Source organism: Hyla sarda, unplaced genomic scaffold (genome assembly GCF_029499605.1).
Source record: "Hyla sarda isolate aHylSar1 unplaced genomic scaffold, aHylSar1.hap1 scaffold_146, whole genome shotgun sequence".
In the NCBI taxonomy this organism is placed as follows: domain Eukaryota; kingdom Metazoa; phylum Chordata; class Amphibia; order Anura; family Hylidae; genus Hyla; species Hyla sarda.
The window spans coordinates 257253-401431 of record NW_026608090.1 but is presented as its reverse complement, the minus strand read 5'-3'; the positions used below and the strand labels follow the sequence as shown (position 1 = coordinate 401431).

Here is a 144179-nt window from a genome sequence, read left to right as displayed (position 1 = left end):
ATGGGGTAACAATAAATTTAAAGAATTGGTGAATTGTGAGTCAACTTTTTGGGATAGTAAGGGTATAAAACCACTGGAACAATTATTTGATAAAGGACAACTCTTTTCATTTGAGCACATAAAAAGGGGGTATGATATTAGTGATAACGATTGGCTGTACTATTGGCAAGTTAGTCATGCAGTCCATAACACGATAGATAAGGAGATATATGTAGCACAGAAACACAATTTCATAGAAGCTCAAATAGAGCACTTTAAAAAAAAAGGAATATCAATTTTGTATAAGAAATTAAATAAGATTATTGGACTAAGGGGGATCAATAGAATTAAAGAAAAATGGTCCGGAATGGTGGGTACTGTGTCTGAGGAAGATTGGGACATTATGGCCCAAAATATAAGCAAGGTTTCTCGTAATATGGAACATAAAATTACACAATTTAAGATATTACACAGGACCCACTATTCCGCGCTTCATTTACATAGGATAGAGGTGAGAACCACTTCACAGTGTGTTAAATGCGGTTTGGAAGAGGCGGACTATTTACATAGTTTTTGGTCGTGTGAGAAGATATCTGTTTTCTGGGAATCTGTAATAAAAGAGGTAGAAAGTAAAAAGGGATGGGGGGGGATGTTGATTAGACATACTCTTGGATGTAAACAAGTATGGATTTGGCTTCTATGGCTTTTGCTTTTCTTCCGATTTGTGATGTTGTTTTATCGGATTTGTACAATGTATTTTTGTAATTGTTTAATATTAAAATAAAAATAAAAAAATAAAAAAAATTCATATTCCAAACTACCCTAGCAATACGTACATCTGGAAATGTAATGATTTTGTGTTGGGCAACCCACAAACTGTAAAGCTCATAAAGGAAACATTTACAGAATTTATAGCCATAAATTCTCCTTCAACTGATGATCAATTCCTCTTGTGGAACTCAAGTAAGGCGTATATCAGGGGACTCATCATTCAGGCCACCTCAAAACAAAAAAGACTACATGAGGCTGAAATAAACCAAACTCTAACCAAATTATCCCAAATAGAAGCATCTCATAAACAGAACCCCTCCCAACAAGTAGAGACTGAACTTAGATAGATTAAACTACATCTAAGCCAATTATTAGTTTCAAGATTCGATAAACAAACAAGGAGACTTAAAATACTCTATTATAATGATTTCAATAAATCATCAAAATTAATGGCAAACAGAATAAATAAAATGCGAATTAAAACTAAAGTCACCTAGAAAATCCCTCCACAAAAAACTAAATTTATCACCCCCAAGAAGTTGCAGATGAGTTCAGTAAATATTATTATGACTTATATAATTTGAATAAAGACCCCAATACTCATCAGCCAGACCTTGAAGAAATTAACAGCTTCCTAGACCGATGTGATCTCCCTCAAATTCCTGACAAATTCCATAGCTTCTTATCACGGCCGTTCTCATCAGAAGAAATTCATAGAGGAATCGGACAAGCCAAACTCCATAAATCCCCTGGCCCGGACGGTTATTCTGCTTTCTATTATAAAACCTTTGCAGATACCCTGGTGCCTCTATTGGAAAAGGTTTTTAATGAGGCTATGAGGTCCGGTAAGTTTCCGAATGAGATGCTGTCAGCGCATGTTGTCACATTACCCAAACCTGGTAAAAGCCCCACCTGGCCCTCTGCCCTACGACCAATATCATTATTAAATGAAGATATCAAACTGTATGCGAGGCTTATAGCCAACCGGTTACATGGAATAATGCCCCTCATCATTGGTGAGGACCAGGTTGGGTTTACTAAAGGCCGTCAAACCTATGATGGCACCAGACGAGTAATAGACCTAGTGGCTCTAGCAGATCATAAACGGACGCCTTCTCTGCTCTTGTCACTAGATGTAGAGAAGGCGTTTGATAGAGTGATAGAGGAGGTTTTCAAAAGATTTCATAGCCCTTGTTCTCTGCGATCAGCGATAATGGCGCTCTACTCATCCCCCTCAGCTTCAGTATTTGTAAATGGCCTCCTCTCTAAACCTTTCCCAATATCAAACGGCACAAGCCAGGGATGCCCCCTCTCCCCTATAGTTTTCTCTTTAGTGATGGAGCCCCTCGCCTCTCTAATTCGCAAATCCCCCAGCAATAAAGGAATTGATCATTCAATCAGTGAAAATAAAATCAGCCTCTATGCTGATGATGTCATTCTACTTCTATCAGACCCACTCTCCTCACTCCTGACAACTCAAAAACTTCTGGATGACTTCGGTAAAGTCTCCTATTATAAATTAAATGAGAATAAATGTTATTTATTGAGTATACATATGTCAAGGGAGGAGAGGGACATCATCAGTCAAAAATGTCCTTACAAATGGGAAGAAGAATCATTAACCCCTTCATGACCCAGCCCATTTTCACCTTCATGACCTGGGCATTTTTTGAAAATCTGACCACTGTCACTTTAAACATTAATAACTTTGGAATGCTTTTACTTATCATTCTGGTTCCGAGATTGTTTTTTCGTGACATATTCTACTTTATTTTATCGGTAAAATTTCACTGATATTTGTATCCTTTCTTGGTAAAAAATCTAAAAATTTCATGAAAATTTTGAAAATTTAGCATTTTTCTAACTTTGAAAGTCTCTGCTTGAAAGGAAAATGGATATTCCAAATAAATTACATATTGATTCACATATACAATATGTCTACTTTGTGTTTGCATTAAAAAATTGACAAGTTTTTACTTTTGGAAGACATCAGAGGGCTTCAAAGTTCCGCAGCAATTTTCCAATTTTTCTCAAGATTTTCAAAATCGTAATTTTTCAGGGCCCAGTTCAGGTTGGAAGTGGATTTTAAGGATCTTCATATTAGAAATACCCCATAAATGACCCCATTATAAAAACTGCACCCCGAAAGTATTCAAAATGACATTCAGTAAGTGTTTTAACCCTTTAGGTGTTTCACAGGAATAGCAGCAAAGTGAAGGAGAAAATTCTAAATCTTCATTTTTTACACTCGCATTTTCTTGTAGATCCAATTTTTTAATTTTTACAAGAGGTAAAAGGAGAGAAATCACCCTAAAATTTGTAACCCAATTTCTCTCGAGTAAGGAAATACCTCATATGCGTATGTAAAATGTTCGGTGGGCGCAGTAGAGGGCTCAGAAGGGAAGGAGCGACAATGGGATTTTGGAGAGTGAGTTTTTCTGAAAGGGTTTTTGGGGGGCATGTCCCATTTAGGAAGCCCCTATGGTGCCAGAACAGTGGACCCCCCCACATGTGACCCCATTTTGGAAACTATACCCCTCATGGAATGTAATAAGGGGTGCAGTGAGCATTTACACCCCACTGGCGTTTGACAGATATTTGAAACAGTGGACTGTGCAAATCAAAAATTTTATTTTTCATTTTCACAGACCACTGTTCCAAAAATCTGTCATACACCAGTGGGGTGTAAATGCTCACTGCACCCCTTATTACATTCCGTGAGGGGTGTAGTTTCCAAAATGGGGTCACATATGGATATTTATTGTTTTGCGTTTGTCAGAACTGCTGTAACAATCAGCCACCCCTGTGCCAATCGCCTCAAATGTACATGGTGCACTCTCCCTTCTGGGCCTTGTTGTGCGCCCCCAGAGCACTTTGCGCCCACATATGGGGTATCTCCGTACTCAGGAGAAATTGCGTTACAAATTTAGAGGGTCTTTTTTCCCTTTTACCTCTTGTGAAAATGAAAAGTATAGGGCAACACCAGCATGTCAGTGTAAAAAAATTATTTTTTTACACTAACATGCTGGTGTAGACCCCAACTTCACCTTTTCATAAGGGGTTAAAGAAGAAAAAGCCCCCCAAAATGTGTAAGGCAATTTCTCCCGAGTACGGCGATACCCCATATGTGTCCCAAAACTGTTGCCCTGAAATACGACAGGGCTCCAAAGTGAGAGAGCGCCATGTGCATTTGAGGCCTGAATTAGGGATTTGCATAGGGGTGGACATAGGGGTATTCTACGCCAGTGATTCCCAAACAGGGTGCCTCCAGCTGTTGCAAAACTCCCAGCATGCCTGGACAGTCAATGGCTGTCCGGCAATACTGGGAGTTATTATTTTGCAACAGCTGGAGGCTCCGTTTTGGAAACAGTAGCGTACCAGACGTTTTTCATTTTTTGGGGGGAGGGGGGCTGTGTAGGGGTATGTGTATATGTAGTGTTTTTTACTTTTTATTTTAGGTTAGTGTTAGTGTAGTGTTTTTAGGGTACAGTCACATGGGCAGAGGTTCACAGCCAGTTTGCCGCTGGAAATTTGAGCTGCAGCGCAAAATTTGCGCCATCTCAAACTTGCAGCACTCACTGTAAACCTCCGCCGATGTGAGTGCACCCTGTACATTCACATTGGGGGGAGGGGGCAAACATCCAGCTGTTGCAAACTCCGAGCATGCCCTTTGGCTGTCCGTGCATGCTGGGAGTTGTAGTTTTGCAACAGCTGGAGGAACACTGGTTTGGAAACACTAAGTTAAGTAATAAACTTTCAAGTGTTTTGCAACCAAACTTAGTGTTTCCAAACCAGTGTGCCTCCAGCTGTTGCAAAACTACAACTCCCAGCATGCATGGTCTGTCAGTGCATGCTGGGAGTTATAGTTTTGCAACAATTGCAACAGCTGGAGGCACTGAGGTAGGAAACGGACAATGTTTCCCAACTAGTGTGCCTCCAAATGTTGCAAAACTACAACTCCCAGCATGCCCAGACTGCCAAGGCATGCTGGAAGTTGTAGTTCGGCAATATCTGAAGGATCAGATGTTGCCGAACTACAACTTCCAGCATGCCTGGGCAGTCTGGGCATGCTGGGAGTTGTAGTTTTGCAACATCTGGAGGTCCACAGTTTGGAGACCACTGTATAATGGTCTCCAATCTGTGCTCTTCAAGATGTTAGAGAACTACAACTCCCAGCATGCCTGGACAGACTGAGCATGCTGAGATTTGTAGTTTTGCAACATCTGGAAGAGCACAGATTGGAGACCATTACACAGTGGTCTCCAAACTGTGGACCTCCAGATGTTGCAAAACTACAACTCCCAGCATGCCCAGAAAGCCAAAGGCTGTCTGGGCATGCTGGGAGTTGCAGTTTTGAAACTCTCAGAGGCAGCAGTGAGATCGCTTTACGGCGATCTCACTGCTGCCAATGAAGATGCTGCACTGCTGCCGGAAACTCACCTCCGGGACGCAGCGCAGCCGGGACCGCATGGAGGACGTCGGGACCGCACGGAGGACGCCGGGATCGCTCGGGACACCGCTCCGACGGGTAAGTGACGCCGGGGGACGGGTCAGGGACACTTAGCAGAGCGGTGTGTGTCCCGATCCCCGTGATCGGGACTCACACACCGCGCTGCTAAGTATTTTCATAGCGAAACGCTGCTATCAGCTAGTCAGATTTGACCAGCTGATAGCAGCGATCGCTGGGGGGGGGTGGGGGACGAAACCCCCCGTGGTCGCACGGTAAGATGGCTGGCTATCAGTGATAGCCACCATCTTTCCGGGCGCTGCGGGATGCCGCGAGTAGCGGCAGTAATGTCCATGACGTACCTGTATGTCATGGGTCGGGAACACCTTGCCACCCATGACGTACAGGTATGTCATAGGTCGGGAAGGGGTTAACCTACTTAGGTATCCAAATCACTAACAATCCAAGAAATCTTATTAAAAGTAATTACCCCAACTTAATAACATCCCTGGGTAAAGAATTAGATGATATAAGTAAGAATGAGACAGGCTGGCTGAGTAAGTTGACTTTATATAAGATGTTTATCTTACCAAAAATCTTATTTAGGTTCAGAGCCCTACCTATCCCAACTCCCAAATATATTTTCAATGCTCTGCAGAAACAACTCCGGAAATTTATATGGGGGGGTTCCCCTCCGAGAGTCGCACAAAAGATTTTACTAGGCCCAATTAAAGATGGAGGATTTGGTTTGCCAAATATAGAGGCTTACTGGAAATCCACCATATTATCCCAAACCAAAGCCTGGTTAATACCAGGACGTGGCAACATTGGTTGGCCGAGTAGAGAAAGAGACGCTAAATGTGGACAATTGGTCAAATGTATTACTAGTCGCAGGAAAACTGCTTCCTATTAAAAGATTTACTGTTCTACCACCAGTCAAAGCAACGATAAAACTGTGGGCAGATTACAGCAAGTCAGAGAGAAATCCCCATTCTGGTTCCCAATGTAATATTCCCCTCTCCTCCCTCGTCCTATACACCTCCCTGCAGGACGTCTCCACCTGGTTAGATAAGCAAATAAAATTTGTCTCAGATCTTTTTGAAGGGGACCGTCTTCTTTCCTTCCATGAATTACAGCTCCGCTATGGCCTCCCAGATAAAGAGGAAGCTACATTCCAAATAATACAGAAATCCATTAAAAACTTATCCCATAAAGATGTCAACCTCCCCCAATTCCTAGCAGATACCCTACACAATCCGCAATCATACCTAGAGAAAGGTTTAGCGTGGTCCTATAAATTCTTTAATGAAAATGGATGTAATGAGGCGAAACTCTCCCATCTGGGAAAGTGGGAGAACGATCTCAAATTAACGTTCAATTCCATGAGATGGGAGAAAGCGTTCTTCTGGGCTAAGTAGTCAATCAGAAAGAATTTTCTCCCTCTAACCACTTTGGATGCCAAAATCTCCTTGACGGAGAACGCATCTGAAGTTCCAGACACGGGAGTGAGAGAAATGTCCTTGGGGGGAAAACAGTTGAAGATTGCTGGTTTCAGAAGGGAGACATGAAAAGAATTAGGTATTCTGAGGGAGGAAGGGAGACGGAGCTGATAGACCACGGGATAAATTTTCTTCTTGATTCTGTAGGGGCCCAAGTAACGGGGACCTAATTTGTAACTTGGGACCCTAAATCGGATGTACTTGGAAGACAGCCACACTTTGTTCCCTGGGGCAAAAACCGGAGGAACCCGACGTTTCTCATCGGCCTGTGTCTTCATGCGAGAGGTGGCTGCAAGAAAGGATTGGCGCGTCTCGCGCCAGATGTATACAAAATCCCGGACAAGATTATCGACAGCGGGTTTTCGCACTCTGGCCTCGGAACTGTCCTGGAATAATCAAGCGCTCTGTGCCACTTTCAAGAAAGGTCTGTCCAGTGACATAAAAGATTTTCTTGCCGCACGGGAAATGCTTTCTACCCTTAGTGACCTCATCCACTTGGCCACCAGGATTGATATGCGTTTCGCCGAGAGACGAGAGGAACTTCATCAGGAGAAAGGAAATGTTTGTATGAGACGCTATCCTCGTTCGGCTCCTGTCTTCCTGCGTCCACTGCAACCCTCTACTGGGCCTCCTGCCAAGGAAGCCATGCATGTGGATCGGTCACGCCTGACCCCTCAAGAAAGGAACCGCCGCAGAGAGGAGAATCTGTGTCTGTACTGTGCCAGTACACAACATTTCTTAAAAGACTGTCCTCTCCATCTGGCTCTGCAGAAACTCCTCAAACGACCGTCTTATCTCCTTGACTTCCAGGAGAGACGAATTCAGCTTCCACAATCCCCTTCCCATCCTGGGGGTCTCTGAAACATTCAAAGAAAACATAATCAAACAGTGATCGGAGAACTCCACCTCAACAACCTGCAAATGTGAAGAGACAGAATCCTCCTTAAAAAAAAACCTATCTATCTTAGACCTGATCTCTCTACCTCTAAAGTAAGTGAACCCGCTGTGACCTGGGGTGTGCCGGATGTGGACATCCACCAGGCGAGACTCACTAGCTATTCTATTCAAGGCGATGCTATTGTAATCTAGCCGATCTCTGGCGCCTCCCCTATCACGAGACCTTGTGACAGTATTAAAGTCTCCTCCAAAGATGACCTACCGGCTAGTAAAAAGTAGGGGCTTAATCCTCATAAAGAGACTTTTCCGGCCCCACCTAGTCTGTGGACCGTAGATGTTTATAAGACGTAATTCTTGTCCCTTCATGAGGACGTCTAATACCAGACATCTCCCCATTTCTAGCACGATTACACGACTGCATTCTACCTGCGCGGTTTTAAAAAGAACCGCCACCCCGCTATACGGCTCGGCCACAAGAGACCAGTGAGAGGGCCCATGGCGCCACTCACGCTTCGCCTTATGGATAGCGGTTAGATCTGTTAACTTGGTCTCCTGCAAAAATAAAATGTCGGCCTCAATTCGGCCGAGAAAATCAAAGGCCGCAAATCTTGTTGCATCTGACTTTTTGCTGGCGACATTAATACTCGCCAGCGTCAACGGGGAGGGTGCCGCCATCATGTGTGGTCAAGCTAGACAGCCCTCTTCTTTACTCCCCCTCCCTTACCCTGCATTTTTACAGAGTTTCCCTCTTTTCCAGAGGTCACCTCCTGCACCTCACATGGTCCCGGGACAGGCCCCCCCCACCCCCCCCACCCCCCGGTTACCAGAGAAGAAGGCTTGGCGCTTCCTGAAGGCTTCACTCCGGACACCGGCACCTCATCCCCGGCCTCCTCATCTGAGGAGATGTCATCCCTGAGGACTTGGTACCGGTTAGGGCTATCTACCAAAAGGGAGCCGGTAGATCCTTCCGCTGGTACCTGGACAAGGGTGAGGGGGACTTAATGATCCCACTCCAAAAAAGGGAAAACTTTCTCCTTCCTCTACTTCCCCTTTTCTCCTCCTCCTCTCTATCCAGTCTCCTGGCCTCCTCCTCCAGCTCACCATCCCTCAGCTCCTCAGCAGAATCCACCATCTCAGGGTCAGGTAAAGCTACCTTAGCTGCCACCTGAGGAGCCCCCTCCCTTTCCCTTTGGTGTGCCTCCAAACGCCTCAGCCTAGAAGGTGTCATTCTTTTCTTCCTTGGACCAGTAGTCTCCCCGCCTCAGCCGGTACCCTCCCCAGTGGAGTCAGCATCTCGGCTAACCCCAGCTGGAGATTCGACTGCATTGCCAAAAAAGACTGGACAGCGGCTGAAGGGTAGATCAACAACACAAGGGGTGACAACGAATATCTCCAGAGGTTGCGGCTAGATGTCCTGTCCCTCCACACAACGCACACTTCTGGACCCTACATTGTGCACTGAAGTGTGTCGGGTCACCGCACCTATGGGAGACCTTCGACTGTCCCTGGTAGAAAACCAGGATCCTGTCCCTCCCCAGAAAAGTCGAGGAGGGAATGTGGGTGACAGAATTACCTGAAACCTTTAACTTGACCATGAAGGTCCAGGTCCCCAACCAGATACCGAATTCATCCCTGTTCTTCTGGGGAATGCTGACCACCTCTCCATAACGCCCAATCTAGGTCATGATGTCTTTGCAAGAAAGAGATTTGTTACACGTTAATACCGTCACTTTCTTGATGTTATTCTGGCGAGAAATTGCCTGGACAGCAAAATCTCGCCACTCAGGTTCGATCTTTGCCAGTTCGTACCGAGACCAAAAGAGCTTGAGCCCTTCATCGAAAAATGGGTTACCATAAGGATGTATCAGGGAAAAGATGTCACCTGCCCTGAAATCCATCTTGAGGAGGAGCTCTACCACCTTTGTCCTGTTTGGACAAGTATCATTGCCCCTCCACCTAAGACGGACCACATTCCTCCTGGTGACCCCATACCCAGCTGTGGAGAGTGACCATGACTCCTCTCCTCTCCTTTGCTCTCGGAAGGCCCCGAGGCCGTGCCTGTCTATCCAAAAGGACAGATCTACCTATCTACCCTCTACAGTGATAGATTTATCCCCCCTCGGCAAGGCCTCCAGAAAGCGTCTCTGAAGGTCACTATTCCCAGGACCAGAGGGTGCAGGACTCTCATGTGGCCTACGTAACCCGGCAGCAATGTTAGCATAACTCCAACTGGGCACCTTTCACTCCCCACAGAATCCATACCCTCCCCCCCTCTAACACTTACATCTCCTCCATCCATCCTCTCATCATCCTTCCCATCCTCCCTCACTCCCTCTCCCCCATTCACACGTCCATTCAGTCCTGGACCAGACCCCACAGACAGATCCCCTGTATGTACATGTGGTGTCCTGGTACCGCATCCTATACGGTACCTATGTGTCTGTTGGTCCCCATAGCTAGAGTCCCTAGGACGTAGGGGTCCACGTTATATAGTCGGCCCTTGTCACCTCTATTCCATATAGTAAAGCAGTAGTTTACTCAAGGTTTATGTTAATATAGTGATATACATGTAAATAAATGGTTAATTACCTGTGCGTAGCGTACCAGGACCTGCGGGTCACATGACTAGGTGAGCTCTGTGGTATTTCTGCTTTGGGACCTTTGGAGGCCCTTATGACGTATGAAATCCCATCATACTGTTTAACAATGAATGACAGGTATTCGGACCAATCAGATTAACCACGCCCCCTGTCCATATAAGGTAGTGGCGGCCATTGTTCTCTCTCTTGTTCCTGCGCAGCCAAGCAGTAAGGATCGCTCTTGTTCCTGGGCTGGCAAATGAGCAGGATCTGCGCAGCTGTCTATTGCAGTGAGTTAGGCCTGAGCCTTGCGGCAACGGCTGAATCTATTCAGAATCGTGAGTGTATCAATCCCAAGCACTCTGCAAGATCACCGGACCTTATCTGTCCCCTAAATCCGGACGGATCTGCAATAATTACCCTAAATTCAGAGACTTGTAATATTACTCAAGGTCCGCAACAACTGTCAGTCACTGAGCAATATAGAGACTGTTTATATAAGACTGTCACTGTGCATTGGATTTACCGCAAGCACTTAAGTAAAGTTATTCAAGTTCAACTTCCTTGTGGACCTTCAGTCATTTTATACACCTATCATTACTGGGAAGGGCAGCGATAGGCCGGAGAATTACCTCAGCATACCAGCCCTCAGCCTGGCATCATGAACTATCGGGTTAATATTAACCCCTCATATACCGAAACAACATCCCCACTACTATACACCCCCCAAGGGCTACCACAAAGCCTTTTTGGCATTGCACGAACAGGATACAGGTGTGTGCCTACTACAGTCGCCATTAGTGAAAGTGTACTCCCCCCCAGATAAAGAACTTTATTTATGTACTGTGACTTATACTCCGGAGTAAGGGGTTGCGCACACGGTGCTGTGTGGAGGAAGTGTGCATGTAAAGTAAGGGGGGTGGCGAACAGTACAGCGGAACTACAAGTTAGCGCGGGACATCCCGGCGCACGTGATCCAGAGACCCCGCCCACGGAAGCTCTCGGTGCCGCGGCAGCCATTTTGTTGGAGTCTAGTGCCAGAAACCAACAAAGAGAGACAGTTCAGCTCGGGAAAAGGCGCAGAGTGCGACAACGGGCTGGAAGCTGTGAGGAACCGGAACAGTACGGGACTCTGAGGCATCAGATTGCTGAATTGAAGTCCCGCATAGAGTCGCTTCAGCTGCCGATCAACGCATCCAAATTTCAATTAAAGGCTGTTGAGTTTCAGGTCACCGCTTTCAAATTTGAAATCTACGCTCTCAAGTTCCAGATTAGAGAACAATTGCGTATTTCTTTGGGACCTAGGAATTCAAGACATGTTTAAAGGGCCAGCATACCAAATACAGAGATGTCAGAACCTGCAGTCCCACAGTCCCACCTGAACAGCAAGGGGGCGATGCTCCAGTGGCCCCACCAATGGGGTCTCCACCCCAAGCCAGAAGAGTGTTGCCGCCTTCACCAATACTTTCGACCTCACAAGGACGTACTCTGCCTGTGATTCCAGCGAGACATCCAGCACAAGCGGAACAGGACCCAATAAGTCCACCTTCAGTCTCTCCATATGTGATGGGAGCCCCAGTTGCCGCACCTGTCTTCTTGGGGAACCCTGTGCTTCCCACCTACAATGGTGACCCTTTTACATTAAGAGACTTCAAAGAAAAATTCTACAGCCTCTTTGGATTTTATGCACTTCCCCCTCATCAACAGGTACAGCTGCTTCTGGGACAACTCCAGGGACCCGCCTTGGAAGAACTTCGCACCTGGCCAGCGGCTGATAAAGCCACAGTGGGACAGATTTTTGAAGGACTTTCTCAAGTGTTTGAATCTCATTCTCCCTCGGAGGTACGCCTCCGACACTATGAACGGCGCCAGAAGCCAGGTGAGACTCTCAGAGCATATGCAGTGGCTTTGCAGAGCGCATTAGAGGCGGTACAGAAGTTGGACGGCATCACGCCCGATCAGGGCAATCGAGTACTGCTGGACCATTTTATAGAAGGGACGCTAAACAAATGGGACAAGGCCCAACTTAGGATGCTGGCCGTGCAAAATTCCGACATGGCTTTCCCAGCTTTTAAGAGACTCGCGGTTAAAGTAATAGAGTCAGGACCTCAGACAGAAGAGATTAGTGTCCCCGCTACTGAATCTCTGGGGCCCGTGCCCCAGCCGCCTGTCACTTCTCAATCTGCCCCGCCAACACCTTCTTCTAGTCCTTGGACAGCTGACTTACAAGACATTAAACAGGACATTGAACAGTTAGCCAAGGCCTTTAAAGAAATTGCTGTACAGCCAAATCTTTCTAGATCTGAAACACCACCACCTAAGAAGGCTGACCCTCGCCCTGTTGCTCCATCTAGTATCCCTCCTGTGAGACCACCTGGAAGTCAGAGACCCGTCTTTAGCTATTGTAACAAGAATGGACACTGGAAAAGCCAATGCTGGGCTTTAAACGGGCATCCCCTGGGGTCGAGGACCGCACCACAGGAGTAGAGATTGAAGGTCCAGAATCAACCAGCGACAAGAAGGGACTGTCTATGTATGTAGCTTCTTGTCCTTATGTACTGGTGATGATTGAAGGTATACGGTTACAAGCTCTGATAGATACGGGGTCTCAGGTATCCACTATTCCACAGGGGGTTTTCTATAAGTACTGGGGCCCAGAAAGGTTGTGTGACCCTCAGGATGCGGAGTTCAGAGTAATTGCAGGGAACGGGAAACAAGTACCCAGGCATGGTTACTGCAAGCCCACGGTGCAGGTGGGAAAGCATGTGTTGGGAAGACAGGGTGTGATTGTCACCAATGTTAGGGATGAGGGGCCAGCTGATTTCATTTTAGGCATGAATATTATGAGGCACTGTTTTGATGATATTGTCTGTGCGCTGCATGCATCTCTCCCTCACCTGTCACCCCCAGGCCGGCGAGCTGGCCAATACCACATCAAAATCCTCCAAGCAGAACAGAAGTTTGTGAATCATCATGGAGAAATCTGTAGAGTAAGGATTCAAGATATCCGAGCCGTTAGTCTACAGCCACAGACGGAGACAGTTATTTGGTGCCGTGCCTGACCCGGGGTGAAAAATCAAGATTACCAAGAGCTCTTGGAACTCCTTCTACTGGAAGATTGTCCCTTGGTGCGAGCTGCTAGAAGCCTGGTAACCGTACAGCCCTTGCAGCTTGGAGATAAAGTGTGGCTCAGAAAATTTCCTAGAACCCATAAATTGGACTCCCTGTGGGAAACTGGGCCATACAACATTACTGCGGTTCCTTATCCTGAAACGGACGTGTACGAGATACAAAAAGACGGGTTCGAGCCACAGGTGGTTAACCGGAATAGGATAAAAGTGTTCCGGAAAGAAGATATGCTTGGCCCATCTTCTCCTACTCCTTCTGATCCTCCTGCTACTTCTACTCCACCACCACCAAGGCCAAGGATAGAATATGTGCCTGGAGAAGGAATTCATCCCACTATGGACGTTCCTTTGTTCCCATCTCAGCAGCCTACCATGTATTGGGGCATACCGTTCCCCGCTCCATCCAGCCAGCCGCCACTGGTTGCACCACTCAGTCAGTTGCCAGTAGCTGTTGCTCCCTGTCAACCACTATTGGTTGCTACACCGAACATCAGTCCTGCTCCAGTGACTGCTCCAGATTTTGATAACACTACTCCACCAGTCTTAAGAGAACCCCTCAGTACAACCGAAGATGTTGCTTCCGTTTCCAGCCCCCCAGCTGGTCCCTCAGGGACTGAAGTTCTTGAAGAATCCTCAAGTGAAGGAACTCCTGATGACTCGGAGGTGGTGTTGCGGCGGTCTCAAATGGCTACACAGGGCAAACTACCCATAAGGTACCAGGACTCACATTTAGTACCTGCACACATAGTACCTTTGATAACTCACTTCAATGCTCTGCCAATCACTTTTCAGTACCCTAGATTACTCACTTAAATGTACTACCTCAAGTTTCTCTAGTACATACATCAAAACAAATATCTCACTTAAGAAAACACTTAGGAATTGTAGCATATTGATACCCAATTCCTGCCACTGTTAGGTACACTTCTTCTCCTTCATTGCGTGTGTGAGATGCTCTGCCTGGCCAGTAGGTGCTCTTGTTAATATAGAATTAAACACGTAATTCTAAGAATAACCTGGTCAGGTTGTTTTTGAAAGTGCTCTAGGGATAAGTAGCGTGTAGCCGATAGACTGTAGCACCCACCCTTACTGTGACCTAGCTTCCGGCTAGCCAGTATAACCTTATGTGTACTTACAGGTAACTTATTGTTAGCAAAGAAATAAAATGTGTGAGATAATAATCAAATTGTCTAGTCAGCTTGACGCTTAAGGTATATAGAGCTGAACTAATGTATAGATAGTCTCATGTATAGAGAGTTATATCAATATTCAGTTTAGCCTCCAAGAATGTGTAGAGAGCTAATAAAAATGTCTTAGGAGCTAGAAACGATATGTCAGATGGCTACCTAATTGTCTAGTAAGCTTTAAAGTGTATAATAGGTTTAATAAAATGCCTTGGAAGCTAGAAACTAAAGGATAGATAGCTTTGTGAATGTCTAGATAGCATGTATGTCTAGATAGCACTAATGTCTAGATAGATTTTTATTGTCTAGTCCAGATACTAGCAAGAGTATCAGAGAATGTAAATGTGTTCAGTGTTTACTTAGGATGTACAGCAAATTTGTAGATCATCCTGTTCTATAGCATCCTGTTCTAGTCCTAGTCCCTCTGTCTTAGGGGACAGACGTCGAGGTCAACTTATCTTAAGTAAGGGGGTTTGTGGTGTCCCGGTACCGCATCCTATATGGTACCTAGGTGTCTGTGGGTCCCCATAGCCAGAGTCCCTAGGACGTAGGGGTCCACGTTATATATTGGCCCTTGTCACCTCTATTCCATATAGTAAATCAGTAGTTTACTCAAGGTTTATGTAAATATAATGATATACATGTAAATAAATGGTTAATTATCTGCGCGTAGCATACCAGGACCTGCGGGTCACGTGACTGGGTGAGCTCTGTAGTATTCCTGCTTTGGGACCTTTGGAGGCCCTTATGACGTATGCAATCCCATCATACTGTGTAACAGTGAATGACAGGTATTCAAACCAATCAGATTAACCCCGCCCCCTGCCCATATAAGGGAGCGGCGGCCATTGTTCTCTCTCTTGTTCCTGCGCAATCAAGCCAGAAGCATCTGCGCTGCTGAGATCAGTGAGTTAGGCCTGAGCCTTGCGGCAACGGCTGAATCTATTCAGAATCGTGAGTGTATCAATCCCAAGCACTCTGCAAGATCACCGGACCTTATCTGTCCCCTAAATCCGGACGGATCTGCAATAATTAACCTAAATTCAGAGACTTGTAATATTACTCAAGGTCAGCAACAACTGTCAGTCACTGAGCAATATAGAGACTGTTTATATAAGACTGTCACTGTGCATTGGATTTACCGCAAGCACTTAAGTAAAGTTATTCAAGTTCAACTTCCTTGTGGACCTTCAGTCATTTTATGCACCTATCGTTACTGGAAGGGCGGCGATAGGCCGGAGAATTACCTCAGCATACCAGCACTCAGCCTGGCGTCACGAACTATTGGGTTAATATTAACCCCTCATATACCGAAACAACATCCCCACTACTATACACCCCCCAAGGGCTACCACATACAGTATTTACAATATTTACAGATGTGACCTCAGCGTCCTCGGGGGATCCTGACCAGTCTTGCTCCGCCTCAATAACAGACTCTGACTGGTCAGGAACCCCCTCTGCTTCACCAGCCACAGGAAAGTCCTTTGGGGCCGGAAGCCGTCCAGAAACAGTTTTTGTAATATTGTTCATGGAACCTCCTGCCCCCATGGGTTTTAGGAAAGTCCCCTTCATGTTTTCAAACTCTTTAGCAGCCGCCATCGCCAGTACAGCCTTGGCCGGTTTTATTATCCCTGCCGAGGTGCCGCCTACCCCAACCACAGATGAGGTTCCCCCTCGAGAAGCCCCTGCAGGTGACACCCCGACAGCAGACAACATACCTTTTGCAGACCCCACCGCGGAGCCTGCTTTGCCACTAGGCGCCACTTATCTCCGCCCTCGCTCTCAATCTCCGGCACTAGGACTAAAGCTTTACCCCTGGCCGCCTTGCCCTGGCCTGGAGCCGAAGAAAAGCAGCCTCCCGCTGGGCTGCTGACCTCATCAAACATGTCCGGCTTCACAGCTGAAATCGCCCCGACACTCTTACCGCTACTACAAGCTGAAACAGTGTCACATGACTCTCCTGTAGGAACCTTCATACTCTGCCCACTACTCTTCCCCTGCACAGAACCCACCGCAGGGCCCTGGCTAGGTGGAGCTGGGGAAAGGGGGACATAAGAGAATGACACCGACTCACCCCTTTTCTTGTCACTTTTCCTCTTTCTCCTCCTCTCCTCCTCATCCGGTACAGGGTCTTCTCCGAATGTAAAACTCTCCAAATGAACCAGAGGCTCCATCTCCCTGATGACCGCCATGAGTCTCTCCCCGGGGTCACTGCTCTCCTCCTCCGAGCTCCTCCGGGATCCTGGCGCTGAGGCTGGAGGTGCTTGTCCGGGGCAGATCCCGCTCTGAGACCCCTGTGATGGATCCTGGGTCATTATGGGGTCACCATCCTCTTCAGCTCCAGCCATGGGGTCACTTAACCCCTTCATTTCCTCAAACCTCTCTTGGTTACTTAGCTTTTCATGGAAAGGACCGCTGTTGGTCTGGATGTCCATCCGTTTCTTTTCAATCATGTTAATTTCAGTTTTTATCTTTGTGATGTCCTTATTGGCCTCTGCGCACTTGCTCCCGGACATGGTGTTTGCCCGCACTCGAGCGCATTTCAGCTCTGCCCTCAATCTACTGAGCTCTTTGCCGTTGATTTTAAAGGCATGCAGAAAATAGGCAATTCTTGAGGAAAAGTCACTGACAGACTCCTGAGGCCTCCGCACACCCCAATCCTTCAAACTCTCGGCTATGGCTTGGATCCAGGGGGGGGGGGGCAGGAAAACCATTGCTGCCCCCACCAGGTCTCCTCACCCCCTCTGAACAGGCCAGTCGCTGTGCTCCCACCGTCCCCACCGGCCTACTCCGGGAACCAGAGGCCTGGGACTCACTCTCCTCCTGCATCCCAGAAACCTACTCCCCTCCAGGCAGAAGGGAGCAGGAACCAGGAGCCACACAGCCTCCCAGCAGCACAGGAACAAGAGAGCGAGAACATGGCCGCGGCTCCCTTATATGGGCAGGGGGCGGGGCTAATCTGATTGGTCCGAACATCTGTCATTCACTGTTACAATGAGTGATGGGATTAACTACGTCACAAGGACTTCCAAAGGTCCTCAAGTAGAAATACCATAGAGTTCACCTAACAACGTGACCCGCAGGTCCTGCTACGCTATGGGACAGCTAATTAACTATTTATAGAGATTTTAGATAATATTTACATGCTTCCTAAGTAAGCTATTGGAGCAATAACTACCTGGATGAGAGGTGACTAGGGGTGGATAGGACAATAGGAACCCCAACGTCCTAGGGACTCTGGCTATGGGGACCCACAATAAAAAGGTACCGGATAGGATACGGTACCGGGACACCACAAACCCCCTTACTTAAGATAAGTCGACCTCGAGGTCTGTCCCCTAAGACACAGGGACTAGGACTAGAACAGGATGATCTATAAACTCACTATACATCCTAAATAAACATTGAACACATTTACATTCTTTTGATGCTCTTACTAGTATCTGGACTAGACAATTAGAATTTATCTAGGCATTAGTGATATCTAGACAAGAATGCTATCTAGACATCTGAAGAAGCTATCTATCCTTTAGTTTCTAGCTTCCTAGACAACCTTATTAAACTTATTATACAGTTTAAAGCTTACTAGACAATAAGGCAGCTATCTGACATGTAGTTGCTAGCTCCTAAGACATCCTATTAATTCTCTACACATTCTATGAGGCTAAACTGAACATTAGTATAACTCTCTATACATGAGACTATCTAGACATTAGTACAGCTCTATTTACCTTTAGTTTCAAGCTGACTTAGACACTTTTATTATCTCACACATTTTATTTCTTTGCCAACAATAAGTTACCTGTTAGTACACAAAAGGTTATACTGGCTAGCCGGAAGCTAGGTCACAGTAAGGGTGGCTGCTAGGGTCTATCGGCTACATGCTACTTATCCCTAGAGCACTAGGTTATTCTTAGAATTACGTGTTTAATTCTATATTCGCAAGAGCACCTACTGGCCAGGCAGAGCATCTCACACACGCAATGAAGGAGAAGAAGTGTACCTAACAGTGGCAGGAATTGGGTATCAATATGCTACAATTCCTAAGTGTTTTCTTAAGTGAGATATTTATTTTGATGTATGTACTAAAGAAACTTGAGGTAGTACATTTAAGTTAGTAATCTAGGGTACTATGTGTGCAAGTACTATTTTAAGGGGAATCCTCCCTACTATTTTTGTTGAGACAGGTGCTAGCGATGGGCGACAGCAATAATACTACCCTCGGAGAAGCCGGGGTGTCACCTGTTGAGTTACCTACTAAACACCTTTAGCATTTTATACATTTGTGTTACGCCGAGCGCTCCGGGTCCCTGCTCCTCCCCGGAGCGCTCGCGGCGTTCTCCTCTCTGCAGCGCCCCTAGAACCGGTCCACTGACACGGTCCACGCCAATCCCTCGCTGACACAGAGGATCCACATCCAGCTAGCCGAATCCTAACAGTAGATCCGGCCATGGATCTCGCTGAGGTGCCGCTGCCAAGTCTCGCTGACCTATCCACGGTGGTCACTCAGCAATCGCAGCAAATTGCCCAACAAGGACAGCAGCTGTCGCAGTTGACCGCCACGTTACAGCAACTTCTGCCACTGCTACAGCAGCAACCATCTCCTCTGCCAGCTCCTGCACCTCCTCCGCAGCGAGTGGCCGCTCCTAGCCTCCGCTTGTCCCTGCTGGACAAATTTGATGGGGACTCTAGACTCTGCCGTGGCTTCCTGTCTCAATGTTCCCTACATATGGAGATGTTGTCGGACCAATTTCCTACAGAACGGTCTAAGGTGGCGTTCGTAGTGAGTCTTCTGTCTGCAAAGGCCTTGTCTTGGGCCACACCGCTCTGGGACCGCAATGATCCTGCCACAGCCACAGTCCAGTCCTTCTTCGCAGAAGTCCGTAGTGTCTTAGAGGAGCCAGCCCGAGCTTCTTCTGCCGAGACTGCCCTGCTGAACCTGGTCCAGGGTAATTCTTCAGTAGGCGAGTACGCCATCCAATTTCGTACTCTCGCCTCCGAATTACCTTGGAATAACGAGGCTCTCTGCGCGACCTTTAAAAAAGGCCTATCCAGTAACATCAAGGATGTGCTGGCCGCACGAGAGATTCCTGCCAACCTGCAAGAACTTATCCATTTGGCCACCCGCATTGACATGCGTTTTTCTGAAAGACACCAGAAGCTCCGCCAGGAAAAAGACCTTGATCTCTGGGCACCTCTCTCACAGTATCCTTTGCAATCTACCCCTGTGCCTCCCGCCGAGGAGGCTATGCAAGTGGATCGGTCTCGCCTGATCCATGAAGAGAGGACTCGCCGTAGGGATAAAAATTTGTGTCTGTACTGCGCTAGTACCAAACATTTCTTGGTGGATTGCCCTATTCGCCCTCCACGTCTGGGAAATGCACACACGCACCCAGCTCACGTGAGTGTGGCGTCTCTTGGTACGAAGTCTGCTTCTCCACGTCTCACTGTGCCCGTTCAGATTTCTCCTTCTGCCAACTCCTCCTTCTCAGCCGCGGCCTTCTTGGACTCTGGTTCTTCTGGAAATTTTATTCTGGCCTCTTTGGTGAATAAGTTCTGCATCCCGGTGACCCGTCTCGTCAAGCCGCTCTACATTTCTTCAATCAACGGAGTGAAGTTGGACTGCACTGTGCGTTACCGCACAGAGCCCTTGCCTATGAGCATTGGACTGCATCACGAGAAAATTAAATTTTTCATCCTGCCCAACTGCACCTCTGAAGTCCTCCTTGGTCTTCCATGGCTCCAGTATCATTCTCCCACCCTTGACTGGACCACCAGGGAGAACATGAATTGGGGTCCTGCTTGCCGCAAAAAATGCCTCACGTCTGCTCCCAGTCCCGTCTGTCGGGACCCAGTGTCTCCTCCTGTGCCTGGTCTCCTCAAGGCCTATCAGGACTGTGCCGTGCCTCCTCATAGCCCCTGTCCTGGTGACATGCTTCACCCTCTGCCCCCCCTCCCCATTTCCATTCCTTCTGAACTACCTGCCGCTGATGTAGCTACCCAGGACTTTTTGTTCCGGAAGGAAACTCAAGAGGCGCCCCCTAGGTTCTCCTTTCATTTGATGGGACAAGGAGACAAAAAGAGGGGGAGACCCAAGGGGGGGGTACTGTTACGCCGAGCGCTCCGGGTCCCTGCTCCTCCCCGGAGCGCTTGCGGCGTTCTCCTCTCTGCAGCGCCCCGGTCAGACCCACTGAGCGGGAGCGCTGCACTGACATTCGCGACGGGGATGCGATTCGCATAGCGGGACGCGCCCGCTCGCGAATCGCATCCCAAGCCACTTACCCGTCCCGGTCCCCGGCTGTCATGTTCTGGCGCGCGCGTCTCCGCTCTCTAGGGCGCGCGCGCGCCAGCTCTCTAAGATTTAAAGGGCCAGTGCACCAGTGATTGGTGCCTGGCCCAATCAGTCTAATTAGCTTCCACCTGCTCCCTGTGTATATTACCTCACTTCCCCTGCACTTCCTTGCCGGATCTTGTTGCCTTGTGCCAGAGAAAGCGTTTAGTGTTGTCCAAAGCCTGTGTTCCAGATCTCCTGCTATCCTCATTGACTACGAACCTTGCCGCCTGCCCCGACCTTCTGCTACGTCTGACCTTGCCTCTGCCTAGTCCTTCTGTCCCACGCCTTCTCAGCAGTCAGCGAGGTTGAGCCGTTACCGGTGGATACGACCTGGTTGCTACCGCCGCAGCAAGACCATCCCACTTTGCTGCGGGCTCGGGTGAAAACCAGTAGCAACCCAGAACCGGTCCACCGACACGGTCCACGCCAATCCCTCGCTGACACAGAGGATCCACATCCAGCTAGCCGAATCATAACAATTTGCATGTATAAGAATTATATATATATTTTTAGTGTTGAGTGTACACGTGCAGTACGTCGATATTTTATGTGTACAACTCTAACTTACTTTTTGTGTACATAGACATTAGACTATTTTCCTATGTACAACCTTTACTTACTACTTATGTACACAGACACGAGAATACCTTCCTGTGTACAGAATCATATACATATTTACTATACATTTATTAACACTCCAACATGTTTCAGGTGCATTCACCCGATAAGTGCAACATTTAGCATAAGAGTTCTTATGAAGCTGCTGGTATATACATAAAGCAGACAAGTAAGGATCAGCAGTCCACCTACACTAAGAGTCCAAGGCAAATATACAAATGGGCATGTAAGGATCAGCAGTCCACCTACACTAGGAGTTCATAGGAAGGGAAAGGTAAACACGGCCTTAACCACAACCTTGATGAATCTCCTACAGGCTAGGAGTCTCTTGACTTAATAGTTAGGCACAAGCTTAGTGGTTACATTGCTGAACTTTGAACTGGAACAACTTAGCACAGTCCTGCTAGGCACTATTCTTGAACATGGTTGCTGTAAAACAAAATGGTTAGACAGAAAAACAATAGGACATTACTTTAGAGTCTCTTTAGAAGATGTTCTTTACTCTTCTAGTGCCTCTCTTGGTTACCCTATATCTGCCAACATCAGGGGCAGGATTGGACTTAACATAGCTTTGCCACACCACATTGGTGAGGATGGAGTTGTGGAAAGCAGCTTGAGAAGGGGTTATAGGCTTACTAGTCGGGATCAAAGTGGGGCAATAGGGTTTGAGCACCATCTCCAAACTAGGATGGACCCACGACTCTTTCGTTGGTACCCTGGAAGCAGGCAAACTCTCCATGTCAGAAGAGGGCCCCGGCACACACGCTGGCACCCCAGGGTTAGACAAACTCTCATTGCTCCGAGAGGGTCCAGGTACTGACTTGGGTGGCCGCAACTTTGGCCCATTTTCTTCACCCTGTGCTGAACTTGACTCTCAACGGTATGAAGAAGATGAAGAACTTGACTCTTTGCTGTACATAGAAGATGATGAACTTGACTCTTTGCTGTACATAGAAGATGATGAACTTGACTCTTTAGGCTCCTCCTCCTTGGGTACGCTGGTGGAGGCTTTAGGAGCAGACCTTGTCAACCTCAAGTTGAAGGGATCGGACTCCCAATCCGTTGACGGGAAATATTTGAAAGGAAGCTGTGTTGGGGCTGTTGGTGACTGCTGCAGCCCATTCTCCACGAAGGCTCTGGACGGGGGTGTACTCCACAATTTCACCCACTTCCAAAGTGTAGAACTTCCTATGGAGATATGGCCTTTGCACTGCTCGCCGGTTTACGAGGATGGTCTGCCCAGTGTGGCAGTCAAGGAGTGTCCCATAACCTCAGACCTTGTCGAACTTGGCCACAGTTGCTCTTCTTCTCTCTAATGGCTCCTCCCCTTCTCTGGGGTGATCCCATTTACGGATGTACAATGCCTCCATTTCTTTGGTATTTTCTTGATACCGCACTCTTTCTTCATAAGGCAAATGCACGTGCTTGGGAGCATAGAGTTCTTTGTATCGGGCCTTTAGCTTTTCCATCAATTCGGCCAGCTCGGCTTCTTGATGGGCCCTTTCCCTTTCTGCAGTTGGGATTGGTGGGAGTGGCTTCCCAGGTAATGGTTGAAGTACTCTGTGCATGTACTCGATCAGCTCCGGCTCATCTCCAAACACCCATTGCGGTAATTTTGGTGAGCACGGTCGTGCACTTGGCAAGCTTGATCGAGGAATGACCTCAGGGCTGGAGGAGGAAGAATAGGCCGCCTCTGGCGGGGTACTCACAGCAGACTCCTCCGACGGGATCTCGGCCCACGAGCCCCAGATTTTGTGGTGAGGGGACAATCTCACCGGTGATGCACCTCCAGGTGTCCCAGTACTCTCCGCTGGAGGTGTTTCTGGCCAATCATCGTCATCATCAGGCAGTGGGGGAAGATTGAAGGGGGCCTCTTTGTCTAATGACAACCGCTGCAGACGGTCAGCAAGCTCTTGAAAAAGTTGGGCTGCGACTGCCCCAACTTTACGTGTTTCCGGCATCATTTTGCCAACTTCACCACGTGGAACGCTGCTCTCCGCCATGTCTGTACTCTCCGGCTCTCCATGCAGACTGAAGAGGTTGCTCTGTGTGGTGCCTTTTATAGTGGACTTCTTCAAAATGGTGCTGGGCAGGAAGGACACTGTCGGTGCAGCCCTGACTTTCGGTCCCTCCAGAAACGACTCCTGTATCTCTGAGTTCTCTTTCGGCTGCGACACAGCAACTTGGTGGCGGGGCGTGGCGCAGCGCAGGCTTTCTTCGCACGCTTTTCCAGCAGCAGTTCGGCTCCGCCTGTGCCGACCGGACCAGAGGATCGCAGCATGAACTCATTGCGCAGTTTACACATTTTAGTTGTAACAGAATTTTCGCCTCCCCCCTTATTTTTCTCTTGGCCCCCTTGTGTGGTGCACCACAAGCACCGTTCCTGTACACAGCAACACGGTTTACAGCACATGAATAAAGTTATTTTCTGGGGGGGAGTACACTTTCACTAATGGCGACTGTATTAGGCGCACACCCGTATCCTGTTCGTGCAACGCCAAAAAGGCTTTGTAGTAGCCTTGGGGGGTGTACGGTAGTTGGGATGTTGTAGTAGATAAGGGGTTAATGTTAACCCTATAGTTCGTGACGCCAGGCTGAGGGCTAGTATGCTGAGGTAATCCTCCGGCCTATCGCCGCCCTTCCCAGAAACGACAGGTGCATGTATAAAATGACTGAAGGTCCACAATGTACTTGCACTTGAACTTGGGTAACTTTACTTAAGTGCTTGCGGTACATCGAATGAACAATGACAGTCTCAGGGATACAGTCTCTATACAGCTCAATGACTGACAATTGTTGCGGACCTTGAAATAAATTAAAGTCTCTGAATTTAGGGTAATTATTGCAGATCCGTCCGGATTTAGGGGATAGATAAGGTCCGGTGATCTTGCAGAGTGCGTGGGGATTGATACACTCAGAATTTAGAAGTTATCGGCCGTTACCGCAAGGTTCAGGCCTAGACTCACAGATCTCAGCAGCGCAGATGCTTCTTGCTTGCTTGCACAGGAACAAGAGAGCGAGAACATGGCCGCGGCTCCCTTATATGGACAGGGGGCGGGGCTAATCTGATTGGTCCGGACATCTGTCATTCACTGTTACAATGAGTGATGGGATTAACTACGTCACAAGGACCTCCAAAGGTCCTCAAGCAGAAATACCATAGAGTTCACTTAACCAGGTGACCCGCAGGTCCTGCTACGCTATGGGACAGGTAATTAACTATTTATAGAGCTTTTAGATAATATTTACATGCTTCCTAAGTAAGCTATTGGGGCAATAACTACCTGGATGAGAGGTGACTAGGGGTGGATAGGACAATAGGAACACCGACGTCCTAGGGACTCTGCCTATGGGGACCCACAATAAAAAGGTACCAGATAGGATACGGTACCGGGACACCACATATGTATAAGAGCAGATACTTAAGAATACACCCAGTATACGGGACAGGAGAAGTGGTACTGTGCAGTGTATATATATATATTATATAGAATAAGAGCAGATACTGAAGATTACACCCGGTATACAGGACAGGAGAAGTGGTACTGTGCAGTGTATATATATATATATATATATATATATATATATATATATATTATATAGAATAAGAGCAGATACTGAAGATTACACCCGGTATACAGGACAGGAGAAGTGGTACTGTGCAGTGTATATATACAGAATAAGAACAGATACTGAAGATTACACCCGGTATACAGGACAGGAGAAGTGGTACTGTACAGTGTACATATATATATATATACACAGAATAAGAGCAGATACTGAAGATTACACCTGGTATACAGGACATGAGAAGTTGTACTGTGCAGTGTATATATACAGAATAAGAGCAGATTCTTGTTAGGTGAGGTTCTCTGGTTCAGGCCTTTGTAGGGCTAAAGTCTTGAGCAGGAAGTTGTACTGTGCGATGTTGTAATGACAGGAATGTCAGGGTGAGTCTCGAGTCTCTGAAGAACACTTTATTTAACTCCTTCTTCCTAGTGAGTGATTCTCATGTTTTATGTCCTCATCTCCTAATAGACATAACTCCTGTATTCTTTTCTCCATACAGACCCACAGCAGGTTCATTTTTTTGCGGGACAAATTGTACTTTGTAAGGACTTCCACCATTTTACCTTTCAATATGTTGTTAAATAGTAAGGCCTCCAGAAACATCACCAGAAAAACCATATAGTATGCATCCATGCATTGCACATCGGTGTATACTATACAGGAGCGGGGGCTCCCATCAGTATGCTGACGGGTTTCCCTGCTCCTAACTGGGCTGAGATGTGCGGTATAGCTCATGCATTATATATATATCCTATACCTCCTGCCCAGCTACTATACACATTAAAAGAAATGATCTGTAGATATAGCTGCTTTAACTTGCTGGGCTTGTCGTTTCCGATCCATCTATGCAATGGATTACGGACAATTTGTGGACTACGTCAGTGATCAGCATTTTCTTTTCTTAAAGGGGTACTCCAGCCCTGAGACATCTCATCCCCTATCCAAAGGATAGGGGATAAGATGTCCCACTGCGGGAATCCCGCTGCTGGGGACCCCAGCAATCTTGTATTCGCCACCCACCTGTATGAGCTGCATACCGCGGTGCCAGCTCACAAACAGCCGGGTGGCGACAACGGGGCCGGAGTATCGTGATGACTCATGGTGGTAGATATCAGCTGTACACAGGGTCTGTATACCATATAAGTGATTATATACAGGACCATATGGCAGTAGATATCAGCTGTACACAGGGTCTGTATAACATATAAGTGATTATATACAGGACCATATGGCGGTAGATATCAGCTGTACACAGGGTCTGTATAACAGATATGTGATTATATACAGGACCATATGGCGGTAGATAACAGCAGTACACAGGATCTGTATACCATACAAGTGATTACAGTAACATTTTGGGACTCACAATTATGTATTTTCTGATCAGCGGCATCCTCTTTCCTTTTCTTCTCCGTCTGGATCAGACCGCAATGTGGATCTCTTAACATTTGCAGGACAAACATGTCAGACTCTGCATTTTTCCAGTGCCCTCCCCTCCTCTACACAATCTTTCCATCTATAGGCCACTAACTGTAATTATGCCTGCCTTGGTGTCCTGCACAGTAAAAGGGCAGGTAGGTAGGTAGCCAGGTAAATAGGTAACTAGGTTGGTAGATCAGGAAGCCAGATATGTAGGTAGGTGACAAGCTAGGTAGAGGGCTAGCTAGGTAGTTAGGCAGCCATGTATGAAGGCCAGGTATGTACATAGTTAGGTAGCGTGGTATGTAGGTAAGTAGTTAGGCATCCAGGTATAAAGTTAGGCAGCACCCCACCCCATAGGTATAGGCAGAGTTACCCCTCTTCCCCATAGGTATAGGCAGAGTTACCCCCCCCCCTCTTTGCCATAGGTGTAGGCAGAGATAACTCTCCTTTCCCTATAGGCAGAGTTACCCCCCTTTCCTCCCATTTCCCTATAGGTATAGGCAGAGTTACCCCCCCCCCCACCTTTCTTCCCTTTAGGTTTAGGCAGAGTTACCCCCCCCCCCTTTCTTCAATATAGGTATAGGCAGAGTCCCCCCCCTTTCTTCCCTATAGGTATATGCAGAGTTGCCCCCTCCCCCCTTTCTTCCCTATAGGTATAGGCAGAGTTAAAAATAAAAAATAAATGATGCTCGCCTGATGTCCCACGCAGCGATCTCCTCAACAACAGGGGCCTGCGTCTTCTCCCCTTCACACTACAGTCGCTGATGAGTGACATCTTTGGCACCTGTACTGTGTGCTGCGCAGGGGCGGAGGTCATGACTCCTCTGTGTAAGCTGCAGATGCGGCGCCATCTTCTGTATTTGCCTGTATCACAAATATCGGAGAAGGCAGCGCTGTCTGCTGGGGATCTGGGATGAGTGTCCCAGATCCTCAGTAGTGGCGGCGGGCCCCTAACCCGGCCGGGCGGGGTCTACTTCCTGCAGGCAGTGAGCGGGGTCGGTCCTGGGGTACTGTCTGTACCCCCCTGATGGCGGCCCTGCTGAGGACAAGCAGGGCTGCTTATACTGAGGACAAGCAGGGCTCTGTAGACTGAGGACAAGCGGGGCTCTGTACACTGAGGACAAGCGGGGCTCTGTACACCGAGGACAAGCAGGGCTCTGTACACTAAGGACAAGCGTGGCTCTGTACACTGAGGACAAGCAGGGCTCTGTACACTGAGGACAAGCAGGGCTCTGTACACTAAGGACAAGCAGGGCTCTGTACACCGAGGACAAGCAGGGCTCTGAGGACAAGAAGGGCTCTGTACACTGAGGACAAGCGGGGCACTGAACACTGAGGACAAGCAGGGCTCTGTACACTGAGGACAAGCGGGGCTCTGAGGACAAGCAGGGCTCTGTACACTGAGGACAAGCAGGGCTCTGAGGACAAGCAGGGCTCTGTACACTAAGGACAAGCAGGGCTCTGAGGACAAGCAGGGCTCTGTACACCGAGGACAAGCAGGGCACTGTACACTAAGGACAAGCAGGGCTCTGTACACTGAGGACAAGCAGGGCTCTGTACACTGAGGACAAGCAGGGCTTTGTACACTAAGGACAAGCGGGGCTCTGTACACTGAGGACAATCAGGGCTCTGTACACTAAGGACAAGCAGGGCTCTGTACACTGAGGAAAAGCAGGGCTCTGTACACTGAGGACAAGCAGGGCTCTGTACACTAAGGACAAGCGGGGCTCTGTACACTGAGGACAAGCAGGGTTCTGTACACTGAGGACAAGCAGGGCTCTGAGGACAAGCAGGGCTCTGTACACTAAGGACAAGCAGGGCTCTGAGGACAAGCAGGGCTCTGTACACCGAGGAAAAGCCAGGTTCTGTACACTGAGGACAAGCAGGGCTCTGTACACTAAGGACAAGCGTGGCTCTGTACACTGAGGACAGGCAGGGCTCTGTACACTGAGGACAAGCAGGGCTCTGTACACTAAGGACAAGCAGGGCTCTGTACACCGAGGACAAGCAGGGCTCTGAGGACAAGAAGGGCTCTGTACACTGAGGACAAGCGGGGCACTGAACACTGAGGACAAGCAGGGCTCTGTACACTGAGGACAAGCGGGGCTCTGTACACTGAGGACAAGCAGGGCTCTGAGGACAAGCAGGGCTCTGTACACTAAGGACAAGCAGGGCTCTGAGGACAAGCAGGGCTCTGTACACCGAGGACAAGCAGGGCACTGTACACTAAGGACAAGCAGGGCTCTGTACACTGACGACAAGCAGGTCTCTGTACACTGAGGACAAGCAGGGCTTTGTACACTAAGGACAAGCGGGGCTCTGTACACTGAGGACAATCAGGGCTCTGTACACTAAGGACAAGCAGGGCTCTGTACACTGAGGACAAGCAGGGCTCTGTACACTGAGGACAAGCAGGGCTCTGTACACTAAGGACAAGCGGGGCTCTGTACACTGAGGACAAGCAGGGTTCTGTACACTGAGGACATGCAGGGCTCTGTACACTGAAGACAAGCAGGGCACTGTACACTGAAGACAAGCGGGGCTCTGTACACTGAGGACAAGCAGGGCTCTGTACACTGAGGACAAGCAGGGCTCTGTACACTGAAGACAACCAGGGCTCTGTACACTGAATACACGTAGGGCTGTTTATACTGAGGACAAGCAGGGCTCTGTACACTGAAGACAAGCGGGGCTCTGTACAATAAGGACAAGCAGGGCTCTGTACACTGAAGACAACCAGGGCTCTGTACACTGAATACACGTAGGGCTGTTTATACTGAGGACAAGCAGGGCTCTGTACACTGAAGACAACCAGGGCTCTGTACACTGAATACACGTAGGGCTGTTTATACTGAGGACAAGCAGGGCTCTGTACACTGAAGACAACCAGGGCTCTGTACACTGAGGACAAGCAGGGCTCTGTACACTAAGGACAAGCGGGGCTCTGTACACTGAGGACAAGCGGGGCTCTGTACACTGAGGACAAGAGGGGCTCTGTACACTGAGGACAAGCGGGGCTCTGTACACTGAGGACAAGCGGGGCTCTGTACACTGAGGACAAGCGGGGCTCTGTACACTGAGGACAAGCGGGGCTCTGTACCTGAGGACAAATTTTAGGAGGTTCGGCACCAATAACTCTCTGCTTCGATCACACGTTTACCCATGAATTGAATTTTATTAGATGAAAATATGAAACATTTCAAATTAAAAATTACACAAAATTGTATCAAGACGCCTGTGAGTATAAAGTGCAGCAGGGCATACTATCAATCAGATTTTGTAGAATATATAAGGGGGGGGGGTGTAATTTTGTAATTTAAGTTTTATTTGTTCATGTCAAAAGATTGAAAATTGTTCCGGATAATAGAAGTTCAAAATGTCCAAAAACCCTGTTAGTGAAAGGGTTAAAGAAGAAATGACCATATCACCAGAATACGTTACACATCACCAGATACATGTGGCGGTATACATGTGCGAGGTTAGCAGCAGGAATAGTCATGTGACATTTAGGAGTTGCTTCGAGTCCGTAGATTCCTCCTCGCCAACTTAATGAGATGACTCTGAGGAAAAACAACATAATATCGGATTATTATAAGATGGAACAAAGATGGAAGAAAGCGAGGAACAGGAAGAGCAATAAGAGGAAGAGGAGGAAGAAAAAGAAAATGAGGAACAAGAAAAGCAATAAGAAAAGGATTGAGAGAAGTACAAAAATATTCAGGAAGAGGAGAGGAAAGAGGAGGAGAAAAACATCAAGAAAGAGGAGGAGAAAGAGGAGAAAAATATCAAGAAAGAGGAGGAGCAAGAGGAGGAGAAAAAGATCAAGAAAGAGGAGGAGAAAAAGGAGGGGCATAAAAAAGAGGAGGAGAAAGAGGAGGAGAAAAACATCAAGAAAGAGGAATAGAAAGAGGAGAAAAAGATCAAGAATGAGGAGGAGAAAAAGATCAAGATAGAGGAGGAGAAAAAGATCAAAAAAGAGAAAGGGAAAGAGGAGGAGAAAAAGATCAAGAAAGAGGAGGAGAAAGAGAAGGAGAAAAAGATCAAGAAAGAGGAGGGACAGAAAAAAGAGGAGGAGAAAGAGGAAGAGAAAAAGATCAAGAAATAGGAGGGGAAAGACAAGGGGGATAAGGAAGAGGAGGAGAAAGAGGAGGGACATAAAAAAGAGGAGGTGAAAAATATCAAGATATAGGAGGAGGAGGAGTAAGATGAGGAAAAAGGAGAAGGAAAAAGAGGAAGAGAAGGAGGAAGAAGAGGGAATTGGGAAGAGAAGGAGAAAGAGGGAGAGAAAAGGATCGAGAAAGAGAAGAGAAAGAAAAGAAGGGGGTAAAAGAGGAGGAAGAGGAAGAAAGTGAGGAACAGGAAAAGTAAAATATGTAAGTGAAGGAGGAAGAAGAAAGAGGGGGAGAAAGGAACAGGAAGAGAAGGATAGAAAGGAGGAGAAAGAGGAGTAGAAATAGGAATAGAAAGAGGAGGAGAAATAGGAATAGAAAGAGGAGAAATAGGAATAGAAAGAGGAGGAGAAAATGGGGAAGGAAGAGAAGGAAAAGAGGATGGGAAAGAGGAGGAGAAAGGAAGAGGAGTGTAGAGAACAGGGGAAAGGGAGAGAATAAGGAGCAGGAGGAAGAGGAGGAGGAGGTACAGATCCACTATGAGAACACTCTCGTGGTTATAGACTACAGGGGGCGCAGAGGGCAGGAGTTGGGGTACGGCTCCACTATGAGAACACTCTCTTGGTTATAGACTACAGGGGGCGCAGTGGGCAGGAGTCGGGGTACGGATCCACTATGAGAACACTCTTGTGGTTACAGACTACAGGGGGCACAGTGGGCAGGAGTCGGGGTACGGCTCCACTATGAGAACACTCTCGTGGTTATAGACTACAGGGGGCACAGTGGGCAGGAGTCGGAGTACGGATCCACTATGAGAACACTCTCGTGGTTATAGACTACAGGGGGCGCAGTAGGCAGGAGTCGGGGTACGGCTCCACTATGAGAACACTCTCGTGGTTATAGACTACAGGGGGCGCAGAGGGCAGGAGTCGGGGGTAAGGAACCACTATGAGAACACTCTTGTGGTTATAGACTACAGAGGGCACAGTAGGCAGGAGTCGGGGTACGGCTCCACTATGAGAACACTCTCGTGGTTATAGACTACAGGGGGCGCAGAGGGCAGGAGTCGGGGGTAAGGAACCACTATGAGAACACTCTCGTGGTTATAGAGTATAGGGGGGGCAGTGGGCAGGATTTGGGGGTACGGATCCACTATGAGAACACTCTCGTTGTTATAGACTACAGGGGGCGCAGAGGGCAGGAGTCGGGGGTAAGGATCCACTATGAGAACACTCTCGTTGTTATAGACTACAGGGGGCGCAGAGGGCAGGAGTCGGGGGTAAGGATCCACTATGAGAACACTCTCGTGGTTATAGACTACAGGGGGCACAGAGGGCAGGAGTCGGGGGTACGGATCCACTATGAGAACACTCTCGTGGTTATAGACTATAGGGGGGCAGTGGGCAGGACTTGGGGGTACGGATCCACTATGAGAACACTCTCGTTGTTATAGACTACAGGGGGTCACAGAGATCTCATTGTGACAACCACAAGGACCATTCTTAGGATGAAGACACCAGACGTCCATCATGATCTTCTCCACGACACATCACTAATTCATCCACCGGAGATCATCCTCATCCATCATGGAGAATCTACTCACCAGAAAAAGGGAGGAGCCCAACAACAAGGCCTTCACCGCCACCTCCATGTCCAACGGGAAGGAAACCAGAACATGGTCGGTCTCCATCTTGATTATACCAACAACATGCTGCTCATCCCGAGACTTCACCTGAGAGAGGAGAGATGGGGCGTGTTACCAGAACCCTATCACCCTGCAGGGGGTGGGGCAGGCTCATAGCTCCTCCTCTCTGTATCACCCTGCAGGGGGAGGGGCAAGACAAAACATTATATAGTATATGATTTACCTCAAAGGTGCTGTTGCCAAAAATACTGTCCCTTAAGCTGGGTCCTAGGATGAGGAGGATGACTTTATTGGAGGAATCCATCACTGACAGGTGGGTGACCAGATGGTTCACATGCAACTTCACAAATCCAACCGGAGCCCCCGAAAGACAGGTCACCGATATCTGGAACGAGATGACCAACTGGATAAGGGTGACATGGACCTATCTCAGGAGATGACATATACAGTTGAACCCTCTGAGAATTGGTCGTACAGTATATGTTAAATATGGGGCATTTAAAAAACACAACATGGCAACTAATAAAAAAGTGCCCCCTGTTCAGACGTCTCCTCCCCTTATACTGCGTGTCGCCTCCTGTTCAGACGTCTCCTCCCCTTATACTGTGTGCCGCCCCCTGTTCAGACGTCTCCTCCCCTTATACTGTGTGTCGCCCCCTGTTACGTCTCCTCCCCTTATACTGTGTGTCGCCCCCTGTTAAGACGTCTCCTCCCCTTATACTGTGTGTCGCGCCCTGTTAAGACATCTCCTCCCCTTATACTGTGTGTCGCCCCCTGTTCAGACATCTCCTCCCCTTATACTGTGTGTCGCCCCCTGTTAAGACATCTCCTCCCCTTATACTGTGTGTCGCCCCCTGTTCAGACGTCTCCTCCCCTTTTACTGTGTGTCGCCCCCTGTTCAGACATCTCCTCCCCTTATACTGTGTGTCGCCCCCTGTTCAGACATCTCCTCCCCTTATACTGTGTGTCGCCCCCTGTTCAGACGTCTCCTCCCCTTATACTGTGTGTCGCCCCCTGTTAAGACATCTCCTCCCCTTATACTGTGTGTCGCCCCCTGTTCAAGCGTCTCCTCCTCTTATGCGGTGTGTCGCCCCCTGTTCAGACATCTCCTCCCCTTATACTGTGCGACGCCCCCTGTTCAGAAATCTCCTCCCCTTATACTGTGTGTCGCCCCCTGTTCAGACGTCTCCTCCTCTTATACTGTGTGTCGCCCCCCTGTTCATACGTCTCCTCCCCTTATTCAGACAGCTCCTCCCCTTATATTGTGTGTCGCCCCCTGTTCAGACGTCTCCTCCTCTTATACTGTGTGTTGCCCCCTGTTCAGACGTCTCCTCCCCTTATATTGTGTGTCGCCCCCTGTTCAGACATCTCCTCCTCTTATACTGTGTGTCGCCCCCTGTTCAGACATCTCCTCCTCTTATACTGTGTGTCGCCCCCTGTTCAGATGTCTCCTCCCCTTATACTGTGTGTCGCCTCCTGTTCAGACGTCTCCTCCTCTTATACTGTGTGTCGCCCCCTGTTCAGATGTCTCCTCCCCTTATACTGTGTGTCGCCCCCTGTTCAGACGTCTCCTTCCCTTATTCAGACAGCTCCTCCCCTTATATTGTGTGTCGCCCCCTGTTCAGACGTCTCCTCCTCTTATATTTTGTGTCGCCCCCTGTTCAGACGTCTCCTCCCCTTATACTGTGTGTCGCCCCCTGTTCAGACATCTCCTCCCCTTATACTGTGTGTCGCCCCCTGTTCAGACGTCTCCTCCTCTTATACTGTGTGTCGCCCCCTTTTCAGACGTCTCCTCCTCTTATACTGTGTGTCGCCCCCTGTTCAGACGTCTCCTCCCCTTATACTGTGTGTCGCCCCCTGTTCAGACATCTCCTCCTCTTATACTGTGTGTCGCCCCCTGTTCAGACATCTCCTCCCCTTATACTGTGTGTCGCCCCCTGTTCAGACGTCTCCTCCCCTTATAATGTGTGTCGCCCCCCTGTTCAGACGTCTACTCCCCTTATACTGTGTGTCGTCCCCTGTTCTGACGTCTCCTCCCCTTATACTGTGTGTCGCCCCCTGTTCAGACGTCTCCTCCACTTATACTGTGTGTCGCCCCCTGTTCATACATCTTCTCCCCTTATACTGTGTGTCGCCCCCTGTTCAGATGTCTCCTCCCCTTATACTGTGTGTCGCCCCCTGTTCAGACATCTCCTCCTCTTATACTTTGTGTCACCCCCTGTTCAGATGTCTCCTCCCCTTATACTGTGTGTCGCCCCCTGTTCAGACATCCCTCCCCTTATACTGTGTGTCGCCTCCTGTTCAGACGTCTCCTCCCCTTATACTGTGTGTCGCCCCCTGTTCAGACGTCTCCTCCACTTATACTGTGTGTGGCCCCCATTCAGACATCTCCTCCCCTTATATTGTATGTCGCCCCCTGTTCAGACGTCTCCTCCCCTTATACTGTGTGTCGCCCCCTGTTCAGACGTCTCCTCCTCTTATACTGTGTGTCGCCCCCTGTTCTGACATCTCCTCCCCTTATACTGTGTGTCACCCCCTGTTCAGATGTCTCCTCCCCTTATACTGTGTGTTGCCCCCTGTTCAGACACCCCTCCCCTTATACTGTGTGTCGCCTCCTGTTCAGACGTCTCCTCCCCTTATACTGTGTGTCGCCCCCTGTTCAGACGTCTTTTCCACTTATACTGTGTGTCGTCCCCTGTTCAGACGTCTCCTCCTCTTATACTGTGTGTCGCCCCCTGTTCAGACGTCTCCTCCTCTTATACTGTGTGTCGCCCCCCTGTTCAGATGTCTCCTCCTCTTATACTGTGTGTCGCCCCCTGTTCAGATGTCTCCTCCCCTTATACTGTGTGTCGCCCCCTGTTCAGACGTCTCCTCCCCTTATACTGTGTGTCGCCCCCTGTTCTGACGTCTCCTCCCCTTATACTGTGTGTCGCCCCCTGTTCATACGTCTCCTCCTCTTCTACTGTGTGTCGTCCCCTGTTCAGACCTCTCCTCCCCTTATACTGTGTGTCGCCCCCTGTTCAGACGTCTACTCCCCTTATACTGTGTGTCGCCCCCTGTTCAGACATCTCCTCCTCTTATACTGTGTGTCGCCCCCCTGTTCAGACGTCTCCTCCCCTTATACTGTGTGTTGCCCCCTGTTCAGATGTCTCCTCCCCTTATACTGTGTGTCGCCCCCTGTTCAGACGTCTCCTCCCCTTATACTGTGTATCGTCCCCTGTTCAGACGTCTCCTCCCCTTATACTGTGTGTCGCCCCCTGTTCAGACGTCTCCTCCCCTTATACTGTGTGTCGCCCCCTGTTCAGACATCTCCTCCCCTTATACTGTGTGTCGCCCCCTGTTCAGACGTCTACTCCCCTTATACTGTGTGTCGCCCCCTGTTCAGACGTCTTCTCCCCTTATACTGTGTGTCGCCCCTGTTCAAACGTCTCCTCCCCTTATACTGTGTGTCGCCCCCTGTTCAGACGTCTCCTCCCCTTATACTGTGTGTCGTCCCCTGTTCAGACGTCTCCTCCCCTTATACTGTGTGTCGCCCCCTGTTCAGACGTCTCCTCCCCTTATACTGTGTGTCGCCCCCTGTTCAGACATCTCCTCCCCTTATACTGTGTGTCGCCCCCTGTTCAGACGTCTACTCCCCTTATACTGTGTGTCGCCCCCTGTTCAGACGTCTTCTCCCCTTATACTGTGTGTCGCCCCTGTTCAAACGTCTCCTCCCCTTATACTGTGTGTCGCCCCCTGTTCATACGTCTCCTCCTCTTCTACTGTGTGTCGTCCCCTGTTCAGACGTCTCCTCCTCTTATACTGTGTGTCGCCCCCTGTTCAGACGTCTCCTCCCCTTATACTGTGTGTCGCCCCCCTGTTCAGACGTCTCCTCCCCTTATACTGTGTGTTGCCCCCTGTTCAGATGTCTCCTCCCCTTATACTGTGTGTCTCCCCCTGTTCAGACGTCTCCTCCCCTTATACTGTGTGTCGTCCCCTGTTCAGACGTCTCCTCCCCTTATACTGTGTGTCGCCCCCTGTTCAGACGTCTCCTCCCCTTATACTGTGTGTCGCCCCCTGTTCAGACATCTCCTCCCCTTATACTGTGTGTCGCCCCCTGTTCAGACGTCTCCTCCCCTTATACTGTGTGTCGCCCCCTGTTCAGACATCTCCTCCCCTTATACTGTGTGTCGCCCCTGTTCAAACGTCTCCTCCCCTTATACTGTGTGTCGACCCCTGTTCAGACGTCTACTCCCCTTATACTGTGTGTCGTCCCCTGTTCAGACGTCTCCTCCCCTTATACTGTGTGTCGCCCCCTGTTCAGACGTCTCCTCCTCTTATACTGTGTGTCGCCCCCTGTTCAGACGTCTCCTCCCCTTATACTGTGTGTCGCCCCCTGTTCAAACGTCTCCTCCCCTTATACTGTGTGTCGCCCCCAGTTCAGACGTCTCCTCCCCTTATACTGTGTGTCGCCCCCTGTTCAGACGTCTCCTCCCCTTATACTGTGTGTCGCCCCCTGTTCAGACGTCTCCTCCTCTTATACTGTGTGTCGCCCCCTGTTCAGACGTCTCCTCCCCTTATACTGTGTGTCGCCCCCTGTTCAGACGTCTCCTCCCCTTATACTGTGTGTCGCCCCCTGTTCTGACGTCTCCTCCCCTTATACTGTGTGTCGCCCCCTGTTCAGACGTCTCCTCCTCTTATACTGTGTGTCGCCCCCTGTTCAGACGTCTCCTCCCCTTATACTGTGTGTTGCCCCCTGTTCAGACATCTCCTCCCCTTATACTGTGTGTCGCCCCCCTGTTCAGACGTCTCCTCCTCTTATACTGTGTGTCGCCCCCTGTTCAGATTTCTCCTCCCCTTATACTGTGTGTCGCCCCCTGTTCAGACGTCTCCTCCCCTTATACTGTGTGTCGTCCCCTGTTCAGACGTCTCCTCCCCTTATACTGTGTGTCGCCCCCTGTTCAGACGTCTCCTCCCCTTATACTGTGTGTCGCCCCCTGTTCAGACGTCTCCTCCTCTTATACTGTGTGTCGCCCCCTGTTCAGACGTCTCCTCCCCTTATACTGTGTGTCGCCCCCTGTTCAGACGTCTCCTCCTCTTATACTGTGTGTCGCCCCCTGTTCAGATGTCTCCTCCCCTTATACTGTGTGTCGCCCCCCTGTTCAGACGTCTCCTCCTCTTATACTGTGTGTCGCCCCCTGTTCAGATTTCTCCTCCCCTTATACTGTGTGTCGCCCCCTGTTCAGACGTCTCCTCCCCTTATACTGTGTGTCGTCCCCTGTTCAGACGTCTCCTCCCCTTATACTGTGTGTCGCCCCCTGTTCAGACGTCTCCTCCCCTTATACTGTGTGTCGCCCCCTGTTCAGACGTCTCCTCCTCTTATACTGTGTGTCGCCCCCTGTTCAGACGTCTCCTCCCCTTATACTGTGTGTCGCCCCCTGTTCAGACGTCTCCTCCTCTTATACTGTGTGTCGCCCCCTGTTCAGATGTCTCTTCCCCTTATACTGTGTGTCGCCCCCTGTTCAGACGTCTCCTCCCCTTATACTGTGTGTCGCCCCCTGTTCAGACATCTCCTCCTCTTATACTGTGTGTCGCCCCCTGTTCAGACGTCTCCTCCTCTTATACTGTGTGTCGCCCCCTGTTCAGATGTCTCCTCCCCTTATACTGTGTGTCGCCCCCTGTTCAGACGTCTCCTCCCCTTATACTGTGTGTCGCCCCCTGTTCAGACATCTCCTCCCCTTATACTGTGTGTCGCCCCCTGTTCATACATCTCCTCCCCTTATACTGTGTGTCGCCCCCTGTTCTTACATCTCCTCCTCTTATACTGTGTGTCGTCCCCTGTTCAGACGTCTCTTCCCCTTATACTGTGTGTCGCCCCCTGTTCAGACGTCTCCTCCCCTTATACTGTGTGTCGCCCCCTGTTCAGAATCTCCTCCCCTTATACTGGGTGTCGCCCCCTGTTCAGACGTCTCCTCCTCTTATACTGTGTGTCGCCCCCTGTTCAGACATCTCCTCCCCTTATACTGGGTGTCGCCCCCTGTTCAGACGTCTCCTCCTCTTATACTGTGTGTCGCCCCCTGTTCAGACAGCTCCTCCCCTTATACTGTGTGTCGTCCCCTGTTCAGACGTCTCCTCCCCTTACACTGTGTGTCGTCCCCTGTTCAGACGTCTCCTCACTCTTATACTGTGTGTCGCCCCCTGTTCAGACGTCTGCTCCCCTTATACTGTGTGTCACCCCCTGTTCAGACATCTCCTCCTCTTATACTGTGTGTCGTCCCCCTGTTCAGACGTCTCCTGCCCTTATACTGTGTGTCGCCCCTTGTTCAGACGTCTCCTCCCCTTATACTGTGTGTCGCCACCTGTTCAGACGTCTCCTCCCCTTATACTGTGTGTCGCCCCTTGTTCTGACATCTCCTCCTCTTATACTGTGTGTCGCCCCCTGTTCAGACGTCTCCTCCCCTTATACTGTGTGTCGTCCCCTGTTCAGACGTCTCCTCACTCTTATACTGTGTGTCGTCCCCCTGTTCAGACGTCTCCTCCCCTTATACTGTGTGTCGCCCCCTGTTCAGACCTCTCCTCCCCTTATACTGTGTGTCGCCCCCTGTTCAGACGTCTCCTCCTATTATACTGTGTGTCGCCCCCTGTTCAGAGGTCTCCTCCTCTTATACTGTGTGTCGCCCCCTGTTCAGACATCTCCTCCCCTTATACTGTGTGTCACCCCCTTTTCAGACATCTCCTCCCCTTATACTGTGTGTCACCCCCTTTGTGACGTCTTCTCCCCTTATACTGGGCTGCTCTCGGCATGTGTAGGTGACATTGTCATTTACTGCACGTTTGTGTAGGGATTCAGGATTTCTAGCTTGCAAGTTCATAACTCCAAATTATTGCCTCTACTGGACGAGGATAGGGGTTGAATTGCTGTTATTTTTTTTTTGTAAGGCAGTGAATTCTGTCCAGACAGACAAAGAGTTAACCCTTGTTGTGGTGGCAATGTCCTGTGTTTTTCCTGAGGTTACAATGGTTGGGTCCCTGCAGTTTATAAGTGGCCTTGGCTCCGGCCTGTGGCCTGTGAAGATCGTCAAGGTCCTTGTGAGTGAGATGAACTTACTCTAAAGTGCCACATTGAAAGCCTCTTACTATCCAAGCAGCATCCGGCTCTGTACTGATGAGGGGCAGAAACTCCCATTACAGCCGTGTCCTCTCTTTCAGAGGAGTTCCTGACTTGGCATATAATCCCCAATCATGTTTTAAGGCTCTTTAAGGGTTGAAGGTTGATTGTAAGGGAAGCTGCCTCCAGTAGGTGGCACTGTAGATTAAGTTCTCTTTTTCTGGAAATGAGCAACGTTTCATGTTTATCGGTAAGAAGAGAGGGGAACAGGTGACTATAAGTGACTCCGAAAACAGCTCCACAATGGCCGCCCTGACACAACGGTCACAGTCCTGGCCTTAGCTGACCATATAATCCTTACCTGCGGAGTACAGGTGCAAGATCGGGCCTCCAGAAGCTTCAGGACGTCATTGCCGCTGTTGTCCCGAAAACTGACATCATAGACAGGGCAGCAGCACCCAATATTTTGGTCTGTCTGTAATAGTCGCTGACCAAGGTGATTCAACACATCATAGGAGGAACCCAAACCCTGAGACACCGAGACTGGTGGCGAGATATACAGGGTACAGACTATTAACATGACATGGAGGACTTAATTATTGAACAATGTAAACTGGGGCACTTAACCGCTATACAATGCAGAGTGGGGCACTCAACCACTGTACAATGGAGACAAAGGCACTTAACCACTGTACAATGCAGAGTGGGGCACTCAACCACTGTACAATGGAAACTGGGGTACTTAACAACTGTACAATGCAGAGGGGTGCACTCAACCACTGTACAATGGAGACAGGGGCACTTAACCACTAAACAATGCAGAGTGGGGCACTCAACCACTGTACAATGGAGACTGGGGCACTTAACCACTGTACAATGGAAACTGGGGTACTTAACATCTGTACAATGCAGAGGGGTGCACTCAACCACTGTACAATAGAGACTGGGGCACTTAACCACTGTACAATGCAGACTGGGGTACTTAACAACTGTACAATGCAGAGGGGTGCACTCAACCACTGTACAATGGAGACTGTGGCACTTAACCACTGTACAATGCAGACTGGGGTACTTAACAACTGTACAATGCAGAGTGGAGCACTCAACCACTGTACAATGGAGACAGGGGCACTTAACCACTAAACAATGCAGAGTGGAGCACTCAACCATTGTACAATGGAGGCTGGAATACTTAACAACTCTACAATGGAGACTAGGGTACTTAACAACTGTACAATGGAGACTGGAGCACTTACATTAACCACTGTACAATGGAGACTGGGGCACTTAACCACTGTACAATGGAGACTGGGGCACTTAACCACTGTACAATGCAGAGTGGAGCACTGAACCACTGTACAATGGAGACTGGGGTACTTAACGACTGTACAATGGAGACTGGGGTACTTAACGACTGTACAATGGAGACTGGAGCACTTACAGTAACCACTGTACAATGGAGACTGGGGCACTTACAGTTACCACTGTACAGTAGAGATTGGTGCACTCAACCACTGTACCATGGAGACTGGGGCACTTAACCACTGCACAATGGAGACTGGGGCACTTAACCACTGCACAATCAAGAGAAGGCGGAGCTACTGAATGGGTTCTTTAGTTCTGTATACACTATGGAAGAAGGAGCTGACATTGGCCAGGTCAGTGCTGGTAACACATCATGTACAGGTCAGTGCTGGTAACACATCATGTACAGGTCAGTGCTGGTAACACATCATGTAATGTACTGAACTGGCTTAATGTAGAGATGGTACAAGGTAAGTTAAGTGATATAAATGTAAGCAAATCCCCAGGACCGGATGGACTACACCCAAGAGTTCTTAGAGAGGTAAGTTCAGTAATATCTGTACCCCTGTTCATGATATTTAGAGATTCTCTGGTGTCTGGTATTGTGCCAAGGGACTGGCGCAAGGCGAATGTGGTGCCAATCTTCAAAAAGGGTTCTAGGTCTTCCCCAGGAAACTATAGACCAGTAAGTTTAACGTGCATTGTGGGTAAATTGTTTGAAGGACTTATAAGGGATTACATACAGGAATACATAGGGGATAATTGTATTATAAGTGATAGCCAGCATGGGTTTACTAAGGATAGAAGTTGTCAAACCAATCTAATCTGCTTTTATGAAGAGGTGAGTAGAAGCCTTGACAGAGGAATGGCTGTGTATATAGAGGGGGGCTGTGTATATAGAGGAGGGCTGTGTATATAGAGGGGGGCTGTGTATATAGAGGGGGGCTGTGTATATATAGGGGGGCTGTGTATATAGAGGGGGGGCTGTGTATATAGAGGGGGGCTGTGTATATAGAAGGGGGCTGTGTATATAGAGGGGGGCTGTGTATATAGAGGGGGGCTGTGTATATAGAGGGGGGGCTGTGTATATAGAGGGGGGCTGTGTATATAGAAGGGGGCTGTGTATATAGAGGGGGGCTGTGTATATAGAGGGGGGCTGTGTATATAGAGGGAGGGCTGTGTATATAGAGGGGGGCTGTGTATATAGAGGGGGGCTGTGTATATAGAGGGGGGCTGTGTATATAGAGGGGGGGCTGTGTATATAGAGGGGGGCTGTGTATATAGAGGGGGGGCTGTGTATATAGAGGGGGGCTGTGTATATAGAGGGGGGCTGTGTATATAGAGGGGGGCTGTGTATATAGAGGGGGGCTGTGTATATAGTGTTTCTGGATTTTGCTAAAGCATTTGATACTGTCCCTCATAGACGTCTGACAGGTAAGTTAAGGTCTTTGGGTTTGGAAATTTTAGTTTGTAACTGGATTGAACACTGGCTCATGGATCGTACCCAGAGAGTGGGGGTCAATGATTCGTACTCTGATTGGTCTCCGGTTATTAGTGGTGACCCCAAGGTTCTGTACTGGGACCACTGTTGTATAATTTATTTATCAATGATATAGAGGATGGTATTAACAGCTCTGTATATAGAGGGGGGGCTGTGTATATAGAGGGGGGGCTGTGTATATAGAGGGGGGCTGTGTATATAGAGGGGGGCTGTGTATATAGAGGGGGGCTGTGTATATAGAGGGGGGGCTGTGTATATAGAGGGGGGGCTGTGTATATAGAGGGGGGGCTGTGTATATAGAGGGGGGCTGTGTATATAGAGGGGGGCTGTGTATATAGAGGGGGGACTGTGTATATAGAGGGGGGCTGTGTATATAGAAGGGGGCTGTGTATATAGAGGGGGGGCTGTGTATATAGAGGGGGGCTGTGTATATATAGAGGGGGGCTGTGTATATAGAGGGGGGGCTGTGTATATAGAGGATGTGTATATAGAGGGGGGCTGTGTATATAGAGGATGTGTATATAGAGGGGGGCTGTGTATATAGAGGAGGTGTATAAGTTACAAGATGACTTGGATAGACTAAGTGTCTGGGCCTCCACTTGGCAAATGAGGTTCAATGTGGATAAATGTAAAGTTCTGCATCTGGGTACTAATAACCTGCATGCATCGTATGTCTTAGGGGGGCTGTGTATATAGAGGGGGGCTGTGTATATAGAGGGGGGCTGTGTATATAGAGGGGGGCTGTGTATATAGAGGGGGGGCTGTGTATATAGAGGGGGGGCTGTGTATATAGAGGGGGGGCTGTATATATAGAGGGGGCTGTGTATATAGAGGGGGGCTGTGTATATAGAGGGGGGCTGTGTATATAGAGGGGGGCTGTGTATATAGAGGGGGGCTGTGTATACTAATAACCTGCAGCGTCGTATGTCTTAGGGGGGATTAAACTGTCAGAGACACTGGTAGAGAAGGATCTGGGTGACTTGTAGATCACAGACTACAGAATAGCACAATGTCAGGCTGCTGCTTCCAAGGCCGGCAGGATATTGTCATGTATCAAAAGAGGCCTGGACTCGAGGGGCAGGGACATAATACTCCCCCTTTATAAAGCATTGGTACGACCTCACCTGGAATATGCTGTTCAGTTTTGGGCACCTGTCCATAAAAGGGACACTGCAGAGCTGTAAAGGGTGCAGAGACGCGCGACTAAACTAATATGGGGCCTGGAACATCTTAGCTATGAGGAGCGATTAAAGGAGTTACAATTGTTTAGTCTTGAGAAGAGACGTATAAGGGGGGATATGATAAACGTATATAAGTATATAAATGGCCCATACAAAAAATATGGAGAAAAACTGTTCCAGGTTAAACCCCCCCAAAGGACGAGGGGGCACTCCCTCCGTCTGGAGAAGAAAAAGTTTAGTCTCAAGGGGCGACACGCCTTCTTTACCGTGAGGACTGTGAATTTATGGAACGGTCTACCTCAGGAACTGGTCACAGCAGGAACAATTAACAGCTTTAAAACAGGATTAGATACATTCCTGGAACAAAATAACATTAATGCTTATGCAGAAATATAAAATCCCATCCCTTCCCCAATATCGCGCCACGCCCCTACCCCTTAATTCCCTGGTTGAACTTGATGGACATATGTCTTTTTTCGACCATACTAACTATGTAACTATGTAACAATTGGGGCTGGGGAACTTAATCACTGTACAATGGAGACTGGGGCACTCGACCACTGCACAATGGAGACGGGGGCACCTAACCATTGTAAAATGAAAACTGGGGCACTTAACCACTGAACAATGGAGACTAGGGCACTTAACCACTGTACAATGCAGACTGGGGCACTTACCCATTGGACACCAAGAACTAGAATACTGAACCATTACACGACAAACGTCAGGACTCTAAATCACTACACCGTGTGACTATATTGTCAAACATTTTACACAAAAAAAAATCTTATCCCAAATCTGCTTTGCCAATCAACTCACTCTCTGAGAGCAGCCCCGCCCTCCTGCTTTGTTAGAAGAGAGAGGTTCAGTGTCTGATTGGCTGAGGCTGCACACACACCTCCCACTTCTCAGCACTAAATAAAGCACTAGACACCAGGAACTAGAAAAATAAATCTCTAGATACCAGAGACTGGAACAATAAACCACTAGACACCAGGGGCTGGAAAAATAAACCACTAGACACCAGGCACTGGAGCATTAAACCACTAGACACCAGGGACTGGAGAAATAAACCACTAGACACCAGGGACTGGAGCAATAAACCACAAGACACCAGGGACTGGAGTAATAAACCACTAGACACCAGTGACTGGAGCATTAAACCACTAGACACCAGGGACTGGAGAAATAAAACACTGGACACCAGGGACTGGAGTAATAAGCCACAAGACACCAGGGACTGGAGTAAAAATAAACACTAGACACCAGGGACTGGAGAAATAAACCACTAGACACCAGGGACTGGAGTAATAAATTACTAGACACCAGGGACTGAAGAAAAAGGACGAATAACTATTGGTCACTCCAGCTAAACAAGGAACACACATGAATACAGAGAATATTTATTATTTATACATTTATGTTTCTTACATTTCTCCTTCACTATTAACTGGTTAACCTGAAACAGAAAACACAACATTAGTGATGACTCCATATAATAGTGGAAAGGTGGAGGGTGACATCACAACTAGAAGGACAGGAGGGAACCATAGAGATGACAGGTAGGGGAGACAGAGAGGACAGGCAGGAGCCATAGAGATGACAGGTAGGGGAGACAGAGAGGACAGGCAGGAGCCATGGAGATGACAGGTAGAGGAGACAGAGAGGACAGGCAGGAGCCATAGAGATGACAGGTAGAGGAGACAGAGAGGACAGGCAGGAGCCATAGAGATGACAGGTAGAGGAGACAGAGAGGACAGGCAGGAGCCATAGAGATGAAAGGTAGAGGAGACAGAGGACAGGCAGGATCCATAGAGATGACAGGTAGGGAAGACAGAGAGGACAGGCAGGAGCCATAGAGATGACAGGTAGGGGAGACAGAGAGGACAGGCAGGAGCCATGGAGATGACAGGTAGAGGAGACAGAGAGGACAGGCAGGAGCCATAGAGATGACAGGTAGAGGAGACAGAGAGGACAGGCAGGAGCCATAGAGATGAAAGGTAGAGGAGACAGAGGACAGGCAGGAGCCATAGAGATGACAGGTAGAGGAGACAGAGAGGACAGGCAGGCGTCATAGAGATGACAGGTAGAGGAGATAGAGAGGACAGGCAGGAGCCATAGAGATGACAGGTAAAGGAGGCAGAGAGGAGAGGCAGGAGCCATAGAGATGACAGGTAGGTGGACACAGAGAGGACAGGCAGGAGCCATAGAGATGACAGGTAGAGGAGACAGAGAGGACAGGCAGGAGCCATAGAGATGACAGGTAGAGGAGATAGAGAGGACAGGCAGGAGCCATAGAGATGACAGGTAGAGGAGACAGAGAGGACAGGCAGGCGTCATAGAGATGACAGGTAGAGGAGATAGAGAGGACAGGCAGGAGCCATAGAGATGACAGGTAGAGAAGACAGAGAGGACAGGCAGGAGCCATGGAGATGACAAGTAAAGGAGACAGAGAGAACAGGCAGGAGCCATAGAGATGACAGGTAGAGGAGACAGAGAGGAAAGGCAGGAGCCATATAGATGACAGGTAAAGGAGGCAGAGAGAACAGGCAGGAGCCATAGAGATGACAGGTAGGTGGACACAGAGAAGACAGGCAGGAGCCATAGAGATGACAGGTAGAGGAGACAGAGAGGACAGGCAGGAGCCATAGAGATGACAGGTAGAGGAGACAGAGAGGACAGGCAGGAGCCATAGAGATGACAGGTAGAGGAGACAGAGAGGACAGGCAGGAGCCATAGAGATGACAGGTAGAGGAGACAGAGAGGACAGGCAGGAGCCATAGAGATGACAGGTAGAGGAGACAGAGAGGACAGGCAGGAGCCATAGAGATGACAGGTAGAGGAGACAGAGAGGACAGGCAGGAGCCATAGAGATGACAGGTAGAGGAGACAGACAGGACAGGCAGGAGCCATAGAGATGACAGGTAGGTGGAGACAGAGAGTACAGGCAGGGGCCATAGAGATGACAGGTAGGGGAGACAGAGAGGACAGACAGGAGCCGTAGAGATGACAGGTAGGGGAGACAGAGAGGACAGACAGGGGCCGTAGAGATGACAGGTGGAGGAGGCCGAGAGGACAGGCAGGAGAAATAGAGATGACAGGTAGAGGAGACAGAGAGGACAGGCAGGAGAAATAGAGATGACAGGTAGGGGCGACAGAGAGGACAGGCAGGAGCCATAGAGATGACATTTAGCGGAGAAAGAGAGGACACGCCAGGAGCCATAGAGAGGACAGATAGAGGAGACAGAGAGGACCAGCAGGAGCCATAGAGATGACAGGTAGAGGAGACAGACAGGACAGGCAGGAGCCATAGAGATAAAAGGTAGAGGAGACAGAGAGGACAGGCAGGAGCCATAGAGATGACAGGTAGAGGAGACAGACAGGACAGGCAGGAGCCATAGAGATGAAAGGTAGAGGAGACAGAGAGGACAGGCAGGAGCCATATAGATGACAGGTAGAGGAGACAGAGAGGACAGGCAGGAGCCATAGAGATGACAGGTAGAGGAGACAGAGAGGACAGGCCGGAGCCATAGAGATAAAAGGTAGAGGAGACAGAGAGGACAGGCAGGAGCCATAGAGATGACAGGTAGAGGAGACAGACAGGACAGGCAGGAGCCATAGAGATGAAAGGTAGAGGAGACAGAGAGGACAGGCAGGAGCCATAGAGATGACAGGTAGAGGAGACAGAGAGGACAGGCAGGAGCCATAGAGATGACAGGTAGGGGAGACAGAGAGGACAGGCAGGAGCCATAGAGATGACAGGTAGAGGAGACAGACAGGACAGGCAGGAGCCATAGAGATGACAGGTAGGGGAGACAGAGAGAACAGGCAGGAGCCATAGAGATGACAGGTAGGGGAGACAGAGAGGACAGGCAGGAGCCATAGAGATGAAAGGTAGAGGAGACAGAGAGGACAGGCAGGAGCCATAGAGATGAAAGGTAGAGGAGACAGAGAGGACAGGCAGGAGCCATAGAGATGACAGGTAGAGGAGACAGAGAGGACAGGCAGGAGCCATAGAGATGACAGGTAGAGGAGACAGAAAGGACAGGCAGGAGCCATAGAGATGACAGGTAGAGGAGACAGAGAGCACATGCAGGAGCCATAGAGATGACAGGTAGGGGAGACAGAGAGGACAGGCAGGAGCCATAGAGATGACAGGTAGGGGAGACAGAGAGGACAGGCAGGAGCCATAGAGATGACAGGTAGAGGATACAGAGAGGACAGGCAGGAGCCATAGAGATGACAGGTAGGGGCGACAGACAGGACAGGCAGGAGCCATAGAGATGACAGGTAGAGGAGACAGAGAGGACAGGCAGGAGCCATAGAGATGACAGGTAGGGGAGACAGGCAGGAGCCATAGAGATGACAGGTAGGGGAGACAGAGAGGACAGTCAGGAGCCATAGAGATGACAGGTAGGGGAGACAGAGAGGACAGGCAAGAGCCATAGAAATGAAAGGTAGGGGAGACAGAGAGGACAGGCAGGAGCCATAGAGATGACAGGTATGGGCGACAGACAGGACAGGCAGGAGCCATAGAGATGAAAGGTAGAGGAGACAGAGAGGACAGGCAGGAGCCATAGAGATGACAGGTAGAGGCGACAGAGAGGACAGGCAGGAGCCATAGAGATGACAGGTAGGGGAGACAGAGAGAACAGGCAGGAGCCATAGAGATGAGAGGTAGAGGAGACAGAGAGGACAGGCCGGAGCCATAGAGATGACAGGTAAGGGAGACAGAGAGGACAGGCAGGAGCCATAGATATGACAGGTAGAGGAGACAGAGAGGACAGGCAGGAGCCATAGAGATGACATGTAGAGGAGACAGAGAGGACAGTCAGGAGCCATAGAGATGAGAGGTAGAGGAGACAGAGAGGACAGGCAGGAGCCATAGAGATGACAGGTAGGGGCGACAGACAGGACAGGCAGGAGCCATAGAGATGACAGGTAGAGGAGACAGAGAGGACAGGCAGGAGCCATAGAGATGACAGGTAGAGGAGACAGAGAGGACAGGCAGGAGCCATAGAGATGACAGGTAGAGGAGACAGACAGGACAGGCAGGAGCCATAGAGATGAAAGGTAGAGGAGACAGAGGGGACAGGCAGGAGCCATAGAGATGACAGGTAGAGGAGACAGAGAGGACAGGCAGGAGCCATAGAGATGACAGGTAGGGGAGACAGAGAGGACAGGCAGGAGCCATAGAGATGACAGGTAGAGGAGACACACAGGACAGGCAGGAGCCATAGAGATGACAGGTAGGGGAGACAGAGAGAACAGGCAGGAGCCATAGAGATGACAGGTAGGGGAGACAGAGAGGACAGGCAGGAGCCATAGAGATGAAAGGTAGAGGAGACAGAGAGGACAGGCAGGAGCCATAGAGATGAAAGTTAGAGGAGACAGAGAGGACAGGCAGGAGCCATAGAGATGACAGGTAGAGGAGACAGAGAGGACAGGCAGGAGCCATAGAGATGACAGGTAGAGGAGACAGAAAGGACAGGCAGGAGCCATAGAGATGACAGGTAGAGGAGACAGAGAGAACAGGCAGGAGCCATAGAGATGACAGGTAGGGGAGACAGAGAGGACAGGCAGGAGCCATAGAGATGACAGGTAGGGGAGACAGAGAGGACAGGCAGGAGCCATAGAGATGACAGGTAGAGGATACAGAGAGGACAGGCAGGAGCCATAGAGATGACAGGTAGGGGCGACAGACAGGACAGGCAGGAGCCATAGAGATGACAGGTAGAGGAGACAGAGAGGACAGGCAGGAGCCATAGAGATGACAGGTAGGGGAGACAGAGAGGACAGGCAAGAGCCATAGAAATGAAAGGTAGGGGAGACAGAGAGGACACGCAGGAGCCATAGAGATGACAGGTATGGGCGACAGACAGGACAGGCAGGAGCCATAGAGATGAAAGGTAGAGGAGACAGAGAGGACAGGCAGGAGCCATAGAGATGACAGGTAGAGGCGACAGAGAGGACAGGCAGGAGCCATAGAGATGACAGGTAGGGGAGACAGAGAGAACAGGCAGGAGCCATAGAGATGAGAGGTAGAGGAGACAGAGAGGACAGGCAGGAGCCATAGAGATGAGAGGTAGAGGAGACAGAGAGGACAGGCAGGAGCCATAGAGATGAGAGGTAGAGGAGACAGAGAGGACAGGCCGGAGCCATAGAGATGACAGGTAGGGGCGACAGAGAGGACAGGCAGGAGCCATAGATATGACAGGTAGAGGAGACAGAGAGGACAGGCAGGAGCCATAGAGATGACAGGTAGAGGAGACAGAGAGGACAGGCAGGAGCCATAGAGATGACAGGTAGAGGAGACAGAGAGGACAGGCAGGAGCCATAGAGATGACAGGTAGAGGAGACAGAGAGGACAGGCAGGAGCCATAGAGATGACAGGTAGGGGCGACAGACAGGACAGGCAGGAGCCATAGAGATGACAGGTAGGGGAGACAGAGAGGACAGGCAGGAGCCATAGAGATGACAGGTAGAGGAGACAGAGAGGACAGGCAGGAGCCATAGAGATGACAGGTAGAGGAGACAGAGAGGATGGGCTCTTACTATGGAGTATTCAAATAAATAAGCGTGTTGATCCCTGTCATGTGACTGCTCCTCTCCACCACACACCTTTCTACATGTTCTCACTGTTCCCAGTGGACTCCCAGGAAAAATCTGTCCTCACAATCTGATCTGAGCTGCAGTGCCCACAGTAGGTTGCGGGTCTTCTGGAAAAAGGGATCAGTACCAATGTCCTTGGCCAGGCCCAAAGCCCTGAGAGGTCCTAGGACAGCTATGGGGTCCTTATCCAACTTTTCCCCACACATTCTTTCTAACTTCACTTTCCTAGGATATTATTCTGACTCCCCCACCTGACGTAATCCATGGTGTTAGGTCGAACTCTAAAGGTCTATTCACACGTACAGTATTCTGCGCAGATTTGATGCGCAGTATTTCAAGTTGTTTTCAGTCATTCAGTTTACATTGAAATCTGCGCAGAATACTGTTCGTGTGAATAGACCATAAAGGTGGAGAAACTGCAAGATCCTCCGTCTCTAAGATAGACTCCTGTAGACTCAACTGGTTCCTTCTCTATGGAGAGAGGCTTGGGAAGAGGAGGTCCTCCCACCAACTGACAAGTCTACGATGTAAAATGTGAATTGTAAGGGCATCCAAGGTAGAACAATGTATAACAGTATAACATTGTGACATAATATCATAAATATATACATTAGTATACCGCACAAATATCTTTCAACCAACCACAGGCCCCAGAGGGCATGTAGGGGAACAATACAGAAACACCATAAGAAGGAAACACGAGACACAACCTGGGACATGTGATAGATGATGAACATTACTGAGAGGGTGATGATGAAGGATCAGTCGCTGAGAAACCCGCCTAGAACATACTATGTGACTTGATGTACACCCGGTAACATACCTGGAGGAGGAGCTCCATGCCAGGCGGAAGGCCTTTGACTATAGCGTGGTCTAGTGGAGCAGATGGTGGGCATGTAACCGGAGGTGCATATGGTGCAATAAGGTTGTAACTCGGGGGCTCATCCTGAGGAGCTATAGTCGGGGGAGCTGTATCTGCAGAGAGAGGAGACTAAATCATGATATAGAAGACATAGAGAGGAGACTAAATCATGATATAGAATACATATAGAGGAGACTAAATCATGATACAGAAGACATAGAGAGGAGACTAAATCATGATACAGAAGACATAGAGAGGAGACTAAATCATGATACAGAAGACATAGAGGGGACAGACTAAATCATGATACAGAAGACATAGAGGGGACAGACTAAAGCATGATACAGAAGACATAGAGAGGAGACTAAATCATGATACAGAAGACATAGAGAGGAGACTAAATCATGATACAGAAGACATAGAGAGGAGACTAAATCATGATACAGAAGACATAGAGAGGAGACTAAATCATGATACAGAAGACATAGAGGGGACAGACTAAATCATGATACAGAAGACATAGAGAGGAGACTAAATCATGATACAGAAGACAGAGAGAGCAGATTAAATCATTAAACAGAAGACATGGAGAGGAGACTAAATCATGATACAGAAGACATAGAGAGGAGACTAAATCATGATACAGAAGACATAGAGAGGAGACTAAATCATGATACAGAAGACATAGAGAGGAGACTAAATCATGATATGGAAGACATATAGAGGAGACTAAATCATGATACAGAAGACAGAGAGAGGACAGACTAAATCATGAAACAGAAGACATAGAGAGGAGACTAAATCATGATACAGAAGACATAGAGAGGAGACTAAATCATGATACAGAAGACATAGAGAGGAGACTAAACCATGATACAGAAGACAGAGAGAGGAGACTAAATCATGATACAGAAGACATAGAGAGGAGACTAAATCATGATACAGAAGACATAGAGAGGAGACTAAATCATGATACAGAAGATATAGAGAGGAGACTGAATCATTATACAGAAGATATAGAGAGGAGACTGAATCATGATACAGAAGACATAGAGAGGAGACTAAATCATGATACAGAAGACATAGAGAGGAGACTAAATCATGATACAGAAGACATAGAGAGGAGACTAAATCATGATACAGAAGACATAGAGAGGAGACTAAATCATGATACAGAAGACATAGAGGGGACAGACTAAATCATGATACAGAAGACATAGAGGGGACAGACTAAATCATGATACAGAAGATATAGAGAGGAGACTAAATCATGATACAGAAGACATAGAGAGGAGACTAAATCATGATACAGAAGACATAGAGAGGAGACTAAATCATGATACAGAAGACATAGAGAGGAGACTAAATCATGATACAGAAGACATAGAGAGGAGACTAAATCATCATACAGAAGACGGAGAGAGGAGACTAAATCATGATATAGAATACATATAGAGGAGACTAAATCATGATACAGAAGACATAGAGAGGAGACTAAATCATTATACAGAAGACATAGAGAGGAGACTAAATCATGATATAGAAGACATATAGAGGAGACTAAATCATGATACAGAAGACATAGAGAGGACAGACTAAATCATGATACAGAAGACATAGAGAGGAGACTAAATCATGATACAGAAAACATAGAGGGGACAGACTAAATCATGATACAGAAGACATAGAGGGGACAGACTAAATCATGATACAGAAGACATAGAGGGGACAGACTAAATCATGATACAGAAAACATAGAGAGGAGACTAAATCATGATACAGAAGACATAGAGGGGACAGACTAAATCATGATACAGAAGACATAGAGAGGAGACTAAATCATGATACAGAAGACATAGAGGGGAGACTAAATCATGATACAGAAGATATAGAGAGGAGACTAAATCATGATACAGAAGACATAGAGAGGAGACTAAATCATGATACAGAAGACATAGAGAGGAGACTAAATCATGATACAGAAAACATAGAGAGGAGACTAAATCATGATACAGAAGACATAGAGGGGACAGACTAAAGCATGATACAGAAGACATAGAGAGGAGACTAAATCATGATACAGAAGACATAGAGAGGAGACTAAATCATGATACAGAAGACATAGAGAGGAGACTAAATCATAATACAGAAGACATAGAGAGGAGACTAAATCATGATACAGAAGACATAGAGGGGACAGACTAAATCATGATACAGAAGACATAGAGAGGAGACTAAATCATGATACAGAAGACAGAGAGAGGAGACTAAATCATGATACAGAAGACATAGAGAGGAGACTAAATCATGATAAAGAAGACATAGCAACTAGACTAAATCATGATATGGAAGACATATAGAGGAGACTAAATCATGATACAGAAGACAGAGAGAGGACAGACTAAATCATGAAACAGAAGACAAAGAGATCACAGACTAAATCATGATACAGAAGACCTAGATAGGAGACTAAATCATGATACAGAAGACATAGAGAGGAGACTAAATCATGATACAGAAGACAGAGAGAGGAGACTAAATCATGATACAGAAGACATAGAGAGGAGACTAAATCATGATACAGAAGACAGAGAGAGGAGACTAAATCATGATACAGAAGATATAGAGAGGACAGACTAAATCATGATACAGAAGACATAGAGAGGACAGACTAAATCATGATACAGAAGACATAGAGATCACAGACTAAATCATGATACAGAAGACCTAGATAGGAGACTAAATCATGATACAGAAGACAGAGAGAGGAGACTAAATCATGATACAGAAGACATAGAGAGGAGACTAAATCATGATACAGAAGACATAGAGAGGAGACTAAATCATGATATAGAAGACATATAGAGGAGACTAAATCATGATACAGAAGACATAGCAACTAGACTAAATCATGATACATAAGACATATAGAGGACACTAAATCATTATACAGAAGACATAGAGAGGACAGACTAAATCATGATACAGAAGACAGAGAGGAGACAAAATCATGATACAGAAGACATAGAGAGGAGACTAAATCATGATACAGAAGACATAGAGAGGAGACTAAATCATGATACAGAAGATATAGAGAGGACACTAAATCATTATACAGAAGACATAGAGAGGAGACTAAATCATGATACAGAAGACATAGAGAGGAGACTAAATCATGATACAGAGGACATAGAGAGGAGACTGAATCATGATACAGAAGACAAAGAGAGGAGACTAAATCATGATAAAGAAGACATAGAGAGGAGACTAAATCATGATAAAGAAGACATAGAGAGGAGACTAAATCATGATATGGAAGACATATAGAGGAGACTAAATCATGATACAGAAGACATATAGAGGAGACTAAATCATGATACAGAAGACATAGAGAGGAGACTAAATCATGATACAGAAGACATAGAGAGGAGACTAAATCATGATACAGAAGATATAGAGAGGAGACTAAATCCTGATACAGAAGACATAGAGAGGAGACTAAATCATGATACAGAAGACATAGAGAGGACAGACTAAATCATGATACAGAAGACATACAGAGGAGACTAAATCATGATACAGAAGACTGAGAGAAAAGACTAAATCATGATACAGAAGTGTTATGATTCGGCAGGCTGGATGTGGATCCTCTGTGTCAGCGAGGGATTGGCGTGGACCGTGTCGGTGGACCGGTTCTAGGTCGCTACTAGTATTCACCAGAGCCCGCCGCAAAGCGGGATGGTCTTGCTGCGGTGGTAGCAACCAGGTCGTATCCACCTGCAACGGCTCAAGCTCGCTGACTGCTGAGAAGGCGTGGGACAGAAGGACTAGACAGAGGCGAGGTCAGACGTAGCAGAAGGTTGGGGCAGGCGGCAAGGTTCGTAGTCAATGGATATAGCAAGAGGTCAGGAACACAGTAATGGTACACACAGTAGAAGCTTTCTCAAGGCACAATGGCAACAAGATCCGGCCAGGAAGTGAAGGGGAAGAGAGGTTAAATAGACAGGGACTGATTGGGCCAGGCACCAATCATTGGTGCACTGGCCATTTAAATCTTAAAGAGCTGGCGCGCGCGCGCCCTAAGGAGCGTGACAGCTGGGGACGGGGACAGGTGAGTGACTTGGGATGTGATTCGCGAGCGGGCGCGTCCCGCTATGCGAATCGCATCCCCGCCGGCAGTGTCAGTGCAGCGCTCCCGGTCAGCGGGTCTGACCGGGGCGCTGCAGAGAGAGGAACGCTGCGAGCGCTCCGGGGAGGAGCAGGGACCCGGAGCGCTCGGCGTAACAGTACCCCCCCCCCCCTTAGGTCTCCCCCTCTTTTTGTTCGGATGTCTCTCTACATGGGACGAGGACATTGGGAGCGATTGTAGAGTCTCCTTCTGGAAGACAGTGAAGTCCTGGGTATGTTCATCAACGGGAGACAGTTCAGAAGGAATGGGAATGGGGAGGGGGGGCAGAGGGTGAAGCTTGGCACGGGGCAGAGTGTTACCAGGACGGAGGCTACGGGGAGGAACGGCATAGTCCTGATATGCCTTGGGGAGACCAGGTATAGGAGGAGACACTGAGGTTTGACAGACGGGACTGGGAGCAGATGTGAGGCATTTTTTGTGGCAAGAAGTACCCCAGCTCTTGATCTCCCCGGTGGTCCAGTCAAGGGTAGGAGAGTGGCGTTGGAGCCATGGCAGACCGAGGAGGACTTCAGAGGTGCAGTTGGGCAAAACAAAAAGTTCAATTTTTTCGTGATGCAGTCCAATGCTCATGAGCAGGGGTTCTGTGCGGTAACGCACAGTGCAGTCCAATTTCTCTCCGTTGACCAAGGAAATGTAGAGCGGCTTGGCGAGACGGGTAACAGGGATGTTGAACTTATTAACAAAAAAGGCCAAAATGAAATTTCCTGCAGATCCAGAATCCAAGAAGGCCATAGCTGAGAAGGAAGAGTTGGCAGAAGGAGAAATCCGCACGGGCACAGTGAGACGTGGAGAAGCAGACTTCACACCAAGAGACGCCACTCCCACGTGAGCTGGGTGCGTGCGTTTCCCAGACGTGGAGGACGAATAGGGCAATCCACCAAGAAATGTTCGGTACTAGCGCAGTACAGACATAAATGCTTATCTCTGCGGCGAGTCCTCTCTTCATGGGTCAGGCGAGACCGATCCACTTGCATAGCCTCCTTGGCGGGAGGCACAGGGGTAGATTGCAAAGAATACTGTGAGAGAGGTGCCCAGGGATGAAGGTCTTTTTCCTGGCGGAGTTCCTGGTGTCTTTCAGAAAAACGCATGTCAATGCGGGTGGCCAAATGGATAAGTTCTTGCAGGTTGGCAGGAATCTCTCGTGCGGCCAGCACATCCTTGATGTTACTGGATAGGCCTTTTCAAAATGTCGCGCAGAGGGCCTCGTTGTTCCAAGATAATTCAGAGGCGAGGGTACGAAATTGGATGGCGTACTCGCCTACTGAAGAATTACCCTGAACCAGGTTCAGCAGGGCAGTTTCAGCAGAAGAAGCTCGGGCTGGTTCCTGCGAACCTCAGCGAAGACACTGCGAACCTCAGCGAAGAAGGACTGTACAGTGGCGGTGACAGGATCATCGCGGTCCCAGAGCGGTGTGGCCCATGACAAGGCCTTCCCAGACAGGAGACTAACTACGAAAGCCACCTTCAACTGTTCTGTAGGAAATTGGTGAGATAACATCTCCAAATGTAGGGAACATTGTGACAGGAAACCACGGCAGAGTCTAGAGTCCCCATCAAATTTGTCCGGCAGGGACAAGCGGAGGTTAGGAGCGGCCGCTCGCTGCGGAGGAGGTGCAGGAGCCAGCGGAGGAGATGGTTGCTGCTGTAGCTGCTGCTGTAGCTGTGACTGAAGTTGCTGTAGCATGGTGGTCAAGTGCGACAGCTGGTGACCTTGTTGGGCGATCAGTCGGGATTGCTGGGCGACCACCGTTGATATGTCAGCGAGACTTGGCAGCGGCACCTCAGCGGGATCCATGGCCGGATCTACTGTTATGATTCGGCAGGCTGGATGTGGATCCTCTGTGTCAGCGAGGGATTGGCGTGGACCGTGTCGGTGGACCGGTTCTAGGTTGCTACTGGTCTTCACCAGAGCCCGCCGCAAAGCGGGATGGTCTTGCTGCGGGGGTAGCAACCAGGTCGTATCCACCGGTAACGGCTCAACCTCGCTGACTGCTGAGAAGGCGTGGGACAGGAGGACTAGACAGAGGCAAGGTCAGATGTAGCCAAGGTCGGGGCAGGCGGCAAGGTTCGTAGTCAATGGATATAGCAAGTGGTCAGGAACACAGTAATAGCTTTCTCAAGGCACAATGGCAACAAGATCCGGCCAGGAAGGGCAGGGGAAATGAGGTTAAATAGACAGGGAGCAGGTGGAGGCTAATTAGACTGATTGGGCCAGGCACCAATCATTGGTGCACTGGCCCTTAAAATCTTAAAGAGCTGGCGTGCGCGCGCCCTAAGGAGCGGAGCCGCGCGCGCCAGGACGTGACAGCTGGGGACCGGGACAGGTGAGTGACTTGGGATGCGATTCGCGAGCGGGCGCGTCCCGCTATGCGAATCGCATCCCCGCCGGCAGTGTCAGTGCAGCACTCCTGGTCAGCGGGTCTGACCGGGGCGCTGCAGAGAGAGGAATGCCGCGAGCGCTCCGGGGAGGAGCCGGGACCCGGAGTGCTCGGCGTAACAAGAAGACAGAGAGAGGACAGACTAAATCATGATACAGACGATAGAGAGGACAGACTAAATCATGATACAGAAGACATAGAGAGGAGACTAAATCATGATACAGAAGACATAGAGAGGACAGACTAAATCATGATACAGAAGACATAGAGAGGAGACTAAATCATGATACAGAAGACATAGAGAGGAGACTGAATCATGATACAGAAGACATAGAGAGGAGACTAAATCATGATACAGAAGACATAGAGAGGAGACTAAATCATGATATAGAAGACAGAGAGAGGACAGACTAAATCATGATAAAGAAGACATAGAGAGGAGACTAAATCATGATAAAGAAGACATAGAGAGGAGACTAAATCATGATACAGAAGATATAGAGAGGAGACTAAATCATGATACAGAAGACATAGAGAGAAGACTAAATCATGATAAAGAAGACATAGAGAGGAGACTAAATCATGATAAAGAAGACATAGAGAGGAGACTAAATCATGATACAGAAGACATAGAGAGGAGACTAAATCATGATACAGAAGACATAGAGAGGAGACTAAATCATGATAAAGAAGACATAGAGAGGAGACCAAATCATGATAAAGAAGACAGAGAGAGGACAGACTAAATCATGATACAGAAGACGGAGAGAGGACAGACTAAATCATGATATAGAATACAGAGAGAGGACAGACTAAATCATGATACAGAAGACATAGAGAGGAGACTAAATCATGATACAGAAGACGGAGACAGGACAGACTAAATCATGATAAAGAAGACATAGAGAGGAGACTAAATCATGATAAAGAAGACATAGAGAGGAGACTAAATCATGATACAGAAGACGGAGACAGGACAGACTAAATCATGATAAAGAAGACATAGAGAGGAGACTAAATCATGATAAAGAAGACATAGAGAGGAGACTAAATCATGATACAGAAGACGGAGAGAGGAGACTGAATCATGATACAGAAGACGGAGAGAGGAGACTAAATCATGATACAGAAGACGGAGAGAGGACAGACTAAATCATGATAAAGAAGACATAGAGAGGAGACTAAATCATGATACAGAAGACGGAGAGAGGAGACTAAATCATGATAAAGAAGACATAGAGAGGAGACTAAATCATGATACAGAAGATATAGAGAGGAGACTAAATCGTGATACAGAAGACGGAGAGAGGAGACTGAATCATGATACAGAAGACATAGAGAGGAGACTAAATCATGATACAGAAGATATAGAGAGGAGACTAAATCATGATACAGAAGACATAGAGAGGAGACTGAATCATGATACAGAAGACGGAGAGAGGAGACTAAATCATTATACAGAAGACATAGAGAGGACAGACTAAATCATGATATAGAAGACATAGAGAGGAGACTAAATCATGATATAGAAGACATAGAGAGGAGACTAAATCATGATACAGAAGACGGAGAGAGGAGACTAAATCATGATATAGAAGACATAGAGAGGAGACTGAATCATGATACAGAAGACATAGAGAGGAGACTAAATCATGATACAGAAGACATAGAGAGGAGACTAAATCATGATAAAGAAGACATAGAGAGGAGACTAAATCATGATACAGAAGATATAGAGAGGAGACTAAATCATGATACAGAAGACGGAGAGAGGAGACTGAATCATGATACAGAAGACATAGAGAGGAGACTAAATCATGATACAGAAGATATAGAGAGGAGACTAAATCATGATACAGAAGACATAGAGAGGAGACTGAATCATGATACAGAAGACGGAGAGAGGAGACTAAATCATTATACAGAAGACATAGAGAGGACAGACTAAATCATGATATAGAAGACATAGAGAGGAGACTAAATCATGATATAGAAGACATAGAGAGGAGACTGAATCATGATACAGAAGATATAGAGAGGAGACTAAATCATGATATAGAAGACATAGAGAGGAGACTGAATCATGATACAGAAGACGGAGAGAGGAGACTAAATCATGATATAGAAGACATATAGAGGAGACTGTATCATGATACAGAAGACATAGAGAGGAGACTAAATCATGATACAGAAGATATAGATAGGAGACTAAATCATGATACAGAAGACATAGAGAGGAGACTAAATCATGATACAGAAGACATAGAGAGGAGACTAAATCATGATACAGAAGACATAGAGAGGAGACTGAATCATTATACAGAAGATATAGAGAGGAGACTAAATCATGATACAGAAGACATAGAGAGGAGACTAAATCATGATACAGAAGACATAGAGAGGAGACTAAATCATGATACAGAAGATATAGAGAGGAGACTAAATCATGATACAGTAAATAGAGAAGACAGAAGTGTTACATATAACTGGAATCGTTACAGGTCCTGATCCTAAACTCAATAACTATAGTAGAAGATGGTCCTCGTTTCTGGTATAAGGATATTCTATCTGGTCACTTGTGAGGTTGATGTGGGAGTCACTGGTGGTTAACCCTTAGCAGTCTATATATGAGGGATTTTATTTGTCTCCATAATGGTCTGCTTTGTCCTGTCTGGGGAAAAACCTTCTTCATCTCCACAAAGTTCTCACATTGCGGAACCTCAGCAGTCAGTAAAGGACAGCGGGTGAAGAAAAACTCATTTGTGCCCATGTGATCCTCTATGTGGTGCAAAGGTCGACTTATTGTTATTAGATTCCTCTATGATATGGACCTCTCCAGGTTCCTCTATGATATGGACCTCTCCAGGTTCCTCTACGATATGGACCTCTCCAGGTTCCTCTATGATATGGACCTCTCCAGGTTCCTCTATGATATGGACCTCTCCAGGTTCCTCTATGATATGGACCTCTCCAGGTTCCTCTATGATATGGACCTCTCCAGGTTCCTCTATGATATGGACCTCTCCAGGTTCCTCTATGATATGGACCTCTCCAGGTTCCTCTATGATATGGACCTCTCCAGGTTCCTCTATGATATGGACCTCTCCAGGTTCCTCCATGATATGGATCTCTCCAGGTTTCTCTATGATATGGACCTCTCCAGGTTCCTCTATGATATGGACCTCTCCAGGTTCCTCTATGATATGGATCTCTCCAGGTTCCTCTATGATATGGACCTCTCCAGGTTCCTCTATGATATGGACCTCTCCAGGTTCCTCTATGATATGGATCTCTCCAGGTTCCTCTTTGACATGGATCTCTCCAGGTTCCTCTATGATATGGACCTCTCCAGGTTCTTCTATGATATGGATATCTCCAGGTTCCTCTATGATATGGACCTCTCCAGGTTCCTCTATGATATGGACCTCTCCAGGTTCCTCTATGAAATGGACCTCTCCAGGTTCCTCTATTATATGGATCTCTCCAGGTTCCTCTATGATATGGATCTCTCCAGGTTTCTCTATGATATGGATCTCTCCAGGTTCCTCTATGATATGGACCTCTCCAGGTTCCTCCAAGATATGGACCTCTCCAGGTTCCTCTATGATATGGACCTCTCCAGGTTCCTCTATGAAATGGGCCTCTCCAGGTTCCTCTTTGAAATGGACCTCTCCAGGTTTCTCTATGATATGGACCTCTCCAGGTTCCTCTACGATATGGACCTCTCCAGGTTCTTCTATGATATGGACCTCTCCAGGTTCTTCTATGATATGGATATCTCCAGGTTCCTCTATGATATTGACCTCTCCAGGTTCCTCTATGATATGGATCTCTCCAGGTTCCTCTATGATATGGACCTCTCCAGGTTCCTCTATGATATGGATCTCTCCAAGTTCCTCTTTGAAATGGACCTCTCCAGGTTTCTCTATGATATGGACCTCTCCAGGTTCCTCTTTGATATGGACCTCTCCAGGTTCTTCTATGATATGGATATCTCCAGGTTCCTCTATGATATTGACCTCTCCAGGTTCCTCTATGATATGGATCTCTCCAGGTTCCTCTATGATATGGACCTCTCCAGGTTCCTCTATGATATGGATCTCTCCAAGTTCCTCTATGATATGGACCTCTCCAGGTTCCTCTATGATATGGATCTCTCCAGGTTCTTCTATGATATGGATCTCTCCAGGTTCCTCTGTGATATGGACCTCTCCAGGTTCTTCTATGATATGGATCTCTCCAGGTTCCTCTTTGACATGGATCTCTCCAGGTTCCTCTATGATATGGACCTCTCCAGGTTCTTCTTTGATATGGATATCTCCAGGTTCCTCTATGATATGGACCTCTCCAGGTTCTTCTATGATATGGATATCTCCAGGTTCCTCTATGATATTGACCTCTCCAGGTTCCTCTATGATATGGATCCCTCCAGGTTCCTCTATGATATGGACCTCTCCAGGTTCCTCTATGATATGGATCTCTCCAAGTTCCTCTATGATATGGACCTCTCCAGGTTCCTCTATGATATGGATCTCTCCAGGTTCCTCTATGATATGGATCTCTCCAGGTTCCTCTGTGATATGGACCTCTCCAGGTTCTTCTATGATATGGATATCTCCAGGTTCCTCTATGATATGGACCTCTCCAGGTTCCTCTATGATATGGATCTCTCCAAGTTCCTCTATGATATGGACCTCTCCAGGTTCTTCTATGCTATGGATATCTCCAGGTTCCTCTATGATATGGATCTCTCCAAGTTCCTCTATGATATGGACCTTTCCAGGTTCCTCTATGATATGGATCTCTCCAGGTTTCTCTATGATATGGACCTCTCCAGGTTCCTCAATGATATGGACCTCTCCAGGTTCCTCTTTGATATGGACCTCTCCAGGTTCTTCTATGATATGGATCTCTCCAGATTTCTCAATGATATGGACCTCTCCAGGTTCCTCTATGATATGGATCTCTCCAGAGTCCTCTATGATATGGACCTCTTCATGTTCCTTTATGACACAAACTTCTCCAGGTTCCTCTATGATATGGACCTCTCCAGGTTCCTCTATGATATGGATCTCTCCAGGTTCCTCTATGATATGGACCTCTCCAGATCCCTCAATTATATGGACCTCCCCAGGTTCCTCTATGAAATGGACATCTCCAGGTGATATGGACATCTCCAGGTTCCTCTATGATATGGACCTCTCCAGATCCATCTATGATATGGACCTCTCCAAGTTTCTCTATGATATGGACCTCTCCAGGTTCTTCTATGATATGGATATCTCCAGGTTCTTCTATGATATGGACCTCTCCAAGTTCCTCTATGATATGGACCTTTCCACGTTCCTCTATGATATGGATCTCTCCAGGTTTCTCTATGATATGGACCTCTCCAGGTTCCTCTATGATATGGATCTCTCCAAGTTCCTCAATGATATGGACCTCTCCAGGTTCCTCTTTGATATGGACCTCTCCAGGTTCTTCTATGATATGGATCTCTCCAGGTTTCTCTACGATATGGACCTCTCCAGGTTCCTCTATGATATGGATCTCTCCAGTGTCCTCTATGATAGGGACCTCTCCATGTTCCTTTATGATACAAACTTCTCCAGGTTCCTCTATGATATGGACCTCTCCAGGTTCCTCTATGATATGGATCTCTCCAGGTTCCTCTATGATATGGACCTCTCCAGGTTCCTCTATGAAATGGACATCTCCAGGTTCCTCTATGATATGGACCTCTCCAGATCCATCTATGATATGGACCTCTCCAGGTTCCTCTACGATATGGACCTCTCCAGGTTTCTCTATGATATGGAACTTTCCAGGTTGCTCTATGATATGGACCTCTCGAGATTCCTCTATGAAATGGACCTCTCCAGGTTCCTCTATGATATGAACATCCCCAGGTTCCTCTATGATATGGACCTCTCCAGTTTCCTCTATGATATGGACCTCTCCAGGTTCCTCTATGATATGGACCTCTCCAGGTTCCTCTATGATATAGATCTCTCCAGGTTCCTCTATTATATGGACCTCTCCAGGCTCCTCTATGATATGGACCTCCCCAGGTTCCTCTATGATACAGATCTCTCCAGTTTCCTCTATGATATGGACCTCTCCAGGTTCCTCTATGATATGGACCTCTCCAGGTTCCTCTATGATATGGATCTCTCCAGGTTCCTCTATGATACGGACCTCTCCAGGCTCCTCTATGATATGGACCTCTCCAGGTTCCTCTATGATATGGATCTCTCCAGGTTCCTCTATGCTATGGACCTCTCCAGGTTCCTCTATGATATGGACCTCTCCAGGTTCCTCTATGATATGGATCTCTCCAGGTTCCTCTATGATATGGACCTCTCCAGGCTCCTCTATGATATGGACCTCCCCAGGTTCCTCTATGATATGGATCTCTCCAGGTTCCTCTATGATATGGACCTCTCCAGGTTCCTCTATGATATGGACCTCTCCAGGTTCCTCTATGATATGGATCTCTCCAGGTTCCTCTATGATGTGGACCTCTCCAGGCTCCTCTATGATATGGATCTCTCCAGGTTCCTCTATGATATGGACCTCTCCAGGTTCCTCTATGATATGGACCTCTCCAGGTTCCTCTATGATATGGATCTCTCCAGGTTCCTCTATGATATGGACCTCTCCAGGCTCCTCTATGATATGGACCTCCCCAGGTTCCTCTATGATATGGATCTCTCCAGGTTCCTCTATGATATGGACCTCTCCAGGTTCCTCTATGATATGGACCTCTCCAGGTTCCTCTATGATATGGATCTCTCCAGGTTCCTCTATGATGTGGACCTCTCCAGGCTCCTCTATGATATGGACCTCCCCAGGTTCCTCTATGATACAGATCTCTCCAGTTTCCTCTATGATATGGACCTCTCCAGGTTCCTCTATGATATGGACCTCTCCAGGTTCCTCTATGATATGGATCTCTCCAGGTTCCTCTATGATACGGACCTCTCCAGGCTCCTCTATGATATGGACCTCTCCAGGTTCCTCTATGATATGGATCTCTCCAGGTTCCTCTATGATATGGACCTCTCCAGGTTCCTCTATGATATGGACCTCTCCAGGTTCCTCTATGATATGGATCTCTCCAGGTTCCTCTATGATATGGACCTCTCCAGGCTCCTCTATGATATGGACCTCCCCAGGTTCCTCTATGATATGGATCTCTCCAGGTTCCTCTATGATATGGACCTCTCCAGGTTCCTCTATGATATGGACCTCTCCAGGTTCCTCTATGATATGGATCTCTCCAGGTTCCTCTATGATGTGGACCTCTCCAGGCTCCTCTATGATATGGACCTCTCCAGGCTCCTCTATGATATGGATCTCTCCAGGTTCCTCTATGACATGGACCTTTCCAGGCTCCTCTATGAGAAGGACTTTTACAGCTTCTTCTATGGGACAGACATCCCTGAGTTCCTTATTATTGGGTACTGAGTGTAGATTAATGGGGAAAGCTTGATTTTTTTTGTTTGAATTTCAGGCCACATTAGTGAAGACTTTCTCATCGCATTGTACATCGAGTAAATAGAGTTACAGTAGAGGGAGGAGTTATATGTAGCAGTGGGAGGAGTTACATGGAAAAAGGCTCCTCTGTTACAACCTGTAGGTTCCTCATTCGTGGAGGTACAATGGCCTTCATAACTGGTAAATGGAAGAAGATTGGTGCAACCAACATCCTGGTACAGAGGAGTCAGGAGGGAAAAGAGAGGAGGATAGAGGAGTCTGGAGGGGGCAGAGAGGAGGACAGAGGAGTCTGGAGGAGACAGAGAGTAGGACAGAGGAATCTGGAGGGAACATAGATAAGGACAGAGAAGTTTGCAGGGGACAGAGAGGAGGACAAAGAAGTCTGGAGGGGACAGAGAGGAGGACAGATGACAGAAGTGTAAACTCACATGTAGTGCGACCGGACCAGGGCGCCAAACAGGATCAGCAGCATGGGTGACAGCACAAGAAACGCTTCATCAGACTCTGCAGGGTGTACACCGCATCGTACACCGCACCGTACACCTCACCATACACCGCACCGTACACCGCACCGTACACCTCACCGTACACCTCACCATACACCGCATCGTACACCTCACCGTACACCGCACTGTACACCTCACTGTACACCTCACTGTACACCGCACCGTACACCTCACCGTACACCGCACCGTACACCTCACCGTACACCGCACCGTACACCTCACTGTACACCGCACCGTACACCTCACTGTACACCGCACCGTACACCGCACCGTACACCTCACTGTACACCACACCGTACACCTCACCGTACACCGCACCGTACACCTCACTGTACACCGCACCGTACACCTCACTGTACACCTCACTGTACACCGCACCGTACACCTCACTGTACACCGCACCGTACACCTCACTGTACACCGCACCGTACACCTCACTGTACACCACACCGTACACCGCACCGTACACCTCACTGTACACCGCACCGTACACCTCACTGTACACCGCACAGTACACTGCACCGTACACCTCACCATACACCTCACCGTACACCTCACCGTACACCGCACCGTACACCTCACTGTACACCGCACCATACACCTCACTGTACACCTCACCATACACCTCACCGTACACCGCACCGTACACCTCACTGTACATCTCACCATACACCTCACCATACACCTCACCATACACCTCACTGTACACCTCAAAATACACCTCACCATACACCTCACCGTACATCTCACTGTACACCTCACCGTACACCTCACCGTACACCACACCGTACAACTCACCATACACAGCACCATACACCTCACCGTACACCTCACCGTACACCTCACCGTACACCTCACCGTACACCTCACCGTACACCTCACTGTACACCTCACCATACACCTCACTGTACACCTCACCATACACCTCACTGTACACCTCACCATACACCTCACTGTACACCTCACCGTACACCGCACCGTACACCTCACCATACACCGCACCGTACACCGCACCGCACACCGCACCGTACACCTCACCATACACCGCACCGTACACCTCACCGTACACCGCACCGTACACCGCACCGTACACCTCACTGTACACCGCACCGTACACCTCACTGTACACCGCACCGTACACCTCACTGTACACCTCACCATACACCTCACCATACACCTCACCATACACCTCACTGTACACCTCACCATACACCTCACCATACACCTCACTGTACACCTCACCGTACACCTCACTGTACACCTCACCGTACACCTCACCGTACACCTCACTGTACACCTCACCATACACCTCACCATACACCTCACCGTACACCTCACCATACACCTCACCGTACACCTCACCGTACACCTCACCGTACACCTCACCGTACACCGCACCGTACACCTCACTGTACACCTCACCATACACCTCACCATACACCTCACCATACACCTCACTGTACACCTCAAAATACACCTCACCATACACCTCACCGTACATCTCACTGTACACCTCACCGTACACCTCACCGTACACCACACCGTACAACTCACCATACACCTCACCATACACCTCACCGTACACCTCACCATACACCGCACCGTACACCTCACTGTACACCGCACCGTACACCTCACTGTACACCGCACCGTACACCTCACTGTACACCACACCGTACACCGCACCGTACACCTCACTGTACACCGCACCGTACACCTCACTGTACACCGCACAGTACACTGCACCGTACACCTCACCATACACCTCACCGTACACCGCACCGTACACCTCACTGTACACCGCACCATACACCTCACTGTACACCTCACCATACACCTCACCGTACACCGCACCGTACACCTCACTGTACATCTCACCATACACCTCACCATACACCTCACCATACACCTCACTGTACACCTCAAAATACACCTCACCATACACCTCACCGTACATCTCACTGTACACCTCACCGTACACCTCACCGTACACCACACCGTACAACTCACCATACACCTCACCGTACACCTCACCGTACACCTCACCATACACCTCACCGTACACCTCACCGTACACCTCACCGTACACCTCACCGTACACCTCACTGTACACCTCACCATACACCTCACTGTACACCTCACCATACACCTCACTGTACACCTCACCATACACCTCACTGTACACCTCACCGTACACCTCACTGTACACCTCACCGTACACCTCACTGTACACCTCACCATACACCTCACCGTACACCTCACCGTACACCTCACCATACACCTCACCGTACACCTCACCGTACACCTCACCTTACACCTCACCATACACCTCACCGTACACCTCACCGTACACCTCACCATACACCTCACCGTACACCTCACCGTACACCTCACCATACACCTCACCGTACACCTCACCGTACACCGCACCGTACACCTCACTGTACACCTCACCATACACCTCACTGTACACCTCACCGTACACCTCACTGTACACCTCACTGTACACCTCACCATACACCTCACTGTACACCACACCGTACACCTCACTGTACACCTCACCATACACCTCACCATACACCTCACCATACACCTCACCGTACACCTCACTGTACACCTCACCATACACCTCACCATACACCTCTCTGTACACCGCACCATACACCTCACCGTACACCTCACCGTACACCTCACCATACACCTCACTGTACACCGCACCGTACACCTCACTGTACACCTCACCATACACCTCACCATACACCTCTCTGTACACCGCACCATACACCTCACCGTACACCTCACCGTACACCTCACCATACACCTCACTGTACACCGCACCGTACACCTCACCGTACACCTCACCATACACCTCACCATACACCTCACCGTACACCTCACCGTACACCTCACCGTACACCTCACCGTACACCTCACCATACACCTCACCATACACCTCACTGTACACCTCACCATACACCTCACCATACACCTCACTGTACACCTCACCATACACCTCACCGTACACCTCACTGTACACCTCACTGTACACCTCACCGTACACCTCACTGTACACCTCACCATACACCTCACCATACACCTCACCGTACACCTCACCGTACACCTCACCATACACCTCACCTTACACCTCACTGTACATCTCACCATACACCTCACCATACACCTCACCATACACCTCACCATACACCTCACCGTACACCTCACTGTACACCTCACCGTACACCTCACTGTACACCTCACCATACACCTCACCATACACCTCACCATACACCTCACCATACACCTCACCGTACACCTCACTGTACACCTCACCGTACACCGCACCGTACACCTCACCGTACACCTCACCATACACCTCACTGTACACCTCACCGTACACCTCACTGTACACCTCACCATACACCTCACCGTACACCTCACCGTACACCTCACCATACACCTCACCGTACACCTCACCATACACCTCACCGTACACCTCACCGTACACCTCACCATACACCTCACTGTACACCTCACCATACACCTCACTGTACACCTCACCATACACCTCACCGTACACCTCACTGTACACCTCACCATACACCTCACCATACACCTCACTGTACACCTCACTGTACACCTCACCATACAACTCACTGTACACCTCACCATACACCTCACCGTACACCTCACTGTACACCTCACTGTACACCTCACTGTACAGCTCACTGTACACCTCACCATACACCTCACTGTACACCTCACTGTACACATCACCATACACCTCACCATACACCTCACTGTACACCTCACTGTACACATCACCATACACCTCACCATACACCTCACTGTACACCTCACTATACACATCACCATACACCTCACTGTACACCTCATCATACACCTCACCATACACCTCACCAAAGACCTCACTGTACAGCTCACCATACACCTCACCATACACCTCTCTGTACACCGCACCATACACCTCACCGTACACCTCACCGTACACCTCACCATACACCTCACTGTACACCTCACCATACACCTCACTGTACACCTCACTGTACACCTCACCATACACCTCACCATACACCTCACCGTACACCTCACTGTACACCTCACCATACACCTCACCATACACCTCACCATACACCTCACCATACACCTCACTGTACACCTCACCATACACCTCACCATACACCTCACTGTACACATCACCATACACCTCACCGTACACCTCACTGTACACCTCACTGTACACCTCACCATACACCTCACCATACACCTCACCGTACACCTCACTGTACACCTCACCATACACCTCACCATACACCTCACCATACACCTCACCGTACACCTCACTGTACACCTCACCATACACCTCACTGTACACCTCACCATACACCTCACCATACACCTCACTGTACACCTCAGCATACACCTCACTGTACACCTCACCGTACACCTCACCGTACACCTCACCATACACCTCACTGTACACCTCACCATACACCTCACCAAAGACCTCACTGTACACCTCACCATACACCTCACCATACACCTCTCTGTACACCGCACCATACACCTCACCGTACACCTCACCGTACACCTCACCATACACCTCACTGTACACCTCACCATACACCTCACTGTACACCTCACTGTACACCTCACCATACACCTCACCATACACCTCACCGTACACCTCACTGTACACCTCACCTTACACCTCACCATACACCTCACTGTACACCTCACTGTACACCTCACTGTACACCTCACCATACAACTCACTGTACACCTCACTGTACACCTCACCATACACCTCACTGTACACCTCACCATACACCTCACTGTACACCTCACCATACACCTCACCGTACACCTCACTGTACACCTCACCATACACATCACCATACACCTCACTGTACACCTCACTGTACACCTCACCATACAACTCACTGTACACCTCACCATACACCTCACCGTACACCTCACTGTACACCTCACTGTACACCTCACTGTACAGCTCACTGTACACCTCACCATACACCTCACTGTACACCTCACCATACACCTCACCATACACCTCACCATACACCTCACCGTACACCTCACCGTACACCTCACTGTACACCTCACCATACACCTCACTGTACACCTCACCATACACCTCACTGTACACCTCACCGTACACCTCACTGTACACCTCACCATACACCTCACTGTACACCTCACCGTACACCGCACCGTACACTTCACCATACACCGCACCGTACACCGCACCGCACACCGCACCGTACACCTCACCATACACCGCACCGTACACCTCACCGTACACCGCACCGTACACCTCACCGTACACCGCACCGTACACCTCACTGTACACCGCACCGTACACCGCACCGTACACCTCACCATACACCTCACCGTACACCGCACCGTACACCTCACTGTACACCTCACCATACACCTCACCGTACACCTCACCGTACACCTCACTGTACACCTCACCGTACACCTCACCGTACACCTCACTGTACACCTCACCATACACCTCACCATACACCTCACCGTACACCTCACCATACACCTCACCGTACACCTCACCATACACCTCACCATACACCTCACCGTACACCTCACCATACACCGCACCGTACACCTCACTGTACACCTCACCATACACCTCACTGTACACCTCACCGTACACCTCACTGTACACCTCACCATACACCTCACCGTACACCTCACCGTACACCTCACCATACACCTCACTGTACACCGCACCGTACACCTCACTGTACACCTCACCATACACCTCACCATACACCTCACCATACACCTCACCGTACACCTCACTGTACACCTCACCATACACCTCACCATACACCTCACTGTACACCGCACCATACACCTCACCGTACACCTCACCGTACACCTCACCGTACACCTCACCATACACCTCACCATACACCTCACTGTACACCGCACCGTACACCTCACTGTACACCTCACCATACACCTCACTGTACACCTCACCGTACACCTCACTGTACACCTCACCATACACCTCACCGTACACCTCACCGTACACCTCACCATACACCTCACCGTACACCTCACCATACACCTCACCATACACCTCACTGTACACCTCACCATACACCTCACTGTACACCTCACCATACACCTCACTGTACACCTCACCATACACCTCACCGTACACCGCACCGTACACCTCACTGTACACCTCACTGTACACCTCACTGTACACCTCACCATACACCTCACCGTACACCTCACTGTACACCTCACTGTACACCTCACCATACAACTCACTGTACACCTCACCATACACCTCACCGTACACCTCACTGTACACCTCACTGTACACCTCACTGTACACCTCACCATACACCTCACTGTACACCTCACTGTACACATCACCATACACCTCACCATACACCTCACTGTACACCTCACTGTACATATCACCATACACCTCACCATACACCTCACTGTACACCTCACTGTACACATAACCATACACCTCACCATACACCTCACCATACACCTCACCGTACACCTCACTGTACACCTCACTGTACACCTCACCGTACACCTCACTGTACACTTCATCATACACCTCACCATACACCTCACCAAAGACCTCACTGTACACCTCACCATACACCTCACCATACACCTCTCTGTACACCGCACCATACACCTCACCGTACACCTCACCGTACACCTCACCATACACCTCACTGTACACCTCACCATACACCTCACTGTACACCTCACCGTACACCTCACCATACACCTCACCGTACAACTCACCGTACACCTCACTGTACACCTCACCATACACCTCACTGTACACCTCACCATACACCTCACCATACACCTCACCGTACACCTCACTGTACACCTCACCATACACCTTACTGTACACCTCACCATACACCTCACCATACACCTCACCATACACCTCACTGTACACCTCACCTTACACCTCACCATACACCTCACCATACACCTCACCGTACACCTCACCGTACACCTCACTGTACACCTCACCATACACCTCACTGTACACCTCACCATACACCTCACCATACACCTCACTGTACACCTCACTGTACACCTCACCGTACACCGCACCGTACACCTCACTGTACACCTCAGCATACACCTCACTGTACACCTCACCATACACCTCACTGTACACCTCACCATACACCTCACCGTACACCTCACTGTACACCTCACCGTACACCTCACCGTACACCTCACCATACACCTCACTGTACACCTCACCGTACACCGCACCGTACACCTCAGCATACACCTCACTGTACACCTCACCGTACACCTCACCGTACACCTCACCATACACCTCACTGTACACCTCACCGTACACCTCACTGTACACCTCACCATACACCTCACTGTACACCTCACCATACACCTCACTGTACACCTCACCGTACACCTCACTGTACACCTCACCATACACCTCACCATACACCTCTCTGTACACCTCACCGTACACCTCACCGTACACCTCACCGTACACCTCACCATACACCTCACCATACACCTCACAAAAGACCTCACTGTACACCTCACCATACACCTCACTGTACACCTCACCATACACCTCACCATACACCTCACCGTACACCTCACCATACACCTCACCGTACACCTCACTGTACACCTCACCATACACCTCACTGTACACCTCACCATACACCTCACCATACACCTCACCATACACCTCACCATACACCTCACCATACACCTCACTGTACACCTCACCATACACCTCACCAAAGACCTCACTGTACACCTCACCATACACCTCACCGTACACCTCACCGTACACCTCACCATACACCTCACTGTACACCTCACCATACACCTCACTGTACACCTCACTGTACACCTCACCATACACCTCACCATACACCTCACCGTACACCTCACTGTACACCTCACCATACACCTCACTGTACACCTCACCATACACCTCACCATACACCTCACTGTACACCTCAGCATACACCTCACTGTACACCTCACCGTACACCTCACTGTACACCTCACCATACACCTCACTGTACACCTCACCGTACACCGCACCATACACCTCACTGTACACCTCACCATACACCTCACTGTACACCTCACCATACACCTCACTGTACACCTCACCGTACACCGCACCATACACCTCACTGTACACCTCACCATACACCTCACTGTACACCTCACCATACACCGCACCGTACACCGCACCGCACCGTACACCTCACCATACACCGCACCGTACACCTCACCGCACACCGCACCGTACACCTCACCGTACACCGCACCGTACACCTCACTGTACACCGCACCGTACACCGCACCGTACACCTCACCATACACCGCACCATACACCTCACTGTACACCGCACCGTACACCGCACCGTACACCTCACCGTACACCGCACCGTACACCTCACTGTACACCTCATCATACACCTCACCGTACACCTCACTGTACACCTCACCGTACACCTCACCGTACACCTCACTGTACACCTCACCATACACCTCACCATACACCTCACCGTACACCTTACCGTACACCTCACCATACACCTCACCGTACACCTCACCGTACACCTCACCGTACACCTCACCATACACCTCACCATACACCTCACCGTACACCTCACCATACACCTCACCGTACACCTCACCATACACCTCACCATACACCTCACCGTACACCTCACCATACACCTCACCGTACACCTCACCGTACACCGCACCGTACACCTCACTGTACACCTCACCATACACCTCACTGTACGTCTCACCGTACACCTCACTGTACACCTCACCGTACACCTCACTGTACACCTCACCATACACCTCACCGTACACCTCACCGTACACCTCACCATACACCTCACCGTACACCTCACCATACACCTCACCGTACACCTCACCGTACACCTCACTGTACACCTCACCATACACCTCACCATACACCTCTCTGTACACCGCACCATACACCTCACCGTACACCTCACCATACACCTCACCGTACACCTCACCGTACACCTCACTGTACACCTCACCGTACACCTCACCGTACACCTCACTGTACACCTCACCATACACCTCACCATACACCTCACCGTACACCTCACCATACACCTCACCGTACACCTCAACATACACCTCACCGTACACCTCACCGTACACCTCACTGTACACCTCACCATACACCTCACCATACACCTCACCGTACACCTCACCATACACCTCACCGTACACCTCACCGTACACCGCACCGTACACCTCACTGTACACCTCACGATACACCTCACTGTACACCTCACCGTACACCTCACTGTACACCTCACCATACACCTCACCGTACACCTCACCGTACACCTCACCATACACCTCACCGTACACCTCACCATACACCTCACCATACACCTCACTGTACACCTCACCATACACCTCACCGTACACCTCACCGTACACCTCACTGTACACCTCACCGTACACCTCACCGTACACCTCACCGTACACCTCACCATACACCTCACCGTACACCTCACCATACACCTCACCATACACCTCACTGTACACCTCACCATACACCTCACTGTACACCTCACTGTACACCTCACCGTACACCGCACCGTACACCTCACTGTACACCTCACCATACACCTCACCATACACCTCACTGTACACCTCACTGTACACCTCACTGTACACCTCACCATACACCTCACCGTACACCTCACTGTACACCTCACTGTACACCTCACCATACACCTCACCGTACACCTCACCATACACACCGTACACCGCACCGTACACCGCACCGCACACCGCACCGTACACCGCACCGTACACCTCACTGTACACCTCACCATACACCGCACCGTACACCTCACCGTACACCGCACCGTACACCTCACCGTACACCGCACCGTACACCTCACTGTACACCGCACCGTACACCGCACCGTACACCTCACCATACACCGCACCATACACCTCACTGTACACCGCACCGTACACCGCACCGTACACCTCACCGTACACCGCACCGTACACCTCACTGTACACCTCATCATACACCTCACCGTACACCTCACTGTACACCTCACCGTACACCTCACCGTACACCTCACTGTACACCTCACCATACACCTCACCATACACCTCACCGTACACCTCACCGTACACCTCACCATACACCTCACCGTACACCTCACCGTACACCTCACCGTACACCTCACCATACACCTCACCATACACCTCACCGTACACCTCACCGTACACCTCACCGTACACCTCACCATACACCTCACCATACACCTCACCGTACACCTCACCATACACCTCACCGTACACCTCACCGTACACCGCACCGTACACCTCACTGTACACCTCACCATACACCTCACTGTACACCTCACCGTACACCTCACTGTACACCTCACCGTACACCTCACTGTACACCTCACCATACACCTCACCGTACACCTCACCGTACACCTCACCATACACCTCACCGTACACCTCACCGTACACCTCACCGTACACCTCACCGTACACCTCACTGTACACCTCACCATACACCTCACCATACACCTCTCTGTACACCGCACCATACACCTCACCGTACACCTCACCATACACCTCACCGTACACCTCACCGTACACCTCACTGTACACCTCACCGTACACCTCACCGTACACCTCACTGTACACCTCACCATACACCTCACCATACACCTCACCGTACACCTCACCGTACACCTCACCATACACCTCACCGTACACCTCACCGTACACCTCACTGTACACCTCACCATACACCTCACCATACACCTCACCGTACACCTCACCATACACCTCACCGTACACCTCACCGTACACCGCACCGTACACCTCACTGTACACCTCACGATACACCTCACTGTACACCTCACCGTACACCTCACTGTACACCTCACCATACACCTCACCGTACACCTCACCGTACACCTCACCATACACCTCACCGTACACCTCACCATACACCTCACCATACACCTCACCATACACCTCACTGTACACCTCACCATACACCTCACCGTACACCTCACCGTACACCTCACTGTACACCTCACCGTACACCTCACCGTACACCTCACCGTACACCTCACCATACACCTCACCGTACACCTCACCATACACCTCACCATACACCTCACTGTACACCTCACCATACACCTCACTGTACACCTCACTGTACACCTCACCGTACACCGCACCGTACACCTCACTGTACACCTCACCATACACCTCACCATACACCTCACCGTACACCTCACCGTACACCTCACCGTACACCTCACCGTACACCTCACTGTACACCTCACTGTACACCTCACCATACACCTCACCGTACACCTCACTGTACACCTCACTGTACACCTCACCATACAACTCACTGTACACCTCACCATACACCTCACCGTACACCTCACTGTACACCTCACTGTACACCTCACTGTACACCTCACCATACACCTCACTGTACACCTCACTGTACACATCACCATACACCTCACCATACACCTCACTGTACACCTCACTGTACACATCACCATACACCTCCCCATACACCTCACCGTACACCTCACTGTACACCTCACTGTACACCTCACTGTACACCTCACCATACACCTCACCGTACACCTCACCATACACCTCACCGTACACCTCACCATACACCTCACCATACACCTCACCGTACACCTCACCGTACACCTCACCGTACACCTCACCGTACACCGCACCGTACACCTCACTGTACACCTCACCATACACCTCACTGTACACCTCACCGTACACCTCACTGTACACCTCACCGTACACCTCACTGTACACCTCACCATACACCTCACCGTACACCTCACCGTACACCTCACCATACACCTCACCGTACACCTCACCATACACCTCACCGTACACCTCACCGTACACCTCACTGTACACCTCACCATACACCTCACCATACACCTCTCTGTACACCGCACCATACACCTCACCGTACACCTCACCATACACCTCACCGTACACCTCACCGTACACCTCACTGTACACCTCACCGTACACCTCACCGTACACCTCACTGTACACCTCACCATACACCTCACCATACACCTCACCGTACACCTCACCGTACACCTCACCATACACCTCACCGTACACCTCACCGTACACCTCACTGTACACCTCACCATACACCTCACCATACACCTCACCGTACACCTCACCATACACCTCACCGTACACCTCACCGTACACCGCACCGTACACCTCACTGTACACCTCACGATACACCTCACTGTACACCTCACCATACACCTCACCATACACCTCACCATACACCTCACTGTACACCTCACCGTACACCTCACTGTACACCTCACCGTACACCTCACCATACACCTCACCGTACACCTCACCGTACACCTCACCGTACACCTCACTGTACACCTCACCGTACACCTCACCGTACACCTCACCGTACACCTCACCATACACCTCACCGTACACCTCACCATACACCTCACCATACACCTCACTGTACACCTCACCATACACCTCACTGTACACCTCACTGTACACCTCACCGTACACCGCACCGTACACCTCACTGTACACCTCACCATACACCTCACCATACACCTCACTGTACACCTCACTGTACACCTCACTGTACACCTCACCATACACCTCACCGTACACCTCACTGTACACCTCACCATACAACTCACTGTACACCTCACCATACACCTCACCGTACACCTCACTGTACACCTCACTGTACACCTCACTGTACACCTCACCATACACCTCACTGTACACCTCACTGTACACATCACCATACACCTCACCATACACCTCACTGTACACCTCACTGTACACATCACCATACACCTCCCCATACACCTCACTGTACACCTCACTGTACACATCACCATACACCTCACCATACACCTCACCATACACCTCACTGTACACCTCACTGTACACCTCACCATACACCTCACCGTACACCTCACTGTACACCTCACTGTACACCTCACCATACACCTCACCATACAACGCTCTGTACACCGCACCATACACCTCACCGTACACCTCACCGTACACCTCACCGTACACCTCACCATACACCTCACTGTACACCTCACCATACACCTCACTGTACACCTCACTGTACACCTCACCATACACCTCACCATACACCTCACCGTACACCTCACTGTACACTTCACCATACACCTCACCGTACACCTCACCGTACACCTCACCATACACCTCACCGTACACCTCACCATACACCTCACCATACACCTCACCATACACCTCACCATACACCTCACTGTACACCTCACCATACACCTCACCATACACCTCACCATACACCTCACTGTACACCTCACCTTACACCTCACCATACACCTCACCGTACACCTCACCATACACCTCACCGTACACCTCACCGTACACCTCACTGTACACCTCACCATACACCTCACTGTACACCTCACCATACACCTCACCATACACCTCACTGTACACCTCAGCATACACCTCACTGTACACCTCACCGTACACCTCACCGTACACCTCACCATACACCTCACTGTACACCTCACCGTACACCGCACCGTACACCTCAGCATACACCTCACTGTACACCTCACCGTACACCTCACCGTACACCTCACCATACACCTCACTGTACACCTCACCATACACCTCACCAAAGACCTCACTGTACACCTCACCATACACCTCACCATACACCTCTCTGTACACCTCACCGTACACCTCACCGTACACCTCACCATACACCTCACTGTACACCTCACCATACACCTCACTGTACACCTCACTGTACACCTCACCATACACCTCACCATACACCTCACCGTACACCTCACTGTACACCTCACCATACACCTCACTGTACACCTCACCATACACCTCACTGTACACCTCACTGTACACCTCACCATACACCTCACCGTACACCGCACCGTACACCTCACTGTACACCTCACTATACAGCTCACCATACACCTCACCATACACCTCACCGTACACCTCACTGTACACCTCACCATACACCTCACCATACACCTCACTGTACACCTCAGCATACACCTCACTGTACACCTCACCGTACACCTCACCGTACACCTCACCGTACACCTCACCATACACCTCACTGTACACCTCACTGTACACCTCACCATACACCTCACCGTACACCTCACCATACACCTCACCGTACACCTCACTGTACACCTCACCATACACCTCACTGTACACCTCACCGTACACCTCACCATACACCTCACCATACACCTCACCATACACCTCACTGTACACCTCACCATACACCTCACCATACACCTCACTGTACACCTCAGCATACACCTCACTGTACACCTCACCGTACACCTCACCGTACACCTCACCATACACCTCACTGTACACCTCACTGTACACCTCACCATACACCTCACCGTACACCTCACCATACACCTCACCGTACACCTCACTGTACACCTCACCATACACCTCACTGTACACCTCACCGTACACCTCACCATACACCTCACCATACACCTCACCATACACCGCACCATACACCTCACTGTACACCGCACTGAACACTGCACCCCTCACTGTTTCACTGTACACCACACCGTACCGTACACCTCACTGTACATCGTACCGTACACCGCACCGTACACCTCACAGTACACCTCACCATACACCTCACCATACACCTCACCATACACCTCACCATACACCGCACCATACACCTCACTGTACACCGCACTGAACACTGCACCCCTCACTGTTTCACTGTACACCTCACTGTACACCTCACCGTACACCGCACCGTACACCTCACTGTATACCTCACTGTACATCGTGCCATACACCCTGAGGGTCACCCATGCTGCTGATTCTGTTTGGCGCCCTGGTCCGACCGCACTACATGTGAGTTTGCACTTTAATAAAGATGATTTTCTTCTGTACTGGTGCGTGCTGCCATCTTCATCTACACTCTGGATTACTGTGGTATATTTCTGTGCTGTATTGGTGCAGACCCCTTTACACAGTCATTTAGGGGTTCACCTGTGCTGTATTGGTGCAGACCCCGTTACACAGTCATTTAGGGGTTCACCTGTGCTGTATTAGTGCAGACCCCTTTACACAGTCATTTAGGGGTTCACCTGTGCTATATTGTTGCAGACCCCGTTACACAGTCATTTAGGAGTTCACCTGTGCTGTATTGGCGCAGACCCCATTACACAGTCATTTAGGGGTTCACCTGTGCTGTATTGGTGCAGACCCCGTTACACAGTCATTTAGGGGTTCACCTGTGCTGTATTGGTGCAGACCCCGTTACACAGTCATTTAGGAGTTCACCTGTTCTGTATTGGTGCCGACCCCGTTACACAGTCATTTAGGGGTTCACCTGTGCTGTATTGGTGCAGACCCCGTTACACAGTCATTTAGGGGTTCACCTGTGCTGTATTGGTGCAGACCCCGTTACACAGTCATTTAGGAGTTCACCTGTTCTGTATTGGTGCCGACCCTGTTACACAGTCATTTAGGGGTTCACCTGTGCTGTATTGGTGCAGACCCCGTTACACAGTCATTTAGGGGTTCACCTGTGCTGTATAAGTGCAGACCCCTTTACACAGTCATTTAGGGGTTCAACTGTGCGGTATTGGTGCAGACCCCTTTACACAGTCATTTAGAGGTTCACCTGTGCTGTATTGGTGCAGACCCTGTTACACAGTCATTTAGGGGTTCACCTGTGCTGTATTGGTGCAGACCCCGTTACACAGTCATTTAGGGGTTCACCTGTTCTGTATTGGTGCAGACCCCGTTACACAGTCATTTAGGGGTTCACCTGTGCTGTATTGGTGCAGACCCCGTTACACAGTCATTTAGGGGTTCACCTGTGCTGTATTGGTGCAGACCCCGTTACACAGTCATTTAGGGGTTCACCTGTGCTGTATTGGTGCAGACCCCGTTACACAGTCATTTAGGGGTTCACCTGTGCTGTATTGGTGCAGACCCCGTTACACAGTCATTTAGGGGTTCACCTGTGCTGTATTGATGCAGACCCCTTTACACAGTCATTTAGGGGTTCACCTGTGCTGTATTGGTGCAGACCCTGTTACACAGTCATTTAGGGGTTCACCTGTGCTGTATTGGTGCAGACCCCGTTACACAGTCATTTAGGGGTTCACCTGTACTGTATTGGTGCAGACCCCCTTACACTGTCATTTAGGGGTTCACCTGTGCTGTATTGGTGCAGACCCCTTTACACAGTCATTTAGGGGTTCACCTGTGCTGTATTGGTGCAGACCCCGTTACACAGTCATTTAGGGGTTCACCTGTACTGTATTGGTGCAGACCCCGTTATACAGTCATTTAGGGGTTCACCTGTGCTGTATTGGTGCAGACCCCTTTACACAGTCATATAGGGGTTCACCTGTGCTGTATTGGTGCAGACCCCGTTACACAGTCATTTAGGGGTTCACCTGTGCTGTATTGGTGCAGACCCCGTTACACAGTCATTTAGGGGTTCACCTGTGATGTATTGTTGCAGACCCCCTTACACAGTCATTTAGGGGTTCACCTGTGCTGTATTGGTGCAGACCCCGTTACACAATCATTTAGGGGTTCACCTGTGCTGTATTGGTGCAGACCCCGTTACACAGTCATTTAGGGGTTCACCTGTGCTGTATTGGTGCAGACCCCGTTACACAGTCATTTAGGGGTTCACCTGTGCTGTATTGGTGCAGACCCCGTTACACAGTCATTTAGGGGTTCACCTGTGCTGTATTGGTGCAGACCCCTTTACACAGTCATTTAGGGGTTCAACTGTGCGGTATTGGTGCAGACCCCGTTACACAGTCATTTAGGGGTTCACCTGTGCTGTATTGGTGCAGACCCCGTTACACAGTCATTTAGGGGTTCACCTGTGCTGTATTGGTGCAGACCCCGTTACACAGTCATTTAGGGGTTCACCTGTGCTGTATTGGTGCAGACCCCGTTACACAGTCTTTAGGGGTTCACCTGTGCTGTATTGGTGCAGACCCTGTTACACAGTCATTTAGGGGTTCACCTGTGCTGTATTGGTGCAGACCCCTTTACACAGTCATTTAGGGGTTCACCTGTGCTGTATTGGTCAGACCCCGTTACACAGTCATTTAGGGGTTCACCTGTGCTGTATTGGTGCAGACCCCGTTAGACAGTCATTTAGGGGTTCACCTGTGCTGTATTGGCGCAGACCCCGTTACACAGTCATTTAGGGGTTCACCTGTGCTGTATTGGTGCAGACCCCGTTACACAGTCATTTAGGGGTTCACCTGTACTGTATTGGTGCAGACCCCCTTACACAGTCATTTAGGAGTTCACCTGTGCTGTATTGGTGCAGACCCCGTTACACAGTCGTTTAGGGGTTCACCTGTGCTGTATTGGTGCAGACCCCGTTACACAGTCATTTAGGGGTTCACCTGTGCTGTATTGGTGCAGACCCCGTTACACAGTCATTTAGGGGTTCACCTGTACTGTATTGGTGCAGACCCCGTTACACAGTCATTTAGGGGTTCACCTGTGCTGTATTGTTGCAGACCCCGTTACACAGTCGTTTAGGGGTTCACCTGTGCTGTATTGGTGCAGACCCCGTTACACAGTCATTTAGGGGTTCACCTGTGCTGTATTGGTGCAGACCCTGTTACACAGTCATTTAGGAGTTCACCTGTGCTGTATTGGCGCAGACCCCGTTACACAGTCATTTAGGGGTTCACCTGTGCTGTATTGGTGCAGACCCCGTTACACAGTCATTTAGGGGTTCACCTGTGCTGTATTGGTGCAGACCCCGTTACACAGTCATTTAGGGGTTCACCTGTGCTGTATTGGTGCAGACCCCGTTACACAGTCATTTAGGGGTTCACCTGTGCTGTATTGGTGCAGACCCCGTTACACAGTCATTTAGGGGTTCACCTGTGCTGTATTGATGCAGACCCCTTTACACAGTCATTTAGGGGTTCACCTGTGCTGTATTGGTGCAGACCCCGTTACACAGTCTTTAAGGGGTTCACCTGTGCTGTATTGGTGCAGACCCCGTTACACAGTCATTTAGGGGTTCACCTTTGCTGTATTGGTGCAGACCCCGTTACACAGTCATTTAGGGGTTCACCTGTGCTGTATTGGTGCAGACCCCGTTACACTGTCATTTAGGGGTTCACCTGTGCTGTATTGGTGCAGACCCTGTTACACAGTCATTTAGGGGTTCACCTGTGCTGTATTGGTGCAGACCCCGTTACACTGTCATTTAGGGGTTCACCTGTGCTGTATTGGTGCAGACCCCTTTACACAGTCATTTAGGGGTTCACCTGTGCTGTATTGGTGCAGACCCCGTTACACAGTCATTTAGGGGTTCACCTGTGCTGTATTGGTGCAGACCCCGTTACACAGTCATTTAGGGGTTCACCTGTGCTGTATTGATGCAGACCCCTTTACACAGTCATTTAGGGGTTCACCTGTGCTGTATTGGTGCAGACCCCGTTACACAGTCTTTAAGGGGTTCACCTGTGCTGTATTGGTGCAGACCCCGTTACACAGTCATTTAGGGGTTCACCTTTGCTGTATTGGTGCAGACCCCGTTACACAGTCATTTAGGGGTTCACCTGTGCTGTATTGGTGCAGACCCCGTTACACTGTCATTTAGGGGTTCACCTGTGCTGTATTGGTGCAGACCCTGTTACACAGTCATTTAGGGGTTCACCTGTGCTGTATTGGTGCAGACCCCGTTACACTGTCATTTAGGGGTTCACCTGTGCTGTATTGGTGCAGACCCCTTTACACAGTCATTTAGGGGTTCACCTGTGCTGTATTGGTTCAGACCCCGTTACACAGTCATTTAGGGGTTCACCTGTACTGTATTGGTGCAGACCCCGTTACACAGTCATTTAGGGGTACACCTTTGCTGTATTGGTGCAGACCCCTTTACACAGTCATTTAGGGGTTCACCTGTGCTGTATTGGTGCAGACCCCGTTACACTGTCATTTAGGGGTTCACCTGTGCTGTATTGGTGCAGACCCCGTTACACAGTCATTTAGGGGTTCACCTGTGCTGTATTGGTGCAGACCCCGTTACACAGTCATTTAGGGGTTCACCTGTGCTGTATTGTTGCAGACCCCCTTATACAGTCATTTAGGGGTTCACCTGTGCTGTATTGGTGCAGACCCCGTTACACAATCATTTAGGGGTTCACCTGTGCTGTATTGGTGCAGACCCCGTTACACAGTCATTTAGGGGTTCACCTGTGCTGTATTGGTGCAGACCCCGTTACACTGTCATTTAGGGGTTCACCTGTGCTGTATTGGTGCAGACCCCGTTACACAGTCATTTAGGGGTTCACCTGTGCTGTATTGGTGCAGACCCCGTTACACAGTCATTTAGGGGTTCACCTGTGCTGTATTGGTGCAGACCCCGTTACACAGTCATTTAGGGGTTCACCTGTGCTGTATTGGTGCAGACCCCGTTACACAGTCATTTAGGGGTTCACCTGTGCTGTATTGGTGCAGACCTCCTTACACAGTCATTTAGGGGTTCACCTGTGCTGTATTGGTGCAGACCCCGTTACACAGTCATTTAGGAGTTCACCTGTGCTGTATTGGTGCAGACCCCATTACACAGTCATTTAGGAGTTCACCTGTGCTGTATTGGTGCAGACCCCATTACACAGTCATTTAGGGGTTCACCTGTGCTGTATTGGTGCAGACCCCGTTACACAGACGTTTAGGGGTTCACCTGTGCTGTATTGGTGCAGACCCCGTTACACAGTCATTTAGGGCTTCACCTGTGCTGTATTGGTGCAGACCCCCTTACACAGTCATTTAGGGGTTCACCTGTGCTGTATTGGTGAATACCCCGTTACACAATCATTTAGGGGTTCACCTGTGCTGTATTGGTGCAGACCCCGTTACACTGTCATTTAGGAGTTCACCTGTGCTGTATTAGTGCAGACCCCTTTACACAGTCATTTAGGGGTTCACCTGTGCTGTATTGGTGCAGACCCCTTTACACAGTCATTTAGGGGTTCACCTGTGCTGTATTGGTGCAGACCCCCTTACACAGTCATTTAGGGGTTCACCTGTGCTGTATTGGTGCAGACCCCTTTACACAGTCATTTAGGGGTTCACCTGTGCTGTATTGGTGCAGACCCCGTTACACAGTCATTTAGGGTTTCACCTGTACTGTATTGGTGCAGACCCCGTTACACAGTCATTTAGGGGTTCACCTGTGCTGTATTGTTGCAGACCCCGTTACACAGTCATTTAGGGGTTCACCTGTGCTGTATTGGTGCAGACCCCTTTACACAGTCATTTAGGGGTTCACCTGTGCTGTATTGGCGCAGACCCCGTTACACAGTCATTTAGGAGTTCACCTGTGCTGTATTGGTGCAGACCCCGTTACACAGTCATTTAGGGGTTCACCTGTGCTGTATTGGTGCAGACCCCGTTACACAGTCATTGAGGGGTTCACCTGTGCTGTATTGGTGCAGACCCCTTTACACAGTCTTTTAGGGGTTCACCTGTGCTGTATTGGTGCAGACCCCGTTACACAGTCATTTAGGGGTTCACCTGTACTGTATTGGTGCAGACCCCGTTACACAGTCATTTAGGGGTTCACCTGTGCTGTATTGGTGCAGACCCCGTTACACAGTCATTGAGGGGTTCACCTGTGCTGTATTGGTGCAGACCCCTTTACACAGTCTTTTAGGGGTTCACCTGTGCTGTATTGGTGCAGACCCCGTTACACAGTCATTTAGGGGTTCACCTGTACTGTATTGGTGCAGACCCCGTTACACAGTCATTTAGGGGTTCACCTGTGCTGTATTGGTGCAGACCCCGTTACACAGTCATTTAGGGGTTCACCTGTGCTGTATTGGTGCAGACCCCGTTACACAGTCATTTAGGGGTTCACCTGTGCTGTATTGGTGCAGACCCCGTTACACAGTCATTTAGGGGTTCACCTGTGCTGTATTGGTGCAGACCCCGTTACACAGTCATTTAGGGGTTCACCTGTGCTGTATTGGTGCAGACCCCTTTACACAGTCATTTAGGGGTTCACCTGTGCTGTATTGGTGCAGACCCCGTTACACAGTCATTTAGGGGTTCACCTGTGCTGTATTGGTGCAGACCCCGTTACACAGTCGTTTAGGGGTTCACCTGTGCTGTATTGGTGCAGACCCAGTTACACAGTCATTTAGGGGTTCACCTGTGCTGTATTGGTGCAGACCCTGTTACACAGTCATTTAGGGGTTCACCTGTGCTGTATTGGTGCAGACCCCGTTACACAGTCATTTAGGGGTTCACCTGTGCTGTATTGGCGCAGACCCCGTTACACAGTCATTTAGGGGTTCACCTGTGCTGTATTGGTGCAGACCCCTTTACACAGTCATTTAGGGGTTCACCTGTGCTGTATTGGTGCAGACCCCTTTACACAGTCATTTAGGGGTTCACCTGTGCTGTATTGGTGCAGACCCCGTTACACAGTCATTTGGGGGTTCACCTGTGCTGTATTGGTGCAGACCCCGTTACACAGTCATTTAGGGGTTCACCTGTGCTGTATTAGTGCAGACCCCGTTACACAGTCATTTGGGGGTTCACCTGTGCTGTATTGGTGCAGACCCCGTTACACAGTCATTTGGGGGTTCACCTGTGCTGTATTGGTGCAGACCCCGTTACACTGTCATTTAGGAGTTCACCTGTGCTGTATTAGTGCAGACCCCGTTACACAGTCATTTAGGGGTTCACCTGTGCTGTATTGGTGCAGACCCCTTTACACAGTCATTTAGGAGTTCACCTGTGCTGTATTGGTGCAGACCCCTTTACACAGTCATTTAGGGGTTCACCTGTGCTGTATTGGTGCAGACCCCTTTACACAGTCATTTAGGAGTTCACCTGTGCTGTATTGGTGCAGACCCCTTTACACAGTCATTTAGGAGTTCACCTGTGCTGTATTGGTGCAGACCCCGTTACACAGTCATTTAGGGGTTCACCTGTGCTGTATTGGTGCAGACCCCGTTACACTGTCATTTAGGGGTTCACCTGTACTGTATTAGTGCAGACCCCGTTACACAGTCATTTAGGGGTTCACCTGTGCTGTATTGGTGCAGACCCCTTTACACAGTCATTTAGGGGTTCACCTGTACTGTATTGGTGCAGACCCCGTTACACAGTCATTTAGGGGTTCACCTGTGCTGTATTAGTGCAGACCCCTTTACACAGTCATTTAGGAGTTCACCTGTGCTGTATTGGTGCAGACCCCGTTACACTGTCATTTAGGAGTTCACCTGTGCTGTATTGGTGCAGACCCCTTTACACAGTCATTTAGGGGTTCACCTGTGCTGTATTGGTGCAGACCCCGTTACACAGTCATTTAGGGGTTCACCTGTGCTGTATTGGTGCAGACCCCCTTACACAGTCATTTAGGAGTTCACCTGTGCTGTATTGGTGCAGACCCCGTTACACTGTCATTTAGGGGTTCACCTGTGCTGTATTAGTGCAGACCCCTTTACACAGTCATTTAGGAGTTCACCTGTGCTGTATTGGTGCAGACCCCTTTACACAGTCATTTAGGGGTTCACCTGTGCTGTATTGGTGCAGACCCCGTTACACAGTCATTTAGGGGTTCACCTGTACTGTATTGGTGCAGACCCCGTTATACAGTCATTTAGGGGTTCACCTGTGCTGTATTGGTGCAGACCCCGTTACACTGTCATTTAGGAGTTCACCTGTGCTGTATTGGTGCAGACCCCTTTACACAGTCATTTAGGAGTTCACCTGTGCTGTATTGGTGCAGACCCCGTTACACTGTCATTTAGGAGTTCACCTGTGCTGTATTAGTGCAGACCCCTTTACACAGTCATTTAGGGGTTCACCTGTGCTGTATTGGTGCAGACCCCTTTACACAGTCATTTAGGGGTTCACCTGTGCTGTATTGGTGCAGACCCCTTTACACAGTCATTTAGGGGTTCCCCTGTGCTGTATTGGTGCAGACCCCTTTACACAGTCATTTAGGGGTTCACCTGTGCTGTATTGGTGCAGACCCCATTACACAGTCATTTAGGGGTTCACCTGTGCTGTATTGGTGCAGACCCCGTTACACAGTCATTTAGGGGTTCACCTGTGCTGTATTGGTGCAGACCCCTTTACACAGTCATTTAGAGGTTCACCTGTGCTGTATTGGTGCAGACCCCGTTACACAGTCATTAAGGGGTTCACCTGTGCTGTATTGGTGCAGACCCCGTTATACAGTCATTTAGGGGTTCACCTGTGCTGTATTGGTGCAGACCCCTTTACACAGTCATTTAGGGGTTCACCTGTGCTGTATTGGTGCAGACCCCGTTACACAGTCATTTAGGGGTTCACCTGTGCTGTATTGGTGCAGACCCCTTTACACAGTCATTTAGGAGTTCACCTGTGCTGTATTGGTGCAGACCCCTTTACACAGTCATTTAGGGGTTCACCTGTGCTGTATTGGTGCAGACCCCGTTACACTGTCATTTAGGAGTTCACCTGTGATGTATTAGTGCAGACCCATTTACACAGTCATTTAGGGGTTCACCTGTGCTGTATTGGTGCAGACCCCTTTACACAGTCATTTAGGGGTTCACCTGTGCTGTATTGGTGCAGACCCCTTTACACAGTCATTTAGGGGTTCCCCTGTGCTGTATTGGTGCAGACCCCTTTACACAGTCATTTAGGGGTTCACCTGTGCTGTATTGGTGCAGACCCCATTACACAGTCATTTAGGGGTTCACCTGTGCTGTATTGGTGCAGACCCCGTTACACAGTCATTTAGGGGTTCACCTGTGCTGTATTGGTGCAGACCCCTTTACACAGTCATTTAGAGGTTCACCTGTGCTGTATTGGTGCAGACCCCGTTACACAGTCATTAAGGGGTTCACCTGTGCTGTATTGGTGCAGACCCCGTTATACAGTCATTTAGGGGTTCACCTGTGCTGTATTGGTGCAGACCCCTTTACACAGTCATTTAGGGGTTCACCTGTACTGTATTGGTGCAGACCCCGTTACACAGTCATTTAGGGGTTCACCTGTACTGTATTGGTGCAGACCCCGTTACACAGTCATTTAGGGGTTCACCTGTGCTGTATTGGTGCAGACCCCGTTACACAGTCATTTAGGGGTTCACCTGTACTGTATTGGTGCAGACCCCGTTATACAGTCATTTAGGGGTTCACCTGTGCTGTATTGGTGCAGACCCCGTTACACTGTCATTTAGGAGTTCACCTGTGCTGTATTGGTGCAGACCCCTTTACACAGTCATTTAGGAGTTCACCTGTGCTGTATTGGTGCAGACCCCGTTACACTGTCATTTAGGAGTTCACCTGTGCTGTATTAGTGCAGACCCCTTTACACAGTCATTTAGGGGTTCACCTGTGCTGTATTGGTGCAGACCCCTTTACACAGTCATTTAGGGGTTCACCTGTGCTGTATTGGTGCAGACCCCTTTACACAGTCATTTAGGGGTTCCCCTGTGCTGTATTGGTGCAGACCCCTTTACACAGTCATTTAGGGGTTCACCTGTGCTGTATTGGTGCAGACCCCATTACACAGTCATTTAGGGGTTCACCTGTGCTGTATTGGTGCAGACCCCGTTACACAGTCATTTAGGGGTTCACCTGTGCTGTATTGGTGCAGACCCCTTTACACAGTCATTTAGAGGTTCACCTGTGCTGTATTGGTGCAGACCCCGTTACACAGTCATTAAGGGGTTCACCTGTGCTGTATTGGTGCAGACCCCGTTATACAGTCATTTAGGGGTTCACCTGTGCTGTATTGGTGCAGACCCCTTTACACAGTCATTTAGGGGTTCACCTGTGCTGTATTGGTGCAGACCCCGTTACACAGTCATTTAGGGGTTCACCTGTGCTGTATTGGTGCAGACCCCTTTACACAGTCATTTAGGAGTTCACCTGTGCTGTATTGGTGCAGACCCCTTTACACAGTCATTTAGGGGTTCACCTGTGCTGTATTGGTGCAGACCCCGTTACACTGTCATTTAGGAGTTCACCTGTGATGTATTAGTGCAGACCCATTTACACAGTCATTTAGGGGTTCACCTGTGCTGTATTGGTGCAGACCCCGTTACACAGTCATTTAGGGGTTCAACTGTGCGGTATTGGTGCAGACCCCGTTACACAGTCATTTAGGGGTTCACCTGTGCTGTATTGGTGCAGACCCCTTTACACAGTCATTTAGGGGTTCACCTGTGCTGTATTGGTGCAGACCCCGTTACACAGTCATTTAGGGGTTCACCTGTGCTGTATTGGTGCAGACCCCTTTACACAGTCATTTAGGGGTTCACCTGTGCTGTATTGGTGCAGACCCCTTTACACAGTCATTTAGGGGTTCACCTGTGCTGTATTGGTGCAGACCCCTTTACACAGTCATTTAGGGGTTCCCCTGTGCTGTATTGGTGCAGACCCCTTTACACAGTCATTTAGGGGTTCACCTGTGCTGTATTGGTGCAGACCCCATTACACAGTCATTTAGGGGTTCACCTGTGCTGTATTGGTGCAGACCCCGTTACACAGTCATTTAGGGGTTCACCTGTGCTGTATTGGTGCAGACCCCTTTACACAGTCATTTAGAGGTTCACCTGTGCTGTATTGGTGCAGACCCCGTTACACAGTCATTTAGGGGTTCACCTGTGCTGTATTGGTGCAGACCCCTTTACACAGTCATTTAGAGGTTCACCTGTGCTGTATTGGTGCAGACCCCTTACACAGTCATTTAGGGGTTCACCTGTACTGTATTGGTGCAGACCCCTTTACACAGTCATTTAGGGGTTCACCTGTGCTGTATTGGTGCAGACCCCGTTACACAGTCATTAAGGGGTTCACCTGTGCTGTATTGGTGCAGACCCCTTTACACAGTCATTTAGGGGTTCACCTGTGCTTGCCGGTTGCATTGTGGCCGCATCATAGTGGAGTTACCATACGGGGGCTTTGTGACTGTCTCTTGCCATAATATAGACACTTACTGTTCATCTGAGAATCACACGTATCAGGATGGAATAGACGGTCCTCCGAGGTCCTTGTTGTCCGGGGGTCCTCCGAGGTCCTTGTTGTCCGGGGGTCTTCAGATATTGGGGTTATATAAAATGTTATTCCTCAATTGTTCCTTGTCTGATCCAAACGGATGTACAGATGGTAAAGGGCGACTTATAGGTCTAATAAAGGAGCGGTTATCACCTGTCATGTGACCAGACTGAGGTAACAGGTCAAAGTGCGATATACGGAGGTGTAAGGTATGTGGTGTCCCGGTACAGGACTTGGTCCTGTCCCTTTGTCTGCAGTCCCCTCAGCCAGAGTCCCTCCATGCTAATGGGCTCTATGCTAATGCCTCTTAATATGGTAATATTTAATGTATATATTTATATATGTAATTACTCTAGGATACCTCTGTATAGGACCTTAGAGGTCACGTGCCTTTGATTTATGTTGTGCTATGGTTTAAGGACCTTTGGATCATGTGTTATACCCAGAGTTCCAGGGGTCAGGAATGACAGGTTTGGCTATCCAATGAGCTTTGTTCCACCCCCTTAATATATAAGGGGCTGCAGCCACTAAATTCTCTCTCTTATTGCTGGATTATCAGAGAAACCACATCTCATATCTCATCAATTCAAGATAGGTCTGGAGCTTTATCTTCCGCAGCAACTAAACCGTGAGTTATCCAGCTCAAAACTACTAAAATCCTGTGTGACTACAGTAACTCAATTACCATAAAACCAGTAGCACAGTGGCTAGAAAACCAAAGCTCATGGCACTCAGAAGTCCCAGCAAACCTGTGAAGAACCTGAACTACGGTCCTCTATACAAAGACTGTTTTGTTACCTGCAGTTGCATAAAATATGCAGTAAAGTTTATTCCGGTTTTCATCAATATCTGCTGTGGACATTCCTTTAGTTTTCCCTACCGTTTATGGGACGGTTGGCGGCAGGAACATTAGCCTAATGAAACCGCACCCTGGCATCACGACAACAAAGGGTTAATACCAATACCCTACACTACCACTCCGCAACACCCCATTGCATCCTTCCACACCCTGGCACCACAACTCTTTTGGCATCACGAACAGGATTCGGGTGTGTGCTTTAACCCCTTAAGGACCCATGACGTATGCGTACCTCATGGTCTTTTACTGGTCTCCGCCGCTCAGATCCGGAAGCGGATCCCTGGTGAAAACCTTCAGCAGGGATCCAGGGCAAACACCGAGGGGGGCCATGTAGGGGGGCCATGATCGCCGCAAATCGCAAGGGAAATCGCCCCTGTGATCTGCGGTGATACCGGGCTGATCGGGTCTCTGGGACCCGACCACCCGGTAATTTTGCATGATCCCAGTTGTCACAGACAGCCAGGACCATGCTGGAGGATAGGAGCGAGGTGGCAAGCCGGCCACCTTCTCCGATCCCCTGCGATCCGTCGGTTAGTTAACCGACCAATCGCAGGGGGGCGGTTACTTCCTCCCGCGATGCCCGGCCCCTGGAAGTCCGGAGAGGACGGGAGGAAGACCGGAGGACGCGGTGGGGGACGGGGGAGTGCTGGGGACCGGCCCCGGTACTTACCTCGTCCCTGAAGACCAGGATCCAGACGATGAAGACGGCGGCGGCGACAGGTGAGTAGATCTTCAGCCGCGGTCGGGCTCTTTACAGCAATGCACGTCGCCGTAAAGCAACATGCATTGCTGTAATTGGACCCTTTATACTACAACTCCAAGCATGCCCAGACAGCCCTTGGCGTCTGGGCATGCTGGGAGTTGTAGTTCTGCAACATCTGGAAGGGCACAGATTGGGAACCACTGTATTAGCGGTCTGCAAATTGTAGTCCTCCAGATGTTGCAAAACTACAACTCCAAGCATGCTGGGAGTTGTAGTTCGGCAACATCTCTCTCTAAAGAATGCGTTCCTGAGAATGTTTGGGAGTTGTGGTTTTGCAACAACTGGAGGCACACTGGTTGGGAAACATTGTCTGTTTCTTAACTCAGTGTTTCCCAACCCGTGCCTCCAGCTGTTGCAAAACTATAACTACCAGCATGCACTGCACTCCTGTTGGGAGTTGTAGTTTTGCAACAGCTGGAACAACCCCCCCCCCCCCCCCCTAGGGTACATTCACATGGGCAGGAGCTTACAGTGAGTATCAGGCTGCAAGTTAGCGATGCAGCAAATTTTGCGCGGCAGCTCAAACTCGCAGCGGAAAACTCGCTGTAATCCCCCGCCCATGTGACTGTACCCTAAAAACACTACACTACACTAACACAAAATAAAATAAAAAGTAAAAAACACTACATATACACATACCCCTACACAGCCCCCCTCCCCTCCCCAATAAAAATGAAAAACGTCTGGTACGCCACTGTTTTCAAAATGGAGCCTCCAGCTGTTGCAAAACAACAACTCCCAGTATTGCTGGACTGCCGTTGACTGTCCAAGCATGCTGGGAGTTTTGCAACAGCTGGAGGCACTCTGTTTGGGAATCACTGGCGTAGAATACCCCTATGTCCACCCCTATGCAAATCCCTAATTCAGGCCTCAAATGCCCATGGCGCTCTCACTTTGGAGCCCTGTCGTATTTCAAGGCAACAGTTTAGGGTCACATATGGGGTATGGCCGTACTCAGGAGAAATTGCCTAACAAATTTTGGGGGGCTTTTTCTCCTTTCACCCCTTATGAAAAGGTGAAGTTGGGGGTCTACACCAGCATGTTAGTGTAAAAAAAATTTTTTTTTACACTAACAAGCTGGTGTTGCCCTATACATTTCATTTTGACAAGAGGTAAAAGGGAAAAAAGCCCCCCAAAATTTGTAATGCAATTTCTCCCGACTACGGAGATACCCCATATGTGGGCGCAAAGTGCTCTGGGGGCGCACAACAAGGCCCAGAAGGGAGAGTGCGCCATGTACATTTGAGGTGATTGGCTGATAGTTACAGCGGTTTTGACAAACGCAAAAAAATAAAAACCCCACATGTGACCCCATTTCGGAAACTACACCCCTCATGGAATGTAATGAGGGGGTGCAGTGAGAATTTACCCCCCACAGGTGTCTGACGGATCTTTGGAACAGTGGGCTGTGCAAATTAAAAATTTTGTACAGCCCACTGTCCCAAAGATCTGACAGACACCAGTGGGGAATAAATGCTCACTGTACCCCTTGTTACGTTCCTTGAGGGATGGAGTTTCCAAAATGGTATGCCATGGGGGTATTTTTTGCTGTCCTGGCACCATAGGGGCTTCCTAAATGCGACATGCCCCCAAGCAAAATTTGCTCTCAAAAAGCATTTTGCTCTGAGCATTGTAGTTCGCCCGTAGTGCACTTCAGGTCAACTTATGGGGTACCTCCATACTCAGAAGAGATGGGGTTACAAATTTTGTGGAGTACTTTCTGCTATTCACCCTTGCAAAAATGTGAAATTTGGAGGGAAACCCACATTGCTCTCTGCTTGTAAGGAAAATGGATATTCCAAATAAAAAAAATTTTGATTCACATATACAATATGTCTACTTTATGTCTCCATTATAAAATTTATGAGTTTTTACTTTTGGAGACACCAGAGGGCTTCAAAGTTCAGCAGCAATTTTCCAATTTTTCACAAAATTTTCAAACTCACAATTTTTCAGGGACCAGTTCAGGTTTGAAGTGGATTTGAAGGGTCTTCACAAATGAACCCATTATAAAAACTACACCCCCCAAAGTATTAAAAATGACATTCAGTAAGTGTTTTAACCCTTTAGGTATTTCACAGGAATAGCAGCAAAGTGAAGGAGAAAATTTACAATCTTCATTTTTTACACTCGCATGTTCTTGTAGACCCAATTTTTGAATTTTTACAAGGGGTAAAAGGAGCAAATTTATACTTATGTTTGTAGCCCAATTTCTCTCGAGTAAGCACATACCTCATATGTCTATGTAAAGTGTTCGGCGGGCGCAGTAGAGGGCTCAGAAGGGAAGGAGCGACAAGGGGATTTTGGAGAGTACGTTTTTCTGAAATAGTTTTTGGGGGGCATGTCACCTTTAGGAAGCCCCTATGGTGCCAGAACAGCAAACAAAAACACATGCCATACCACTTTGGAAACTAGACCCCTTGAGGAACGTAACAAGGTAGAAAGTGAGCCTGAATACCCCACAGGTGTTTCACGACTTTTGCATATGTAAAAAAATATATATTTTTTTTCACTAAAATGTGTGTTTCCCCCCAAATTTCACTTTTTTGCAAGGGTTAATAGCAGAAAAGACCTCCCAAAATTTGTAACCCCATCTCTTCTGAGTATGGAGGTACCCAATAAGTATACCTGAAGTGCACTACGGGTGAACTACAATGCTCAGAAGAGAAGGAGTCATATTTGGCTTTTTGAGAGCAAATTTTGCTCGGGGGGCATGTCGCATTTAGGAAGCCCCTATGGTGCCAGAACAGCAATAAAACCCCACATGGCATACCATTTTGGAAACTAGACCCCTTGAGGAACGTAACAAGGAATAAAGTGAGCCTTAATACCCCACAGGGGGTTTCACGACTTTTGCATATGTAAAAAAAAAAAAAAAATTCCCTAAAATGTGCGCTTCCCCCCAAATTTCACATTTTTGCAAGGGTTAATAGCAGAAAAGACCCCCCAAAATTTGTAACCCCATCTCTTCTGAGTATGGAAATACCCCATGTGTGGACGTCAAGTGCTCTGCTGGCGCACTACAATGCTCAGAAGAGAAGGAGCGCCATTGAGCTTTTGGGGAAAAAATTGTTTGGAATGGAAGACAGGGGCCATGTGCGTTTACAAAGCCCCCCGTGGTGCCAGAACAGTGGACCCCCCACATGTGACCCTATTTTGGAAACTACACCCCTCACAGAATGTAATAAGGGGTACAGTGAGCATTTACACCCCACTGGCGTTTGACAGATCTTTAGAACAGTGGGCTGTGCAAATGAAAAATTAAATTTTTCATTTTCACGGACCACTTTTCCAAAAAATCTGTCAGACACCTGTGGGGCGTAAATGCTCACTGTACCCCTTATTACATTCCGTGAGGGGTGTAGTTTCCAAAATGGGGTCACATGTGGGTATTTATATTTTTGCGTTTATGTCAGAACCACTGTAAAATCAGCCACCCCTGTGCAAATCACCAATTTAGGCCTCAAATGTACATAGTGCGCTCTCACTCCTGAGCCTTGTTGTGCGTCCGCAGAGCATTTTACGCCCACATATGGGGTAATTCCGTACTCAGGAGAAATTGTGTTACAAATTTTGGGGGTCTTTTTTTCCTTTTAACGCTTGTGAAAATAAAAAGTATAGGGCAACACCAGCATGTTAGTATAATTTTTTTTTTTTTTTACACTAACAAGCTGGTGTAGCCCCAACTTTTCATTTTCATAAGGGGTAAAAGGAGAAAAAGCCCCCCAATATTTGTAGTGCAATTTCTCCCGAGTACGGAGATATTTTGCCGTACTCAGCTATTAACATTGTGTTTGTCTGGTGCGCAAGAAAAGTAAGGGGGGAGGCGAAGAACTCTGTGTGGTTGCAGTCCCTACCTGAAGGGGTTAAAGTCAGCGCTGGGCCTTCCCGCGTGCGCGAACAGCCACAGCTCCTCCCTACGAGACCTCCACAGTCACGCCTCCAGGGTTGGCCGGAACGAGAGTTACCTCCTGTGTTGCTGGGGGGAAGGCTTTCCTATCTGTCCCTAACCGGAAGTCCTTCGGGGGCAGCGAAAATTCAAACGCTACGCCAGCTGTGCCCGCTTATCATTACAGTACCTCCGCTGTAGAAGCTTTGCACAAGCTAAAATAAGGATCCGGGCAGCACAGCTGGTACAGTACACTGCAGCAGACCGCACAAGTTCCGCAGCAAGCTAGTCCTTCTTAACCTGTTGGGGACGAAGGTCGTATGCATACGCCCTTGCGTCCTGGTACTTAAGAATGAAGGACGTATCCATACGCCCGTGGGAATTTCGGTCCCCGCCGCGCGCCGGGCGGGATCGGGCCGCGGTGACTGCTGATATCGATCAGCAGGTACCCCGTGCAAATGCCCAGGGGGGTCATCAGACCCCCCCATGTCGGCGATCGGCGCAAATCGCAAGTGAATTCACACTTGCGATTTGCGCAGATTCCGGGTCATTACGGGTCTATGGTGGCCCGGTGACCCGGAATAGAAGGGGGATCGCGGGTGTCTAAGACACCCACGATCCCCCTGTAGCGATAGGAGTGAGGTGGCACGGGTGCCACCCCTCCTATCCCTGCTATTAGTGGTCTAGACGCGACCACCAATAGCAGATCTGGGGCGGAGGGGGGGTTTACTTTCTTTTTCCCCGTCCTGCCCTCCCACAATAGGCGGAGCAGGACGGGGAAAAAGAAGAGGAGCGGTGCCGGAGTCCACTTACCCCTACGGAGGCAGCGGAGCGACGGAGATCTGCGGCGGCGTGCGGCAGAAGAGGACACCTCCTGGATGCGACGGAAGCCGGTGAGTAGTTGCCTAGCAACATCTAGAGGGCTACAGTCTGAGACCACTATAGTGGTCACTAGACTGTAGCCCTCCAGATGTTGCAAAACTACAACTCCCAGCATGCCCAGACAGCTGTTTGCTGTGTGAGCATGCTGGAATTTGTAGTTTTGCAACAGCTGGAGGTCTGCAGTTTGGAGATCACTGTTCAGTGGTCTCTAAATTGTAGCACTCCAGATGTTGCAAAACTACAAATTCCAGCATGCCCACACAGGAAACAGCTGTCTCGGCATGCTGGGAGTTGTAGTTGCGTACCTCCAGCTGTCGCATAACTACATCTCCCAGCATGCCCTTCTGTGATCAGTACATGCTGGGAATTGTAGTTTTGCAACAGCTGGAGGAACACTGGTTGGAAAATACTGAGTTAGGTAACAGAACCTAACTGAAGGTTGTTACGCCGAGCGCTCCGGGTCCCTGTTCCTCCTGGAGCGCTCACGGCGTCTCTCTCCCTGCAGCACCCCGGTCAGACCCGCTGACCGGGAGCACTGCACTGACATTGCCGGCGGGGATGCGATTCGCACAACGGGATCGCATCCCAAGTCACTTACCCGTCCCGGTCCCCGGCTGTCATGTCCTGGCGCGCGCGGCTCCGCTCTCTAGGGCGCGCGCGCGCCAGCTCTCTGAGACTTAAAGGGCCAGTGCACCAATGATTGGTGCCTGGCCCAATCAGTCTAATTAGCTCCCACCTGCTCCCTGTGTATATTACCTCACTTCCCCTGCACTCCCTTGCCGGATCTTGTTGCCTTGTGCCAGTGAAAGCGTTTAGTGTGTCCAAAGCCTGTGTTACCTGAACTCCTGCTATCCACCCTGACTACGAACCTTGCCGCCTGCCCCGACCTTCTGCTACGTCTGACCTCGCCTCTGTCTAGTCCTCCTGTCCCACGCCTTCTCAGCAGTCAGCGAGGTTGAGCCGTTACCGGTGGATACGACCTGGTTGCTACTGCCGCAGCAAGACCATCCCGCTTTGCGGCGGGCTCTGGTGAACACCAGTAGCATCTTAGAACCGGTCCACTAGCACGGTCCACGCCAATCCCTCGCTGACACAGTGGATCCACAACCTGTAAGCCGAATCGTGACATTAGATCCGGCCATGGATCCCGCTGAGGTGCCGCTGCCAAGTCTCGCTGACCTATCCACGGTGGTCGCTCAGCAATCGCAGCAAATTGCCCAAAAAGGACAGCAGCTGTCGCAGTTGACCGCCACGTTACAGCAACTTCTGCCTCTGCTACAGCAGCAACCATCTCCTCCGCCAGCTCCTGCACCTCCTCCGCAGCGAGTGGCCGCTCCTAGCCTCCGCTTGTCCCTGCCGGACAAATTTGATGGGGACTCTAGACTCTGCCGTGGCTTCTTGTCTCAATGTTCCCTGCATATGGAGATGTTGTCGGACCAATTTCCTACAGAACGGTCTAAGGTGGCGTTCGTAGTAAGCCTTCTTTCAGGAAAGGCCTTGTCTTGGGCCACACCGCTCTGGGACTGCAATGATCCTGCCACAGCCACAGTCCAGTCCTTCTTCGCTGAAGTCCGTAGTGTCTTCGAGGAACCAGCCCGAGCTTCTTCTGCCGAGACTGCCCTGTTGAACCTGGTCCAGGGTAATTCTTCAGTGGGCGAGTACGCCATCCAATTTCGTACTCTTGCTTCCGAGTTATCATGGAATAACGAGGCTCTCTGCGCGACCTTTAAAAAAGGCCTATCCAGTCGCATCAAGGATGTGCTGGCCGCACGAGAGATTCCTGCCAACCTCCAAGAACTCATCCATTTGGCTACCCACATTGACATGCGTTTTTCTGAGCGACACCAAGAGCTCCGCCAGGAAAAAGACTTAGATCTCTGGGCACCTCTCCCACAGCATCCTTTGCAGTCTACGCCTGGGCCTCCCGCCGAGGAGGCCATGCAAGTGGATCGGTCTCGCCTGACCCAGGAAGAGAGGAATCGCCGTAGGGAAGAAAATCTCTGTCTGTACTGTGCCAGTACCGAGCACTTCTTGGTGGATTGCCCTATCCGTCCTCCACATCTGGGAAACGCACGCTCGCACCCAGCTCACGTGGGTGTGGCGTTTCTTGGTACGAAGTCTGCTTCTCCACGTCTCACGGTGCCCGTGCGGATTTCTCCTTCTGCCAACTCCTCCCTCTCAGCCGTGGCCTGCTTGGACTCTGGTGCCTCTGGGAATTTTATTCTGGATTCTTTGGTGAATAAGTTCTGCATCCCGGTGACCCGTCTCGTCAAGCTGCTTTACATTTCCGCGGTGAACGGAGTTAGATTGGATTGCACCGTGCATTACCGCACAAAACCCCTCTTAATGTGTATTGGACCCCATCACGAAAAGATTGAATTTTTAGTCCTTCCCAACTGCACCTCTGAAGTCCTCCTCGGTCTGCCATGGCTCCAGCTTCATTCTCCCACCCTTGACTGGACCACCGGGGAGATCAAGAACTGGGGCTCTGCTTGCCACAAGAAATGCCTCTCCCGCCCTCCCAGTCCCGTCAGGCAAGCCTCAGTGCCTCCTCGTACACCTGGTCCCCCCAAGGCTTATCAGGACTGTGCCTTGTCTCTTCATGGCCCCCGTCCTGGTGACACCCTTCCCCGTGCCAAGCTTCACCCTCTGCCCTCCCTCCCCATTCCCACTCCTGCTGAACTGCCTGCCTTTGATGAGGAAACCCTACAATCACTCCCGGTGTCCTCGTCCCATGTGAAGCAGTTGCCGGACAAAAAAAGGGGGAGACCTAAGGGGGGGTGGTACTGTTACGCCGAGCGCTCACGGCGTCTCTCTCCCTGCAGCGCCCCGGTCAGACCCGCTGACCGGGAGCGCTGCACTGACATTGCCGGCGGGGATGCGAATCGCATAGCGGGACGCGCCCGCTCGTGAATCGCATCCCAAGTCACTTACCCGTCCCGGTCCCCAGCTGTCATGTGCTGGCGCGCGCGGCTCCGCTCTCTAGGGTGCGCGCGCGCCAGCTCTCTGAGACTTAAAGGGCCAGTGCACCAATGATTGGTGCCTGGCCCAATTAGCCTGATTAGCTTCCACCTGCTCCCTGGCTATATCACCTCACTTCCCCTGCACTCCCTTGCCGGATCTTGTTGCCTTGTGCCAGTGAAAGCGTTTAGTGTTGTCCAAAGCCTGTGTTCCTGACCTCCTGCTATCCATCTTGACTACAAACCTTGCCGCCTGCCCCGACCTTCTGCTTCGTCTGACCTTGCCTCTGCCTAGTCCTTCTGTACCACGCCTTCTCAGCAGTCAGCGAGGTTGAGCCGTTGCTAGTGGATACGACCTGGTTTCTACCGCCGCAGCAAGACCATCCCGCTTTGCGGCGGGCTCTGGTGAACACCAGTAGCCTCTTAGAACCGGTCCACCGGCACGGTCCACGCCAATCCCTCGCTGACAAAGTGGATCCACAACCTGTAAGCCGAATCGTGACAAAGGTTTTCCAACCAGTGTGCCTCCAGCTGTTGCAAAACTACAACTCCCAGCATGCATGGTCTGACAGTACATGCTGGGAGTTGTAGTTTTGAAACAGCTGGAGGTTCCCCCCCCCCCCCCATGAGAACGTACAGGGTACATTCACACGGGCGGGTTTACACCAAGTTTCCTGCTTCAAGTATGAGCTATGAGCTGCGGCAAATTTTTTGCCGCAGCACAAATACCTAGCGGGAAACTCACCGTAACCCGCCAGTGTGAATGTACCCTAAAAACACTACACTAACACCTAATAAAGAGTAAAACACTACATATACACCCCCTTACACTGTCCCCCCCCCCCCCCCCAATAAAAATGAAAACCCTATTGTTCGGCAGTGTTTCCAAAACGGAGCCTCCAGCTGTTGCAAAACAACAACTCCCAGCATTTCCGGACAACCACTGACTGTCCAGGCATGCTGGGAGTTTAGCAACAGCTGGAGGCACCTTGTTTGGGAATCACTGGTGTAGAATACCCCTATGTCCACCCCTATGCAATCCCTAATTTAGTCCTCAAATGTGCATGGCTCTCTCACTTTGGAGCCCTGCCGTATTTCAAGGAAACAGAATAGGGTCACATATGGGGTATCGCCGTACTCGGGAGAAATTACACTACAAATTTTGGGGGGCTTTTTCTCCTTTTACCCCTTATGAAAAGGAAAAGTTGGGATCTACACCAGCCTGTTAGTATAAAAAAAAAAAATTTTACACTAACATGCTGGTGTTGCCCTATACTTTTTATTTTCACAAGAGGTAAAAGGAAAAAAAGACCCCCAAAATTTGTAACACAATTTCTCCTGAGTACAGAAATACCCCATATGTGGGCGTAAAATGCTCTGCGGACGCACAACAAGGCTCAGGAGTGAGAGTGCACCATGTAAATTTGAGGTCTAAATTGGTGATTTGCACAGAGGTGGCTGATTTTACAGCGGTTCTGACATAAACCCAAAAAAATAAATACCCACATGTAACCCCATTTTGGAAACTACACCCCTCACGTAATGTAATAAGGGGTACAGTGAGCATTTACGCCCCACAGGTGTCTGACAGATTTTTGGAACAGTGGTCCGTGAAAATGAAAAATGCAATATTACATTTGCACAGCCCACTGTTCCAAAGATCTGTCAAACGCCAGTAGGGTGTAAATGCTCACTGTACCCCTTATTACATTCTGTGAGGGGTGTAGTTTCCAAAATGGGGTCACATGTGGGGGGGACCACTGTTCTGGCACCACGGGGGGCTTTGTAAATGCACATGGCCCCTGACTACCATTCCAAACAAATGATCTCTCTAAAAGCTCAATGGCGCTCCTTCTCTTCTGAGCATTGTAGTTCGCTCGCAGTGCACTTGACGTCCAAACATGGGGTATTTCCATACTCAGAAGAAATGGGGTTACAAATTTTGGGGGACATTTTCTCCTATTACCCTTTGTAAAAAAGTAAAATTTGGGGAAAAACCAGCATTTTAGTGGAAATTTTTTTTTTTCATTTACACATCCGACTTTAACAAAAAGTTGTCAAACACCTGTGGGGTATTAAGGCTCACCGTACCCCTTGTTACGTTCCTTGAGGGGTGTCGTTTCCATAATAGTGTGCGATGTGGGGGGGGGGTTTGCTGTCCTGGCACCATAGGGGCTTCCTAAATGGGACATGCCCCCCAAAAGCCATTTCAGAAAAACTCACTCTCCTAAATCCCATTGTTGCTCCTTCCCTTCTGAGCCCTCTACTGCGCCCGCCGAACACTTGACATTCACATATGAGGTATTTCCTTACTTGAGAGAAATTGGGTTACAAATTTTGAGAGGATTTTTTTCCTTTTACCCCTTGTAAAAATTCTAAAACTGGGTCTACAAGAACATGCGAGTGTAAAAAATGAAGATTGTTAATTTTCTCCTTCACTTTGCTGCTATTCCTGTGAAACACCTAAAGGGTTAAAACACTTACTGAATGTCATTTTGAATACTTTGAGGGGTGCAGTTTTTATAATGGGGTCATTTATGGGGTATTTCTAACCATAAGACCCTTCAAATCCACTACAAACCTGAACTGGTCCCTGAAAAATTCCGATTTTGAAAATTTTTCGAAAAATTGGAAAATTGCTGCTGAACTTTAAAGCCTCTGATGTCGTCCAAAAGTAAAAACATCTCAACTGTATGATGCGAACATAAAGTAGACATATTGTATATGTGAATCTATATATAATTTATTTGGAATATCCATATTCCTTATAAGTAGAGAGCTTCAAAGTTCGAAAAATGCTAAATTAAAAACATTTTCATGACATTTTTGCATTTTTCACCAAGAAATGATGCAAAGTATGGACGAAAATTTACCACTAACATAAAGTAGAATATGTCACGAAAAAACTATCTCGGAATCAAATTTATAAGTAAAAGCATCCCAGAGTTATTAATGCTTAAAGTGACAGTGGTCAGATTTGCAAAAAATGCTCCCGTCCTTAGGGTCATAATGGGCTCCGTCCCCAAGGGGTTAAAGGAGTAGTCCAGTGGTGACCCAGTGGTGAACAACTTATCCCCTATCCTAACAATAGGGGATAAGTTTGAGATCGCGGGGGATCCGACCGCTGGGGCCCCCTGCGATCTCCTGTACGGAGCCCCGACAGCCCGCGGGAAGGGGGCGTGTCGACCTCCGCACGAAGCGGCGGCTGACACGCCCCCTCAATACAACTCTATGGTGGAGACGAAGCGCTGCCTTCGGCAATCTCCGGCTCTGCCATAGAGATGTATTGAGGGGGCGTGTTGGCCGCCGCTTCATGCGGGGGTCAACACCCGCTATCTGGCCGGAGAGCCTGGCCCCCGTACAGAGAGATCGCAGGGGGCCCCAGCGGTCGGACCCCCCGCGATCTCAAACTTATCCCCTATCCTTAGGGTAGGGGAAACGTTTTTCACCACTGGACTACCCCTTTAAAGGTCAGTGCACTATAGAGACTCAAGTTCCAGATCAACGCGCTCAAGTTCCAGATCAATGCACTCAAGTTCCAGATCAGCGCACATAAGCTGCATTTAAAGGGCCAGCGCACTCAAGCATCATTTAAAGGGCCAGCGCACCCAACCAAGTCTACAAGATGTCAGCACCTACAGCATCATCACCACGACCACCTAAACAACAGGATGGAGGTGCTCCTTCAACCCCGCCAGAGGGGTCACCACCATCTGCATGAAGAGTGTTACCTGCTTCACCTCCAGCTTAGCGCCTCAACTTGGGAGCTCCTGTAGCCGCACCGGTCTTCCTGGGGAATCCAGTGCTCCCTACCTACAATGGGGATCCCTTCACATTGAGGGACTTCAAGGAGAAGATACAGAGTCTCTTTGTTTTCTACTCTTTTCCCCCTAAGCAGGTGCAGTTACTCATGGGACAGCTACAGGGATCTGCGTTGGAAGAGGTCCGCACCTGGCTAGCTGCTGACAAGGCTACTGAAGAGCAGATTTTTGAGGGACTCTACCAAGTGTTCGAGTCTCACTCCCCTTCTGAGGTAAGCCTATGGTTATACGAAAGACATCAGAAACCAGGTGAGACCCTTCGAGCAAAATGCATTAGAAACTGTGCAGAAGTTGGATGGCATTACGCCCGAGCAGGGTAATAAGGTGCTCATGGACAGATTCATAGATGGGGCACAACCATAAAAGTCCTGAGCCATAAAAGTCATTGAGTCAGGGTCCGAGGCAGAAGAAGTTAGTGCCCCTTCAGCTGAGACATTAGGAGCCTCTGCCAGATCTGCACAGCCCTCACCGCCTGTTGTTGCACCAGCACCTGCCCCTATCAGTGCTGCGCCCACAGACCAATTGACTAAAGCGGTTAAAGAACTGGCAAGCAGGTCTAGTCCGCCCAGTCAAGAAACACTTCAACCTAGAAAACCTGCTCCCCATCCTGCCAATCCACCTCATTACCCCCCTGTGAGGCCTCCAGGGAGTCAAAGGCCCATCTGTAGTCATTGTAATAAAGCCGGGCATTGGAAAAGTCAGTGCTGGGCTTTAAACGGGAATCCCCTGAGGTCGAGGACCGCCCCTCAGGAGCAACAACCTTAGGTCCAGAATCAACCGACACTAAGTCAGTATTTTCTATGTATGGTGCCCCATGTCCTTATGTGAAAATTATTGTAGAGGGGGTGCCGTTAGAGGCCCTTATTGATACGGGTTCCCAGGTATCCACTATTCCCAAAGATGTGTTTTATAGGTATTGGGGACCTGAAATGTTGTGTGAACCCGATGATGTGGATTTTAAAGTGGTGGCAGGGAATGGGAAACCACTACCCAAGCATGGTTACTGGGAACCCACCATACAAATAGGGGAGTATGTCCTTAGAGGACAAGGTGTTATTATAACTAATGTTTGTGGTCGTAGCTCCTGCCCGAGAAGCGTACCTACCTACCCTACTACTGCTGAATACCAACCCCTAACTAACCAAGCAGTCTGAGGTGTGTCATAACTGCTGCGTATAGAATATGTCTGGAGAAAAAAGAGGGCAAAACCCTATAATTGCATCAAAGTACATTTATTAAAGAGTGTACAAACCAACGTCTCAAAAGCATCAGCCATCTCTCTTCAATATTTGATTATTTACATCCCTACAAGGCTATTGTAACTACGGCCATGCATCTGCATGTAATTCCCCTAACCTTAGGTAACCATGACAACTGAAGGACAGCGCGGCCTCTAATGTTGAGCTGTCTTGGTGTCCCGATGGGGAATTACCTGAGCATCAGCTAACCAACTAGCTAAGCCAGATGCTAGAGGGCACGCAACCTCCCTCTTCGTACACTCTTCAGGGTAGATTTTATGGCATGGAATGCAAACAATGACGCCCTGTCAGAGGAAAACCACGTGATGTTATGCTGGATACCTGACATATATTTTGATAGTATTATGCTGGATGCAAAGAAGAGTGGTAAAACCCGATGAATGCAAGTAGGAGCAAAATGGCATGTGAGATATCCACTAGGTATCTGATGAAAAATATCACGTAAATATTCCAGGCTACGTGTTGGAAGCTCTCTGAACTGTGGGCGTGAAAAGTCTCGACTGAGAACAATCCTATGCCCATATATGCAACTGCAAGTGCTAACAATTTGTATACACAAAAGACTACGTGATCACCAACCTAAACCTGTGTCAGGTAACCACTGTGACCGACCTGTGGACGTGAACGGCAATGCAACCCCTTATGCAGCAACACGATGAGGAGACTCACCCAACATGTGACCCAACTACTATCATCGTCAATCTAAGCCAAGACAAACCAAACCAACCACACAGAACCAAGCTATGTCCCCAATGCTAAGTAAACGTATGGACACGTGATGACGTTACCGCCGACCTGAAGTCGTGTCAGGTTGCAACTGAACTGACCTATAGACGTGATAGGCCGAAACATGAAAGACTCAACTAAATCTGTAACTAACAGTATGACCGTCACCCTGAACCAAAACAGGTCGTAACCATGACATACCTATAGACGTAGCAATTAACAATGGAAACATCCTGCTATCCCTGTAGCATAACCAAATTGCTGAAAGAACACAACGTATACAAAGACATTATCGCCACCCTAAGTCTTGTCAGGTTGTATCCAGACTGACCTGTAGACGTGACTGGTCTAGATCAACTATATGAGTGTATGTATAAGCTTTGAGCGTATGTACCGAACAAACTATGAACGTGTGGCTAGAACGAACTGCATGGGTGAGCGTATACACTGAACAACCTATATGACCAGATGCACAGAGCAACTAATCCACACATGTGCCTAGTACCAGTATACAACTACATGAAACACTGACGTATGATGCAACACCTGAATTTATTCATACGGTGTCTATCCCACTGTACAATAACTAGAAAGTACTGATGTGAGGCGCTCTCTCTACTATATATACATATATTTTTTTTTTTCTTTAATATACGTGTCAGAAATAATGAGTATATCACTGCCTATGTGTCATAATGCTGTTGCTCTGAAGGCGTGTCAGTAACAACCATGCAACGTACCCCCCTGCAGGCGTGGCAGGCATGATGGGTATACACCATTTATGTGTCGTAATGTTGTTGCTCTGAAGAAGTATCAGCAACAGCGTGGCAGGCATGATGGGTATACACCATCTATGTGTCGTAATGTTGTTGCTCTGAAGAAGTGTCAACAACAACAACTATGCAATGTATCCCCCTGCTGACGTGGCAGGTATAATGGGTATACATCACCTATGTGTGGTGCTATTGCTGTTCTGAAGGCGTGTCTGCAACAACAATTATGCAACGTACCCCTCCTGCAGGCGTGGCAGGCATAACAGGTATACGCCACCTATGTGTCATAATGTCGTTGCTCTGGAGACGTGTCAGTAACAACAACTGCAATGTATCCCCCTGCAGACGAGGCAGGCATAATGGGTATACACCACCTATGTGTCATGTTATTGTTGTGCTGAAGGCGTGTCAGTAACAACAATAATGCAATGTACCCTTTCTGCAACGTGGCGGGCTTAATGGGTAAACATCGCCTGTGTGCAGTGTCAATGTTGTTCTGAAGATATGTCAGTAACAACGATAATGCAACGTACCCCGTCTGCAGCATGAACGGTTTAATGGGGAAACACCGCCTGTTTGTCGTGTAATTGTCGTTCTGAAGACGTGTCAGCAACAACAACTGCCATGTATCTCCCTGCCTATATACAGATGTGTACAGAACGACTATGTGCGAAACTGTCGTAAAACCGCTATGCGTGGCTGTACCACCAACTTGATGAACCTATACTCGGGCCAACTATATGCGCGTATGCACCACCAGCGAACGCATATGTGGCTAACCACAACCGATGACAGAAAATATGCATGCATGTAGTAACTATTATGACCACATACGTGCGTACAGGGCCACACCCCATGCGCTGTATGAGCATGTGCGCTGCACAAACGCTGCAAGCGTGCAAACTTCACAAATACCGCAAGCGCAAGTACAGAACACATGCCACGAGCGCACGCGCAGCATGATTCCCACGAGCTCACATGTAATATAACTCTACAAACATGCACGATACAAGTCCTGCGAGCGGGTGTGCAGCACAATCCTTATGAGTGCATGTTTAGTATTAATCCTACGAGCGTGAGGACCGTGTATACTATGAATGTGCGTACAGTGTAACTCGTATGAGTATGTACATAGTATGATTCCTATGAGTGTGTGTACAACATGACTCCTACAAGAGCGTGTGTAGTATGAACCCTGCAAGCGTGTGTACAGCGTAAACCTATGAGCAAGTGTACGGTATGGATGCTACAATCGTATGTACCGTATGGAACCTACAAGAGTGTGTACCGTATGAACCCAACAAGCGCGTGTACAAAATAAATCCAACAAGCGAGTATACAGTATAAATTATGCGAGCGAGTGTACAGTATAAATGCTACAAGCGAATGTATTGTATAATCCTAACGTGTGTGAAGTATGAATCCAACAAGCATGTGTACAGCATATCCTACCAGTGTGTGTACGGCAGAAAACCCTACAGGTGTGTACAGCATGAATCCTACAAGTATGTACACAGCATAATCCTACAAGCATGTACAAGCGTGTGTATAGTATAAACGCTACGAGCATGAATCCTACAACCGTGCACAAGCGTGGGTGCAGTATAAATCCTACAAGCAAGTGTACAGTATAAACCCTAAAGGCGAATGTAAAATATAATCCTACAAGCTAGTGTACAGTATGAATCCTATAAGCGAGTGTACAGCATAAATTCTACAAGTGTGTGTACTGTATAAACCCTACAAGCGTGTGTACAGTATAAACCCTACAAGCATGTGTACTGTATAAACCCTACAAGCATGTGTACAGTATGACCCTACAAGCGTGTGTACAGTCTGACCCTACAAGCGTGTGTACAGTATGACCCTACAAGCGTGTGTACAGTATAAACTCTACAAGCGTGTGTACTGTATAAACCCTACAAGCATGTGTACAGTATGACCCTACAAGCGTGTGTACAGTATGACCCTACAAGCGTGTGTACAGTATGACCCTACAAGCGTGTGTACAGTATGACCCTACAAGCGTGTGTACAGTATGACCCTACAAGCATGTGTACAGTATGACCCTACAAGCGTGTGTACAGTATGACCCTACAAGCGTGTGTACAGTATGACCCTGCAAGCGTATGTACAGGATGCGCCCAACAAGTACAGCATGAATCCTACGAGCGTGTGTATAGCATAAATCCGATAAGCGTATGGACAATAAAAAACTCATGAATCCTACAAGCATGTACAAGCCTGTGTACCGCATAAATGTTACCAGCATGAATCCTACAAAGTGCACGAGCGTGAGTACAATATAAGTCCTACGAGCGAGTGTACGGTTATAATTTCTACAAGCTTGTGTACAGTATAAACCCTACAAGCGTATACACAGTATGACTCTACAAGTGTGTATACAATATAACCCTACAAGCGTATGTCCTACAAGTACCGCATGAATCCTGAGCATGAGCGTGTGTACAGTATAAAATCTAAAAGCGTATGAATAATGAGAATCTATAGCGTGTGTACAGCATAAATCCCACAAGCGTTTGTACAGCAGAATCCTACAGACGTATGTACAGCATAAATCCTACCAGCGTGTGTACGGCATAAATCCAACCAGTGTATGTACAGCATAAATCCTAAAAACGTGTGTACAGCATGAATCCTACAAGCATGTGTACAGCATAATCCAACCAGCATGTGTACAGCATGAATCCTACAAACGTATGTACAGCATAATCCAACCAGCATGTGTACAGCATGAATCCTACAGACGTATGTACAGCATAAATTCTACCAGCGTGTGTACAGCATGAATCCTAAAAACGTATGTACAGCATGAATCCTACCCGCGTGTGTACAACATAAAACCTGCAAGCGTGTATACAGCATGAATCCTACCCGCGTGAGTATGGCAAGAATCCTACCAGAATGTGTACATCATGAATCCTACCAGCGTGTGTGCAGCATGACTCCTACAAACGTATATACAGCATGAATCCTACCCGCGTGTGTGCAGCATGAATCCTACAAACGTATGTACATCATCAGGCGGTGAGTCTGGTTTTACCAAGGTTCCCGAAGACCTCTAAACTTGGAAGACTCTGCAGGATGAGAGTGAAATCATGGGGGATCTGTTGGACTATCTACTTCAGAAAAAGGTACCAACCCGTCTACGCCGGTCACAGTGTGACTTTGAATTGAAGAGGTTGTGGCGCCAAAGAAACCGACTGTTTATCCACAAAGGACTACTATACAGAAACTCATTGGATCCAGTCTCTGGTGAACGACTCCATCAGATCCTGATCCCTAAAAGAGATGCTGCCATGGTCCTGAATGCCTATCACGATCAGGCGGGACACTTTGGAATCCACAAAACTGAAGCCACCATCAGACAGAGGTTCTATTGGACAGGGATGCGAGGAGACCGAGAAATGGTGCGGAGAATGTAATGTCTGCAACGTCACCAAGAATCTCCACAAGGACGCGAGAGCACCCCTTCATCCCATCCAAACCGAAAGACCTAACCAGCTGGTCACCTTGGATCATGTGAAGTTGTCTTCTACACGCTCTGGCTACACTTACGCCCTTAACATGGTACACCACTATTCCAAGTGGGTAGTGGTAGTGCCTGTCAAGGACCTCACAGGGAAGACTGCAGCGCAGATGTTTTATACCCACTGGGTCCCGACCTTGGGATGTCCGGAGTCAGTTCTCACGGATCGAGGAACCGCCTTTGAATCCCAGCTGTTTCAGGAACTGTGCCAGTTCCACGACTACAAGAAGCTATGGATTACAGCTAATCACCCCCAGGAGAATGGACTGTGTGAGAGAATCAACCAGGTCTTCATACATATGCTGAGAGCAGAGTCAGTGTCCAAGCACGAAGAGTGGCCCCGACTCCTGCCCGAGCTGCTGTAAATCTACAATAATACCGTCCACTGCTCCACAGGGTACACTCCCTTCTTCCTCATGATGGGTCGACATGGGCAACTTCCTAAAGACCGGGCCTTTGGGCTGCAAGCACCCTTCACCCGTTCTCTGCAAGCCTCACAAGACTGGTTCTCTTAACACCAGCAGAGGATTCAAGAAGACAAAGAGATTGTTGAGAAAAAGATGGGCAAGGCCCAGGAATGTCAGCAGAGAGATTACAACCGCCACGCATCTGCTAAGCCGTTACAACTGGGAGACAGAGTCTGGCTCAGGAAATTCCCCAGAACACACAAGTTAGACTCCATCTGGGAGACAGAGCCTTATACCATCACTGCTGTGCCCTACCCCGATTCAGACATCTATGAGGTTCAGAAGACTGGATTTGAACTGCAGGTGGTATGTAGGAATCGGAATAAATTGTGCCTCAGGGAAGACTTACCGGCACTGCCTCCTCCTGCTCCCATAGCTGACAGACCTGTGAGGGAATACGTCCCAGGAGAAGGGATTCACCCATCCATGGACATTCCGATGTTCTCCCCTCTTCAACCTGCAATGTTCTGTGGTTTACCCTGTCCAGCTCCAGCACAACCATCATTAGTCTCCTCTCCTGCGACAAACTTGTCTCCAGTGACAACTCCAGGAAGGTCAGAACCCCTCTCACCCATTCCAATGGCTTCTCTCAGTCCAGGATTGAATATGACTCCTGTAGAAGGGTGGAGGAGTGTTTAAACTAGGGACTTGGGGGGAGGGAACCTACAGCAAAGAGGGGGAAGATAGTGTAGATAGAGAGGGGGGAATTATAAATGTACCTGTGGGTGGAGCGGAGGGAGGGGTTAGAATAGTTAATAGGAATAAGCTTCATAGGAAAATAAAACTTACACCCTTGAATCCCATTAACCCCAATAACATAAAGGATGGAAATGTAAAGTGTATGTTCACAAATGCCAGAAGCCTAGCAAATAAAATGGGGGAGCTTGAGGCCTTGATACTGGAGGAACATATTGATATAGTTGGGGTCACTGAGACATGGCTGGTGATATAGTTGGGGTCACTGAGACATGGCTGGTGATATAGTTGGGGTCACTGAGACATGGCTGGACTCCTCACATGACTGGGCTGTCAATCTCCAGGGGTTTACATTGTTTCGCAAGGATAGAATGAACAGAAAAGGTGGTGGAGTCTGTCTGTATGTAAGAAGTGGTATGAAAGTCAGTGTGAACGATGCCATAGTGTGTGATGATTCTGAGGATGTGGAATCACTGTGGGTAGAATTACAAAAGGAGGGAAATACTGAAAAAATTGTATTTGGGGTAATCTACAGACCCCCTAATATCACTGAAGAGATAGAAGGTCGGCTGTATAAACAAATAGAGAGGGCCGCCCGGGCAGGTACAGTGGTAATAATGGGAGATTATAACTATCCAGATATAGATTGGGGTCCGGGGTTGGCTAAAACTACAAAGGGGCGACAATTCCTAAATTTATTGCAGGATAATTTTATGGGCCAGTTTGTGGAGGACCCAACAAGAAGTGATGCCTTGTGGGATCTGATCATTTCCAACAACGCAGAGCTGGTTGGTAATGTAACTGTGCGGGAAAACCTTGGGAATAGCGACCACAATATAGTTACTTTTGACTTAAAATGTAGAAAACAAAGACAGGCGGGGAAGGCAAAAACATATAACTTTAAAAAGGCAAATTTCCCTGGGCTGAGATCTGCACTACAGGACATAGACTGGGGGGAGGGGTTCTCAAATACTGATACAGAAGGGAAATGGGACATCTTTATATCAACTCTAAATAACTATACAGCTAAATATATACCAAAGGGGAACAAATATAAACGATTAAAACTAAATCCTACATGTCTGACAAATGAGGTTAAAAGAGCAATAAACAACAAAAAAATAGCCTTCAAAAAATACAAATCTGATGGGTCAGCGATAACATTTAAACAGTACAAGGAGCTTAATAAAATCTGTAAAAATGTAATAAAAACAGCAAAAATTCAAAATGAGAGACAGGTGGCCAAAGAAAGCAAAACTAATCCTAAATATTTTTTTAGATATATAAATGCAAAAAAACCAAGGACAGAGCATGTAGGACCCCTTAATAATGATAATGGGGAGGTTGTCACGGGCGATCAAGAGAAGGCGGAGCTACTGAATGGGTTCTTTAGTTCTGTATACACTATGGAAGAAGGAGCTGACATTGGCCAGGTCAGTGCTGGTAACACATCATGTACAGGTCAGTGCTGGTAACACATCATGTACAGGTCAGTGCTGGTAACACATCATGTACAGGTCAGTGCTGGTAACACATCATGTACAGGTCAGTGCTGGTAACACATCATGTAATGTACTGAACTGGCTTAATGTAGAGTTGGTACAAGGTAAGTTAAGTGATATAAATGTAAGCAAATCCCCAGGACCGGATGGACTACACCCAAGAGTTCTTAGAGAGGTAAGTTCAGTAATATCTGTACCCCTGTTCATGATATTTAGAGATTCTCTGGTGTCTGGTATTGTGCCAAGGGACTGGCGCAAGGCGAATGTGGTGCCAATCTTCAAAAAGGGCTCTAGGTCTTCCCCAGGAAACTATAGACCGGTAAGTCTAACGTGCATTGTGGGTAAATTGTTTGAAGGACTTATAAGGGATTACATACAGGAATACATAGGGGATAATTGTATTATAAGTGATAGCCAGCATGGGTTTACTAAGGATAGAAGTTGTCAAACCAATCTAATTTGCTTTTATGAAGAGGTGAGTAGAAGCCTTGACAGAGGAATGGCTGTGTATAAAGAGGGGGGCTGTGTATATAGAGGAATGGCTGTGTATATAGAGGGGGGGCTGTGTATATAGAGGGGGGGGCTGTGTATATAGAGGGGGGGCTGTGTATATAGAGGGGGGCTGTGTATATAGAGGAATGGCTGTGTATATAGAGGGGGGGCTGTGTATATAGAGGGGGGGCTGTGTATATAGAGGGGGGGCTGTGTATATAGAGGGGGGCTGTGTATACAGAGGAATGGCTGTGGATATAGTGTTTCTGGATTTTGCTAAAGCATTTGATACTGTCCCTCATAGACGTCTGACAGGTAAGTTAAGGTCTTTGGGTTTGGAAATTTTAGTTTGTAACTGGATTGAACACTGGCTCATGGATCGTACCCAGAGAGTGGTGGTAAATGATTCGTACTCTGATTGGTCCCCGTTATTAGTGGTGTACCCCAAGGTTCAGTACTGGGACCCCTGTTGTATAATTTATTTATCAATGATATAGAGGATGGTATTAACAGCTCTGTTTCTATCTTTGCAGATGACACCAAGCTTTGTAGCACGGTACAGTCTATAGAGGATGTGCATAAGTTACAAGATGACTTGGATAGACTAAGTGTCTGGGCATCCACTTGGCAAATGAGGTTCAATGTGGATAAATGTAAAGTTATGCATCTGGGTACTAATAACCTGCATGCATCGTATGTCTTAGGGGGGATTAAACTGTCAGAGTCACTGGTAGAGAAGGATCTGGGTGACTTGTAGATCACAGACTACAGAATAGCATGCAATGTCAGGCTGCTGCTTCCAAAGCCGGCAGGATATTGTCATGTATCAAAAGAGGCATGGACTCAAGGGACAGGGACATAATACTCCCCCTTTATAAAGCATTGGTACGGCCTCACCTGGAATATGCTGTTCAGTTTTGGTCACCTGTCCATAAAAGGGACACTGCGGAGTTGGAAAGGGTGCAGAGACGCGCGACTAAACTAATATGGGGCATGGAACATCTTAGCTATGAGGAGCGATTAAAGGAGTTACAATTGTTTAGTCTTGAGAAGAGACGTTTAAGGGGGGATATGATAAACGTATATAAGTATATTAATGGCCCATACAAAAAATATGGAGAAAAACTGTTCCAGGTTAAACCCCCCCAAAGGACGAGGGGGCACTCCCTCCGTCTGGAGAAGAAAAGGTTTAGTCTAAAGGGGCGGCACGCCTTCTTTACCGTGAGGACTGTGAATTTATGGAACGGTCTACCTCAGGAACTGGTCACAGCAGGAACAACTAACAGCTTTAAAACAGGATTAGATACATTCCTGGAACAAAATAAGATTAATGCTTATGAAGAAATATAAAATCTCATCCCTTCCCCAATATCGCGCCACACCCCTACCCCTTAATTCCCTGGTTGAACTTGATGGACATATGTCTTTTTTCGACCGTACTAACTATGTAACTATGTAACTATGTAACTATGTATCCAGCCCTCGAGCTGGTCCCTCCGGGACTGAAGTTACAAGAGACCTGACAGTAGAAGATAGTAGAAGAGGTGGTGTTGTGTCGGTCTCAAAGGTCGACACAGGGAAATATTCCTCTCAGATATCAAGACTGACTGCACTCATAAAAAATATTGTACACATAGTACATCTCATAACTCTCATTAGTGTACTCCCCAATAAACTTCAGTACACATCATTCCAAAATATATCTCACAAAAACAACAAGAATATTTCTTAGGGACTGTAACATGCCATATTTCCGTTCCATACCACTGTTTATGCACTAACATGTGTTTTCTTATGTCCTTTACGTGTTCAGGATGCTCTTCCTGGCCAGAAGATGCACCTGTAGCTCACTAAAATGCACGTATCCAGAAAGTTAACAATATGTAAGTGTTATCTAGACACAGTTCTAGGGGTAAGAGTGTAATACCTATAGACCCTAGTAGCTAAGGCATTGGTCAGAAAGCATCAGGCAACCCAATCTGAAACAAGTGTATAACTTAGGTAATAAACATGTGGTATAATGAAAATGCGGTACAGAACCAAATACTAAGTGAGATTATTATTCTGGTGTGTAGAAACATCTAAGTCATTATACATACTTCTAGTCGTATATTAGTCTATTTGTCAGTCAAGAAAGAAAAAAAAATATCAGTCAAATGTCAGTCATGTTGGTAAAAAATTAATATAATTAATATAAAATAATAAAGTCAAGTAAAATGGTGATACCAAAAGGATCTCTAGATAAGGTTATACTATCCTGTTCGTGATCCAATCCCCAACAATCCTGTTTATATTCATTCTAGAGCCTGTATGGACATTCTGTTATGCACAAGGACTCTTTGTTGCTATTCATCTACAGCCTGATTAAGGACATTCATAATTATGCCCACGACTGTGTTGAACTTTATCATTTCGTCCCTCTGTCTTTTGGGACCTTCGTCGAGGATGACTTATTTTAAGTAAGGGAGTTTGTGGTGTCCCGGTACAGGATTTGGTCCTGTCCCTTTGTCTGCAGTCCCCTCAGCCAGAGTCCCTCCATGCTAATGGGCTCTCCTGAAGGGATAACCCCTAGTTGCCTCTTAATATGGTAATATTTAATGTATATATTTATATATTTAATTAATCTAGGATACCTCTGTATAGGACCTTAGAGGTCACGTGCCTTTGATTTATGTTGTGCTATGGTTTAAGGACCTTTGGATCATGTGTTATACCCAGAGTTCCAGGGGTCAGGAATGACAGGTTTGGCTATCCAATGAGCTTTGTTCCACCCCCTTAATATATAAGGGGCTGCAGCCACTAAATTCTCTCTCTTACTGCCGGATTATCAGAGAAAGCACATCTCATATCTCATCATCAATTCAAGATAGGCCTGAAGCCTTATCTTCTGCAGCAACTAAACCATGAGTTATCCAGCTCAAAACTACTAAAATCCTGTGTGACTACAGCAACTCAATTACCATAAAACCAGTAGCACAGTGGCTAGAAAACCAAAGCTCATGGCACTCAGAAGTCCCAGCAAACCTGTGAGGAACCTGAACTACGGTCCTCTATACAAAGACTGTTTTGTTACCTGCAGTTGCATAAAATATGCAGTAAAGTTTATTCCGGTTTTCATCAATATCTGTTATTTATATGTTCCGTTATTTTTCCCTACCGTTTATGGGACGGTTGGCGGTAGGACCATTAACCTAAGGAAACCTCACCCTGACATCACAACAACAAAGGATTAATACCAATACCCTACACTACCACTCCGCAACACCCCATTGCATCCTTCCACCCTGGCACCACAGGTATATACCGTGATATAAGTCTCCTCCCCCTGTACAGTATATAGAGGTGTAAGGTATATACAGTGATATAAGTGTGGTGTCCCGGTACAGAACCTGGTCTTGTCCCTGTCTAAAGTCGCCTCAGCCAGAGTCCCTTCATTCCCATAGGGCTCTCCGGCAGGGCTTACCCCTGGTCGCCTCATATAAATTGAGTATTACTTAATGTATATACATAGGTGTTATGAATGTATAGGACCTTAGCAGGTCAGGTGACTATAATAATGGTTGTACTATTGTTCAAGGACCTTCCAGGGTCATGTGATATACCAAGAGTTCACTGGGTTCAGGACTTACAGGTTTGCTGACCAATGAGCTTAGTCCAGCCCCTTATTATATAAAGGGCTGTAGCCACTAAATTCGCTCTCTTAGTTCCGGATTATCAAGCAGCACAAATATCTCAGCACAAATCTCAATTCATCTAGGCCAAAGCCTGAAGGAACCTGCAGCCACTAAACCGTGAGTTACCAAGCTCCGTCTGCCAAATCCTGTGTGACTACTACCAGCTAGAATATTATAATTAGTAGCACAGGGGCCTGCATCAAAGCTCATTGCTTCAAAGTCCCAGCAAAACCTGTGATGAACCTGTATACCGGTTACCTCTTAAGAGACTGTTTTGTATAAAGACTGTTGCATAAAATCGTTTCTGGGACAGTTGGCGGTAGGACCATTAACACTAAGGAAACCTCACCCTGGTGTCACGACATCTAAGGGTTAATACCACCAGACCCTGCACTAACATCATCACAACACCACAGACACCACAACTCTCCTGGTTCACCACAAGCCTTTTGGCGCCTTACGAACAGGATACGGGTGTGTGCCTTGAAGAACTTTGCTACCCTGACAAAATCCATAGTCCTCCCCCTATACAGAAATGTGCTTTATGAACTGTCCGGAATTATCGCATGTAGCGAATACAATTGCGCCCAGAAGTTTACGGGACTTTAATGTTGAGATTGCGCTTAGCTGGGGCGCAAGAAAAAGTAAGGGGGAGGTGAAGATTGTCTTTCTGTGGCCATGTGCAAAATTTGCAGTGAAGCCAGGCTGCGCTCTCCGTTGCAACAAGTACCTGAAAGGGTTAAAGACTTACCAGAAAAGGGCGCAAAAAATTCCCGCGCTGGTCCGCGACCCGCCCCTGGGCGTGGCCACCCAGTTCACGTTTCAATGCCGAAGTGGAACTGTAATCTTCTGCTTGTGTTTGCCAGGGGACAGGAAGTCGGACCGATGACGTCCTTCCGGCTGGCGGCCATCTTGTGGGAGCCCCATATAAAAGAAGCCATGTGGCCAGACCTCTACAGTCTCGAGATGGCAGCGAGGTGTACAGAGATGGCAGAGCCCACCGCAACACGTGAAGAGAGTCCTAAGATGACGCCGAGTCAGAGGAAAGTTGTCGCGGCCGCAGCGCAACTTTTCCAAGATCTTGCCAACCGCTTGTAGCAGTTGTCCCTTGGGGCTGAGGAGGCCTACAACCTACCCCCGCTACCAGAGGACGACCAGTGGCCGGCTACCCGGAAAGGGGCATCACCCGGGACATCCGCAACGGCATCACCGGTGAGACTGTCCCCTCATCACGCACCTGGGGATCCTGGGCCGAAATTCCGACTGAAGAATGGGATGTGAGTACTCCGGCTGAAGCCGCCTTTTCTTCTTCATCCAGCCCAGAGAGAGAGGTCCCCTTGTCCCAAGTAGCTTCAGGCCGCGCACACTCACGATCACCCCCTCTTCCGAAATGGGTGTTCGGCGATGAGCCTGCATTAATACAATACATGTGGGACCATGTCCTTCCCCTGCCAGGGAAGACTCATCCACCAGTCCCCACAGCTGAGGCAGAAAGGGCCCGCAGGGAGGCTGAAAGGCCCAGCATAGGGAGAGATATGGCCTGAAACGCCTCCCGTATGAAGTCCACGTGGAACTGCAGAGTGACATAAAGAAACTAGAGGCGCTTTATATCCGCATGTTGGACTACCCACGAGAGGGTGAAGCCCCCTTAGAGTGCCAGCGCGCCACATTGATCAAGTTTGATAAGGCCATAGGCATCGGGACCCTCCTGGACTGCCGACACGGAGGGACCATCTTGGTCAACAGAAGGGCCGTTCAACGGGACTACCTGCCCAAAAGTTATCTTTCCCTGTAGCGAGGGGAGATTGTCGAATACACCCCAGTCAAAAGTCTGAGGGGTGAATGGGCTGCAGCAGTAACAAGACCTAAGAATCCAACACAAATTCCTTTCACGTACTTCTCTTCGGACGACTGGGACGCAGATCCCCACGGAATCGGGCTGATGAGGCTGCCTAACACAGCCTATGAAGAGGAGGAGTACAGAGTACCCGTCATGGATCCTAAATATATGCCGAGGTCATATTCTTCTGCAGCAGCTCTAACAGAGGATGTGCCCAGGCCTTCTCCCTCTGAGGAGGTGAGGCCTAAGCAGCGGGCACCAACAGATGTGCCTAGGCCTACTCAATGCCCGGAGGTGTGGCCTAACCAGCAGGCACCGACTGAAGTACTGCGGCCTACTCCACTTAAGGAGGCACCAACAGTAATACCAGTGGCCTCAGCGGCTGCTATCAATTTTGTGGTGAGCTTTAACCCCTAAGTGTCACAGTCTCGACTCACCAATGTTTCATGGGACATTGCTATAAACCCCATGAGAGAATCCCAACCTCGTGCTCCTCGTTACATGTCACAGAGCCGCAAGCACGCTGATAGGCGAGGTTGGGAATCAAGATGGTTCCCTGTTTAAGTCATTTTTTCTTTTCTGCTTGCCATTAACTGTTGGTACTCCAGTACCTTTATTTTCTGCAGATTTATTCGTTTGGTAACCTTTTCAAGAAGAAGTGTCTGGCAGGACTATGCCAAGAAGGTCACCTGTTCAGCAATGTAACCACTTTCCTAAGCTTGTGCCTGGCCCCAGGCCGAGAGACTCCTTGCTTGAGGAGATCCTAGTAAGTTTGCACCCGGCTCCGGCAACAGACGCGTTGTCACGATTCGGCTACAGGAAGTGGATCCTCTGTGTCAGCGAGGGATTGGCGTGGGACAGAAGGACTAGGCAGAGGCAAGGTCAGACGTAGCAGAAGGTCGGGGCAGGCGGCAAGGTTCGTAGTCAAGATGGATAGCAGGAGTTCAGGTAACACAGGCTTTGGACAACACTAAACGCTTTCACTGGCACAAGGCAACAAGATCCGGCAAGGGAGTGCAGGGGCAGTGAGCAGATATAGCCAGGGAGCAGGTGGAAGCCAATTAAGCTAATTGGGCCAGGCACCAATCATTGGTGCACTGGCCCTTTAAGTCTCAGAGAGCTGGCGCGCGCGCGCCCTAGAGAGCGGAGCCGCGCGCGCCAGCACATGACAGCAGGGGACCGGGACGGGTAAGTGACTTGGGATGCGATTCGCGAGCGGGCGCGTCCCGCTGTGCGAATCGCATCCCCGACGGCCAGATCAGTGCAGCGCTCCCGGTCAGCGGGACCGACCGGGGCGCTGCAGGGAGAGAGATGCCGTGAGCGCTCCGGGGAGGAGCAGGGACCCGGAGCGCTCGGCGTAACAGTACCCTCCCCCTTAGGTCTCCCCCTTTTTTTGTCCGACAACTGCTTTACCTGGGACGAGGACACCGGGAAAGAATGGAGGGTTTCCTCAACGGCAGGCAGTACAGCAGGAGTGGGAATGGGGAGGGAGGGCAGAGGGTGAAGCTTGGCACGGGGCAGGGTGACGGGACTGGGAGGGGGGGGGGGCATTTCTTATGGCAAGCAGAGTCCCAGTTCTTGATCTCCCCGGTGGTCCAGTCAAGGGTGGGAGAATGAAGCCGGAGCCATGGCAGACCGAGGAGGACCTCAGAGGTGCAGTTGGGGAGGACGAAAAATTCAATCCTTTCGTGGTGGGGTCCAATGCACATTAAGAGGGGTTTTGTGCGGTAACGCACGGTGCAATCCAATCTAACTCCGTTGACCGCGGAAATGTAGAGCGGCTTGACGAGACGGGTCACCGGGATGCAGAACTTATTCACCAAAGACTCCAAAATGAAATTCCCAGAGGCACCAGAGTCCAAGCAGGCCACGGCTGAGAGGGAGGAGTTGGCTGAAGGAGAAATCCGCACGGGCACCGTGAGACGTGGAGAAGCAGACTTTGAACCAAGAGACGCCACACCCACGTGAGCTGGGTGCGTGCGTGCGTTTCCCAGACGTGGAGGACGAATAGGGCAATCCACGAAGAAATGCTCGGTACTGGCACAGTACAGACAAAGATTTTCTTCCCTACGGCGATTCCTCTCTTCCTGGGTCAGGCGAGACCGATCCAGATATAGCCAGGGAGCAGGTGGAAGCCAATTAAGCTAATTGGGCCAGGCACCAATCATTGGTGCACTGGCCCTTTAAGTCTCAGAGAGCTGGCGCGCGCGCGCCCTAGAGAGCGGAGCCGCGCGCGCCAGCACATGACAGCAGGGGAGGAGCGGGGACCCGGAGCGCTAGGCGTAACAGTACCCCCCCCCTTAGGTCTCCCCTTTTCTTTGTCCGGTAACTGCCTCCCCTGGGATGAGGACACCGGGAAAGAATGGAGGGTTTCCTCAACGGCAGGCAGTACAGCAGGAGTGGGAATGGGGAGGGAGGGCAGAGGGCGAAGCCTGGCACGGGGCAGTGTGACACAAGGATGGGAGCCATGAGGAGGCACAGAGGCTTGCCTGACGGGACTGGGAGGGGGGGAGAGGCACTTCCTATGGCAGGCAGAGTCCCAGTTCTTGATCTCCCCGGTGGTCCAATCAAGGGTGGGGGAATGAAGCCGGAGCCATGGCAGACCGAGGAGGACCTCAGAGGTACAGTTGGGTAGGACGAAGAGCTCAATCACTTCGCGATGGGGTCCGATACACATCAGGAGGGGTTCTGTGCGGTAACGCACAGTGCAATCCAGTCTGGCTCCATTGACCGCGGAAATGTAGAGCGGCTTGACGAGACGGGTCATCGGGATGCGGAATTTATTCACAAAAGACTCCAAAATAAAATTCCCGGAGGCACCAGAGTCCAAGCAGGCCAGGGCTGAGAGGGAGGAGTTGGCTGAAGGAGAAATCCGCACGGGCACCGTGAGACGTGGAGAAGCAGACTTAGAACCAAGAGACGCCACACCCACGTGAGCTGGGTGCGTGCGTGCGTTTCCCAGACGTGGAGGACGGATAGGGCAATCCACCAAGAAGTGCTCGGTACTGGCACAGTACAGACAGAGATTTTCTTCCCTACGGCGATTCCTCTCTTCCTGGGTCAGGCGAGACCGATCCACTTGCATGGCCTCCTCGGCGGGAGGCCCAGGCGTAGACTGCAAAGGATGCTGTGGGAGAGGTGCCCAGAGATCTAAGTCTTTTTCCTGGCGGAGCTCTTGGTGTCGCTCAGAAAAACGCATGTCAATGCGGGTAGCCAAATGGATGAGTTCTTGGAGGTTGGCAGGAATCTCTCGTGCGGCCAGCACATCCTTGATGCGACTGGATAGGCCTTTTTTAAAGGTCGCGCAGAGAGCCTCGTTATTCCATGATAACTCGGAAGCAAGAGTACGAAATTGGATGGCGTACTCGCCCACTGAAGAATTACCCTGGACCAGGTTCAACAGGGCAGTCTCGGCAGAAGAAGCTCGGGCTGGCTCCTCGAAAGACACTCCGGACTTCAGCGAAGAAGGCCTGGACTGTGGCTGTGGCAGGATCATTGCGGTCCCAGAGCGGTGTGGCCCAAGACAAGGCCTTTCCTGAAAGAAGGCTTACTACGAACGCCACCTTAGACCGTTCTGTAGGAAACAAGTCCGACAACATCTCCATATGCAGGGAACACTGAGACAAAAATCCACGGCAGAGTTTAGAGTCCCCATCAAATTTGTCCGGCAGGGACAAGCGGAGGCTAGGAGCGGCCACTCGCTGCGGAGGAGGTGCAGGAGCTGGCGGAGGAGATGGTTGCTGCTGTAGCAGAGGCAGAAGTTGCTGTAACATGGCGGTCAACTGCGACAGCTGCTGTCCTTGTTGGGCAATTTGCTGTGATTGCTGAGCGACCACCGTGGTAAGGTCAGCGAGACTTGGCAGCGGCACCTCAGCGGGATCCATGGCCGGATCTACTGTCACGATTCGGCTTACGGGTTGTGGATCCGCTGTGTCAGCGAGGGATTGGCGTGGACCGTGCTAGTGGACCGGTTCTAAGAGGCTACTGGTTTTCACCAGAGCCCGCCGCAAAGCGGGATGGTCTTGCTGCGGCAGTAGCAACCAGGTCGTATCCACTAGCAACGGCTCAACCTCGCTGACTGCTGAGAAGGCGTGGGACAGAAGGACTAGGCAGAGGCGAGGTCAGACGTAGCAGAAGGTCGGGGGCAGGCGGCAAGGTTCGTAGTCAGGGTGGATAGCAGAAGTTCAGGTACACAGGCTTTGGACACACTAAACGCTTTCACTGGCACAAGGCAACAAGATCCGGCAAGGGAGTGCAGGGGCAGTGAGCAGATATAGTCTGGGAGCAGGTGGAAGCCAATTAAGCTAATTGGGCCAGGCACCAATCATTGGTGCACTGGCCCTTTAAGTCTCAGAGAGCTGGCGCGCGCGCGCCAGCACATGACAGCAGGGGACCGGGACGGGTAAGTGACTTGGGATGTGATTCGCGAGCGGGCGCGTCCCGCTGTGCGAATCGCATCCCCGACGGCCATATCAGTGCAGCGTTCCCGGTCAGCGGGACCGACCGGGGCGCTGCAGGGAGAGAGACGCCGTGAGCGCTCCGGGGAGGAGCAGGGACCCGGAGCGCTCGGCGTAACACGCGTTTTGTTGAGGACTCATAAAGTAGGTGGACTGTTGATCCTTGCGTGTCTGTTTATTGTAAATATCCCCCTAGTAATATATTTTGGTGCATAAAATGTTGCACCCTACAGCAGGTAAATGTTACCTGAATACATGTGTGTTGTGCTGCTATCATGTAGCCCTTGTGTTCCAATAAATAAAATGTCAAACAAATGTACGTGGTTATTGTACAGAAATATCCAATTCCACAATAGCTTGGTCTCTGCTCTCTTTTAGGACTTTCATGTCCTCTTCCATCTTTACATATTCTTGCTGGTTACTTGGGAGCTTAGCGGACTTCATCCTCTCACTATTGAGCAACTCTGGCAAGTCCCGGATAGTGTCTTCCGAAGATAACAATTGTTTCCTCAACTGCTCATTGTCCGCCAGCACAACCTCTCGCTCGTAGAGTTGCGTTCCCAGCAAAACCAAAGCAGCTACGAGGGACCTTCTGCGTGTTTCGTTCTGCGCTTCCAGGCTCTGCACTTTGTGCGCCAACAGGATTTTCTCTCGCTCCAGATCCTCTCTGGCCACCAGTCTAGCCTTGTAGTCACACCGTAGAGCATGATATGCACTATGCAGAACACTCGCTTCTTCCGCCAGGAAGGAAACCTGCTTGGCCAGACTTTTGGCAGGTCACCAGACTCTGGGAGCGGGACAGTTCATCCTGCAGAGCTACAATCTCACTTTTGTGGGGCTCCGTGACTTTTTCCAGTTGACGCTTCTCTTCCTGCTCACTCTGGAAGTCCGCCAGCACTTTGTCCCTCTCCTCTGTCCTACACTGTTCCTCTTTTTATGACAACTTTATAGAAACCAACGTCAGGATTTTTTCCAGAACCTGGATCTGCTTCTGTTTCTTCCCCAGACCAGCTCGTTGTTCCCGAGCCTTTTTAATGACAGCGGTCTCCTCACTCTCACTGTTGGGCCTTGAGTCAGTCTCTTGTCCTCTGTCAGACACTCGACCCGACTCTTCTCCATCTCCTTTACCTAGGACGCCGTCTGTGACCGTAAGCGCAGCACCCAGCCCCAATAGAACTCTTTCCCGTAGTTTTGGCTTTTCCATAGCCCTCTCCGTAACCTGACTCGTGGACTGTTCTTCAGCTCCCCTAGTGGTCTGGCAGACTCCCACCTGACATATACCTAGGGTCTGCTGACACTCCCACCTGACATATACCTAGGGTCTGCTGACACTCCCATCTGACATATACCTAGGGTCTGCCGACACTGCCACCTGACATATACCTAGGGTCTGCTGACACTCCCACCTGACATATACCTAGGGTCTGCTGACACTCCCACCTGACATATACCTAGTGGTCTGGCACACTCCCACCTGACATATACCTAGGGTCTGCCGACACTCCCACCTGACATACACCTAGGGTCTGCCGACACTCCCACCTGACATACACCTAGGGTCTGCTGACACTCCCACCTGACATACACCTAGGGTCTGCTGACACTCCCACCTGACATATACCTAGGGTCTGCCGACACTCCCACCTGACATACACCTAGGGTCTGCCGACACTCCCACCTGACATACACCTAGGGTCTGCCGACACTCCCACCTGACATATACCTAGGGTCTGCTGACACTCCAACCTGACATATACCTAGGGTCTGCAGACACTCCCACCTGATATATACCTAGGGTCTGCCGACACTCCCACCTGACATAAACCTAGGGTCTGCCGACACTCCCACCTGACATCAACTAGGGTCTGCCGACACTCCCACCTGACATACACCTAGGGTCTGCCGACACTCCCACCTGACATACACCTAGGGTCTGCCGACACTCCCACCTGACATACACCTGGGGTCTGCCGACACTCCCACCTGACATACACCTGGGGTCTGCCGACACTCCCACCTGACATACACCTGGGGTCTGCCGACACTCCCACCTGACATACACCTGGGGTCTGCCGACACTCCCACCTGACATATACCTGGGGTCTGCCGACACTCCCACCTGACATATACCTGGGGTCTGCCGACACTCCCACCTGACATATACCTGGGGTCTGCCGACACTCCCACCTGACATAAACCTGGGGTCTGCCGACACTCCCACCTGACATACACCTGGGGTCTGCCGACACTCCCACCTGACATACACCTAGGGTCTGCTGACACTCCCACCTGACATATACCTAGGGTCTGCTGACACTCCCACCTGACATATACCTAGTAGTCTGGCAGACTCCCACCTGACATACACCTAGGGTCTGCCGACACTCCCACCTGACATACACCTAGGGTCTGCCGACACTCCCACCTGACATACACCTAGGGTCTGCCGACACTCCCACCTGACATACACCTAGGGTCTGCCGACACTCCCACCTGACATACACCTAGGGTCTGCCGACACTCCCACCTGACATACACCTAGGGTCTGCCGACACTCCCACCTGACATACACCTAGGGTCTGCCGACACTCCCACCTGACATACACCTGGGGTCTGCCGACACTCCCACCTGACATACACCTGGGGTCTGCCGACACTCCCACCTGACATACACCTGGGGTCTGCCGACACTCCCACCTGACATACACCTGGGGTCTGCCGACACTCCCACCTGACATACACCTGGGGTCTGCCGACACTCCCACCTGACATACACCTGGGGTCTGCCGACACTCCCACCTGACATACACCTGGGGTCTGCCGACACTCCCACCTGACATAAACCTGGGGTCTGCCGACACTCCCACCTGACATACACCTAGGGTCTGCTGACACTCCCACCTGACATATACCTGGGGTCTGCCGACACTCCCACCTGACATAAACCTGGGGTCTGCCGACACTCCCACCTGACATACACCTAGGGTCTGCTGACACTCCCACCTGACATATACCTAGGGTCTGCTGACACTCCCACCTGACATATACCTAGTGGTCTGGCAGACTCCCACCTGACATACACCTAGGGTCTGCCGACACTCCCACCTGACATACACCTAGGGTCTGCCGACACTCCCACCTGACATACACCTAGGGTCTGCCGACACTCCCACCTGACATACACCTAGGGTCTGCCGACACTCCCACCTGACATACACCTAGGGTCTGCCGACACTCCCACCTGACATACACCTAGGGTCTGCCGACACTCCCATCTGACATACACCTAGGGTCTGCCGACACTCCCACCTGACATACACCTAGGGTCTGCCGACACTGACATACACCTAGGGTCTGCCGACACTCCCACCTGACATACACCTAGGGTCTGCCGACACTCCCACCTGACATACACCTAGGGTCTGCCGACACTCCCACCTGACATACACCTAGGGTCTGCCGACACTCCCACCTGACATACACCTAGGGTCTGCCGACACTCCCACCTGACATACACCTAGGGTCTGCCGACACTCCCACCTGACATACACCAAGGGTCTGCCGACACTCCCACCTGACATACACCTAGGGTCTGCCGACACTCCCACCTGACATACACCTAGGGTCTGCCGACACTCCCACCTGACATACACCTAGGGTCTGTCGACACCCCCACCTGACATATACCTAGGGTCTGCCGACACTCCCATCTGACATATACCTAGGGTCTGCCGACACTCCCACCTGACATATACCTAGGGTCTGCCGACACCCCCACCTGACATATACCTAGGGTCTGCCGACACTCCCATCTGACATATACCTAGGGTCTGCCGACACTCCCACCTGACATATACCTAGGGTCTGCCGACACTCCCACCTGACATATACCTGGGGTCTGCCGACACTCCCACCTGACATATACCTGGGGTCTGCCGACACTCCCACCTGACATACACCTAGGGTCTGCCGACACTCCCACCTGACATACACCTAGGGTCTGCCGACACTCCCACCTGACATACACCTAGGGTCTGCCGACACTCCCACCTGACATACACCTAGGGTCTGCCGACACTCCCACCTGACATATACCTAGGGTCTGCCGACACTCCCACCTGACATATACCTAGGGTCTGCCGACACTCCCACCTGACATATACCTGGGGTCTGCCGACACTCCCACCTGACATATACCTGGGGTCTGCCGACACTCCCACCTGACATACACCTGGGGTCTGCCGACACTCCCACCTGACATATACCTAGGGTCTGCTGACACTCCCACCTGACATATACCTAGGGTCTGCTGACACTCCCACCTGACATATACCTAGTGGTCTGGCAGACTCCCACCTGATATACACCTAGGGTCTGCCGACACTCCCACCTGACATACACCTAGGGTCTGCGGACACTCCCACCTGACATACACCTAGGGTCTGCCGACACTCCCACCTGACATACACCTAGGGTCTGCCGACACTCCCACCTGACATACACCTAGGGTCTGCCGACACTCCCACCTGACATACACCTAGGGTCTGCCGACACTCCCACCTGACATACACCTAGGGTCTGCCGACACTCCCACCTGACATACACCTAGGGTCTGCCGACACTCCCACCTGACATACACCTAGGGTCTGCCGACACTCCCACCTGACATACACCTAGGGTCTGCCGACACTCCCACCTGACATACACCTAGGGTCTGCCGACACTCCCACCTGACATACACCTAGGGTCTGCCGACACTCCCACCTGACATACACCTAGGGTCTGCCGACACTCCCACCTGACATACACCAAGGGTCTGCCGACACTCCCACCTGACATACACCTAGGGTCTGCCGACACTCCCACCTGACATACACCTAGGGTCTGCCGACACTCCCACCTGACATACACCTAGGGTCTGCCGACACTCCCACCTGACATACACCTAGGGTCTGCCGACACTCCCACCTGACATACACCTAGGGTCTGCCGACACTCCCACCTGACATACACCTAGGGTCTGCCGACACTCCCACCTGACATACACCTAGGGTCTGCCGACACTCCCACCTGACATACACCTAGGGTCTGCCGACACTCCCACCTGACATACACCTAGGGTCTGCCGGCACTCCCACCTGACATACACCTAGGGTCTGCCGACACTCCCACCTGACATACACCTAGGGTCTGTCGACACTCCCACCTGACATACACCTGGGGTCTGCCGACACTCCCACCTGACATACACCTGGGGTCTGCCGACACTCCCACCTGGCATTTACCTGGGGTCTGCCGACACTCCCACCTGACATATACCTGGGGTCTGCCGACACTCCCACCTGACATATACCTGGGGTCTGCCGACACTCCCACCTGACATATACCTGGGGTCTGCCGACACTCCCACCTGACATATACCTGGGGTCTGCCGACACTCCCACCTGACATACACCTGGGGTCTAACGACACTCCCACCTGACATACACCTGGGGTCTGCTGACACTCCCACCTGACATATACCTAGGGTCTGCTGACACTCCCACCTGACATATACCTAGTGGTCTGGCAGACTCCCACCTGACATACACCTAGGGTCTGCCGACACTCCCACCTGACATACACCTAGGGTCTGCCGACACTCCCACCTGACATACACCTAGGGTCTGCCGACACTCCCATCTGACATATACCTAGGGTCTGCCGACACTCCCACCTGACATATACCTAGGGTCTGCCGACACTCCCACCTGACATATACCTAGGGTCTGCCGACACTCCCACCTGACATATACCTAGGGTCTGCCGACACTCCCACCTGACATATACCTAGTGGTCTGGCAGACTCCCACCTGATATACACCTAGGGTCTGCCGACACTCCCACCTGACATACACCTAGGGTCTGCCGACACTCCCACCTGACATACACCTAGGGTCTGCCGACACTCCCACCTGACATACACCTAGGGTCTGCCGACACTCCCACCTGACATACACCTAGGGTCTGCCGACACTCCCACCTGACATACACCTAGGGTCTGCCGACACTCCCACCTGACATACACCTAGGGTCTGCCGACACTCCCACCTGACATATACCTAGGGTCTGCCGACACTCCCACCTGACATATACCTAGGGTCTGCCGACACTCCCACCTGACATACACCTAGGGTCTGCGGACACTCCCACCTGACATACACCTAGGGTCTGCCGACACTCCCACCTGACATACACCTAGGGTCTGCCGACACTCCCACCTGACATACACCTAGGGTCTGCCGACACTCCCACCTGACATACACCTAGGGTCTGCCGACACTCCCACCTGACATACACCTAGGGTCTGCCGACACTCCCACCTGACATACACCTAGGGTCTGCCGACACTCCCACCTGACATACACCTAGGGTCTGCCGACACTCCCACCTGACATACACCTAGGGTCTGCCGACACTCCCACCTGACATACACCTAGGGTCTGCCGACACTCCCACCTGACATACACCTAGGGTCTGCCGACACTCCCACCTGACATACACCTAGGGTCTGCCGACACTCCCACCTGACATACACCTAGGGTCTGCCGACACTCCCACCTGACATACACCTGGGGTCTGCCGACACTCCCACCTGACATATACCTGGGGTCTGCCGACACTCCCACCTGACATATACCTGGGGTCTGCCGACACTCCCACCTGACATATACCTGGGGTCTGCCGACACCCCCACCTGACATATACCTGGGGTCTGCCGACACTCCCATCTGACATATACCTAGGGTCTGCCGACACTCCCACCTGACATATACCTACGGTCTGCCGACACTCCCACCTGACATATACCTACGGTCTGCCGACACTCCCACCTGACATATACCTAGGGTCTGCCGACACTCCCACCTGACATATACCTAGGGTCTGCTGACACTCCCACCTGACATATACCTGGGGTCTGCCGACACTCCCACCTGACATATACCTGGGGTCTGCCGACACTCCCACCTGACATATACCTGGGGTCTGCCGACACTCCCACCTGACATATACCTGGGGTGTGCCGACACTCCCACCTGACATATACCTAGGGTCTGCCGACACTCCCACCTGACATATACCTAGGGTCTGCTGACACTCCCACCTGACATATACCTAGGGTCTGCTGACACTCCCACCTGACATATACCTAGGGTCTGCTGACACTCCCACCTGACATATATCTAGGGTCTGCTGACACTCCCACCTGACATATACCTAGGGTCTGCTGACACTCCCACCTGACATATACCTAGGGTCTGCCGACACTCCCACCTGACATATACCTGGGGTCTGCCGACACTCCCACCTGACATATACCTAGGGTCTGCCGACACTCCCACCTGACATACACCTAGGGTCTGCCGACCCTAGGTATATGTCAGGTGGGAGTGTCAGGTGGGAGTGTCGGCAGACCCTAGGTGTATGTCAGGTGGGAGTGTCGGCAGACCCTAGGTGTATGTCAGGTGGGAGTGTCGGCAGACCCCAGGTATATGTCAGGTGGGAGTGTCGGCAGACCCTAGGTATATGTCAGGTGGGAGTGTCGGCACACCTGATATACACCTAGGGTCTGCCGACACTCCCACCTGACATACACCTAGGGTCTGCGGACACTCCCACCTGACATACACCTAGGGTCTGCCGACACTCCCACCTGACATACACCTAGGGTCTGCCGACACTCCCACCTGACATACACCTAGGGTCTGCCGACACTCCCACCTGACATACACCTAGGGTCTGCCGACACTCCCACCTGACATACACCTAGGGTCTGCCGACACTCCCACCTGACATACACCTAGGGTCTGCCGACACTCCCACCTGACATACACCTAGGGTCTGCCGACACTCCCACCTGTGGGTCGGCAGACCCTAGGTGTATGTCAGGTGGGAGTGTCGGCAGACCCTAGGTGTATGTCAGGTGGGAGTGTCGGCAGACCCTAGGTGTATGTCAGGTGGGAGTGTCGGCAGACCCTAGGTGTATGTCAGGTGGGAGTGTCGGCAGACCCTAGGTGTATGTCAGGTGGGAGTGTCGGCAGACCCTAGGTGTATGTCAGGTGGGAGTGTCGGCAGACCCTAGGTGTATGTCAGGTGGGAGTGTCCGCAGACCCTAGGTGTATGTCAGGTGGGAGTGTCCGCAGACCCTAGGTGTATGTCAGGTGGGAGTGTCAGCAGACCCTAGGTATATGTCAGGTGGGAGTGTCAGCAGACCCTAGGTATATGTCAGGTGGGAGTGTCGGCAGACACAAGGTGTATGTCAGGTGGGAGTGTCGGCAGACCCCAGGTATATGTCAGGTGGGAGTGTCGGCAGACCCCAGGTATATGTCAGGTGGGAGTGTCGGCAGACCCCAGGTATATGTCAGGTGGGAGTGTCGGCAGACCCCAGGTATATGTCAGGTGGGAGTGTCGGCAGACCCTAGGTATATGTCAGGTGGGAGTGTCGGCAGACCCTAGGTATATGTCAGGTGGGAGTGTCGGCAGACCCTAGGTGTATGTCAGGTGGGAGTGTCGGCAGACCCTTGGTGTATGTCAGGTGGGAGTGTCGGCAGACCCTAGGTGTATGTCAGGTGGGAGTGTCGGCAGACCCTAGGTGTATGTCAGGTGGGAGTGTCGGCAGACCCTAGGTGTATGTCAGGTGGGAGTGTCGGCAGACCCTAGGTGTATGTCAGGTGGGAGTGTCGGCAGACCCTAGGTGTATGTCAGGTGGGAGTGTCGGCAGACCCTAGGTGTATGTCAGGTGGGAGTGTCGGCAGACCCTAGGTGTATGTCAGGTGGGAGTGTCGGCAGACCCTAGGTGTATGTCAGGTGGGAGTGTCGGCAGACCCTAGGTATATGTCAGGTGGGAGTGTCGGCAGACACAAGGTGTATGTCAGGTGGGAGTGTCGGCAGACCCCAGGTATATGTCAGGTGGGAGTGTCGGCAGACCCCAGGTATATGTCAGGTGGGAGTGTCGGCAGACCCCAGGTATATGTCAGGTGGGAGTGTCGGCAGACCCCAGGTATATGTCAGGTGGGAGTGTCGGCAGACCCCAGGTATATGTCAGGTGGGAGTGTCGGCAGACCCCAGGTATATGTCAGGTGGGAGTGTCGGCAGACCCCAGGTGTATGTCAGGTGGGAGTGTCGGCAGACCCCAGGTGTATGTCAGGTGGGAGTGTCGGCAGACCCTTGGTGTATGTCAGGTGGGAGTGTCGGCAGACCCTAGGTGTATGTCAGGTGGGAGTGTCGGCAGACCCTAGGTGTATGTCAGGTGGGAGTGTCGGCAGGCCCTAGGTGTATGTCAGGTGGGAGTGTCGGCAGACCCTAGGTGTATGTCAGGTGGGAGTGTCGGCAGACCCTAGGTGTATGTCAGGTGGGAGTGTCGGCAGACCCTAGGTGTATGTCAGGTGGGAGTGTCGGCAGACCCTAGGTGTATGTCAGGTGGGAGTGTCGGCAGACCCTAGGTGTATGTCAGGTGGGAGTGTCGGCAGACCCTAGGTGTATGTCAGGTGGGAGTGTCGGCAGACCCTAGGTGTATGTCAGGTGGGAGTGTCGGCAGACCCTAGGTGTATGTCAGGTGGGAGTGTCGGCAGACCCTAGGTGTATGTCAGGTGGGAGTGTCGGCAGACCCTAGGTGTATGTCAGGTGGGAGTGTCGGCAGACCCTAGGTGTATGTCAGGTGGGAGTGTCGGCAGACCCTAGGTGTATGTCAGGTGGGAGTGTCGGCAGACCCTAGGTGTATGTCAGGTGGGAGTGTCGGCAGACCCTAGGTGTATGTCAGGTGGGAGTGTCGGCAGACCCTAGGTGTATGTCAGGTGGGAGTGTCGGCAGACCCTAGGTACATGTCAGGTGGGAGTGTCGGCAGACCCTAGGTGTATGTCAGGTAGGAGTGTCGGCAGACCCTTGGTGTATGTCAGGTGGGAGTGTCGGCAGACCCTAGGTGTATGTCAGGTGGGAGTGTCGGCAGACCCTAGGTGTATGTCAGGTGGGAGTGTCGGCAGACCCTAGGTGTATGTCAGGTGGGAGTGTCAGCAGACCCTAGGTGTATGTCAGGTGGGAGTGTCAGCAGACCCTAGGTATATGTCAGGTGGGAGTGTCAGCAGACCCTAGGTATATGTCAGGTGGGAGTGTCAGCAGACCCTAGGTGTATGTCAGGTGGGAGTGTCAGCAGACCCTAGGTATATGTCAGGTGGGAGTGTCGGCAGACCCTAGGTATATGTCAGGTGGGAGTGTCAGCAGACCCTAGGTATATGTCAGGTGGGAGTGTCAGCAGACCCTAGGTATATGTCAGGTGGGAGTGTCAGCAGACCCTAGGTGTATGTCAGGTGGGAGTGTCGGCAGACCCCAGGTATATGACATATACCTAGTAGTCTGGCAGACTCCCACCTGACATATACCTAGGGTCTGCTGACACTCCCACCTGACATATACCTAGGGTCTGCTGACACTCCCACCTGACATATACCTAGGGTCTGCTGACACTCCCACCTGACATATACCTAGGGTCTGCCGACACTCCCACCTGACATATACCTAGGGTCTGCTGACACTCCCACCTGACATACACCTAGGGTCTGCTGACACTCCCACCTGACATATACCTAGGGTCTGCTGACACTCCCACCTGACATATACCTAGGGTCTGCTGACACTCCCACCTGACATACACCTAGGGTCTGCTGACACTCCCACCTGACATACACCTAGGGTCTGCTGACACTCCCACCTGACATACACCTAGGGTCTGCTGACACTCCCACCTGACATATACCTAGGGTCTGCCGACACTCCCACCTGACATATACCTAGGGTCTGCTGACACTCCCACCTGACATACACGTAGGGTCTGCCGACACTCCCACCTGACATACACCTAGGGTCTGCCGACACTCCCACCTGAGATATACCTAGGGTCTGCTGACACTCCCACCTGACATATACCTAGGGTCTGCTGACACTCCCACCTGACATACACCTAGGGTCTGCCGACACTCCCACCTGACATATACCTGGGGTCTGCCGACACTCCCACCTGACATACACCTAGGGTCTGCTGACACTCCCACCTGACATACACCTAGGGTCTGCTGACACTCCCACCTGACATATACCTAGGGTCTGCCGACACTCCCACCTGACATATACCTAGGGTCTGCTGACACTCCCACCTGACATACACGTAGGGTCTGCCGACACTCCCACCTGACATACACCTAGGGTCTGCCGACACTCCCACCTGAGATATACCTAGGGTCTGCTGACACTCCCACCTGACATACACCTAGGGTCTGCCGACACTCCCACCTGACATATATCTAGGGTCTGCTGACACTCCCACCTGATATATACCTAGGGTCTGCTGACACTCCCACCTGACATATACCTAGGGTCTGCTGACACTGACATACACCTAGGGTCTGCCGACACTCCCACCTGAGATATACCTAGGGTCTGCTGACACTCCCACCTGACATACACCTAGGGTCTGCTGACACTCCCCCCTGACATATATCTAGGGTCTGCTGACACTCCCATCTGACATATACCTAGGGTCTGCCGACACTCCCACCTGACATATACCTAGGGTCTGCTGACACTCCCACCTGACATATACCTAGGGTCTGCTGACACTGACATACACCTAGGGTCTGCCGACACTCCCACCTGACATATACCTAGGGTCTGCCGACACTCCCACCTGACATATACCTAGGGTCTGCTGACACTCCCACCTGACATATACCTGGGGTCTGCCGACACTCCCACCTGACATATACCTAGGGTCTGCCGACACTCCCACCTGACATATACCTAGGGTCTGCTGACACTCCCACCTGACATACACCTAGGGTCTGCCGACACTCCCACCTGACATATACCTAGGGTCTGCTGACACTCCCACCTGACATATACCTAGGGTCTGCTGACACTCCCACCTGACATATACCTAGGGTCTGCTGACACTCCCACCTGACATATACCTGGGGTCTGCTGACACCCCCACCTGACATATACCTAGGGTCTGCTGACACTCCCCGTCCTCAGCCTCTGCAGAGTTACTGTGTGGTATAAGTCAAGTGTTGTGAGCCTATCAGGTCTTCCTGCTCTAGTCACCTGACTATCTTCCCACAACTGTCTGAAAAACGGAAAATCCTTCCCCAGTACTACATCATACTCTAAGGTGGGCTCTATTACAACCTTGTGATCTATAGTACCATAGGGAGAAGAAATACAGACATTAACCGTTTCATAACCCAAAATAGCGTCCTGTATAGACACTATAGCGGGGTCTGGCCTGTATAGACACTATAGCGGGGTCCGGCCTGTATAGACACTATAGCGGGGTCCGGCCTGTATAGACACTATAGCGGGTATTCGGCCTGTATAGACATTATAGCGGGGTCCGGCCTGTATAGACATTATAGCGGGGTCCGGCCTGTATAGACACTATAGCGGGGTCCGGCCTGTATAGACACTATAGCGGGGTCCGGCCTGTATAGACACTATAGCGGGGTCCGGCCTGTATAGACACTATAGCGGGGTTCGGCCTGTATAGACATTATAGCGGGGTCCGGCCTGTATAGACACTATAGCGGGGTCTGGCCTGTATAGACACTATAGCGGGGTCCGGCCTGTATAGACACTATAGCGGGGTCCGGCCTGTATAGACACTATAGCGGGGTCCGGCTTGTATAGACACTATAGCGGGGTCCGGCCTGTATAGACACCATAGCGGGGTCCGGCCTGTATAGACACTATAGCGGGGTCCGACCTGTATAGACACTATAGTGGGGTCCGGCCTGTATAGACACTATGGCGGGGTCCGGCCTGTATAGACACTATAGCGGGGTCTGGCCTGTATAGACACTATAGCGGGGTCCGGCCTGTATAGACACTATAGCGGGGTCCGGCCTGTATAGACACTATAGCGGGGTTCGGCCTGTATAGACATTATAGCGGGGTCCGGCCTGTATAGACATTATAGCGGGGTCCGGCCTGTATAGACACTATAGCGGGGTCTGACTTTCGTCAGCTGTCTTTACCAGACTTCTTACACATCTAGGGATAGATAGGGATAGCTCTGGGATCGTCCTGGTCACCGCCATGGGACACGTTTCCTTGCAATAACTCCGCTGATAACAGTTCAGAATAAAATCCTAGACCATCTGGTCACTGACTACAATTCTCAGCATGCCCTGTCTACTAACTGGTGAGCTACCCTCGCCCAGTAAAACATAGAACACCTGCAAAATGATTACTCACAGTTCACACCGTCACTTGGACCACTCACAGCTCCTGCTGTGTGCTTCCCCCAACAGGGCCCCTGTCTCCCCCTTACAGCCAGCCTGCGGTTTCCTAGGGAGATCCCAGATCACACTGAATCTCTTCCTTTAGAAGACCTCCCCACTCTGCTGCCTGATTACTTACGGCCCACGTGAAGGATTCTCCAGAGTGAGCCAAGAAAATGCACCCTTTCCTTGCCACTTCATCACAGGTGATATAAGTCCCCTCCTCCCCTGTGCAGTATACAGAGGCGTAAGGTATATACAGTGATAGAAGTCCCCTCCCCCTGTACAGTATACAGAGGTGTGAGGTATATACAGTGAGAGAAGTCCCCTGTACAGTATACAGAGGTGTGAGGTATATACAGTGATATAAGTCCCCTCCCCCTGTACAGTATACAGAGGTGTGAGGTATATACAGTGATTTAAGTCCCCTTCCCCTGTACAGTATACAGAGGTGTAAGGTATATACAGTGATATAAGTCCCCTCCTCCCTGTACAGTATACAGAGGTGTGAGGTATATACAGTGAGAGAAGTCCCCTACCCCTGTACAGTATACAGAGGTGTAAGGTATATACAGTGATATACGTCCCCTCCCCCTGTACAGTATACAGAGGTGTAAGGTATATACAGTGATATACGTCCCCTCCCCCTGTACAGTATACAGAGGTGTGAGGTATATACAGTGATATACGTCCCCTCCCCCTGTACAGTATACAGAGGTGTGAGGTATATACAGTGATATAAGTCCCCTCCCCCTGTACAGTATACAGAGGTGTAAGGTATATACAGTGAGAGAATTCCCCTGCCCCTGTACAGTATACAGAGGTGTGAGGTATATACAGTGAGAGAAGTCCCCTTCCCCTGTACAGTATACAGAGGTGTAAGGTATATACAGTGATATAAGTCCCCTCCCCCTGTACAGTATACAGAGGTGTGAGGTATATACAGTGATATGAGTCCCCTCCTCCCTGTACAGTATACAGAGGTGTGAGGTATATACAGTGATATAAGTCCCCTCCCCCTGTACAGTATACAGAGGTGTGAGGTATATACAGTGATATAAGTCCCCTCCTCCCTGTACAGTATACAGAGGTGTGAGGTATATACAGTGAGAGAAGTCCCCTCCTCCCTGTACAGTATACAGTAGTTCCTGGTGGCCTCAGTCATGCATTGTCTGGTAATACACACAGTACGGACACTTGTGCTGTATAATCTGCGACACATCCCATAATCGTGCATTCAGCTAAGGGATGCCGGGTATAAGTGTTGAGCACTAGGGGTGACATTGTGGGTTATGATGAGGGTTGTAGTCCCTGATGTATGTGTCATGTAGCTGAGTGGTGTTAACTCAATGCGAATCTGTGCGAAGGAGTTTTATGATTGCTTGAAAATGTAAATCCAACACAGAGTGCAGAAGAAGATGTTGGTTGTTCCCAGTCAGTTTAAAAAAAAACCAAACACAATTGTTTTTCTAAATGAAACTTTTCTCGCATACAGAGTCCAGAAATGAGAACGTCACTAATACAATCCAGTACAATACATATATTTAATTGGAGATTGAGCGAGTACAGCTTTGTAGACAACTTGAAATGCAGGAGAATAGTAATTTAGTCACTGTCCCTTGAAATAAGGCCTTAATAGCTGCTTAGCTGAATAGTAGAAATCCTGAACGAGACTTGTGGAGGCGCCTCGAGCAGTTGGGTGAAGATTTTCAGCTTCTCCGATATATAAGCTCACAGTCCTAATGACTGAAACTACTGATAAAGGATCTCAAGGACTGATAACCGCGGTGGAAGGCGCCGTTATAGACATCGCTTTCCTGATATGTTGGCGGTAATCTGTGACATGGCACTCAGAAAGGCTAATCCAGGTAAGTGCTCCCTGACTTGGCAGATAGGCTGGCACTGACCCCATCTTAGGCCCGAAATAGAAGAGTGAAAACAGAAAGGCCCTTGCCCAGCTCTATCTTTTCTGAAAAATACCGTCCTCTAAGAGGCTTTAGTAAGGCAGAAATGAGTTCTTGCAGCGTGGACAGGGATTAGGCTTAAAGGGGTACTCCGCTGGGAGCTCGTGACGTCATAGCCCTGCCCCTCATGATGTCACTCGCCGCCCCGACAACTCAATGCAAGTCTGTGGGAGGGGGTGTATGACTCCTCCCATAGACTTGCATTGAGGGGGTTGGGCGTGATGTCAAGAAGGGGCCGGGCTATGACATCATAAACTCCCGGCGCCGGCTCCAACATTCGGGAAACAGGTTGTTCCAAACACTGGAGCCGATGCCGGGAACTTGTGACATCATAGCCCTGCCCCCTCATGGTGTGACTTCCCGCCCCCTCAATGCAAGTCTATGGGAGGGGGCGTATGCCCCCTCCCATAGACTTGCATTGAGAGGGTGGGGCGGGATGTCATGAGGGGGCGAGGCTATGACGTCTCAAGCTCCCGGCGCCGGCTCCAGCGTTCGAAACAGTTTATTCCGAATGCTGAGCGGCGTATTACATCTTTAACCCTTTAAGGACTCAGCCCATTTGGGCCTTAAGGACGCAGAAAATTTTATTTTTACGTTTTCATTTTTTCCTCCTCACCTTCAAAAAATCCTAACTCTTTTATATTTTCATCCACAGACTAGTATGAGGGCTTGTTTTTTGCGCGACCAGTTGTCCGTTGCAATGCCATCACTCGCTTTACCATAAAATGTATGGCGCAACCAAAAAAATACTATTTGTGTGGGGAAATTAAAAAGAAAAACGCAATTTTGCAAATTTTGGAAGGTTTCGTTTTCACGCCGTACAATTTACGGTAATAATGACGTGTGTTCTTTATTCTTTGGGTCAATACGATTAAAATGATACCCGTGATAACACACTTTTCTATTACTGTTGCGCTTAAAAAAAAATCACAAACTTTTTAACCAAATTAGTACGTTTCAAATCCCCCTATTTTGAAGACCTATAACTTTTTCATTTTTCCGTATAAGCGGCGGTATGAGGGCTCATTTTTTGTGCCGTGATCTGTACTTTTTATTGATATAATTTGCTTATATAAAACTTTGAATACATTTTTTTTGAATTTTTTTTTTTGAATAAAATGTTATAAAAAAGCAGCTATTTTGGACTTTTTTTTTTTTTTTTTAAATTCACGCCGTTCACCGTACGGTATCATTAACATTTTATTTTAATAGTTCGGATATTTACGCATGCGGCAATTCCAAATATGTATATACAAAAAATGTTAACACTTTTTGGGGGTGAAATAGGGAAAATGGGGCAATTTACGTTTTTATTGGGGGAGGGGGTTTTTCACATTTTTTTACTACATTTTTTTACTTTATTTTTTTTTACTTTTATTTTTACACTTTAATAGTCCCCATAGTGGACTATTTAAAGCAATCACTCAATTGCTAATCCTGTTCAGTGCTATGTATAGGACTTAGCACTGATCAGTATTATCGGTCATCTTCTGGGAAGGCAGCGGAGTCCGGTGAGGGGACCTCCGTCTGCCATGCTGGATGATCGGATCACCGCGGCAGCGCTGCGGGCGATCCGATCATCCTGTTAAGTGACCGCGATGCTGCAGATGCTGTGATCGGTATTGATCACGGCATCTGAGGGGTTAATGGCGGACATTCGCGGGATCGCGGATGTCTGCCATTACCGGTGGGTCCCTGGCTGTGATCAACAGCCGGGACCTGCCGGGCATCGCTCCGATTCTCCGGTTATGCTTAGAACGTAAATGTACGTCCTAGTGCGTTAAGTACCGCATCACCAGGACGTACATTTACGTCCTTTGTCGTTAAGGGGTTAAGGACTTTGGAGTACACATGGCATTGACTGGAGCTGGCGGAAGCATGTGTGGCTCTAAACTGACTAGAACTTGTTCCGTTCCAGCTCTATCCCCAGGAGAGGAGAGTCAGACTTGTGACTGGCTCCTGCATCTATTGGCTAGGAGTCCACATGTGACTAAATACCTATTCAGCTGTACAATGAAATGCAAGGCACGTAAAAACATGGACGCTCTGCACTTTGTGAACCTGATGCGTAAAAAACTGTAAAATACAAAAAATAGACTGGAAATGCAGGAAACCTACATAAAACACACAATATGTGTCCAGCACAGCTTTATATCTCAGCCACCCCACCACTTCAATGGGTAGCAGCTGGCAATGCTGCACTGGGCCACCACATATATATAACATCCTGTCCATACACAGTCCAGGGCGTCAGGCACAACACATGACATTAGAGTCAGATACTGAAATGTTCCTTTTTCTTCATCTGTTTCTCATGTTCCGGTTTTAATTTTCTTAATTACATTTTTGGCTCATTATTATGGGGGCGGCCATCTTGCCTGAGCTGTTTTTAACAGCATTTAGAGACCTGCTTTACAGCAAGCCTCATGGACACTATTGGCCATGCTCACAGGGTCATTCCACAGGGAGGGGGAGGCTGATTGGTGAACATCATCTATTGTACAACAGTCTCCGCTTAATATATAAGGTCTAGTGACCAAAGTGAAATCTGCAAGAAAATAGTTTAAATTCCTTGACGTGTTCCCTTTAATTGGATTGTTGGTCCTGCACACGGACCCCACAAACACCCAGGGTACAGGCCCAGATAGACTGTGGCTCTATTCCCCAGGTGTATTGTGGGTGCTCCTCAGTGCCAGGATGTGTGAGATAATCTGCAACAGGTGTATTAAGAATGGGTTAACCATTGATTTATCTCAGAGTGGGCTGTGTGAGATGATCTGCAGTAGAAGGATTTAATATGAGTGGAATGATCTGGGCCCGCTGGGGTGTGATGCTCTGCAGTGTAAGGATGAGTTACACTAGGGTGTGATATACTGCAGTGTGAGGATTAGACACGCTGAGGTGTGATGCTCTGCAGTGTAAGGATGAGTTACACTAGGGTGTAATATACTGCAGTGTGAGGATTAGACACGCTGAGGTGTGATGCTCTGCAGTGTAAGGATGAGTTACACTAGGGTGTAATATACTGCAGTGTGAGGATTAGACACGCTGAGGTGTGATGCTCTGCAGTGTAAGGATGAGTTACACTAGGGTGTAATATACTGCAGTGTGAGGATTAGACACGCTGAGGTGTGATGCTCTGCAGTATAAGGATGAGTTACACTATGGTGTAATATACTGCAGTGTGAGGATTAGACACGCTGAGGTGTGATGCTCTGCAGTATAAGGATGAGTTACACTAGGGTGTAATATACTGCAGTGTGAGGATTAGACACGCCGAGGTGTGATGCTCTGCAGTGTGATAATCTAGTATAAGGAGTATTTGTCCTGGGTATGATGGGTGTGATATACTGCAGTGTGAGGATTAGACACGCCGAGGTGTGATGCTCTGCAGTGTGATAATCTAGTATAAGGAGTATTTGTCCTGGGTATGATGGGTGTGATATACTGCAGTGTGAGGATTAGACACGCTGAGGTGTGATGCTCTGCAGTGTGATAATCTAGTATAAGGAGTATTTGTCCTGGGTATGATGGGTGTGATATACTGCAGTGTGAGGATTAGACACGCCGAGGTGTGATGCTCTGCAGTGTGATAATCTAGTATAAGGAGTATTTGTCCTGGGTATGATGGGTGTGATATACTGCAGTGTGAGGATTAGACACGCTGAGGTGTGATGCTCTGCAGTGTGATAATCTAGTATAAGGAGTATTTGTCCTGGGTATGATGGGTGTGATATACTGCAGTGTGAGAATTAGACACGCTGAGGTGTGATGCTCTGCAGTGTAAGGATGAGTTACACTAGGGTGTGATATACTGCAGTGTGAGGATTAGACACGCTGAGGTGTGATGCTCTGCAGTGTAAGGATGAGTTACACTAGGGTGTGATATACTGCAGTGTGAGGATTAGACACGCCGAGGTGTGATGCTCTGCAGTGTGATAATCTAGTATAAGGAGTATTTGTCCTGGGTATGATGGGTGTGATATACTGCAGTGTGAGGATTAGACACGCCGAGGTGTGATGCTCTGCAGTGTGATAATCTAGTATAAGGAGTATTTGTCCTGGGTATGATGGGTGTGATATACTGCAGTGTGAGGATTAGACACGCCGAGGTGTGATGCTCTGCAGTGTGATAATCTAGTATAAGGAGTATTTGTCCTGGGTATGATGGGTGTGATATACTGCAGTGTGAGGATTAGACACGTTGAGGTGTGATGCTCTGCAGTGTGATAATCTAGTATAAGGATTATTTGTCCTGGGTATGATGGGTGTGATATACTGCAGTGTGAGAATTAGGCACGCTGGGGTGTGATGCTCTGCGGAGAAGGCACTGCCAGATACATATAGCTGTATACTTGTTATAACAGAGAGATAAGCTGCAGCCGTATTAGTCATGTGACACTTAGGATTTGCTCCGCGCCTGTCTCTGCAGAGCTCTCCTCTTCTCTTTAATGAAATTGCTCTGAAAGAAGAAAAACAACATAAAATCTGATTATTATAAGAGAAACAATAAAAATGGAAGAAATTATGGGAGGAAGAGAAAGAAGGGGAGGAGGAGGAGGAAGAAGAAAGGGAGGAGGAGGAAGAAGGGGAGGAGGAGAGAAGAGGAGGAGGAGAGAAGAGGAGGAGGAAGAAGGGGAGGAGGAGGAAGAAGGGGAGGAGGAGAGAAGAGGAGGAGGAAGAAGGGGAGGAGGAGAGAAGAGGAGGAGGAAGAAGGGGAGG

At 49.4% G+C, this 144179-nt stretch overlaps 2 protein-coding genes across 3 annotated transcripts in view; both read right to left on the bottom strand.

Moving 5' to 3' along the window:
- Positions 1–29546: 29546 nt before the first annotated feature.
- Positions 29547–112100, bottom strand: LOC130308082 (phospholipid scramblase 1-like). 2 transcript variants are annotated; one of them, XM_056552227.1, is made up of 7 exons: positions 111875–112100; positions 50695–50846; positions 44691–44718; positions 39634–39815; positions 32409–32570; positions 32144–32272; positions 29547–29991 (listed from the first exon to the last, which is right to left on the bottom strand). In XM_056552227.1, exons 1-7 carry the CDS (start codon positions 111897–111899, stop codon positions 29938–29940), a joined length of 732 nt encoding a protein of 243 aa, XP_056408202.1. In that variant the 5' UTR covers positions 111900–112100; the 3' UTR covers positions 29547–29937. The 2 variants fall into 2 exon arrangements, with proteins under 2 accessions (XP_056408202.1, XP_056408203.1); XM_056552228.1 differs by lacking the exon at positions 111875–112100 and adding an exon at positions 91519–92040.
- Positions 112101–138954: 26854 nt separating this feature from the next.
- LOC130308081 (phospholipid scramblase 2-like) overlaps positions 138955–144179 on the bottom strand; it is a 17872-nt gene continuing 12647 nt past the window's right edge. The window contains exon 4 of the mRNA XM_056552226.1: positions 138955–143919. Coding sequence (XP_056408201.1) covers positions 143860–143919 — 60 coding nt within the window. The 3' untranslated portion in view covers positions 138955–143859. The remainder of the gene's footprint in view (positions 143920–144179) is intronic.

Bases quoted from the DNA above. Each gene is read 5' to 3' on its own strand.
- LOC130308082 (XM_056552227.1), bottom strand. From the start codon at position 111,899: ATGGGAGCAGGAGGAGGCAGTGCCG. The intron at 50,847-111,874 runs GTAAGTCTTCCC...CTCTCTCTGCAG, and splicing joins AGCAGGAGGAGGCAGTGCCG to ATACAGCTCCCCCGACTATA. The intron at 39,816-44,690 runs GTAAGAAACATA...TCTCGCCACCAG, and splicing joins GTTAATAGTGAAGGAGAAAT to TCTCGGTGTCTCAGGGTTTG.